Source organism: Dasypus novemcinctus, chromosome 9, assembly GCF_030445035.2.
Source record: "Dasypus novemcinctus isolate mDasNov1 chromosome 9, mDasNov1.1.hap2, whole genome shotgun sequence".
NCBI lineage: Eukaryota > Metazoa > Chordata > Mammalia > Cingulata > Dasypodidae > Dasypus > Dasypus novemcinctus.
The window spans coordinates 70,672,307-70,816,485 of NC_080681.1; the positions used below are offsets into that span (position 1 = coordinate 70,672,307).

The 144,179-nt window shown below is 39.8% G+C and overlaps 2 protein-coding genes across 2 annotated transcripts; one reads left to right on the forward strand and one right to left on the reverse strand.

Moving 5' to 3' along the window:
- Positions 1 to 35,068: 35,068 nt before the first annotated feature.
- On the reverse strand, positions 35,069 to 37,051 carry LOC139439627 (endogenous retrovirus group K member 8 Gag polyprotein-like). The gene has a single exon (XM_071217167.1). The coding sequence runs from the start codon at positions 37,049 to 37,051 to the stop codon at positions 35,069 to 35,071; it is 1,983 nt and encodes a 660-aa protein (XP_071073268.1).
- A 10,280-nt stretch (positions 37,052 to 47,331) lies between these two features.
- Positions 47,332 to 116,762, forward strand: LOC101439781 (cytochrome P450 2J2-like). Its single transcript, XM_004484534.4, has 9 exons — positions 47,332 to 47,622; positions 55,054 to 55,216; positions 88,505 to 88,654; positions 89,034 to 89,194; positions 93,938 to 94,114; positions 95,869 to 96,010; positions 97,978 to 98,165; positions 101,131 to 101,269; positions 111,402 to 116,762. Exons 1-9 carry the CDS (start codon positions 47,398 to 47,400, stop codon positions 111,590 to 111,592), a joined length of 1,536 nt encoding a protein of 511 aa, XP_004484591.1. The 5' UTR covers positions 47,332 to 47,397; the 3' UTR covers positions 111,593 to 116,762.
- Positions 116,763 to 144,179: the final 27,417 nt, after the last annotated feature.

The following is a 144,179-nucleotide window of genomic DNA, read 5'->3' on the forward strand; positions in this document are numbered from 1 at the left end:
TTTATGATTAAGATAGCATTGCAAATCAATAGGAAGAAAATAGGTTAGTAAAAAAAATGAAGTTAGGTCTCTATCCACTTACAGTAAAATAAGTGTAGTTGGTTAAAATATTACAGTAAGAATTGAACTATAAAAAACTCAAAGACAATGTGGTAAATTATTTTATATTATTGTATTAAGGAGGGTTTTCTTAAGCTTGATTCAAAGCTCTGAAGCCTTAAGAAAAAGATTAATAATTTTAACTACATTAAATAACAAATATTTCTGAATGATAAAATACTATTGAAAAATCAAAACATGCCAGGAAAAATGTGAAAAAAAAGGTAAGGCAAATAACTGATAAACTTCTACTTCTCGGGGTGGGAGGTATATGGGGACCTCATATTTTTTAATGTAATATTAAATAAATAAATAAAGACAGAAAAACAAAAACAAAAACATCTAGTTCCCTTAATATATCAAGGTACATACAAACCAGTAAGAAAAGGAACCCTCCACATCCTCCCCCAAAACAAACTAAGTGAAGATCATTGACATTAGAGAAGAAGAAAATATGAAGGGCTTTTTGTAAAAGAGGCACAGCGTCTGTTTTTAGCTTAAAATTAATGCAATTGGAGATTGAGGGAAGAAATCATCAGATTATGCAGACAAGGCTCAGCCCTCTCCCAAAAACAACAAAGGAAGGCCAAAAGCTGTCTGAAGGACCTGTTTTGGAAGTCAGCAGACCAGGATACTGCTTTGCAACTCGCAGAAGGTCAGGGACAGAGAGATGAAGGCCCCAAAACAACAAAGTGAGTTACTAAATTTTCCGGTCACCAGGAGGGGCTCTTTTCCCCAACCCTCAAGATACTAAGCTGGTGTAAAACCCCTAGCTCACTGCAGCTGAGATAGAGGGGAGCAGAAGTCTTCCTCCTATCAGCTGTTACAAGGGAAAAGAGAGGGGGAGTCATGGGGCTTTTCTTCAGTCAATTAGGCCAGCAGCACCCACTTTGAATCTCAACTCCTGCAAGACCAAAACAAGGGAAAACTGAGTGAGATATACCGCTGTGGAAAGCTGTGCCAATGAGCATTATCTGCTGACTTGTCTGGAAATTGCATGGACAAACACTACACATGGGTCTCTCTGTTGTCTAACCACTGGAAGAAAATCTGTGCTCCATTAGTGAGCCCCTGGCATGATTTTGATAACTTAAGCCAGGCAATTTTAAAGACTTAGGATAGGTTGAACCAAATTTCAAACATGAGCTGTGAAAAAATAATAGGCAAGAGAGATAAAATTGGCAATCAGAGTAAATTCACCAGTATATTCATATGCCTAGACATCAGCAAAAATTACAAGCCATACTAGGAAAGAGGAAAAGATAGCTCAGCCAAAGGAACAAACCAAATACCCTGAAGAGATGCAGGATTTAAGACAATTAATCAATGATTATCACAACTCTTCTAAATCAATTTAAAGAATAGAAAGAAAATATGACTAAAGAGTAAAGGATATTAAGAAGACACTTGATGAACATACACAATTGGAAAGCTTTTGGAGAAAAGTAACAGATCTTATGGGAATGAAAAACACAATGGATGAGATTAAAAATACATTAGAGTCACATAAGAGCTGATTTAATTTCTTAGAGAGAGAATTAGTGATTTCAAAGATAGAATATATAAACTGGAAAAACAAGAGAACAGAAAGAGAATGGAAAAAAATGGAACAGGGTCTCAAGGAATTGAATGCCATTGAGAAATGCAAAAACATATGTATTATCAGTATAGCAGATGGAGAAGAAAATGGAAAAGGGGCAGAAAGAATATTTGAGGAAATAGTGATGGAAAACTTGCCTGCCCTTATGAAAGACATAACTATCAATATCCAAGGACAATGCACCCCAAACAGAATAAAGCCGAATAGACCTACCCTGACACCTACTATTCAGAATGATAAATATCACAGATAAAGGGAAGATTTTGAAAGCATCAAGAGAAAAGCAAAGCATCACATACAAGGGGAACTCAAAAAGATTAATTGCTGTCCTCTCATCAGAAACCATGGAGAAGAGAAGGAAATGGTATGATGTATTTAGGGTACTGAAAGACAAAAATTGACAGGCAGGAATTCTATATCCACCAAAGCTGTCCCTCAGTAATGAAGGGAAGTTCAAAGTCTTCACAAACAAACAAAAACTGATAGAATATGTTACCAAAAGACCAGAATTACAAGAGTTACTAAAGGGACTACTGCAACCTGAAAGGAAAAAACAAGGGTGAAAGACTTGGAGAAGAGTGCAGAAATGAAGATTATTAGAAATGGTAAATTAAAGGGTAAAAAGATAGATAATAATACAATATGTAGAAGCCAAAGGTCAAAGTGAAAGACATAAATATTGCCTTTACAGTTAGAATGTTAATGCCTGGAACTCCCCAATCAAAAGACAGAGACTGATAGAATGGATAAAAATATAAGAACCATCTATGTGCTATCTACAAGAGATTCACGTCAGATATAAGGACACAATCAGGTTAAAAGGGAATTGTTGGAAAAAGATATTCCATGCAAATAGTAACCAAAAAAGACCTAGAGTAGTGATACTCATATTGGACAAAATAGATTTTAAATGTAAAACTGTTACAAGGGATGAAGAAGGTCATTGTATTTAATAAAAGAGGCAATTCAGCAAAAATAAATAACTATACTAAATATTTATGCATCTAAGCTCAGTTCCCTAAGATCACGAGGTACACACTGGCAAAGCTGAAGGGAGAAATAGATGTCTCTACAATAAGAGTTGGAGAGTTCAATACACCACTCTCAGTATTAGATAGAATATCTGGACAGGGGATAAATAAATAAACAGAACAATTGAATAATATGATACATAAATAGACCTAACAGACATCTATAGAGCTTTGCACTCCCAACAGCAGGATATACATTCTTTTCTATTGTTCATGGATCGTTCTCCAAGATAGATCATATATTGGGTCACAAGACAAGTCTCAATAAATTTTAAAAGGTTGAAATTATACATAACACTTCCTCTGATCATAATGGAATGAAGCTAGAAATCAATAATGGGTGAAAAAAGGGAAAATTTCAAAATATATGGAGATTAAACAATACACTCTTAAACAATCAGTGTCTCACAGAAATTATAAGAATTCAGAAAATATCTTGAGATGAATGAAAATAAGAAGACAACATGGCAAAATCTATAGGACACCCAAAGGAAGTGCTGATAAGGATATTCATAGCCCTCAAGGCTTCCAGTAAAAAAGAGAGAGCTAAAATTGAAGATTTACCTGCACACATGGAGGAACTAGAAAAAGAAGAGCAAACTAATCCCAAACAAAGTTAAAGAAAAGAAACAGTTAAAGATCAGAGCAGAAAAAAATGAAATCAATAGCAAAAACCAATAGAGTATCAACACTACCAAAAGTTGGTTCTTTGATAAGATCAGCAAAATTGAAAACTTTAGTTGCACTTACAAAAAGAAAAACGAAGAAAACACAAATAAAATCAGAAATAAGATGGTGGGCATTACCACTGACCCCACAGAAATTAGAGAGATCATAAGAGGACACTATGAACAACTGTATGCCAAACAACTAGAAAATGTAGATGAAATGGATAAATTCCATGAACCAATTACACTGACCTTAAAAGAAATAGACCTCAATAAACCAAACACAAGTGAAAAGATTGAAAAATTCATCAAAAACCTCCCAAAAATGAAACGCCCAGGACCAGATGCTTTATAGGTTAATTTTACCAATCACTCAAAGATGAACTAATCCCAATCATGTTCAAGCCCTTCCAAAAAATTGAACAAGAAAGAATGCAACGAAGCTCATTCTATGAAGCCAACACCACCCTAATAACAAAACCAGATAAGGATACTATGAAAAAAGAAAATTACAGACCAGTATTTCTAATGAGTATAGATGCAAAAATCTTCAATAAAACACTCGCAAACTGAATCCAAAACCCATCACGATCAAGTGGGCTTTATCCCAGGTATGCAAGGGTGGTTCAACAAAAGAAAATCAATTTGTGTAATAAACCACATTGATAAATTGAAGAAGAAAAATGATATGATACTCTCAATTGACGCAGAAAAAGCATTTGACAAAATACAGCATCCTTTTTTCATTTTTAAAAAAATCCAAAGGTAAGAATAGAAGGACGTTTTCTCAATATTGTTCAGTATATATATGGAAAACCTACTTCTGTATTGTACTCATTGGTGAAAGACTAAAAGCTTTTCCACTGAGATCAGGAGCAAGACAAGGATCTCTACTATCACCATTATTATTCAATATTGTGCTAGATGTTCCAGCTAGAGAAATTAGGCAAGACAAACAAATAAAAGTTAACCATATAGGAAAGTAAGAAGTTAAACTTCCACTATTCACTGGTGACATGATCCTACATCTAGAAACTCTTGAAAAATCCACAACTAAGCTACTAGAATTATAATAATAGACGAGTTCAGCAAAGTGGCAGGATACAAGATCAATATTCAAAAATCAATAACATTTCTTTACACTGCTGATCAGGAAATCAGAAAAAAACTTCAATTTATAATAGTGACTAAAGCAATCAAATACTTAGGAATAAACTTAGCCAAGAATAAAAAAGACCTACATTCACAAAACTACAAAACATTCTAAAAGAAACTGAAGAAGACTTAAATAAATTGAAGAACTTTTCATATTCATGGATTGGAAGACTAAATATTGTTAAGATGTCAATTCTACCCAAACTGATTTACAGAGTCAGTGCAATACCAATAAAAATCACAACAGCCTTTTTTGCAGAAATTTAAAAGCCAATAATCAAATTATTTGGAAGGGTAAGGGGCTTGATAGCAAAAAAAAAATGTCTTAAAAAGGAAGAACAAAGTTGGAGGCCTCACACTTCCTGACTTTAAACAAATTAATTAGCTACAGTGGTAAAAACAGCATGGTACTGGTATAAGGACAGTCAGTTGACTGATGGAACCAAATCAAGAACTCAGAAACAGTCCCTCACATCTACAGTCAAGAGATTTTTGACAAGGATGTTAAGCCCACTCAATGGATCAGTACAGTATATTCAACAAATGATGCTGGGAGAACTGGATAGCCATATCCAAAAGAAAGAAGACCCCTATCTCACACATTATACAAAAATTAACTCAAAATGGACCAAAGACATAAATATATAAAAAAAATAACCATAACATTCCTAGAAGAAAATGTAGTAAAACATCTTCAAGATCCTGTGGTAGGTGGTGGTTTCTTAAACCTACACTCAAAGCACAAGAAACAACAACAACAGCAACAAAAATAGGAAAAGGGATCTCCTCAAATTCAACATTTTTGCACCTCAGAGGACTTCATCAAAAGGGTGATAAGGCAGCCAACTCAATGGGAGGAAACATTTGGCAATCACATATCTGATAAGGGTTTAATATCCATGATATATAAGGAGATCCTACAACTCAACAATAAAAAGACAAAGAATACAATTTAAAAATGGGCAAAAAACTTGAAAAGACAACTGTCCAAAGAAGAAATACAAATGGTGAAGAAACACAGGAAAAAATGTTCAACATCACTAGCGATTAGGGAAATGCAAATCAAAACTACAATGAGATATCATTTCACACCTATTAGACTAGCTACTATTAAAATGTCAGAAAACTGGTAACGTTGGAGAGGATGTGGATAGATAGGAACACTTACTCACTGTTAATGTGAAGTGCTGTTTGGCACTGTGGAGTACTGTTTGGCAGTCCTTAATGAAGCTAATATAGACTTGCCATGGGACTTGGCAATACCACTGCTAGGTATATATCCAGAAGAACGGAGAGCAGTGACACAAACAGACATCTGCACATCGATGTTCATAGCAGCATTTTTCACAATAGCCAAAAGTTGGAAACAACCCAGATGTCCATCAACTGATGAATGGATAAACTGTGGTGTAAACACATTATGGAATATTATGCAATGGTAAGAAAAAATGAAGTCATGAAACATATGACAACATGGATAAGCATGGAGGACATTATGTTGAGTGAAGCAAGCCAGACATAAAAGGACTATTGCACTATTATGAACTAATTGTATCATGTGGAATAAAAATACGTATGTGAAATATGAATATGTATAAAATTGCAGATGTAAGATCATTTTCTTTAAAGCTGAAAAAAATGTAGGTTAATACTACAAAATGTTAATATCAGACAAAAAAAAAAACTCACATCATACTAGGTGAAGGAGACCAGAGATAGAGTACTAATATTGTATGATTCCATTTATATAAAATGTAAATATAAATGAATTTGTAAAGATGTATTAGATTAGTACTTATGTATGGCTGGGAAGGAATGCTAAGGAGTGGTGCCTTTCATTTTGAAGTAATGAAATTGTTCTAAAATTTTTGAGATGATGAATGTACAATACTGTGATTATACTTTGGATAGAGCATAAGGTGTATATCTCAATAAAATTGCTTGATAAACAAACAATACTTGTACAAGAAGAGCCAGAAAGAGCTGCTATGTACAGCACGGGAAACAGAGAGAGACTGAGAGATGAGGAGTTTTCTTGTTCGTCTGTTTTTTGTTTACTGTTATTATTGTTGAAATAATGAAACTGCTCTAATGGTGACTGGAATGATGAATGCACAACAATGTGATTGTGCCAGGTACCAGTGGATGTACAATTTGGATGACTTGTATGCTTTATTTATATGTATCAATAAAATTGATTTGTTTAAAAAATAATGCAATTAAAAATTATAAATCATGGGAGCAGATGTGGTTCAGTGGTTGAGCACATGCTTCCCATGTACAAGGTCCTGGGTTCAATCCAAGTACCTCTTAAAATAATAATAATAATAATAATAATAAATTGAAATGAAATGCAATCATTTTTCATTTATCCAGTTGGTAAATGATCACAAGCTGTGAGCTGGCAAGCATGCGGGAAATAAGTACTTCTGCCCATAGTTGGTAAGGCTACTGTCCAGAAACCTAGTCATATTTATCAATATTTATATGAACTACCTTTTGACACTAATGATCTACTTTTTATGAAATCATCCTGTAGAGGGAGTATTACAAAAATAAAAAAATGCCACTACAGTCACCTTCATTAAGGCATTGTTTAGAAAATTATAAACAGAAATAGCACCAATGTTCATTGTAGGAGACATTTTATGCAGCAATTTTTAAACAACTGCAGAAATCCATATACATTTATATTAATGAGTGCTGAGATATTTTATTAAGTGAAAATTACAAGGTTTGAATCATATCTATAGTAAGCAACAATTTGTACAATTAAAAGGATGACAAAAATACAAATGCATTAACACATGCAGCTACAATTCTGAATGATTTGTCTTTGGTTGCCCCCACCCTTCCTCAGCTCCCATTTCTTCAGCCTCCCACAATCAAGCTTTTCTCCCTGCCACCAAACTGTGATATCCTGAGATTGCCAGTAACATCCACGTTGACAATGCCAAGGATTACTTCTCTGTTCTTTTTTTTGCCTGAACAAATTGAACACATTGACCACCCCCTCCTTGAAAATCTTTTCTTTTATGTCCCTTGTAATGACAGACTGTCCCTCTTTGCTCCTACAACTTATAAAGGCTTAAGGATTTTTATGCAAAACTTTAGCAAGTTCCTCTCTTTGCTTCTCTTGCTAAACCTAAAATCATGGAATGTACTCTCCCATCTTACTATAACTGCTTATTTCCTTGCTAAACTTGAGGTTCAGAATATGCTTTCCTGGTTGCTTAGCCTGTCCATTTTTCTTGTGAAATTTCAGCCTCAGAATGTCTTTTTCTGGACTTGTTTATCCATTATCTTCATGCAAGGCAGGGTAATAGTGAAAAAAATACCTGATTTTCTTTCTCTTTGATTTAAAAACTCTCTTGGCGTCTAATCAAACCTAGACTAAAATTCCAGCATTTTAACTAGACTTACAACTCCTTGTCTTATATGATCTCTACCCACCTACCTCTTAAATATTACCCTATCTCCTCTGTCCTAACTACATGACCTTTTCTCTCTTTCTGTCTCTTCCTTTTGGGTCAAGATTCTTCCCATCTTAGATCTTTGCACTATATAGTCCTTCTACATAGAATTTCACAATTCCTCACCTGCTACAATGTACACACTTGCTACCTCACCATTTACATTCACTTACCTCAGTTAAGATCAAACTGACCTTAGAACCTAGTCACTTCTTATAGACTGCCACAGGAGTTTCATCTGAATCCCTTTATTGGGGATTCACTGTAAGCACTCTAATTCCTAAAATTTTTCAAGATTGATGTTAGGGTAAAATGGACAGCTAACATTGATGCTAATCCTCTAACCAAACACAAGCACTTCCTTATTTTTCTACTTTTTCCATCCCTCTTCTTAATCTCTTGTTGATTGTTGTCACTTATAAGCATTTTTTACATTGTATGGCCAAATGTTTATGTGTACAGGTGTATGTGTGTGTGTGTGTGTATATATACATATATATACATTTTTGACTAGTTAGCATCTATTCTCATACCTTAACAGCAACCCAGTAGTCTTTTGGGAAATGACAGCTTCCCACTGTGTAACATCTTAATGGGATTTTATATTAGGGCAACTTAATCCCATAGTAGAGGAGCAAGCACATGACCCAGGCCAGGCCCTCAGGACTCTCTCTCATGGAACTTTGTTGTAGTAAAGGCTTGGGAAAAGTAGTTAGAGTTCATTCTTTTCAGATTAGGAAGCGAAATGGTTCTTCTGGCCTAGACACCTTAATCTAATCCTGGATCTTGTCTTCTTACTAAAACTGCTTTCTGAATTTTCAGGTTTGCTCTGCAACCATATTTCTTTTTAAATTCTCTACAGGTGATATGTTTTTTTTACTTATATGACTTGATCTTTATTCTTAAGAATCAAACATTTCATTCTATCCATAGATATAACACACATAATTTCTTAGCACTTTTAATTTTATCATCTCTAATTGCCTCTAAAATACCTTAATTTACTAGCATTTCCATCACTTTCACTGATTTTTCTGTTCTTATCAGATATGTTGGATTAATAGTATTTGTAAAATATCTCATGGATAAACAGAACAAAGCAAAAGAACCCTAAAATAATAAAAGCAAAGTAGGCAAAAATTTTAATGTATATGCAATCACTAATGTCATTTTGTGGGTGTGCATGGTGGACAGAGATTATATAGTTGTACTGAAGCATATCATTTTTTAAATTTATTTAAGTTATTAAGTTGAAAGATTGTTGTAGGAAACTGGCTTACCTGTTCCCTATTTGTTGTACTTGTCCCCAGTTATTATAAACGTTGTCATGCTGATGAGGAACAGCTGCTTTGGAGCGCCTAATAAATATGATGCGGAAACTAGGGTTGAGGCTCTCAGTTCCAAAAACTGCGAGCCCCCTGGTTCCATCTTTGGTTCTTCTCTCGTGTTTCTCTTTGTCCTTTATTTCTGTAAGTTTTGCGTTACCTTCCCTTTGAACAAACCTATTGCTGAGCTGGTTCTCAGCAAAAGATGGCAAAGGAACAATTTTAGTATTAAAGAATGTCAAATGAGTTACTGCTAAAGATAGAGAGGTTTCTTAAAGAATGTAAGATATGAGAAGAAAAGCACTTTGCAAATCATTTTCACGTTCATGACCTTACTGGAATTGATCTACAAATTGATCTACAAATTTGAAGGTGATAACTAAGAATTTTTGGTCTCCAATTAACTGTGGCAGCAGCCATTGTTTCAACACTTCCCAGACATGGACAGAGGTACTGGAGATTTAAAGATGCAATACCTCCTCAGGGCTGTAGGGGAAAAATTAGTTAAAAGGCCAGGAAAGCTGAGCTTTGGGGAGCAATCGCACAAGCTCTTGGGACTTTTGCAAATCTCCTTCCCAAGGCATTTTAGAGTCAGTCTGTACCTTCTTCATGGGTCCCTGGCTCTGTTTTAGCTGGAAAAGGCTAACAACGGAAAATACTTTCCAAGGTGGCCTCCTCCCAGAATTACTCCAACAGGTAAATGCAGCCAGCACAAGACAATAAAAGGAGTGTAAAAACACATAGAGGTAGACAGTGTGGGGCAAACACCTGACAGCTTCAAACACCCTGGAAAGCAAATTCTATCTCCTCACAAACAAAGAAGACAACCAAACTCCTATAAAACAGAATCTCCAAAAAAATTGAAATGCAAAAGACCAGGATAAAATCGAGTCTCAGGAGGATTTCAAGAGCAGATTGGAGCCAACAGAAAAAGAATCAGTGAACTAGAATAAAACACACTTGAAATGAGTAAGGCTGAGGAGCAGACACAAAAAAGAAATTTTAAAAGTGAAAATAGCCTAAGACACCACTAGAACATCATCAAGCACACTAATATGTACATAATGGGAGTCCCAAAAGGAGAAAAGGGAAAGGGCAGAAGCAACAGTCAAAGAAAAAATGGCAGAAAACTGCCCAAATTTAGGAAAAGATGTGAATGTGCACATCCAAGAAGCTCATAGAACACCAAACAGAATAAATAAGAAGAAAAATGCTCCCTATCATATACTAATTACACTATCCAATGCAAAGGACAAGGAGAGAATTCTGAAAGCTGCATGAGAAAAGCAAAGTGTTATGTATGGAGTCCCAATTAGATTTAGTGCCAATTTACCATCAGAAACCATGGAGACAAGAAGGTAGTGGGTTGAATACTTAAAATGCTGAAAGAAAACAACTGACAGACAAGAATTTTATATCCAGCAAAACTGTCCTTCAAAAATGAGGGAGAGATTAAGACATTCTCAGATAAACAAAAGCTAAGGGAGATCATCTCCACTAGATATTCCCTACAAGCAATGCTAAAAAGAATTCTTCAGACTGGAAGGAAAGAACACTAGACAATGGTTCAAAGCCATATAAAGAAATAAAGACCAGTGGTAAAGGTAACCATTTGGGCAATTACAAATGTTAATTTTTTGTACTATACTGTTTGGTATGTAAACCCTCTTTTCACTTCCTAGAGGTGCTAAAATTCAAATTAAAAATAATGATAAATCTATTTTTGGATATATGATGTACAATCATATAAGTGGTAATAAGTACAAAAAAATGCTGTGGAGGTAGAGAGGTAAAGAAAAAATATATGTGCATGCTATTGAGTTAAGTTACTAATAAGCCAAATATGATTGTTATAATATTAGAACATTACCTTTTAACCCCATGTGAAACACAAGGAAAATGAACAGTATACCCAGGTAGAAATGAGAAGATACTCAATATGAAATGATACAAACAATTCAAATAAATATAAAAGTATATATTAAGGGAAGTGAGTGACAAAAAGGGTATAAAAACTACAAAAGCTAAATAAATGTCAGAAGAAAGTAATGTATTATCAATAGTGACTTAAAATATAAATAAATATATATATATATATTTTTGTCTTTATTTTTTTAATGCTACATTAAAAAATATGAGGTCCCCATATACCCCCCACCCTCCTCACCCCACTCCTCCCCCCATAACAACAACCTCCTCCATCATCATAAGACATTCATTGCATTTGGTGAATATATCTCTGAGCACCACTGCACCTCATGGTCAATGGTCCACATCATACTAAACTCTCCAGTCAACAGGCAGACTTTGGCAGAATGGATAAAAAAGCATGGCCCAACTATATACAGTCTGCAAGGGACTCACCTCAAATTCAAAAAAACGAGTAGGTTGAGAATGAATGGAAGGAAACATTTTATACCATGTGAGTAGTAAAGAGAGATGTGGTGGCTATACTAATAACAGATAAAAGTTTAAGTCATAAATGATTATGAGGGACAAAGATGGTCATGATATACTTATAAAAGGGACAATGCAATAGAAAGATGTAATAATTAGAAATGTATGTGCACCCAACAATATTTATAAAAGGGACAATTCAATAGAAAGATGTAATAATTATAAATATATGTATACTCATTAGGAGAGCCTCAAAATATATGAAGCAGATACTGACAGCTTGCAAGGGAGAAACTGACAGTTCTACATTAATAGTAAGAGAATTTAACACACCACTCTCAATAATAGATAGAACATCTGATCAGAAGATCAATAAGGAAGCAAAGGACTTGAATGAAAACAATAAGCCTACTAGACCAGTCAGATATATACAGAACACTGTACTTGAAAACCAGAATTCACATTTTTCCTGAATTCAAATGGATCATTTTTCAGAATAGACCATAAATGGAGAAAAAAACAAGTCTCAATAAATTAAAAGATGGTGAAATAATGCAATGAGTATTCTCCAAACACAGTGGAATGAAGACAGAAATCATTAAGAGAAGGAGAAATGGAAAATTCAAAAATATGTGGGAATTTAAAAACTATTCTTAAACAACCAATGGGTTAAAAAGCAAATCAGAAGCAAAATGAGGAAATATCTTGAGGCAAATGAAAATGAAAACAAAGCTACCTAAATTGATGGGATGCACTATAGGCAGTACTAATAGAAAATTAATAGCCCTGAATATTTATATTAAAAATTGAAAGATTTCAAATCAGAGTTGTAAACCCAAAACTGGAAGAAGTAGAAAAAGAAGAGAAAATTAACCCAAAGTGAACAGAAGGAAGGAAAGAAAAAATTTCAGTGGAGATAAACAAATAGAAAACAAACAAACAAAAACAACAGAATCAACAAAAACCAAAACTTGGTTTTTGAAAAGATCAAAACCTTAGCTCAACTGACAAATAAAAAAGAGAAAGGATAGTTTAACGAAAATTAGAAATGAGAACAGGGACATTACTATTAGCCCTGCTGAAATAAAAACGACTGTAAGAAGAAATTATAAACAACTATACTCCAATAAGATAACGTAGAAGAAATGGACACATTTTTTAAGACATGCAAACTACCTGCATTGACTTGAGAAGAAACAGAAGATCTCAACAAGCCAATTACTAGTAAAGAGATTTAATTAGTAATCAAAAACTGTCAAGAAAGAAAAGCCCAAAACTATATGGCTTCACAGGGGAATTCTACCAAGCATTCAAATATATGAAGCAGATACTGACAGGTGCTGACAGAGTATAAGAGTCTGCTTATTGATGTTGGGGGGTTCCTCTGGCTTTGCCCAGGCTGCTTGGGACGAGGGGTCAGGTGGATGTACAGTGGGCGCGAAGAATGCTGCGGAGATGGCGAATGGTGGTAACACACAGTCTGCTTTATTCAGGAAGTGCTGGACAATATATATTGTGGGGTGAGGGGACATGAGGAGACGGCATGTGGGGCATTGGTCGTTTGGGGCTGGTGGGAGTTAGGCGATGTGAAAGTTGGCCGGCGGGGATTGGCCAGTGGTCGTTGGATGGCATGGCCCCGGCGAGGGGGAAGAGGGGGAGGCAGTAGGTCGGGCTCGGCGGTTAGGCAAGAACGGTCGAGAGGGCGTGGCTCGCCCATACCTCGGCGAAGAGCGGGCAGCCCGTTTGCCAGACAGGGAGGGCGGGACTCGCCCATGCCCCTGCGGAGAGCAGGAAGCCCGTCCATTCTACCAGTTCCCTTGGCCCACCGCAGCTCGCCTAGATAGCCTTCCCTCAGCTTATACTCTTCCAAAAAATGTAAGAGGAGGGAATATTACCCAATTCTTTCCATGAGGGCAAGATCACCCTCATACCAAGGCCAGATAAATGTACCACAAGAAAAGAAAACTAAGACCAATGTCTCTTATGAATATACTGCTAAAATCCTCAATAAAATACTAGCAAACCAGGGAGAGGGGCAAGATGGTGGCCAAGTAAAGAACTGCAAAAATAAGCACATTCTAAAGGATAGTCAGTAAACAGCCAGAGTCATCTCAATCAACTTTTTTGGGGTCTAGGAGACCAGAAGAGCATCCTGCAACATCTATGGAAGAACAGAAGGAGGAGACTGCCTATCTGCAGTGACAATTAATAAGTAGAGCACTACAAGCCATGGATGCTTGTGAACATCCTCCACTGGCAGCACAAGATGCCTGGGGAGTTATTTGCTCTCTGGACTTGGAAACTTCATTTCTTAAAAATGTGGAAGGAAGAGTTAGTCAGGTACCAATTTCAACTATTGATTAGTAAATTCAGCTGACTAAAGTCTAATCCTAAGAATAGCTAAAGTTTGAGCATGTCCAAGTCAGAAAGAGGCTGATATTTTCCATTTTAACTCACCCCTGGCATGATGGGAATTTGGAGTGATTGAAAATCACAGTGAATGGACTGGCCTCGTTTCACCTGATTGGATCACAACCCTATCCTAGGCTCCAGCCCTACCTCCAGCAGGGAGGAAACTGGGGGGAACTGCACCAGCCTCTCTGGCAACTGCAGGCACTTTTGACCCACACAGACTAGATTGGTGGACAAATGCTTAGACACATCTCTGCTCCCAATAGGATAGAAGGGGGAAAGTGTTTCATCAGCCTCTCCAGGCAACTGCAGGTGCTTTTGGAATGTATGGACTAGTGTTGGCACTCCTGTGCCTGACAGGGCAGAAGGGATTATGCTCCCTCAGCCTCTCTGGGAAACTGTAGCCACATTTAGTCTGCACAAACTAGATTATTGAACATATCTCTGGATCCATCCCCACCACTGACATGTCACAGTGGTGCCCTGAAACTAGTTGCTTTTGGCTTAAACATCTGTGGACACATCTGTGACTCTAACCCCACCTTGGACAGAATAGCAAGATGGACAGTGCTTCCTCACCCTCTCCAGGCAACTGCAGTTGCTTTTGGTCTGCACAGACTATTGGTGGACATAAATAGTTTTTCCCATATTTCCCAACTTTCCCACCATTAGCATGGAGTGGGGGGGCCAGTAATTCATCAGTCTACCTTGGCAACTGTGGTCAGTTTTGAGGTGCACAGCATAGTTTGCTGCTAAAATCTGTGGCTCCATCCCACCTAGGGCAGGAGAGGAAGGAGTGTGGAGCTTCATGTCTTTGTGGGCAATTTGGTCTGCCCTGTACAGCTTGGATTACTGCACACAACTGCAGCTATGTCCCTACCCCAAGCAGGGGAGAAAGGTGGGGGAAGCTTAATCTGTTTCTGGGTCAAAATGGACAGCTTCAATTTCCATGGCTTATAGTACCACCCACCTCCTTGGCTCTTATTCCATAACCGGCAAGGGAGAAAGAACAAGAAAGAGAAAAAAAGAGCTGAAAAAAATCAGATTGGCTAAAAATGAGTTGCTATAAAGTTGCAAATTAAGTTGAACCAAGTATCAAAGAGGGGCATAGCACAAAGCCAATCTAATAGAAAGCCCTAGATTAAAGAGAGAAAAGACAAGAATAAATATATCTAGTAAATCAGATGCATAGACACCAACAAAAAATTATAATCCATACCAAAAAACTGGAAGATAGGGCCCAGTCAAAGGAACAAGATAAGCCTCCAGATGATATAAAGGATTTGAGAAAACTAATCATAGATGTTCAAACAAATCTCCATAATAAATTCAAAGTGAGGGCTAAAGAGATTAAAGACAAGAAGACACTGGATGAGCACAAAGAAGAATTTGAAGGCATACAAAGAAAAATAGTAGATCTTATGGGAATGAAAGGCACAATAAATTGAATTAAAAGTACACTGGAGGAATATAACAGCAGATATGAAGAGGCAGAAGAAAAATTAGTGAGCTTGATGAAAAGGCCTCTGAAACCAAACATACAAAAGAATAGAAAAAAAAAAGGGAAAAGATGATCAGGGTCTCAGGGAACTAAATGATAGCAAGAAACATGCAAATATATGTCTCATGGATTTACCAGGGGAGGCAAGTAAGGAAAAGGGGCAGAAGGAATATTTAAGGAAATAATGGTAGAAAATTTCCCAATCCTATTGAAGGACATAGATCTCCATGTCCATGAAACATAACATACTCCCATTGAAATAAATCTGAATACACCTACTCTAAGACATGTACCAATCAGATGTGAAATGCCAGAGATAAAGAGAGAATCTTGAGAGCACCAAGAGAAGAGATTCTTCACATACAAGGAATGTCCAATAAGTTTATATGCTGATTTCTCATCAGACACCATGGAGGCAGGAAGGCAGTGGTATGACAGATTTAAGATACTGCAAGAAGGAAACTGTCAGGCAGACAAGAATCTTGTATCTGGCAAGACTGTCTTTCAAAAATGTGGGCAAGTTTAGAATATTCAGAGATAAACAGAAACTGAGAGAGCTTGTAACCAAGAGACCAACTTTTTAGGAAATACTAAAAGGAGTGCTACAGTCTGAAAAGAAAAGACAGTAGATAGAGGCTTAGAAGAGAACCTAGAAATGTATATTGTATCAGTAAAAGTAACTAAAAGTGTAAAAAGAGTGGTGGAAACACAGTACAACAGATAAAACCCAAAGATCAAATGGGTGAAGTGAGAACTGCCTATACAAGAATAACATTTGATTTTAATGGATTCAATTCCCCCAAAGACAAACTCTGATGGAATGGATAAATAAATAAAAGCTATCTATATGCTGTCTAAAAGAAACTCACCTGAGACACAAGAGTACAAGTAGATTGGGAAAGTGGAAGGGTGGAAAAAGATATTGTATGCATGTAGTAACAACAACAACAAAAAAGCCTGAGTAGCTATACTTATATCAGATGAAATAGACTTTAAAAGCAAAGCCATTATTAGACACAGAAAGGTCATTTTACACTAAAGAGGCAATTCATCAGGAAGAAATAACAATTATAAATGTATATGTCTCTAATCAGGATGCCCCAAATTATATGAGGCACACACTGGCAATTTTAATGGAGGGATAGATGTCTCTATAATAATATTTGGAGACTCCAATACACCATTCTCAGCACTGGATAGATTAGCAGGGCAGAGAATCAATACAGAAACAGAGAGCTTGAATAAAATGCAAAACTAAACTTAACAGTCATATACAGAACACTGCATCTGAAAACAGAGGATATACATTCTTCTCAAGTACTCATGAATCTTTCTGCAGGGTAGAACATATATAGGGTCACAAAAAAGATCTCAATACATTTTAAAAAACTGAAATTATACAAAGTCCTTTCTCTGATAATAATGAAATAAAGTTGGAAATCAATACCAGACAGAAAAAGGGAAAATGAAGATTATATGGAGATTAAACAACACACTATTAAAGAATCAGTGGGTCAGAGCACAAATTGCAAGAGAAATTGATAAATATCTCTAGACGAATGAAAAGTGAGAACCCAACATATCAGAATGTATAGGATACAGAGAAGGCCATGCAGAGATGGAAATTTATAGTCCCCTGTGCTTACATTAAAAAATAAGCCCATAACTAGTGGAAAAAATGAAATAATGATCAAAGCAGAAATAAATGAAATTGAGAACAACAAAAAACAATAGAGAGAAGTAACAAAAATATTTGGTTCCTTGAGAATATAAACAAAATTGACAAACCCTTAACTAGACTGACAAAGAAAATAAGAGAGAATATGCAAATAAATAAAATCAGTAATGAAAATGGGAACATTACTACTGACCACACAGAAATAAAAGAGCTCATAAGAGGATATTAGAAACAACCATATGACAACAAACTAGACAGTACAGACAAAATGGAAAAATTTCTGGGAACATATGAAAAACCTACACTGACCCTAGATAAAACAGAAGACTTTCACAAATCAAACACAAGCAAAGAGATTCAAACTGTAACCAAATGACTCAAAAACAGAAAGCCCGGGTGTATTCTACCAGGCATTCAAAGAAGATTAATACCAATCTTACTCAAAACATTCAAAAAAAATTGAACAGGAAGGAATGCTGCCCAGCCCATTCTATGAAGCCAGTATCACCCTAATAAAAAAGCCAGATAAAGATATTACAATAAATGAAAGTTACAGATCAATTTCCCTAAAGAACACAGATGAAAAAATACTCAGGAAAAAACTTGATAATCGAATGCAACAACACATTGAAAGAATTATTCATCAGGATCAAGTGGGTTTTATCCCAGGCATGCAAGAGTAGGTCAACACAAGAAAATCTATCAGCATAATACACCACATTAATAAATCAGAAAAGAAAAATCACATGAAAATCTCAATTGATGCAGAAAAGGCACTTAACAAAATCCAACATCCTTTCTTAATAAAAACACTCCAAAAGATGGGAATCGAAGGAAACTTTCTCAACATGATAAAGGGAATATATGAAAAACCCACAGCTAACATTGTACTCAACGGTGAAAGATTGAAAGCTTTCACATTGAGATTGGGAACAAGATAGGATGCCCCCTCTCACCACTATTGTTCATAATAGTGCTAGAGTATCTAGGTAGAGCAATCAGGCAAGAAAAAGAAATAATAGGCGTCAAAATTTGGAAGGAAGAAGTAAAACTTCCACTATACACAGATGATATGATCCTATATCTAGAAAATCCTGAAAAATCTACAACTAAACTACTAGAGCTAAAAAATTCAGCAGCATGTCAGGATACAAGATTAATACATAAAAGTCAGTAGTGTTTCTATACACAAATAATCAGCAATCTGAAAAGGAAGTCAGAAAAAAATTTCCAATTATAATATCAACAAAAATCAAATATTTAGGAATAAACTTATCCAAGGAGGTAATGCTCTTGCATTCAGAAAATTGCAAGGCTTTGCTAAAAGAAATGAAGAAGATCTAAATAAATGGAAGAGCATTCTGTGATCATGTATGAAAAAAATATATCATTAAGATGTAATTTCTACACAAATTGCTATAGAGATTCAATGCAATCCCAAAATAATTCCAACAGTCTTTTTGAAAGAAATGGAAAGCCCAATTATCATATTTATTTGGAAGGGTAAGGTGTCCTGAACAGCCAGAAGCACCTTAAAAAAGAAGCACGAAGTTGAAAAAACTCTCACTTCTGGTCTTTAAATCATATTAGCTGGCTACAGTGAAAAAACCAGCATCTTAGAATCATTAAGACAGACACATAGGCCAATGGACCCAAATTGATGTTTCAGAAACAGACCCTCACACCTGTGGTCAAGTGCTTTTTAACAAGGCTGTCAAACCCACCCAACTGGGGCAGAACAGTCAATTCAACAAATGATGCTAGGAGAACTGTACACCCATATCCAAAAGAAAGAAAGAGGAACCCTACCACACACCTTATATGAAAATTAACTGAGAATGGATCAAAGACCTAAATATGAAAAGCAAGAACCATAAAACTTTTAGAAGAAAATGTAGGGAAAAATCTTCAAGGTCTGGTAGTATGTGGTGTTTTCTTAAATCTTACACTGAAAGCATGAGCAATGAAAGGAAAAATGGATAAATGGAACCTCCTCAAAATTATATATTTTTGTGTTTTAAAGGATTGTATCAAGAATGGGATGGGAAACGGACTTTGGCCCAGTGGTTAGGGCGTCCGTCTACCATATGGGAGGTCCGCGGTTCAAACCCTGGGCCTCCCTGACGTGTGGAGCTGGCCATGTGCAGCGCTGATGCGCGCAAGGAGTGCCGTGCCACGCAAGGGTGTCCCCCGCGTGGGGGAGCCCCACGCGCAAGGAGTGCGCCCATGAGGAAAGCCGCCCAGTGTGAAAAGAAAGAGCAGCCTGCCCAGGAATGGCGCCGCCCACACTTCCCGTGCCGCTGACGACAACAGAAGCGGACAAAGAAACAAGACGCAGCAAACAGACACCAAGAACAGACAACCGGTGGGGGGGGATTAAATAAATAAATAAATAAATCTTTAAAAAAAAAAAAAAAAAAAAAGAATGGGAAAGGGCGAATCATTCAATGGGAGAAAATATTTGGCTTGATTTCCATGCTATATAAAGAGATTATACAACTCAAGAATTAAAGAGAAAGCAATCCAATTAAAAAATGGGCAACAGACATTTATCCCAAGAGGAAATACAAATAGCCAAAAAAAATTTTTTAAAATGTTCAATATCACTACCTATTAGGGATATGCAAATTAAACCTACAATGAGATATCATCTCACACTTCATAGAAGAGTCATTATTTTGAAATCCTGAGAAAAAGTGCTAGAGAGAATGTGGAGAAATAAGAAATCTCCTTCACTGTTGGTGAGAATGTAAAATGGTGCAGTCTCTGTGGAAGACAGTTTGCCAGTTCCTCAGGAAACTAAATAAGAAACTGCCATATGATCTGGCAATCTTCAGAAGAACTAAAAACAGTGGCTCAAACAGACATTTGCACACTGATGCTCATAGCAGCATTATTCACAATTGCCCAAATATAGGAACAACTCATGTGTTCCATCAACCTATGAATGGATAAGTGAAATGTGATATATACATGAAATGGACTACTATGCTTCTGTAAGAAGAAAAGAAATTTTGACACATATGTTAGCATGGATGATCCTTAAGGACATTATGCTAAGTGAAAGGAGCCAGACACAAAGTGACAAATATTGTATGGTCTCACTAATATTAACTAAATATGAAGAATAAACACATGGAGTTTAAACCTAGACTATAGGTGTGATGGTTAAGCTAATGTGTCAATGTGGCCAGGTAATTGTGCCCAATTGCTTGGTCAAGAAAGCACTGGGCTAATTGTAATATAAGGTATTTATGGGCTTTAGTCATCAGTGAGTTTACTGCATAGATGGCTGATTACATTTACATCAATCAGGGATATTGCCATTAGCAATGAGTCATGCTTTATCCAATCAGTTGAATGCCTTAAAAGGGGAAGTGATTTCAGTATTCAGAGAATTTCCCAGCTTGTCTTTGGATAGCCAATGTCTCCTGGAAACTCATCAAGGATCTTCATTGGACTTTCATCAGAGACCCTGGTTTGCAGCCTTCCTGCAGAACCTGGACTTGTGCATCCTCAAGGTCATGTGAGAAACTCTTATAAAATCTCATACTATTTAGAGATATCTCCTGTTGATTCCGTTTCCTTAGAGAACCCTGCCTAATACAAGTTACTAGGAGATAGGATGAGGAATGAGAAGGGATACTGAAACTTAATGTATGTATGTATGTACAATTTTTAATTAGCTTGACTGTAAAAATGTGGAAATGGATAGAGTTGATGGTAACACATGATAGTGAGTGTAACTAATGAGGCTGTTTATAAATGGGATTGTGGCTGAAAGGGCTAGTTTAGGGATGTAAATGTCAATTGAAAGAATGCTAGAGAATAATCTAGTTGCTGAATAACAGTGAATGTAGAGTTGGATCAGGATTGTGGTTAATAGCATAAATACAAAAATGTTCTTTTATGAACTAGAACAAATATATGTCACTATTACAAGGTGGTAAGAATATAGTGATGGATGGGAAAATACAATTATTGTAACTTATGTACTATAGTTAACAGCAATATTTTAAAATTCTTGTATCAATGTCAAAGAAGATAGTATACCAATATTAAAGGTCAATAATAGGGGGTTATGGAATTTTTTTTTGGACTAAGGAAAACATTTAAAGGTTTACTGGGGCAATAACTGCATAAATCTGTGATAAAAGTGAGATTCTCTGAGTGTACACTTTGGATAGAATGTGCATGGAAAAATTATACAAAAGTGTATTCTATGGACCATACTTAGTGGTAGTAGTCTGATCAACTTCTTTCATAACAAATGTTTCAAAACAATGTAAGGTGTTGGTGGAGGGGGGATGTAGGGTAATTCTGCACATTATGCATGGTTGCTTTCTTTAAGCTCACAACTTCTCTAATAAAACAACCGTCCCCCTCCAAAAAAAAAAAAATTCTAAAAACCAAATTCAACTATATATTTAAAGAATTATATACTATGATCAAATGTGATTTACCCCTGGTCTGCAAGGTTGTTTAACAGAAGAAAATCAAATAATGCAATACACCACATTAACACAATGAAGGAAAAACACAGCACATGATCATCTCAATGAATTCAGATAGCATTTGACAAAATCCAGCACTCTGTCTTGATAAAAACTCTTAGAACACACGGAATAGAAGGAAACTTCCTCAGAATGATAAAGGACATATTTGAAAAGCCCTTAGCTAACTAACATCCTACTTAATGGAGAAAACTGAAAGCTTTCCCTCTAAAATCTGGAACAAGACAAGGATACCAACTAACACCACATTTAACATTGTACTAGAAGTTCTTTCCAGATCAAAGTCATCCAAATTCGAAAGGAAGAAGTAAAACTTTTCCTATTTACAGATGATATGATCCTATATGCAGAAAATTCTGAAAATTCCACAACAAAGGTCCTAGTAGTAATAAAGGTATTTAGCAAAGTGATGGTTTACAAGATGAACACTCATAAATCAGTAGTGTTTTCTATACACAAGCAATGAACACATGGAAGAAAAAATCAAGAAAATGTTCCATTTATAATAGCAATGAAAATAATCAAATATTTAGGAATAAGTCTAATCAAAGATGTAAAGTATACACACACAGAAATTTACAAAATATTGTTAAAGAAATTAAAGTATGACACCCATTTTAATGTATGCAGCTTTATCCATGGATTTTCCAGATGGGGTGATGGGGAGAAAAGCACAGGTCCCAAGGTTGTTGTGGACAGATGATTCTAGGCATGGAGAGACTATCCCATTTCCCAGGAGGCAATGTTGCTCTGGGACAAATTGGGTGATGTCCACATTTGCTTGAATACTGCTTTTCTCATTGTAATGGAAATAAAGAGAAGACACTTGTCACCTGACTTATTGACAATGCAACCACTGGAGGTGGTGGTCTTTAAAGATGTAGCTATAGACTTCCCACAAAAGACATGCTCTGGAGAAAGAAACAGATGACCTTAACAACATTATCAACCTACTAGATCTAGTAGTCTTATATAGAACAGTTCACTCAACAGTAGCAAAATACATATTATTATATAGTACACATGGGCCATTCTCCATATGTTAGGGCACAAGAGAAGTTTCAGTAAATTTTAAAGTTTTGAAACAATATGAAGTAACTACTCCAACCAAAATGGGATGAAGCTAGAAATCAATAAAAGATGAAAACCTGAAAAATTCACAAATATGTGGAAATTAAACAGTACACTCTTAAATAACCAAAGGCTTAAGGAAGAAATTATAAGGAAAATTGTAAAATACTTAGAGATGAGTGAAAATATAGACGCAAAACATATCGAAATATGAGATGCAGGAAAGACAATGTTCAAAGTGAAATTTATAGCTATAAATCTCTGTTTTAAAAAAGAGAAATAACTCAAAACAACTTCACATATGAAGAAACTAGAAAAAGAAGAGCAAAGTAAACCCAAAGTCAGCAGAGGGAAAGAAATAATTAAAACTAGATTGGAGATAAATAAAATGGAAATAGAAAAGCAAATGAGAGAATCAATTAAAAGAAAGTTTGTGATAAAAAAATCAATGAAAACAACAATATATAGACTGTAAAGAAAAACTGAGAAATGATACAAACAACTAAAATCAGAAATAAAATCCATGGTATCACTAATGGACTTAAAGAAGTAAGAAAAATAATAAAACAATATGATGAAAAACTACACCAAAAAATGAGATAACAGATGAAATGGAAAAACACTTAAAAATACACAAATTACATACATTGACTCAATATAGATGTCCTCACAAAACAAAGACACATAATGAAAATCAGTCAAAAAGGAAAATCTTCCACCAAATAAAAGTCCAGGACTAGATGGCATCACTGGTGAATTCTGCCAAACATTTAAAATATTAACTCCAGTACTTCTCAAACTCTACCAAAGTATTCAAGAGGAGGGAATATTTCTTAATTCATTCTATATGGACAGCAATAGCCTGATACCAAAACTTGATAAAGATATCACAAGAAAAGTAAATTACAGAGGAATATCCTTTATAACTACAGATGCAAAAATCACTAACAAAATCCTGAAAAATGAATTGAACAGCATATTAAAACAATGCAAAACAATAAAGATAAAAACACAGAAAAATAAAATTATATAAAGACAATGTAAGGTTGTTTCTACATATGAATATCGATCAATATAACATATCACATAAACAGAATAAAGGAAAAAAAATCACAAAATTATCTCAATAGTACCTGAAAAGGTATTTCACAACCCAACACCATTTGATAAAAACACGCAGAAAACTAGGAAAACTAGGGAACTTTCTCAACAGATCCTAAGATCAGGAACAACACAAGCATGTGCACTTCTATCATTGCTATTTAATCGTGTACTATAAATTTTAGCCAGAGCAATTAGGCAAGAAAAAGGAAAAATCTTCAAATTGTAAAGAAGAGGTAAAATTATAATTGCAGATGCATGATTTATGTAAAGAAAATTGACATAAACCAAAAGCAAATTGCTAGAACTGATTAATGATTTCAGCAAAGTGGTAGGATATAAGATCAATACATAAAAATCAGTTGAGCTTCCTTACAGTACCAATGAACTATCTGAAGAGGAAATTAAGAAAACAATTATATTTTCAGTAGCATCTGTAAGAATAAAGCATCTAGGAAAAAATTTAACCAAGTTTATAAAGACTTGCACACTGACATGTATAAAATATTGCTGAAAGAATTTAACAAAAACCTAAATAAATGGCAAAGCATTTTTTGTTCATAGGTTGAGAGACAACATTGTTAAAGATCAAGACAATTGAAATGATCTACAGATTCAGGGAAATCCCTGTCAAAATTTCAGCAGCCATTTTTGTAGAAACGGAGAAATTGATTCTCAAATTTAAATACAATATCAAGAGTCCCCAAATAGTCAAACAATTTTGAAAATGAAAAACAAAAGTTGTAAGACTCACATTTCCTAATTTCAAATTGTGCTACTAAGCTAAAGTAGTCAAAACAGTGTGGTATTGGCATAAAGCTAGAATAGAATAGAATTGAGAGTCTAGGCATACATTCATAATTTTATGGCCAATTGATTCTCAACCAGGGTGTCAAGATCATTTAGTGGATAGAAAATAATCTCTTCAACAAATGCTGCTAAGATAACTGTATATCCATATGCAAAAGAATGAATTTCGATCCCTATCTCACAGCATATAAAAAATAAACTTAAATTGGATCAAGGACCTAAATATAAGAGCTAAACTGTAAAATGATTAGAAGATAAAATAGTGGCAAACTTCATGACCTAGGATTTGGCAATGAATTCTTAGATATGACATCAAAATAACAAACAACAAAAGAAACAATAGATAAACTTGACTTCATGAAAATGTAAATCTTTTGTGTATCAAAGGAAACTATTAAGAGAGTGGAAAGACAGCCTACTGTCTGGGGAAAAATGGTTGCAAGCCATATATTAGACAAGGGCTTACTATCCAAAACATATGAAGAACTTTTACAATGCAACAACAAGAAATGAACCCAATTAAAAAATGGATAAAGGACTTGAATAGGCACATGTACAAAGAAGATAAACAAATGGCTAATAAACTTATGAAAAGATGTTTGACATCATTAGCCATTAGGGAAATTCAGACCAAAACCATAATGAGATACCACTTCAAACACACCAGGACAAATATTATCTTAAATAATGGAAAATAACAAATGTTGGAGAGGATACAGAAATATTGGAACTCTAGTGCATTGCTAATTAGAATTTAAAATGGTTCAATCATTTTAGAAATTAATATGGTATTCCTCAAAAAGTTAAAGACCAGTCAATTCTACATCTAGGTAAATACCAAAAAAATGTGAAAACTGGGTGTCATACAGATTCTTGTACATAAATGTTTATAACAACATTATTCACAATAGCAAAAGATAGAAACAATCCAAGTGTTCATCAACAAATGAATGAATAAAAAAATATACTACATATACACAATGAAATATTATTTGACCATAAGAAAGAAAGAAGTTCTGAGACATGCTATAACAGGTAAGAATCTTAAATCTTTATTCTCAGTGAAACAAGCAAGGCACATAAGGACAAATACTTATGATGTCACTTACATGTCTAAAATAGCAAGTTCACAGATACAGATTAGAGGTTACAAGGTGATGGAGGAAAGAGGAAGTAGAATGTTTGCTTGGTTATCAAGTATTTGTAAATAAAAATTAATTTTTAAAAAGATTAAAAAATTGGAAAGGGAATATGAGCAGATCATGATGACTGAAGAGACAAATTCCTAAACTCTGCTGAGTTGTCTTTGGCAGATAAACCTGCAATGCTCTCCCATTAGGAAGCAACCTTTCCATTCCTGTCTGAAGAAATTAAGCCTGTTTCAAAAGGCAAACCTGTAATGGAATCCACTGATCTAGTTGACCTACATTACTAATTCCTCCCAGTACCACCCAACACTCCTCTTTGCATCCAGATGATAACTACACTGAAGTTCCAGCAGGCCTGAAAGATGAGGTATAAAGTGTGAGTCATGAGGAGGTATGCTATCCTGAAAAGAACCACATGAATTTCTTCCAGAGAGAAATCAGGGGAATATGTATGGGAACGGATATTAAGGGTGTGGGATAATGGCAGGAGGAATAAAAAGTTAGACCTACAAATCTTGTGCTGTTCACAAGATTGGACTTTTTGAGAACAATGACCCCTCTTTTCCATTCAATTTCTCCTTTCTGGAATGGGAATGCCTTACCTATGATTGTCCCACCATTGTATAGCATTGGAGTCAGTTTTAGATGTTTGTTTCGAACCCAGAAGGGGTCTTCTCAGCTGTCTCTTCTCCTGGTTGTCTCTGATAAACTTCTAGATAATCTAAGGTATAGATTATTGCCCTCATGGAGCTACCAGTCTCCTCTTAATTGCTTATCATCAAAATCTCCATTGTTTTCAAGTACTCCTTTAGGCCTAAACTTCCCCACTCTCTATTCTAATTAAATCAGTTCCCTTGGGAAGAACTACAGATCTGTTTTCTTATGGCCTGCCTCTTTTCCTGGCCAAAACCTCTGTGCCACTCCTCCAGAGCTGAGGGTGGGGACAATGGTCCACTTCTCTGGGATTGGCACTCCTGCTTTATGAGCTAGCACTGGGCAGTAGCAGTAGCCTCTGGTCTTCCTGGCTTGCTTCTCCTGATGTAGGACCTCTGTCCTAAGAGTGAAGAGGGAGGTAATTGGTGCCCAGAAGCCTCAGCCTGCAGGCCTGAGGTAACACTTCCACCCTACTAGGGGAGCTGATTAGATAATGTATCTTGGAACCTCTCAACTGTCCTTGTACCAAGGAGTTGGTATAGGCGGGTGGGGTGCTGATGTGAAACGCTGGCAGACTTTCCTTCTCTCATTGATTCACTAGCCCTCAACTTGGAATTTTGGAATGAAAGAACCCTACATCTAGGCTGTAAGAAATAAATCTTCTGGAAGAAAATAAGGCTTACCCGATTGTGGAGAAGAAAAGACTTTATTCTCAATCTTGCAAGAAGGGACACACAATGAGAAAACGTGGCTGGCGCCCTAAGCAAAGAAAAATGACACAATTTATACCCCTGAGTCTAGCACACAAGCCCTTCTTCTGTTTTTCCATAGATTGAATATTTCAGAGGTTACAGCCTATCCTGAGAGGTCTAACTTTCCCATGCAAATCCCCCAGTTTTTGATTAACAGCTTCCCCCATTACATTCCAACCATTTTGGTTTTTACCTGCTCTTTTTGCCAAATAAAGAATGGGATTTAGGGCTGAGCTGGTATTGACTTAGCTTTTCTTGGGCATCCTTTTCTACCAGCTATATAAGATTGGCTTAAGCTGGTTTCCTTTGTTCCAGTTTAAGGAGGAAAGGGAGACTGAAGCAGTAGGCTGCCAGGTTTCATTAATATTTTCTTCCTCCTTGCTTTATATTACCTTTATGTGAAAACTAAACTGATCCCCGTCTCTTGCAATCACTCCTCTTTCTTTTAAAATCTTTTTAGTTTTCACATTTTCATTCTTCAAACTTTCTAAGCGCTATCTCACACTCTTCATCACAGGGATCTCTTTCTTTAAAGGGGTAGTTTGTTTTGTCTATACTGTGTGGACATTTGTTTGGTTAAGGTGGTTTCAATGAGTCTTTGAACTAGCCTTTGGGCATATGGGATGATGCAACATCTGACTGTGGTAAGCGCCCCAGCTGAGATAAAGAGGGATGTTAAGATGGACGGTGCAACCCTTCTCTATTTTCCAATCTAATTTTTTTTAGTTATCCTGTGAGTAAATTGCTAATGCCAGAATTCTCTTCTAATTCCTCATATAGGGCTGTTAGATATTGTAGAGCTTTAGTGATAGTTCTGTAAGAGGCAGTCTTATTCGGGATGAATGTACAGTAACTACTTCCAATCATAATACAGATTCCCCCGTTCTCAGCTACCTTCAATTCTAAGGCCATTCTATTTTCCAATGCCGTTATGCTAGTAGCATCTAATTGTCCTGCAATTCTCTTAACTGCATCCCTGGTGTAATTAATAAATATCTGTTGATTATAATAAATGTAATTAATCCAATCTGCATTTTTATTAATGGTAACCCACAAGAACAAGAATGACTCAAACCCAGCTGCTACCTGATTTCTAGCCTTAAATTCATCTGGGATTCTTCAGGGAACTCCTATATTGTCTAGATAGATCTGCTGTCAAAAGAACCAACTAGACTTTTCTTCTCTCTCCCTCCCTGCGATGTTATTTTCACTTCTTTTTCAAATGCCAAGGTGGAGGGGATAGCCAGTTGGACTAGGGCACAGGCTCTGCTCCACCTCTCAGGTAGTATTGGTTGGAGAACACCCTTTCCACAGTACCACCACAGGTCTGCTTGAGGTATGACCAAACTGGAGATATTGCCAGTACTATCCTCACTCACATTCCATACTTGTGTCATGGTCCCAAGGTCCTGCAGCCCTTTTCCCCATTGAGAGAGACAGACAGAGTGACTTCTTAGATCAAGGTGGGAAGTCAGTACAGTCTTGATGTTTCCCTTTTTTGACAAGAGGGAAGAGAGAGGACAACATACTACAATTTTCACCAGAAGCAGCATTCTGGAAGAGGAACACCATGCACTTAAAGTCCTTTTCATGGAAGCAGACTTAGCCCAGTGGTTAGGGCATCCGTCTACCACATGGGAGGTCCATGGTTCAAACCCCAGGCCTCCTTGACCCGTGTGGAGCTGGCCCATGCGCAGTGCTGATGCATGCAGGGAGTGCCGTGCCATGTAGGGGTGTCCCCTGGATAGGGGAGCCGCACGTGCAAGGAGTACACCCCGTAAGTAGAGCCACCCAACGCGAAAGAAATTGCAGCCTGCCTAAGAATGGTGCTGCCCACACGGAGAGCTGACACAAGATGACGCAACAAAAAGAAACACAGAAGTGGACAAAGAAGAAGCAGCAAATAGACACAGAGAACAGAAACTGAGCGGGGAGGGGGGGAGAAGGGGAGAGAAATAAATTGACGGGCTGCTCGCTCCCTGAGGGGTCGGGGGTCAGCGGGGGTAGACGGAGGGGCTGGCACGGCCGACGATGATGCTCTAAGACCCAGGCGAGGAGTGGGCTAGAGCGGGGCTTCTAAGGCGTGGGAGGACGCGTGGTAAGGAGAGACCACGGAGACAGTCTGGAGTGCAGAACAAGTCTAATTTATTACGGAAGTGCAGGGGTTTATATAGAGAATGAGGAGAGCGGGGGTAGAGCAGGAGGAGTGATGGTTACGGGGTGGCTGGGGGTTGGCAGAAACTCGTGAGCGGACTTGTGGTCTTGTGTCGTTAGCTGTTACTAGGGAAGTGGGCAGATTTTAGGTTAGGATACAACATTTGCCCCTTTTTCTTTTTTTGAGAAGGTGGGGGGGTAAGTGGTAAGTGAGGGGTTTGCTGGAGTGTATATTTATGGACGTGTATAGGCTATATTGGCCGCTAACAGGGGGCGGGTGGCAGGTCCAAAGAGTGGCAGGCAAGCAGAACAGACCAGCTGTGCTACACATGAGTGGTGGGCTGCACACTTCCCCCACTAGGTGTGGCTACGCTTGCCATTCAAACCTGGGCCTGCCCCGTCCCCTGCCCGGCCAGGGAGGGAGAGCGAGGTTGGTAGCTAAAGTGGGGAACGCACGGACTGGGGGAGCAATGGAATGCGTTGTGGGGTTCTTGGTTGAGTAGTCTTTGATTTCTTCTTGGGGCAGGCTGAACAGGGCTTGTTGGAGGGGCTGTCTTCAGTGGCGAGCTGATGGTACTGGATGTGCACGAAGGACGTGAGGATTGCGTTGGTTTGGTCCTTGGCGAGCTGGATGATTTTCTTGACAGCCCAGGGCCCTATGGTAAGAGCTAGGAAAATTATTATTAGCGGGCCTAGGAGAGGGAGGAGGTATGGGAGGAGGGTATGGAAAACTCTGGAAAAATAGTTACCGGCTTCACGCTCTTTTTGGCGCCGCTCTAGTCCTTCTCGGACCTTTCTTAAGTTGTCCTCGGCAAGGCCAGTAGAATTGGTGTATATACAGCACTCTTCTCCAAGGGCAGCACAAAGGCCTCCCTCTTTGAAGAGGAGAAGGTCAAGGCCCCGGCGGTTTTGGAGAACTACTTCAGAAAGGGAATTGAGAGAGTTTTAAGATGGGAGATAGCGACTTGGAGGTGGGAGATATCACTGTTGACAGCTTGCCTGAGGGAGGAAAGGGAAGAGGATTGTGTGGCAAGGGCGGCGATTCCTGTGCCTGCTCCTGCGAGACCTAGAAGGGTAGCAACTGTGAGGACGGTGATAGGTTCTCTTTTCTGGGGGTGAGCAGGGAGTTTTTGATTCTGAAGGGCGGAGAAGAACTCTTCGTCACTGTGGAAAAGGACTCAAGGGGCTAGGAGAATGAGTAGACAGGTTTCATTTGTGGCATTGAGGGTGGCGACGTTGAGGCAGGGGGTTAATCTCGTGGAGGTACAAAGCCATTGGGAGGTGTTATGAGGAATTAAGAATTTGGCGGAAGCGTTGGGAGAGGAGTAATTGGAGCAGACATTGAGGAGGGGATGGGAACCTTGGCGAGAATGAACACAGCGCCCTGTGGAGGAAACAGATTGGAAGGTTAAGGGGACAAAGGAGGTGTTCCAGTTGCATCCAGTGGGGGAATTTTCAGAGGACTCACTGAAGGTGAGGTTTGTGGCGACGGGCTCATATAGAGGAAGGGAGGGGGAGAGACAAAGCCAGCAGCTTGCAGTGAGGTTGGGGTGGGAGGAGTTTAGAGAGGTGTATGTGGCTCTGATTAGGTTAATGAGGGGGCTGGAGTACTGAGTGGGGGGTAAGCGAAGCTTGGGGTAGTGGGAGCTAAGGGGGGCAATTGTGTGAGAGGTGCCGGGCGAAGGAGAGGGCGAGGCATAGCGGGGCGGAGAGGGAGGCTGAGCCTATGGAGGATTGAGAACTTGATTTGGGCCTACTGGGGTGGAATGAGCGGGAATTGGCTTCTTTTTTATAATGATAAAGGCGCCATAGTCGTATCCTGTGGCAAATAAGCGGACTCCCCACGTGCGGCCAGACAGCCAGACATCGTTTGAGGGATTTTTGACCGTGAGGGTTATGCTGTTCCAGCCCTTAGTCTCAGTCAAGATGAGGTATGGGTCCTTGTTGGGGGCGCCAGACCACCCATAGGCTATGGTTTCGCATCCCCAGGAGGGGCAGTAATAGTCTGTAGGGTTATGGCATCCTCTGGTGGAGGATGGGCAGATGTAGAAGCCTGAGACAGAGGGGCTGCGCCCTCCCCACTCGCTAGCGGTGGGTGAGCCCATACATGGTTTATAGGAAGGGCTAGAGGACGGGCTCTTAATGAGTCCAGTGAGGTTACAGAGATTTGTTGTAAAGGAAGGGGAGGAGGCAGTTACGTTCGCGAGGAGAAGCTTTTCCTGCTGCCAAAGGGAGAGAGTCCAATTAAAAGGCTGATGGAGTGGGTTGGAGAAGGCAGGCTGGAGAAGAGGAATGAGAAGGAGAAGGACTGGATATAGACGAGCTTCAGTCTTCTGCTCTATCGGTGCTGTCATCTCGGGGGGCAGATGAAGAGGGGGTGCTCGGTGGTGGACTGTTGCTTGATAGCGCGGGCGCAGCGTTCTCTGGCTGTGATAATGAGGGCTGGAACTTGATCACTGCAAAAGGTGCGACATTGTCCAGCGCGGGCGGTGTAGGGTGTTTGTCAGATGGCGGCACGAGGGGGTCAGTGGCAGGTCGGATGCAACGCGCAGGAATCCACAATGGTTGAGGCTCAGAATCTGGAAAGACACAAGCAAATCCTCGCCCTTGGGCAAGGAGGGGGGCTGGCTCTTGCCAGCGGTTAGTGAGGGGGTCCTTCCAGTGCATGAGGGGAACCTGGGAGGGCTGCCACATGGGACCCCAGTGCTTATGAGTGGGGGAAAGGCCTTCCTTGTCAAAGGAGAGGAGATTATGGTGTATAAGGCAGGCAGTGATGATGTCAGCTGGTGACTTGTGAGGAGAGGTGGCTTGCTCTTTTTGGATGAGCAGCTTGAGGTGCTGGTTGGTTCTTTCTACAACACCCTGTCCTTGGGGGTTGTAAGGGAGGCCAAAATGGTGTTTGATATTATAGAGTTGCAAAAAGGCGGCAAAGGTGGAGCTACGGTATGCTGGTCCATTGTCTGTTTTTAGGTCCCAGGGGACTCCCATGAAGAGGATGGCCTGTCGAAGGGCTTTGATGGCGTGTTTGGCGGTTTCTCCAGTTTGTGGTATGGCAAAGCACATGTGTGAGAAGGTGTCCATTGCTACATGCAAGAATTTTAGGCACCCGAAAGAATTAACATGGGTGACATCTAGTTGCCATCTGGAGTTTGGGCGAAGGCCTCGAGGGTTAGCTCCTTGGGGTTGAAGTGGTCCAAGAGGGAGCAGAGGTGCGCATGTACGGCAGGAACGCACCAAGTGTTTGCAGGTTTCTATAGGTAAGTCTGGGAAAAGCTTGTGAATGGAACGGGTGGAGAAATGGAACTGTGAATGAAGTAATTTTGCTTGGTTGATAAGGTTTCCGAGCCGTGATTCATTGACTAGTCCTTCGTGATAATTTACACGTGAGAGCGCGGCGCAACATGCGGAGGAGACAGCTTGGTCTGCCATGTCATTACCACGGGCGAGAGGTCCAGGTAAGCTAGAGTGACTTCGAATGTGAGCGATGAACCAGGGCGACTGTCTGGACTCTAGTTGACGCTGCAGAAATTGGAGCGCTCTGTCAATAGCGGTGTCTGTTGGAAAGAAGGTGGCCAACGGCAGAGCATGGCACACTTGCATAGTGTAGAGACTATCTGTGAATATGTTGAGTGGTTGGTTAGGGTAGGTGTGCAAAGCAGTAGCGACTGCAAGGAGCTCTCCTACCTGAACAGAGAATGCGTTTGCGAACACAAGAGTTCGCGGCTCAGGTGATCCTGAGATGTAAATGACAGCCGCGTATGAGGTCTTGGAAGCATCGGTGAAAGCCGTCGCGGCAAACAGAATGGGCTTGCGGGCTGGCAGCGGATGGAACGGGGAGGAGAGTGCGAGCCGTGAAAGGCCTTGAAGTAGTCGATGGTGAGGATAATGATTGTCAAAGGAGCCTCGGAATGTTTCTACAAGTATTTGCATATCTTCCTTGTGCATGAGTAAGTTGGTGGTGGCCTTGGCATCAAAATGCCAGATAATTGTAGAAGGAGGAACTCCATAGGTATGCACGCAAAGTCCCACAAGATCGGAAGCGAGGGTGATCCATGCCCTCGTGAAAGGGCAAATTTTTGGAAGCTTGCTTTTGGAGGTATGTAGGTAAAGCAATGGCCCATCTTGCCAAAGAAGTCCGGTAGGCATGACTGGGGTGGGAAGAACTAACGCAAGGATTGGCTGTCCTGGAGCATAGTGCTCGAGGCGACAGGCTTGAAGAGCCTCATTGACATCTTGTACGGCTGCTCGCGCAGCAGGGGTAATGGTGATGGAGCGGGTGACCGCATTGGCAGGAAAATCTTTTGTTTGAAGAAGTTCGAAAAGAGGTTGCATTTGGGCCATTGTGATTGGGAGAGCCGAGCGCAGCCAATTAATTTGGCCGCAGAGCTGTTGCAGTTCTGTAAGCGACATTTTTGGCGCGACTCGAAGCTTTGGTGCCACTGGCTTGACATAATGATGGAAGTGGAACCCCAAAAACTGAAAGGGGGTTTGAAGGCGAATTTTGTCTGACTGAACACTAAGACCAATTTGAGCAAGGTTATGTAAGAGTGTGCTGACGAGAGCCTCGAGCTTGCGCAGGTCGTTGGCAGCGAGAAGAAGGTCATCCATGTAATGAATAATGTAGGTTTGTCCATTTGTTTCTTCACGAAGTGGATTAACGGCTTGGTTTACATAAAGCTGACAAATAGCTGGGCTGTTGCGCATCCCTTGAGGGAGGACTCTCCACTGGAAACGTTGTGCTGCGCCCTGGTGGTTTGTGCGTGGCACAGTGAAGGCGAACCGTGGGCAGTCTCGTGGATGGAGAGGGATGGAGAAAAAGCAGTCCTTGATGTCAATGATTGCCGCATGCATATGCTGCGGGACTGCAGTGGGGTGCGGGCATCCTGGTTGAGGTGACCCCATTGGCTTGATGTGCTTGTTGATCTCACGCAGGTCGTGGAGAAGGCGGTATTTACCAGTGCCTTTCTTGCTGATTACAAAGATAGGCGAATTATAGGGACTGGTGGATGGCTCAATGTGCCCTGCCTGTAACTGCTCTTCGACGAGAGCAGAGAGGGCTTGCAGTTTGTAGGCTGGCAAGGGCCACTGCTCGACCCAGATGGGCTCCTCTGTGTCCCAATCCAGAGGGATAGGGTCAGGCGTTGTGATGGGAGCAGTGGCCCCTATAAGGGGGGGGGGCAGATTGAGCGAAAGGGCTTCGGTAGTTAGGATAGCTCCCGTTTGGCTGAGGATGTCTCTGCCCCAGAGGATGCCGCCAACGGTGAAGAGGATGAGGGGGCGGAAGCGACCCTGCCGGCCCTCTTGGTCTTCCCATTTGATAGGAGTGGCGCATCTCCAGGACTCGGCGGAGCTTGTGGCCCCAATTACTTGAGGCCCCTGCTCAAGAGCCCAGTGATTGAAGGTGGCGATTTCAAAGGGAATGCAGGAGACTTCAGCACCGGAGTCGAGGAGTACCTCTAACCATTGCCCTTCGATTTTGAGCTCCATGACGGGCTTGGAGGCGCTTTTGATGGGAACCGTCCACATCAAGGCTTGGGGTTTCTCTGATGGGTGGCCTCTTGGGGGTGGGGCTGAGGCTTGCCCCGCTGGGAGTTTAAAGGTTGCCGAGGGTTTGCTGAGCGGCAGTCACGGGCCCAGTGAAATCCTTTTCCGCATCGCGGGCACGGGGTAGAAGGTCCTCTTGCGCGGCCTTGAGGACGAGATACAGGCGGCAGACAAGGCGCTTGGTTTGTTGGTGGTTGAGGACAGTCGCGGGCGAAGTGACCTGTCTCTCCACATCGGAAGCATCCGGACGAGACTGCCATAGCTGATGCAAAGGCACTGGCTAATGTTTTGGCCTGTGGGTCTATTTCGCGGCATGCAAGAACCCAGTCATGGATGGCTTTGTTTCGCATAGTTGAGATGATTTGGCGGCAGGCTTCAAGGCTGCCCTCTATGATGAGATCTTTTGCAAGGGCAAGTTGGGCTTCTTCCCCGTGAACTTTACGTTGACAGGCTTCAAGAACGCGGGCCACAAAGGTGGCAAAGTCCTCATCTTTGCCCTGAGTGAGCTGGGTGATTTTAGTAGGACGCGTAGTGGAAACATTTCGGTAAGCTTGCAAGGCGATAGTTTTCAGTCGTTGCCAGAATCCTGGGTCGACATTGCAGTACAGCGCTGGATCGACAAAGGTGCCGGTACCGGTGTAGGCATCCGGATGGTCATTAACGCCTGTGCGAGCGTTGCTGGCCATTTGCCTTTCTGCTTCGGCTTGGAAGTGTGCTCTCCATTCAATGAATTGGCCTGGTGTAAGAATGGCTTGGGCTAAGGAGATCCAGTCGTATGGGAGGACGAGTTGGGCTCCTAGTTCTTCTAACAGCTGTTGTGCATAAGGGCTGCCAACTCCATCTTCTTTAACGGCTTTTCGAAGCGTTTTCATTTCGTTGTTGGTAAATGGGAACCATTCTTGTGGGCGCACTGCAGTGGGCACCGGATTTAAGGGAAAGAGGTGCGTAGTTGGCTGGACGAGAACACGAGGATGTTGGGGCGTCCAGGAATTCATGGCCTGCCATGAAGTTGCATAAGATGGCGGTGGTTGGCAACATGGCGGCTTTCCTGCCGGCGTGTGCTGAGATGGTGGCGGTTGGTTTTCCGGTTTATAACAAGATGGCGGAGGCCTATCTTCCGGTCTACACCAAGATGGTGGCGGCCTCTCTTCCTGTCTATACCAAGATGGAGGCGGCCCCTCTTCCGGTCTACACCAAGATGGCGGCGGCCTCTCTTCCTGTCTATACCAAGATGGCGGCGGCCTCTCTTCCGGTCTACACCAAGATGGCGGCGGCCTCTCTTCCGGTCTACACCAAGATGGTGGCGGCCTCTCTTCCTGTCTATACCAAGATGGAGGCGGCCCCTCTTCTGGTCTACACCAAGATGGCGGCGTGGCAGGAAGAGGCGGGTAGAGAGAGGCCGACTCTTTACTGGAAGGCTCATGCCTCCCTTTTTCGGGCGAGGAAGAAGGCGGAAGTTCGCCATCTTGAGGATTTGTGGGTGGGGACTCTCCGTCTTCGGGTGGAGAAGAGGGGGTAAGTTCGCCATTTTGAGGCGGTGGAAGAGGGTGACGCTCAAGATCGGCATTGAGCTGCTTGGATAAGGACTCGGTATCTGAGTTGGGAGTGTTTTCGTCATTAGGGTCGCAGTCGAGCAGCCGCGCAGCAGTCCCGGTGGAAATTTGGTAAGCGTCCTTTGGGGCTGGCGCACCAAGGAGGCAGGCGCGGATGGCTACGAGGGTGGGCAGGAGGCCGGGGGGAAATGACCTGCCATTATGCTTCATAGAGGAGGTGACACGATCAATGAGACGCGAGTAAGTGTCTGGGCTCCAAAGGTGGCAGGTGGCTAGCCACGGATTAAAGGGCAACAGAAGGTCCCAGTACTTTTGGAGCTGTCGCAAGGAGACTTTAACTTGGTTCGTATCAAGTAAGGCAGCTAGTGCCCTAACTTGGGGCACCTGATGGGAGGATAGACGCCTGCCCATGACCTTCGCCTGGGGCCAGTAATGAGGGGTCCTTACCTTAGAAGCGCAGCGACTGAAGAGACAAGGGGCAGCAACGGGGCGCGAACCGGACACCGCGGGGGGTCCCTGTTCGGGCGCCAGATGACAGGCTGCTCGCTCCCTGAGGGGTCGGGGGGCAGCGGGGGTAGACAGAGGGGCTGGCACGGCCGACGATGATGCTCTAAGACCCAGGCGAGGAGTGGGCTAGAGCGGGGCTTCTAAGGCGTGGGAGGACGCGTGGTAAGGAGAGACCACGGAGACAGTCTGGAGTGCAGAACAAGTCTAATTTATTACGGAAGTGCAGGGGTTTATATAGAGAATGAGGAGGGCGGGGGTAGAGCAGGAGGAGTGATGGTTACGGGGCGGCTGGGGGTTGGCAGAAACTCGTGAGCGGACTTGTGGTCTTGTGTCGTTAGCTATTACTAGGGAAGTGAGCAGATTTTAGGTTAGGATACAACAATAAATAAATAAATCTTAAAAAAAAAATCCCTTTCATACTCTTCCATACCTAATGCAAAGGGTACAATATAAGCAGTAGACTGACCTGTTGCACAAGCATAACAGTTGTTTTTGTTTAGACCCATTCTACCCAGGTGTTTGCATCTCCATATCCTGTCTCTATTTCTATGGTTTGCTTTAAGTCCTCTTCCTTAACCACCCTGTGCGGCGGCTTGCTCGGTCGGTAGAGGTGGGGTCTGGCTGCGGACAAGGGGTTGGTCCAGCTCTGGACAAGGGGTCGGTCCCGCTTGGGACGAGGGGTTGGTCCCACTTGGGACGAGGGGTCGGTCCGGCAGCAGACGAGGGATCGGTCTCACAAGGGGTTGCGCGGTTCGGCTGACGGGGTCGCCCGGCGAAGCAGGCGACGAAGGGGTCGCCTGGAGAAGCAGGCGACGAACTGGGGACAAGGGAGGCCAGGCCCTTGTCAGGGGCTCTCAGGACTGGAGGGCGCACGGCAGAAGAACTACCGCGGAGACAAGGTAAACACGCAAGTCCACTTTATTGAGGGAGAGGCAACAGTTTTATAGGGGCTAGGGAAGGCTGATTGGTCGAAGCCACGCCCTGTTCTGATTGGTTGCCGGCGAAAGGTCAGTGGGCGGTACTGGACGGGGGAGGGGTGGTGGTTAGGGATTGGCTGTCACTGTTGCTGGGGGAAGGGGCAGGGTTTAGGGATCGGTGGCTGCTGTTGCTGGGGTGGAGGGCAGACTTGAGTTTCCCGCCCACGCCTGGCTGTTGCTGCTGTCGGGGGAGGGGAAAAGGGCAGACTGGATTTCTCCACCCACGACTGGCTGTTGCTGCTGTCGGGGGAGGGGAAAAGGGCAGACTGGAATTTTCTGCCCTGCGCCTGCGCAGGGAGAAGGAAGAAGAAGGGTGCCGCCCCACAAGGCATCGGGTGGCGCCATCTGGGAGGAGGGGCGGCCGCGGAAGCATGGCTGCCGAGAAGGGGAGACCCGAGGGCACTCTGCGCCCATGCCGAGCTTCCTACAGGGGTGGCGGTGGGCCCGACCAACCACCCTATTATGGGGGCAGCGGAATTAGGCCTACCGCGGCCACTCCCCTCGCCAGGCCAGCAAACCACACTTCAGCCCGAGGGGTGACCGCAACCCTGATTGCTTTGGGATCATTCTGAATTGGGGAACTGGCCTTTGGTGGGTTTTCCTTTGGTATTTCTGAAGGGTTAGTGGGAGGGGAAATTGTTGACAACATATCCACAGAGGGAGGAAAGACTCGAATATGGAACCTCTTTAGAGGATCTTTACCTGTAACGTCCACCTCCATCCCATAGACTCTGTCAGAGGTTGTTGTTGCTGAATTTGTCTGTCTTTCTAATGGTTATTACTACCAGGTTACCCTGAAGGTTCCTGCTGTCTGGCGGGGTATTACTTTTATAAAAGGCTATCTTGTCCTCTAATGGTTTCAAGTGAGTATGGCCTCTTCTGTTCCCAGCAGTCTGACCCTTGTCCTCAGTAGTCCACCACACAAGGCTCCAATCCAGATGTGTGTGTGTGGGGTAGGGGGGTGCATTGAGATAACCTCTGGGTGACTCCAGGCATAGATACTTATTTCATTAACTCAGCTGCTACTGCATGCGGTCACCCCTCCGGCTGAAGTGTGGTTTGCTGGCCTGGCAGGGGAGCGGCCGCGGTAGGCCTAATTCCGCTGCCCCCATAATAGGGTGGTTGGTCGGGCCCACCGCCACCCCTGAAGGAAGCTCGGCATGGGCGCAGAGTGCCCTCGGGTCTCCCCTTCTCGGCAGCCATGCTTCCGCGGCCGCCCCTCCTCCCAGATGGCGCCACCCGATGCCTTGTGGGGTGGCACCCTTCTTCTTCCTTCTCCCTGCGCAGGCGCAGGGCAGAAAATTCCAGTCTGCCCTTTTCCCCTCCCCCGACAGCAGCAACAGCCAGGTGTGGGCGGAAAAATCCAGCCCGCCCTTTTCCCCTCCCCCGACAGCAGCAACAGCCAGGTGTGGGCGGAAAAATCCAGCCCGCCCTTTTCCCTTCCCCCGACAGCAGCAACAGCCAGGTGTGGGCGGGAAACTCAAGTCTGCCCTCCACCCCAGCAACAGCAGCCACCAATCCCGAAACCCTGCCCCTTCCCCCAGCAACAGCGACAGCCAATCCCTAACCACCACCCCTCCCCCGCCCACTGACCTTTCGCCGGCAACCAATCAGAACAGGGCGTGGCTTCAACCAATCAGCCTTCCCCAGCCCCTATAAAACTGTTGCCTCTCCCTCAGTAAAGTGGACTTGCGTGTTTACCTTGTCTCCGCGGTAGTTCTTCTGCCGTGCGCCCTCCAGTCCTGAGAGCCCCCGACAAGGGCCTGGCCTCCCTTGTCCCCAGTTCGTCGCCTGCTTCTCCGGGCGACCCCTTCGTCGCCGGCTTCGCCGGGCGACCCCGTCAGCCGAACCGCGCAACCCCTTGTGAGACCGATCCCTCGTCTGCTGCCGGACCGACCCCTCGTCCCAGGTGGGACCGACCCCTCGTCCCAAGCGGGACCGACCCCTCGTCCAGAGCTGGACCGACCCCTCGTCCGCAGCCAGACCCCACCTCTACCGACCGAGCAAGCCGCCACAGCTGGCGCCCAACATGGGGCAAGGCAACCCCACCACAGCCTCACTCCATAACCTGGCGGCCCCCCCCTCCTCTCTTCTCACCGTGGGACTTCTCTCGTGCAACATCGCTGCTACCTGAGCCTTGGCTACCTCATACGATCCACGGCGGTCTGGGAGAATCACTGGATGGCTTTCTCCTTCCATGTCGGGGGCTTATACCGACCTGCTATGATTAAGAGGAGCCTTGGATTTCTCGGGAGCGTGCGCTTGCACGTCTGAAGTAATCCTACCACAGCCCTACCCCCTCCTCTCTTCTCACCTTGGGACTTCTCTCGTGCAACATCGCTGCTACCTGAGCCTTGGCTACCTCATACGATCCACGGCGGTCTGGGAGAATCGCTGGATGGCTTTCTCCTTCCATGTCGGGGGCTTATACCGACCTGCTATGATTAAGAGGAGCCTTGGATTTCTCGGGAGCGTGCGCTTGCACGTCTGAAGTAATCCTACCACAGCCCTACCCCCTCCTCTCTTCTCACCTTGGGACTTCTCTCGTGCAACATTGCTGCTACCTGAGCCTTGGCTACCTCATATGATCCACGGCGGTCTGGGAGAATCGCTGGATGGCTTTCTCCTTCCATGTCGGGGGCTTATACCGACCCGCTATGATTAAGAGGAGCCTTGGATTTCTCGGGAGCGCGCGCTTGCACGTCTGAAGTAATCCTACCATAGCCCTACGCTCTCCTCTCTTCTCACCCCTATCTTTTCGCTCTGCATTGCTGCTCCTGAACCTTGGTGACCTCATATGATCCACGGCGGTCTGGGAGAATCGCTGGATGGCTTTCTCCTTCCATGTCGGGGGCTTATACCGACCCCCTATGATTAAGAGGCGCCAATAAAACTCTCAGGAGCACGTGCCTGAGCACCTCCACCCCTGCCTTCACCTCTGCCTCCTCCCTTCTGCGCTTGCTCCCCTTTGCCTTGCTCCACTGCTCGTCATCCCGCCCTCCCCTCGTCGGGGCCTTCTCTTGGCCCGCGACCACTGTCGGAGCCCCACCGGCTCCGACCCCTCGTCTCACCGCGCACCTCGGCTCCCATCACCGCGCTCTCAAGGTAAGGGCCCCTTTTCTTATCGGCTCCAAAAGGCCATTAGCAATGGGTAACATCCTATCTGCTAAGCAAGCCCCACAAGTTCGGGCTCTCGCCGGTCTCCTAGACACTCACCGGTGTAAGATCTCTTTCAAACAGCTTCAAGTATATTGGGACCTTCTTCTCCCCTTTAATCCGTGGCTTACCACGTGTCAGCTTTGGGACCCAGACACCTATACTCGCCTTATAGATAGGGTCACTTTTGCTGTGGAGCAGGAAGGTAAAAGATTCCCTCCTGGCTTATTACAGGCAACATAAAGTCCAGAAAAAATCTTGAAGGGTATAATCTATGATATGCTATATAAAAAAAGATTTAAAAGCAGCTATACCAAGAAAGTAAGAATTATGAGTCAACTGTAAATAAATTATATATTTCTGTTAATGTGTTGTAATTGTTCTGTGTTTGTCTGTCTGTTCGTTCAATGTCAACGTATATTGTGATACCTCCGGATGGTAAATATAAATTACTAGAAATCTTTAAAAGAGCTCTATTCAAATGGCCAAAAATTAAATAAGCGCTTATATTAATACTTAAGTTTATTATATTAATACATAAGTTTAAATGTTAATAAGATATCTACAATTTTAAAAAAAATTGTAAGTCTTAATTAACAAAATTAACTGTATGTCTTCATAAAAAGTTGTTCTTGCCTAGATTAAAATGAATAACTTATTTTTCTTCACAGGATAATATGAAGAATGTAAAACTTATATGAATATTAAAAAGGTTAAAAGTTTGTAAAAATGCTAACGGAAATGTAATAAGTTTTGCAAAAAGACATATTTTGTCCTAAAGTAAGATGGCTAATTTTTCATAAACTCTTGAAATTTAATTTGCATGCGGCAAGTGTAAAAGGTATTGTGATAACTTTACGTAAGGGAATGTGTTCTGTAAAGATAAAATTTATCTTCAATAGTCTATATGGTTATAAATAATAATAAAAGGTTTAATAAAGCATTGTTTACATTAAGGTATTAAATAGCTAATTCCAAAAGGTCATTCTTAAATATATATATATAAAACTGAATTGATGATAATAATAATAAAAGGTAATTTTATAACAGGAAAGATTAACAGCAACCAAGCTCCCCTACCAACTTGCTTTTAGGAAACGGTTTCTAATATTGCATGCTACTAAGTATTTAAAGAAAAGTTATTTTTGAGGAAACAGAAGATGATTTTGTCTTTGCAGCCATTGTCTATTTAGCAACACCCCTCGCTATCGGCCTAGCCACTGTTGCGCCGGACGATTGGAACCTTAAACAAAGACTCCTCCTCACTGTCATCTTCCTATCTATCGTTACTATATTTACTGCCCTCATTCTCCTTCGTTTATAAAGCAGTCTCCTACAAACCACAAAGCTTCTGTCTTAAACATACCATTCTCAACCTTATCCTTTAAATGATCTTCTCACTTCCCCCACAGCCTTTAATACTCTATTTCTTTCTCATAACCTTTGCTTTCTTGATAATATTTTCCGCCATCTGTCTAGCCGCTACCACCCCAGAAGATTGTAACCACGGCCCCCATGCCGCCATCGCTCTCAAGCAGCTCCAGCCCTGCTAAACGGCCCGCAACCCGCTTTCCCCGGCCCGCGGCCTGCTTTCTAGCATCCAATAATGCTTCTGCTCTTGCCTCCCCATACTTCTGCGGAGCTTCCTCCTGTCTCGACCTCACTCCTCTTCTCAGCCATCCAAAGCGTCCTTTCTCGTCCCCCGCCCCCCTCCTTTTTTCGCTTGAACCCCTACTGCGTTGCAGATTGGGCCGCCCCATGTCGGCCCGCCCCATTAACATCGGCCTCTCTCGCGCCCGTGAAGACTTTGGCCTTCTTATTGTCCTCGCCTACGTCTCCACCACTCCCGACGCTGCCGCCACCACCGTCGCTGGTGCCCTGACGCGACTTGTCCTCACCGCTGCGATCCTCCAGACCATCACACAGTCTGCCTCTACCGCTCTTTGCCGCCAAGAAGAGATCAACTACCTGTAACGCGCTGTCATCCTGGACTTTTAACAAGCAGATGGACCTTATAGCCACCGAGATCAACAAGAATTGGACATTGGCCACCCTTGCTTGCAACGGCAAGATACTGCCCCCCAAATTGTACATTTGTATCCCCGTCATACTCACCTCCCTCTTCAGCCCCGCTTCCCTCATTGCTTACTGCCTCTTGGGCCTCGGCTACTTGTTGCTGCTGCCATCCTGGCCCTTATTTGAAAAGAAGGGGGAAATGCGGTCACCCCTCCGGCTGAAGTGTGGTTTGCTGGCCTGGCAGGGGAGCGGCCGCGGTAGGCCTAATTCCGCTGCCCCCATAATAGGGTGGTTGGTCGGGCCCACCGCCACCCCTGAAGGAAGCTCGGCATGGGCGCAGAGTGCCCTCGGGTCTCCCCTTCTCGGCAGCCATGCTTCCGCGGCCGCCCCTCCTCCCAGATGGCGCCACCCGATGCCTTGTGGGGCGGCACCCTTCTTCTTCCTTCTCCCTGTGCAGGCGCAGGGCAGAAAATTCCAGTCTGCCCTTTTCCCCTCCCCCGACAGCAGCAACAGCCAGGTGTGGGCGGAAAAATCCAGCCCGCCCTTTTCCCCTCCCCCGACAGCAGCAACAGCCAGGTGTGGGCGGAAAAATCCAGCCCGCCCTTTTCCCTTCCCCCGACAGCAGCAACAGCCAGGTGTGGGTGGGAAACTCAAGTCTGCCCTCCACCCCAGCAACAGCAGCCACCAATCCCGAAACCCTGCCCCTTCCCCCAGCAACAGCGACAGCCAATCCCTAACCACCACCCCTCCCCCGCCCACTGACCTTTCGCCGGCAACCAATCAGAACAGGGCGTGGCTTCAACCAATCAGCCTTCCCCAGCCCCTATAAAACTGTTGCCTCTCCCTCAGTAAAGTGGACTTGCGTGTTTACCTTGTCTCCGCGGTAGTTCTTCTGCCGTGCGCCCTCCAGTCCTGAGAGCCCCCGACAAGGGCCTGGCCTCCCTTGTCCCCAGTTCGTCGCCTGCTTCTCCGGGCGACCCCTTCGTCGCCGGCTTCGCCGGGTGACCCCGTCAGCCAAACCGCGCAACCCCTTGTGAGACCGATCCCTCGTCTGCTGCCGGACCGACCCCTCGTCCCAGGTGGGACCGACCCCTCGTCCCAAGCGGGACCGACCCCTCGTCCAGAGCTGGACCGACCCCTCGTCCGCAGCCAGACCCCACCTCTACCGACCGAGCAAGCCGCCGCAACTGCAGTCCTAAATCTCCACACCTTAACACTTGACCAGCATCAAACTGCACAGTCTGAGACTCTAGGCCTTCGGTTATATTTACTATCAGTTTAATGGGGCTTGCCATGACCTGAATCTGAAACATCATAGTCAGTATAATTATTCTCATTTTCAGAAACTTTAAATCCTTCATCTGCTAGTCTCTTGAGGCACTAGACAAGGTGGATATAGATAATAGCCTTCCCTCTAAGTAGAGGGATATTTTTCCCCAAAGTTCACTGATGTAGAGTCCAACCAGTTCCTCCCACTCTCTGATACTCCCTCTCAACTACTGCCTTCTCAGAGTGATCTTTAAGGGCCTGAAGTCAGAGTTATTTCTCAGGATTCAGACGGTGTTGTTGGGTACTTATCGTCTGGCTCACGTACTGGTTCTTTTACGTGAGTGTAGTGAGTCCAGCCTTTTTCTGCTGTTTGGACTGCCGGTTCAGTTGTCAGCAAGACTTGATAAGGTCTTTCCCAGGTGGGTTGGAGTTTGGACTCTTCACGACTTGATTAGGACCCAGCTCTGAGGTCGGTATTGGTGGACTACAAATTCAAGGGGCGGAGTCTGAATCAGCAAACCCCGAGGTCTGAGGGATGACAAAGTACAAGACAAGGCCAGTATATAATTTTGAAGAAAAGGATCTTTTGACTCGAAAGAAGGGAGTTCTCCAGGCTTCCCAGGGGAGGGCAGAGTAAACATTTCGTAAAGAGAAATTCCCAGTCTAGGGGAAGTCCAGATTCTTAACAGAGCTATGGGTAAACATTTAACCCACGGTAATTTGGTTTTTTAAGGTTTAGCTCATTCTTTCTACTTTCCCTGAGGATGGTAGGTGCCAGGGTGTATGGAATTTTCATGCGACACCTAGACCCTGCATAATATTTTGCAGCACTTTGGATGTAAAGTGACTGCCCTTGTCTGAATCTGTATTTTCTCCTAACCTATATCAGAGAATGACTTATTCAAGGATAATTTTTGAAGTCCCCAATGCCATAGCTGAGGGTATGCTTGTCAGGAGATCAACAATAAACAGAACATACTTTAGTCGACCTACATGAAGCATTTCAGTGTGGTTAACCTGAATACTCTGGAATGGTCTGAGGCTAGGCTCCCTCTCGGCTGGCACTTGTTTTTTTTTAAATGTTTTTATTAACTCTCTGACAGATTATGCACCATTCGCTTATTTGTTTGGCTATACTATAAAGACCCACATACCTGAAATGCTTGAGGACCAGGTCACACATGGCATGTACTCCCCAATTACTCCCTTGGTGCAAAACTGCTAGTACTTCCCTCATTATTTGTTTATTCAACATCTGGCAACCTTCTGGGAGAAGCCAATTCCCTTGGCTATCTAAGGTTGGCCCCCGGCCCCCAATTGTTCTAGTTCTCTTACTTCCTTTTCAGAGAATAAAGGGATTTCATTTTCTTTGGGGATGGAGGGTATCAAGACCATTAATTCCAGAGGGGAACAGAGGAAAGCCTCTTTGGGCTTTTTATCAGCCAATCTGTGCCTTTTGCTTCGAAAGTGTGACATTTCTGATGCCCATTTATATGTACCATGGATATTTCTCTTGGTAAGAGCAGACATTTGTTTTACCAGTTCCACATGGGCTAATTCCTTCCCTCTGCTTTTGATTAATCCCCTTTCTCTTCAAAATTTTCCAAAGATGTGAACGACACCAAAGGCAAATTTAGAATCTCTGTAGGCTGTACTATCTTTTTCCTCTAACAATTTGAGGGCTTGATTTAACACACACAGTTCTCAAGTCTGAGCCGACCAATCATTGGGCAGTGGGCCAACTTCTTTGACCCCTCAAGTTAGCCCATCAACAACAGCATAGCCATTGTGCCTTTTTCCTTCCAGGACACTGGAAGACCAATCTATTCTGTTTTATTTTATATATATATATATATACACATATATATAATTTTTTTTTAATAAAAGATTTTAAGGAGAATTTGTTTTTGGACATTGAGTACATGAGTGTTTGCTATACTTTTCCAGAACTATTCTGCATGTTTTGAGTATCTCACAAATAGTGAGATACAGGTGGGCACAGGATGGCAGGAAAGGTTGGAAATTGGAGGTCTAACACTGTTATGGGAATTTAAAGGGAGAGTCTCAAAAGGCAAATCAAGAATTAAAAATGCATTCCTTCAACAACCTGATGGATTAGGCTCAATCCTAGGAGTTTTGCTTTTTTAATCTTCAGAACACGTTTTAAAAACAAGAACTTAATCTGGCTACAACCCCTGTGAGGTATACAGCCTGTGAGATTCGTTTTTTCACCACTTATTTAATCCTAAACTGTTTCTCAATTTCCTCAACGGCAATCTGGCTAAGACCTTCTCCTGCCCAACTGCGTGAAAATGAAATAATTTATATAAAGAGACTAATTTGCCGGCAGAGTATTGCAAGAACCCAAGAATGTTAGTTGCTGCTGTTATACCGTTTACCAGGCTCAGTTCTGGTTTGAGGAGATGATTGAGAAATAAGGAAACTGTCTGCTGCGCTCTGAGTTGCACTAAAACCAGAAACCCAAGAGAATTGTTTCAGAGAGACTTTCAATGGAGAAAAAAGAAAACGCTTGTAACCTGACCTTTTCCAAGAAAATTTCCTGGGATTCAGTGCGGATTCTCTCAGCTCCTGCTACCTGCCCTGCGGAGCCCCACGCAGTCCCTGGATCCGCGGAATTGCTGAGGGGGGCGGAGCGTGTCAGGGGCGGGACACCGCGGGAACCGGTTTGTTGAGGCGGGAGGGGCGGAGCGTTGCTGGCTGTGCGGAGTGGGCAGGGTGGGGCGGAGAGGAAGTGGGCAGGGCAGGGGCTGGCTTGGGAACCGAGCGGCGGAGACTGGAGGTGACGGTCCTGCTCAGACCACAGGGGAAGAGATGGACCTCCGAGTCTTGCTAGTTGCCTTAGGCTCCCTGGCGGCCGCCCTCTGGGCAGGGTTGCATCTCCGGACTGTCCTGCTGGGTGCCGTCGCCTTTCTGTTTGTTGCTGATTTCCTCAAAAGGCGGCGTCCAAAGAACTACCCTCCTGGGCCCTGGGGCCTGCCCTTCATAGGCAGCTTCTACCAGCTGGGCTTTGAGCAGTCGCACCTGAAGCTTCAGCAGGTAGGAGCAGGCAGAGGTGCCCTGGAGCGCCCTGGCCTGAACCTGCAGGGCAAAGGGCACCCAGGGACAGTGGGGGAAGGGTTTGGGTGGCTCTGCAGCTGAAGCTGGTAACCTGGGTAAATCCCACTTTGAGGCTCATTTTCCTCAGCTAAATGGAATTATTCTATCTGGCCTTTTATATCATTAAATGGTTACTATTTACGTGTGCTAGACATATTACTTTCCTTAACTCATTTATTATGTTATTTTGTTAAACACTATGAAATACAGTATTTATAATATGATTGCTTTGTCACCTTTAACAATAGTACTTTGAAAAGCATCTTGAAAATATGCTGTATTTTCCTTCTTGGAAGTTCCATTTCCCATGTGTAAACTGGTAATGATATTGCCATAATATTGCCTAAATCTTCACCACTTTTGGAGTGAATTACTGCCACCGCCACACTAACTGAGCTTCTCACCTTCAGCCTCTTCCTCTTTCAATGCTCTCACAAAAGTTATCATCTAAATCTATAATTCCCCTGCATCAAGATTTTCAGTACCTCACTGAATCTCACATAGATTCTCATAGTTCGGGCTCCTTACCAAGCCACTTGAAGGAAACCCTTCTTGACCTAATCTATTTCCACTGCTTTAGCCTCATCTTTCAAAGCTCCCCAACTCTGACCACTCTGAATTCTTTAATGTTCACTCCAATGTACAACACTTTTTCAAGAATCCTGACCTGGTATCTCTGTAATTCAGAACAGGTATGTGGCTGAGAGTCAACACTATGGTATGTGGTTATAAAGATTAAATAAAACAGTTAATGGGCATCATTAACATAGCTTTTGAGGATCCTCAACAAATATTAGTACACTTTCCCTGCAAATTCCCAGCCTGGTTTAAACACAGATTTATATTAGTCAATACAAATGGACAAGATTTATCACTTTCAGGAAGAAGTACCCAGTTGGCAATGCAAGGTGACAGAATAAGTCTAGAATTTTAAAGGTAGACCTCTATAATCATGCCCTAATTTTAGAAGTATGTTGTTTAATTTTTAAATATTGGGAGATTTTCCCATTATCTTTCTGTCAATGATTTCCAATTTGATCCCATTGTCTTCAGAGAAAGTACTTTGTATGATTACAGTTCTTTTAAATTAATTAAGGTTTATTTTATGGCTCAGGATATGATCTTTCTTGATGGAGGTCCCATGTGTGCTTGAAAAAAAAATGTGTATCCTCTGTTGGTGGGTGAAATATTCTATAAATGTCAATTAGATCATGCTGGTTAATGCTGTTATTCAGTTCTTCAGTATTCTTTGTTGCCTTTTTGTCTATTGGTTCTATCAATTACTGAGAAAGATGTGTTGAAGTCTCCAACCAGAATTATAGATTTATCTATTTCTCCATTCCATTCTATCAGGTTTTTCTTCATGTATTTGGCAGCTTTGTTGTTTGGTGCATATGCATAAATCTTATTATCCTTTTGGTTAATTGACTCTTTTGGTGATTTTCTTGGCTCTGAGCACTACTTTAGCTACTATTAATATAGAAACTTAAGTTTTCTTTTGATTAGTATTTACTTGGTATATTTTATCCATTCTTTTACTTTAAACCTATTTAAATCTTTATATTTGAAATGGATTTCTTATAGAAAACATTTAGTTCATTCATTTTTAAATTCATTCTGCCAATCTCTGTCTTTTAATTAGTATATTTAAGTCATTGATATTTAATGTAATTATTGAACTATTAGAATTTAATCTGCCATTTTTTAAATTTTATTATTTGTTTTCCCTTTTATTGCTACTTCCATTTATCCTTTCCTGTCTTCCTGTGAGTTAAATTTTTTAAGAGTTTCATCTTTATGTATCTGTGTTATCTTAGAGTATATTTCTTTGAATAGCTTCTTTTTTTTAGTGGTCACTCAAGAGTTACAATATGTATTCATAGCTTATTGCAGTCTATTAGAGTCAATATTTTACCATTTAAGGTTGAATATACATAACTTACTACAATATAGTTTCCTTCAGTTTCTCCATTATAATATAAATGTCTTTAATATTATCCCTAATATACTGAGAACCACATTAGACAATATTATAACTTTTGTTTTTAACTGTCAAAGATGACATTCAAAGGTTTGGAGGGAAATAGTCTGTTGTATATACAATTGATTTACATTTTATTTTGCTATTTCTACATTCTTGAGGCTCCGTGTGTCCCATTATCATTTCCTTCCTGTATGAATGACTTTCTTTGATATTTTTTTAAGACAAGTCTTCTGGCAAAAAGTTTCTTTAACTTTTCCTCATCTGCAAATGTCTTTATTTCATCTTTGTTTGAGAAATATATTTTCACTAGATATAGAATTCTGGATTGACAGATACTTTTTTTCAAAACTTAAAAGTGTTTTGCTTCTTTCTATGGGCCTTCATGGTTTCTGATGAGAAATCTTGTGTCATTTGATTTGTTGTACACCATAAAAAATGGTGACTGATTTCAAGATTTTTTTCCTGACTGCTTTCAAGATTTTTTGAAATCTTGAAATGATTTCAAATTTTCAAAAGATAATTTCTTTTGTTTTCAGAAATTTGATTGTGATGTATATTGGTTAGGATTTCTTTGTATTTATCCTGTTTGGGGTTCTCTGAGTTCATCTTCCTTTGGGTTTACCCAATTTCTTGAATCCACTGGCTGAAATTTTTGTCAAATTTGGGAAATTTTTATTCATTATTTCTTCCTGTACTTTCCACCCCACATTATTTTCTCTCATGGGGCTTTTAGACTTTGATGGCATTAGTGCAGTCTTCTGTATTGCACCACAGGTCAATCTCTTTTTTCTGTGTTCAGATTTGATGCTTTCTATTGATCTATCTGCAGGTTCACTGCTTCCCTTATGATTGCTCCTCTCCTATTGTGCTCATCCACTGAGTTTTTATTTCAATTACCTTTTTCAGTTCTAAAATTTCTACTTGGTTATCTATGTTCTTTATTTTTTTTAGGAGATTTTTCTAGTTTTCCCTCTTGTCTCAAGAGTGTTCATTATTGCTTGATGATACATGTTTATGATAGATGCTTTAAAATATTTATCCAGTAATTCCAACATCTGTGTCATCTCAGTGTTGGTTTCTGTTAATTTCCTCTTTCACAACTAGATTTTCCTGGTTTTAAGGAAGATGGATAATTTTCAACTGACTTCTGGTCATTTTGTATAAGACTCTCAATGCTATATAAATCTTATATTTTGCAGGTAATCCCTGAACACTTTCCTGGGCTGCGGTTCAAATGTGATTGTAGATATTACAATGCTATTCAAGTCTACCTCACTTTTTACCCAGATCAGAATCTTTCACACAGTCTCTTCAGTGCAGACTAGAGAGAAAGATGGTTGGTACAGAAGACAGGATACTGTCCACTGACTCCTCCAAGTATGAGAATTCCTTCTTATTGCAGGAGGGCTGGAAGTCAGAGTTCTGTCCATAGGCTTAAGGTGAAAAGGCACCTCTTTGTTACAGAAGAAGAGGGACAGAATTCGTAGGTCTGCCTCCCACTAACTCCTCCAGGGAGTCTTCCTACTGCAGGGCATATGTGGAAGTTAGAGTTCATCCAAAAGACTATTCAGGGGAGGGGCACCACCTTGTTATGACAGAACCCATAGTGTGGGGGTGTAACACAACATTTTTCTTGACTTTCACCTCAAGAACAGACATATAAAAATATCAAAAGTCTTCTGTCCTGTTGTACTACACTTTTCTTGATCCTTTGGCTAGATAGAGGACAGACTTTTCTTAGAGCCTTTTTTGTCTGTGTACATTTATGTTGTGATTATTAGTAAAAGTAAAATAGAAGCCTTCTTCTCAGTCTTGTCAAGAATGAGAAGTTAACGACCTATAGCACCCTGCTCCCAGCCATTACCTGCCCTTGTCCTACCTCATCACTGGGCTCTTTTAACTCAAGAACCCTCTATTTCAGCCTCACTGGGTAGTTGTTTGTCCTGGAACACCCACATTTTCCTGACTTTGCATTTGCATATGCTGTTCTCACATTCCGAAAGGTCTCTCCCTTCAACAATATATGTTCTTTTGCTGGCAACCTGAACTTCACTTAAGATCTAGCTCATATACCACCAACTCTTACAGGTTTTCTCTGACATCATGAGTGAACATTCATATCTTCTTGCTTCTCTCTATCTGCACTATAGTATATGTTGTCCTCTGCAATGCATTTGTTTATCTGCAGTCAGCCTCTCTCAGGGGTCTTTGATACTGTAGGAAACCATCATATCCTGCCTCCACATGAAACATGGCAAAACAAGAAGAAGCCTAGCAACACTCGTGAGATTCATAAAAACTTGTTGGGTTGACTTTAAATTTGATTTACAGACTGTAATCAGAAACATAGCATCTCCCTAAGATCCTTGTTGGGCCAGGATTCTTCGTAGTAGTTATTGAGCCCCAGGAGACCAGAGAATCCTTGAAACTTCATGTATAACTGTATTCATATGCACAGGATTTAACTGGAGGGTGGATGCATGACTACCACAAGATTTTGAAAGGATTCTATGACTCCAAAATGGTTAAGAACTACTGTTATTAAACTTCATTCCTCATTTCCTTTTCTTAATTTCTTCTTTTTCTTTTTTTTTTATTGGATGTAAATACTTTTTTAACTGTAAAAGCAACACACACTCATTGCATTATACAGTATAGCAATGAGAGATAGAGCCTGATCACTCCACGTTTCCATCCCTCCCATGCCCATCACTGCCTCCCACCAGCCCCTCCAACATACTCAACAATTCCTATCTGTTAGGATTTGGTATACATCTTTCCAGATGTCCATGTAATAAATATACAATTCTTTTATAATGCTTTATTACAGTTTATACATATCAAAGAGAAAAAATGTTGAACACCACAGTATAAAAATGATTAGAAAACATAAGCAGTTAATCCTATGTGCAGATTGTAAAAAATGTGTTAAAACTCAATAAAATATAGACATAGCATGCATTTTTTGCCTATCAGAATGATGCTGATGCACACATGTACACACGGACATGCACATTAATGCCCAGTGTTAGTGAGAGTTCAAGATTCCCACCCATTGCTGGTGAAAGTATGAATTGGTACACCCATTTCACTTTTTTTTTTTTCCTCTTCATGGCTTTGTTCTATTGGTTCTTAAATTAAAAACTTAGATTAAATGGAATATCCCTCAACTTTTTTTATCTTAGTAATCATGGTTCAGTCTATCTTACTAACCTACTTTGAATATAAACGCTTAACTCTTGCTTACCTGTAAATGTTATTTTGCTCCACTTTATTTTGTAAATGCTTACTCTTACACTTGGAAAATTTATGCTTTTATTAATTTCCTATTACCTAATGCATTTGTCCCCTTGTATAGCTTCTATTTCAATTATTTTCTCCTGCTTTTTCTAGTTTTGTTTCTAGTTTTAAGTCTATTTAAGCTTTCTGAACCATCTTACATTTAACCACTTTTGTTCCCCTAATATGTAATTTTCAAAATTTTTAATGACTTATTTAATGAGGCACAAAGTATGTTCTACCTGAGGATACTGTTCATATGCCCTGGGGTCATTTGAACCATTTAAAACAATTGGCATAGTGCTATAACTAAGAATCATTAGTCATCACTGCCATTATAAATATTATTGTGAAACCAGGACACTAGGAGCTAATTTGAATTACCCATGTTTGCACAGTTGATCATAACATGAAACTTTTTGCTCAGTTCTGTTGGGCTGAAATGACATGAGCAGAGAGTGGTGGAGATGGAACTTGGAGGAATTTCATTTCATGAAAAATTTATGGAGTGCTAGGTTGTTCCAAGTACAAGCTGAGATTCTGGATTGTATCACATTGTCAGCTGAGTCATTAGCTCAGCTGTTTATTGAACATTCTAAATTAGTCAAGAAAGCTAAGAAGTTCACCCAAGCACCCAGTAATTGGAAGAAAATGCTTACTTGATTTATATGGACTCTTTACTGTCATTTCCTAGAAGCAGTCATGTACTTTGGAGGTAGTCCGACTAGATCTTCGTGCTGCCCTTACTAGTAAGTCAGGACATACTGTGCTAGAGACAAACAAAAATGGATGGATAATCTGTGCTAAAAGAACAATGGAAGGGTTAAATTCAGGTTAGGTATTTAATGTAAGAGTACGGTGATATGATGATACTGAATCTACTGTCTTTTCTCTGACAGGGGTTATATAGGTCCTAAGTTCTAAAGGTGCCATAGTGGAGTAAGTACATGGGGATCAGGGAGGAGGAGCCACAGCTCCCTGGAGGAAATGGAACCTTTCGGTTTAAATGCATTGCCTGCAGCTAGGGAACACACAGTTAGATAAGAGGCAGAGGCAGTATCTACTAAGATAGAGCTGTCTCTTGGAATAGACAGTTTGGGAGAAATTTGATTCATGAACAAGCCATATTTACAATCACCTGCACACCTGTGCATAATCATGAATACATCTACATAAGTTTTTATCGACCTCCCACCCCCTCGCTTTCTCACTCTCACTAAATTCAAAGGTGCTCTAGCCACTCAGATTTATTTTTTGTTATGAAATCTTAACATGGTATCCAGTGAATGCGGCTGTCTTTGACCATAAGTGATTTTCTCCCACATATCCTTTTTGTTCTCATCCTCTTTGTCACCATGATTGTGAACCCATATCCCTCTTCACAGAGTCTATTGGTTCCTTAGAGACTACAGAGAAGCAGTGCCAGGAACCAGAAAACAAAGTGCAGTTCACATCACTGCTCTCAATCTTCCTCACAGAACCCTCTGAGAAAGAATAATTTATAGCTGGCTTGCTGAGGCTCAAAAAAGGTGAAACAATATTTCCAAGAGCCCAGAGCTAGTGAACTGTAGACTCAAGATTCACATATAACTCCAGAGCTAGACCACTTTTCTCTATACATGGACCCAGCCCTCTAGTGAGCTCTGTATTACCTAGCCTGTGTTGGGGAATGGGGCATTCTCTTCTGGGTAAAAAGATATTATGATTTACAAAGAAATTGTTTGCTACACCATACATTCACTAAATATAACTAAATCATTTTTGCTGGTAAGATATACAGAATTCTCTCCTTTGATTAAACTCTCAAATGCTGGTGATTAGAGACCTTGTTTATTTTATTTGTAGTTATAGCCTCAGTGGGTACTCAGTCATTCATGTTGGTTGAACATAAGAAAGAACATCCAAGTCCTATAGTAAATTGAACTTGAGTCTAGTTCAGAGGAGAAAAGGAGACAGAGCATAACACTCCCATCAAATAACAAGGTATACATATACAAACACAATATCCTCAATCCAAGCCCCTCCAACTACAACCACACACACACATACACACACTTTGTTCCTGATACACACACATACACATTCAATTGTGACTATTTATTTTTCAGCTTGTGAAGAAATATGGCAACCTCCTAAACCTGCAATTTGGTGACTTGCATTCAGTAACTATAACAGGATTACCCTTAATCAAAGAAGTCCTTGTCCACCAGGAGCAAAACTTTAGGAACCGCCCTGTGACTCCTATGCGAGAACGTATCTTTAAGAAATATGGTAAGTTTCCTACACTTGTGAGATTTATGCATTTGATATTCTTATGTTCTGTTAAAGGTGCCTCTAATATAATTTTTCAAAACCCCAGAGATCTGGCCTACTATAAAATCTCTTCCATTAAAGGGAGCTGGATACTGATTATCCACATGTCAAGGCCCTTAGACGATTCGTCATGGTTAGCACTAAGGTCAGGTATTTGGGAGAAGTCTTCTCTTCTGTAGGAACTCACTGTGGATGCTTTGATAATCAAGTAACCTCAGCTCTCAGTGGTAGCAGAGAAGAAGCAATATGTTCTCTCTTCCTGCTTTCCCATGACAAACCTCTTGCCTTAGGAAAATGGATATGGATCTGCTTCCTTCTGCCATTCATCTAATTCCTTCTCTTTTCTCTGTTTACTTATGATAGGTCATTAAGATCATGCCACAGAGGGTGTCTCATACCTTTCAGTCCATCACATCCCAATGTTAGAACAGACTGACATGAATATTTAAAATTATTATTATTAAAGAGACTTAATCATTTAAAAACTGAAAAGAAAAACTAACCTATTAGTCTATCAAATCACCATTTTTTTCAGGTGATTCAAAATTTCTCTTTGAAATATTCCATCCATTCCCTATATAATTTAATTGTTTGCTATGTGAAGCACCTGCTAGGCATAAGGGATATAACAGCGAGAATAGAGAAGTCCATGTCCTTATGTAACTTACATTCAATTCAGGGAGAAAGACAGTGACACTTAATTCTGTAACAATTTAATGCCAATAATACTATGGAGATAAGTGCAGGGTATACCTACTAGAAGTAGCTAATTTGTCCAGGAATTTAGGAAAAGCTTATGTAAGTAAATGATGATTAATTTAGTAAACTGAAGGAAAAGGAAGAGCAATCATGCAGAATAAGTAACATGAAAATCACTGAGATGTGATGAAGGACAGTGAACTTGAGAACAGGAATAAATGGAGATAATGGCACAAGATGAAGCAGCTGAGCGTGATCAGGAGTAGTTCATGCAAGGTCATGTTAAGGCTATTGGTTTTTATCCTAATTAAAATGGAACCTATTTAATGGTTTTAAACAGAGAATGGAATCATTTATTTAATGGTTAATTTTTAAGATTCATTTAGGCTGCAGGATAGAGAATAGAATGAAGGGAACAAGAATATAGATGTAGAACAATTCATTTAAGAGTCTAATGAAAATGGTAGCTTGGATTAGGAGGTGGCAAGAAATGAGCATAGGTTAGACAAGCATAGTAACTGTGAAGATACATGGATTCAAGATATTCAGATGGTAAATCAGTAAGACATGATGCCATCCATATGCTGCCTATAAGAGACTCACTTTAGACCCAGGTTTACAAACTGGCTAAAAGTGAAAGCTTGGAAAAAGATATTTCACGTACACAGAAATCAAAAATGAGTAGGGGTAGCTGTACTAATTTAGGATAAAACAGACTTTAAATGCAAAAATGTTGTAAGAGATACAGAAAACCATTATATGTCAATAAAAGGAACAGTTTACCAGGAAGAAATAACAGTCATAAATGTCTATGTATTTAACCAAGGTGCCCCAAAACACATGACGCAAACTCTGGCAAAACTGAAGGGAAAAATAGACATCTCTACAATAATACCTGGAAACTTCAAAATACCACTCACATCATTAGATAGAACAACTAGAGGGATGATCAACAAAGAAACAGAGAACTTGAACAAATATGATAAATGAGCTAGCCCTAACAGACATATACAGAATGTTGCATCCCAAATCAGCAGTTTCTACATTCTTCTCAAGTGTTCATGACTCTTTATCCAAGATAGACCACATGTTAGGTCACAAAGCAGGTCTTAATAAAAATAAAAGATTGAAATTATATAAAGCTCCTTCTCAGATCATAATGGAATGAAACTGGAAATCAATAATGGATGGGAAAGGGGAAATTTTGCAAATGTGTGGTGACTGAACAACACACTCCTAAACAATCAGTGGGTCAAAAAATGAAGTGTGGGTGAAATTAGTAAATATGTTGAGACGAATAAAAATGAGAACACAACATATCAAATCTTATTGCATTCAGCATAGATAGTGCTGAAAAGGAAATTTATACCGGGAAATATAGAATGGTACAGCCACTGTGAAGGACTGTTTGGCAGTTCATAAAGAAGTTGAATAAAGAGTTGCCACGTGACCCAGCAATACCACTCCTGGAAGAACTGAGAGCAGTGACATAAACAGACATCTGCACACTAATTTTCATAGTGGCATTATTCACAATTGCCAAAAGATGGAAATAACCCAGGTATCTATCAATCAAGGAATGGATAAACAAACTGTGGTATATTCACAAGATGGAATATTATGCAGCTGTAAGAATAAATGAGGTCATAAAGCATAATACAACATGGATGAAACTAGAGGACATTATGTTGAGTGAAGCAAGCCAGACACAAAAGGGCAAATATGATTATGATTGTGTTATTATACACTAAATATGCAGTTTAGTCTCATGGCTTTAATAACTTGAATATGGGTCATCAGAAAATAGAATTATGTTAGAGAATGGAAAGCTGAGAGTTACCTTGTGTAGAATTGGTAAAAAGGATGTGTTGTTTATCTTTGGAAATGAATAGAAAAGGTGAAAGCACAACTTAATATTTATAACTAGCAGTGTTTTTATATGAGTATAATAGTGGCTGAAAGGGAAAGTCTTAGGTCATGTATATTATTAGGTTGGTATAAAAGGAATGTGGTTTTTGGACCATGAAATTTAAATCACTAAAACTAGGTTCAAACACATATTTATTAGTCAAAATAGGAACCATTACATTCAGCACATTTTTGTCAATGAGAAATAGGTTTGTTTAGATACCTGTAGCATAAAATCTGTGCTCTGGAATTTGACAAACCCTTGGGAAGCATTTTCTGCATCCTGTGGATTGTGAAAGTGTTTTCCCTGCAAAAAGTTGTTGAGATGCTTGAAGAAGTGGTAGTCAGTTGGCAAGAGATCAGGTGAATATAGTAGATGAGGCAAAACTTCATAGCCCAATATTTTCAGCACCAGTGAAACCAATGGGACATTGTAGCTCACTGAAAAGATAGCAGATATCTTCCACCTGCCAGCTGTTACAAGGGAAAAGGGAAGGTGGGGGGTGGGGGTGGGGAGGTATTCTTCACTGAATTCAGTCAACAGAGCCCAATTTGGTTTTTTGGGTTTTTTTAAAATTCATTTAAAAAAAAATATTACATTAAAAAAATGTGAGGTCCCCATTCACCCCCACAACCCCCACCCCACCACTCCCCCCACAGCAACACTCTCCCCCATCATCATGACACATCCATTGCATTTGGTGAGTACATCTCTGGGCATCGCTGCACCTCATGGTCAATGATCCACAACATAGCCCATACTCTCCCACGTTCCATCCAGTGGGCCATGGGAGGATCTACAATGTCCGGTAATTGTCCCTGGAGCACTACCTAGGACAACACCAAGTCCCAAAAATGCCTCCACATCTCATCTCCTCCTCCCATTCCGAACACCCAGCAGCCACCATGGCCACTTTTTCCACACCAATGCCACATTTTCTCAATTACTAACCACAATAGTTCATGAATAGAATATCATTAAGTCCACTCTAATCCTTACTGTATTCCTCCTTCCTGTGGACCTTGGCTTGGTTGTTTCCATTCCACATCTATGTCGAGGGGGCTTAGAATCCACACAGATACTGGATGCAATCCTCCTGCTTTCAGTTGTAGGAACTCTACCATGGTATGGTGGTTGATATTCTTCAACTCCATGTTAGCTGAGTGGGGTGAGTCCAATAAACCAGAGTGTAGGAGCTGAAGTCTATTGAGGCTCAGTGCCTAGCCATCATATTGTCAGTCCAGAGATTCAGATCCCCTAGATATATCTTAAACCCCAGTACCAACTACAATTCCAGTAAAGTAGCAGGAAAGGCTTGTGAAAAGAGATCACATCTGAGTCCAGCTCCATCATGCAGAAACACCAACTCCAGAGAAGGGCCAACTGACATGGCAGTGAACTCCATCTGTCATGACCATAAAACCTGTGGGTCTCTTTAGCCCTCAAAAGGACCAATACCTGCAGTTGTATGTACTTTATCTGTCTCTGAGACTCTGCTCAGGTGTGCATAGGGGCAATCCTTCTGACAACCTCCAGACTCTTTTTTAGAGACTCATAGCCATATAAACTCATTTGTTCTTTCCATTTCCCCCTTACTTTAGGTCAAACAGCATTTTTAACTCCTGTTATTATATGGAGACAGGGATATTCTGCTGGTCTGCGTTGAACCTTTTATATAAGGTCATTTTCTAGTTACTTCATCAGCTGGTACTTGGTAATGACCCTCGGCACCAGGGAGGCTCATCCCCAGGTGTCATGTCCCACGCTGGGGGGAAGGCAGTGCATTTACATGCTGAGTTTGGCTTTGAGACTGGCCACATTTGAGTAACACAGAGGCTGTCAGGAGGGAACTCTTAGGCACAGTGCTGCTCTAGGCCTTGTTCTTATTTCAGGTGTATAGGCTCACAAGCATAGTCATTAGTATCAGGGACTCACTGTTGGACCCTCATTCCTTCCTGGTCCTTACCGTTGCACCCAGGGGACTGCCGCTGCTCCCCTAGGGACCACGACAGAGCCCCTCCCAGCTAGGAACCCAGCACCCCCCCAGCTGTTGTTTTTAATTGTTTCCACTATGAGTGTATCCAAATATTTCCATGTACCCCAGACACATGCCCTATATAACTCCCTGTCAACCATATGTCCCCTGTCAATAGCATCCCATACCAGTATTTCTCCACTGCCATTGTTGAACCCCTCTGTGATGCAAAACTTCCTGAAAAGTGAAGCCCAATATAATGCCAGGTTCCCTTAATAGTAAAATGGAATATAGGGATGAGTTAAAGTTTAGATATAGAATACATATTGATTTGGAAAAATTCTACATTCTATCTTTTTCTTTTCTTTTTTCCTAATTATTAAACTTCTCTTCACAAGAGCTATAGATCACAGTAATTCATATATACAATATACAGTACTCCCACATATCCAATATAAAACCTTTTCCCTTCCACAGCAATAATCTTTTAACATATTCATACCATATTTACTGAAACTGATGTACAGGTATTGAGACAATAGCTTTCAAACAAGGTAACATTTGTGTTTACATTGTGGTTTATAGTTTAGGATATACAATTTTCTAAATTTTTAGTTATCCAATGTTTTACATTAGGATTTACATTATTAGTCTGTCGGCCCCTATATGTTTTTGGTGTAATATTACATGTTTTATATCCATCCTTGTGTACTCTTGTGAAACACTTCTATTGCCCTCACAGTTACGTTGGTTCCATCTATTCAATATCTGTTTCCCCCTCCCCTTGGGGCCCACAGTGACAGTCAATCTTCATTTCTTGAGGAGCCATGTTCAGAGATACTTGCAACAGTGTTGAGGACTTGACTTGCTCAACTGCCCTAATGCCCTGGGAGCCACCATTTCTCTTGAGAGACACAGTTCCCTCTATTTGATGGCATTAGTCCTCCCCAGGATGTGGGCATACCTTCACTCTCATTATATGGGTCTCTACCCAATGATATAACCCACTCTGGCAAAATGAGCATTCACATATTCCCTAGGAGTCTGTCCTACATCAGATTATCCCCTTTAAGTATCTTAAACAGGAAACTTTCCTAATTATATTTTGAAAAGGTTTTCTCAACATTATACTCTCAACCAACACCTCACAATCTCCTATGTTTGTATGTTTCCCCACCCACCCCCCAATTTCTTGGGCAATATTACCCATCCGCCCATCCCTAGCCCCCTCAAGCCTGCAAAGCCCCACCAAAAGGTAACCCTGTGCCCCCATTTTATCCCTTCCTTGTACACACACTTACCTCCAGCTTATCATACATTTCACCCGTGAAGATGTCAGCATACATCCTTCCTCTACCCCCCGATTTCCTGTAAGCCTATCATCCAGTCTCTAGCTCTCTGAGGCAGCTTGGTTTACTTATTTCATATCATTGAGGTCATGTAGTATTTGTCCTTCAATGCCTGGGTTGCTTCACTCAACATAAGATTCTCAAGATTCATCCATATTATCACGTGTGTTTGTAGTGTATTTGTTCTTAAAGCCGAGTAGTAATCCACTGTATGTATATACCACGTTTTATTGATCCACTCATCTGTTGATGGGCATTTGAGTCGATTCCAACTTTTGGCGATAGTGAACAATGCTGCTATGAACATTGGTGTGCATATATTGGTTTGTGACCTTGTTTTCAGTTCTGCTGGGTATAGCAATGGTAATACCATTGCTGGATCATATGGCAAATCTATGGTTAATTTTTTGAGAAACCGCCAACCTGTCCTCCAGAATGGTTGGATCCTTCTGCATTCCCACCAGCAGTGGATGAGTGTTCCCATTTCTTCACATCCTCTCCAGCATTTGTATTCTTCTGTTTTTTTCATAGCTGCCAATCTTATGGGAGTAAGATGGTATCTCATTGTAGTTTTGATTTGCATTTTCCTGATAGCTAAAGATTTGGAGCATTTTTTCATGTGTGTTTTAGCCATTTGTATTTCTTCTTTGGAGAAGTGTCTGTTTAAATCTTTTTCCCATTTTTTAAATGGGTTATTTATATTTTTATTTTCAAGATATAGGAGTTCTTTATATATGCAAGTTATAAGTCTCTTGTCAGATATATGGTTGCCAAATATTTTCTCCCATTGTGTAGGCTCCCTTTTTACTTTCTTGACAAACTCCTTTGAGGTGCAGAACGCTTTAATTTTGAGGAAGTCCCATTTATCTATTTGTTCTTTTGCTGCTCGTGCTTTTGGCGTGATGTTCATGAAGCCATTTCCTATTACAAGGTCTTGTAGATGTTTCCCTACACTGCTTTCCAAAGTCTTTATGGTCTTGGCTCTTATATTTAGGTCTTTGTTCCATCTTGAGTTGATCTTTGTATAAGGTGTGAGATGATAATCCTCTTTCATTCTTCTATATATGGCTATCCAGTTCTCCAGGCACCATTTGTTGAATAGGCCATTCTCTCCCAGTTGAGAGGGTTTGGTGGCTTTATTGAATATTATATGACTATATATATGAGGTTCTATATCAGAACTTTCAATTCGATTCCATTGGTCTGTGTGTCTCTCCTTATGCCAATACCATGCTGTTTTCACTACTGTAGCTTTGTAGTATGTTTTTTTAAACTTTAATTTAATTTAATTTTTAAAAAAAAATATTACATTCAAAAAATATGAGGTCCCATTCAGCCCCACCGCCCCCACCCCCCACTCCTCCCACAGCAACACTGTCTCATCATCATGACACATCCATTGCACCTGATAAGTACATCTCTGAGCCTCACTGCACCCCATAGTCAATGGTCCACATCATAGCCCACACTCTCCCACATTCCATCCAGTGGGCCCTGGGGGGATCTACAATGTCCCGTAATTGTCCGTGAAGCACCACCCAGGACAACTCCACGTCCTGAAAACGCCTCCCCATCTCATCTCTTCCTCCCATTCCCCGCACCCAGCAGCCACCATGGCCACCCTTCCCACACCAATGCCACATTTTCTCTGTGGGCATTGGATTGGTTGTGTCCGTTGCACATCTATGTCAAGTGGGGGCTTAGATTCCACATGGATACTGGATACACTCCTCCTGCTTTCAGTTGTAGACACTCTAGGCTCCATGGTGTGGTGGTTGACCTTCTTCAACTCCATGTTAGCTGAGTGGGGTAAGTCCAATAAATCAGAGTGTAGGAGCTGAAGTCTGTTGAGGCTCTGGGCCTGGGTATCATATTGTCAGTCCAGAGATTCAAATCCCCTAAGTATATCTTAAGCCCCAGCACCAACTACAATTCCAGTAAAGTAGCATGCAAGTCTTGTGAAAAGAGATCCCCTCTGAGTCCAGTTCCATCACACCGAAACACCAGCTCCAAAGAAGGGCCATCTGACATGGCAGTGAACTCCATCTGCCATGACCATAGAACCCATGGGTCTCTTTATCCCTCAAAAGAACCAATACCTGGGGTTGTATCTACTTTATCTGTCTCTTAGACTCTGCTCAGTTGTGCATAAGGGCATTCCTTCTGACAACCTCCAGACTCTTTTAGAGACTCGTAGCCTTATAAACTCATTTCTCCTTTCCATTTCCCCCTTACATTAGGTCAAACAGCATTTTGAAGTCATGTTATTATATGTAGACAGGGATATTCTGCTGATCTGCATTGAACCTTTAATTCAAAGTCATTTTCTATTTCCATCTTCAGCTGGTATGTGGTAGTGATCCCTCGGTGCCAGGGAGGCTCATCCCCGGGTGTCATGTCCCACGGTGGGGGGAATGCACTGCATCTACATGCTGAGTTTGGCTTCGAGAGTGGCCACATTTGAGTAACATGAAGGCTGTCAGGAGGAAACTCCCAGGCACAGTGCTACTCTAGGCCTTGTTCTTATTGCAGGTGTATAGGCTCACAAGCATAGCCATTAGTATCAGGAGCCCACTGTTGGGCCCTCATTCCTTCCTGGTTCTTCCCGTTGCACCTGGGGGACTGCCGCTCTCCCCCAGGGACCACGACAGAGAACCCCTGGCCAGGAACCCAGTACCCCCTCAGCTGTTGTTTTTAATTGTTTCCACTATGAATACATTACCATGTACCCTGGACATATGCCCTGTATAACTCCCTGTCAACCATATATAGCCTGTCAATAACATCCCATATCAGTATTCCTCCACTGCCATTGTTGAACCACTCTGTGATCCAAAACTTCCTGTAAAGTGAATCCCAACATAATGTCAGTTTCCCTTACTAGTAAAATGGAATATAGCGATGAGTTTAAAGGTTAGATCTAGAGTACATATTGATTTGGAAAAATTCTACATCCTATCTTTTTCTTTTCTTTTTTTTCTAATTATTGAGCTTCTCTTCACAAAAGTCTTAGATCACAGTAATTCATATATACAATATACAGTGCTCCCACAGATCCACTATAAAACCTTTTCCCTTCCACAGCAATAATCTTTTAACTTATTCATATCATATTTCCTGAAACTGATGTACAGATTCCAAAACAATAGCTTTCAAACAAGGTGACATCTGTGCTTACAATGTGGTCCATACTTTAGGATGTAGAGTTTTCTAAATTTTTTAGTTATCCTATGTTTTGCATTATGGTTTACATTATTAGTCTGTCATCCCCTATATGTTTTTGGTGTAATATTACATGTTTTATATTCATCCTCGTGTACTCTCGCGAAACTCCTCTCTTGCCCCCACATTTACCTTAGTTCCATCCATTCCACATCCATTTTCCCCTCCCCTTGGGGCCCACAGCGCCAGCCAATCTCCATTTCCCGAGAAGCCATATCCAGAGTTACTTGCAGCAGTGTTCAGGGCCTGACTTTCTCAACTGCCCTAATGCCCTGGGAACCACCTTTTCTCACGAGAGATACAGTTCTCTCTATTTGATGGCATTAGTCCTCCCCAGGATGTGGGTCCACCCCAATTCTCACTTCTTGGGTCTCTACCCAATGGTACAACCCACCCTGGCAAAATGAGCCTTCAGCTATTCCCCCAGAGTCTGTCCCCCATCAGACCATCCCCCCTGAGCATGCTAAACAGGTAACCCTCATAATTATATTTTGATATGATTTTCTCAGCATTTTACTCTCAACGAACACCTGACACTCTCCTATGTTCGTATGTTGCCCCTCCCTCCCCCCAATTTTTGGACAATATTACCCCTCCGCCCATCCCCAGCCCCCCTCCAACCTGCAAAGACCCACCCGAAGGCAACCCCTTGCCCCCATTTTGTCCCTTCTTTGTGCTCATACTTACCGCCAGCTCATAGATTCCACCCCTGCAGACGTCGGCTCACATCCTTCCTCCACCCCCCGATTTCCTGTAAGCCTCTTTTCCAGTCTCTAGCTTTCTGAGGCGGGTTGCTTATTTCATATCTTTGAGGTCATGTAGTATTTGTCCTTCAATGCCTGGGTTGCTTCATTCAACATAAGGTTCTCAAGATTCATCCATGTTATCACGTGTGTTTGTAGTGTATTTGTTCTTACAGCCGAGTAGTATTCCATTGTGTGTATATACCACATTTTATTGATCCACTCGTCTGTTGATGGGCATTTGGATTGATTCCAACTTTTGGCGATAGTGAACAATGCTGCTATGAACATTGGTGTACATATATTGGTTTGTGTCCTTGTTTTCAGATCTGATGGGTATATACCCAGCAGTGGTATTGCTGGGTCATATGGCAAATCTATGGTTAATTTTTTGAGAAACCATCAAACTGTCCTTCAGAATGGTTGGATCCTTCTGCATTCCCACCAGCAGTGGATGAGTGTTCCCATTTCTTCACATCCTCTCCAACATTTGTATTCTTCTGTTTTTTCATAGCTGCCAATCTTATGGGAGTAAGATCATATCACATTGTAGTTTTGATTTGCATTTCCCTGATAGCTAGAGATTTGGAGCATTTTTTCATGTGCTTTTTAGCCATTTGTATTTCTTCTTTGGAAGTGTCTGTTTAAATCTTTTTCCCATTTTTTAAATGGGTTATCTTTTTATTTTCAATATATATGAGTTCCTTATGTATGCAAGTTATAAGTCTCTTATCAGATATATGGTTGCCAAATATTTTCTCCCATTGTGTGGATTCCCTTTTTACTTTCTTGACAAACTCCTTTGAGGTGCAGAAGGCTTTAATTTTGAGGAAGTCCCATTTATCTATTTGTTCTTTTGCTGCTCATGCTTTTGGTGTGATATTCATGAAGCCATTTCCTATTACAAGGTCCTGTAGATGTTTCCCTACACTGCTTTCCAAGATCTTTATGGTCTTGGCTCTTATATTTAAGTCTTTGATCCATCTTGAGTTGATCTTTGTATAAGGTGTGAGATGGTAATCCTCTTTCATTCTTCTACATATGGCTGTCCAGTTCTCCAGGCACCATTTGTTGAATAGGCCATTCTCTCCCAGTTGAGAGAGTTTGGTGGCTTTATCAAATATTATATGGCTATATATATGAGGTTCTATATCAGAACTTTCAATTCGATTCCATTGGTCTGTTTCTCTCTCCTTATGCCAATACCATGCAGTTTTCACTACTGTAGCTTTGTGGTATGTTTTGAAGTCAGGAAGTGTGATTCCTCCAATTTCGTTTTTCTTTTTCAATATGTCTTTGGCTATTCGGGGCCTCTTTCAGTTCCAAATAAATTTCATAGTTAGCTTTTCTAGTTCCTTAAAGAAGGCTGGGTTGATTTTTATTGGGATTGCATTGAATGTGTAGATCAGTTTTGGTAGGATAGACATCTTAATAATATTTGGTCTTCCTATCCATGAACAGGGAATGTTCTTCCATTTATTTAGGTCTTCTTTGATTTCCTTGAACAGTCTTGTGTATTCTCGGTGTATACGTTTTTTACATCTTTAGTTAAATTTATTCCTAAATATTTGATTTTTTTATTTACTATTGTGAATGGTATTTGTTTCTTGATTTCCTCCTGATCTTGCTCATTATTGGTGTACAGAAATGCTACTGATTTTTGCACATTGATCTTATAACCTGCGACTTTACTAAACTCATTTATGAGTTCTAGAAGCTTTGTTGTAGACCTCTCAGGGTTTTCTATGTATAGGATCATATCATCTCCAAATAATGAAATTTTGACTTCTTCCTTTCCAATTTGAATGCCTTTTATATCTGGTTCTTGCCTCAGTGCTCGAGCAAGTACTTCTAAGACAATGTTAAATAGAATGGGAGAGAACGGGCATCCTTGTCTTGTTCCTGACTTTAGAGGGAAGGATTTTAGGATTTCTCCATTGTGAATGATGTTGGCTGTGGGTTTTTCATATATACTCTTTATCATGTTCAAAAAAGTTCCTTGTATTCTGATATTTTGGAGTGTTTTTATCAAGAAAGTGTGCTGTATTTTGTCAAAAGCTTTTCTGCATCTATAGATATAATCATGTGATTTTTTTTCCTTCAATCTGTTTATATGGTGTATTACATTGATAGATTTTTTTATGCTGAACCATCCTTGCATACCTGGAATGAATCCCACTTGGTCGTGGTGTATAATTCATTTAATGTGTTGTTGAATACGATTAGGAAGTATTTTGTTAAGTATTTTTGCTTCTAGTTTCATTAGAGAAATTAGTCTGTAATTTTCCTTTCTTGTGGTGTCTTTGTTTGGCTTTGGTACTAGGGTAATGTTGGCATCATAGAAGGAGTTAGGCAATGTTCATTCTGTTTTGATTTTTTGGAAGAGTTTCAGCAGGATTGGTGTTAGTTCTTTCCGGAATGTTTTGTAGAATTCACCTGTGAAGCCATCTGGTCCTGGGCTCTTCTTAGTTGGGAGGTTTTTAATGACTGATTCTACCTTTTTACTTGTGATTGGTTTGTTAAGATCATCAATTTCTTCTTTCTTCAATATAGGCTGCTTATGTGTTTCTAGGAATTTGTCCATTTCCTCTGAATTGTCATTTTTGTTGGAATATAGTTTTTCAAAGTATCCTCTTATGATAGTCTTTATTTCTGTGGGGTCAGTGGTGATATCTCCTTTCTCATTTCTTATTTTGTGTATTTGCATCTTCTCTCTTTTTTCCTTTGTTAGTCTTGCTAAGGGTTTGTCAATTTTATTAATCATCTCAAAAAAACAGCTCTTGGTCTTGTTTATCTTTTCAAGTGCTTTCTTATTTTCTATTTCATTTAGTTCTGCTCTTATCTTTGTTATTTCTTTCTTTCTTGTTCCTGTGGGATTATTTTGTTGTTTTTTTACTAATTCCTCCAAATGTGCAGTTAGTTCCTCAATTTTTGCTCTTCTTTTTTGATGTATGAATTTATGGCTATAAATTTCCCTCTCAGTACTCCTTTTGCTGCATCCTGTAAGTTTTGGTATGTTGTGCTATCATTATCATTTGTTTCAAGGTAGTTATTGATTTCTTTTGGTATTTCCTCTTTGACCCACTGTTTTTCTAAGAGTGTGCTGTTTAATTTCCGTATCTTGGTGTGAAATCTGGGCCTCTGGCCCTTGCAGATTTCCAGCTTCACTCCACTGTGGTCGGAGATATTATTTTGTATGATTTTGATTTTTCTGAACTCATTAAGCCTTTCTTTGTGGCCTAGCATATGGTCTATCTTGGAGAATGATCCATGTGCACTTGAGGAAAATGTATATCCTGCTGTATTTGGGTGTAATGATCTGTATATGTCTATTAGATCCAGCTCCTCTAATACACTGTTCAGATATTTTGTTTCTTTAATGATTCTCTTTTGAGATGTTCTGTCCAGAGTTGACATTGGTGTATTAAAATCTCCCACTATAATTGTAGATGAGTCTATTCTTTCACTTAGTTTTTCCAGTGTTTGCCTCACGTACTTAGAGGCGCCCTTGTTAGGAGCATAAATATTTATGATTGTTTGTTCTTCTTGAGAGATTGTCCCTTTCACTAATATGTAGTATCCTTCTTTGTCTCTCACAATTGTTTCGCATTTAAAGTCTATTTAGTCTGATATTAATATAGTTACTCCTGCCTTTTTTTGGTTATTGTTTGCTTGTAAGATTGTTTTCCAACCATTCACTTTCAGCCTCCATGAATCTCTGGGTCTAAGATGTGTCTCCTGTAGACAGCATAGATGGGTCATATTTCCTTATCTAATGTCCCAGTCTCAATCTTTTGATAGGTGAGTTTAATCCGTTGACATTCAGTGTTATTACTTTCAAGGAATTATTTATGTTAGCCATATTTTGATTGGACTTGTGTTTGTTGTATTTTGTTTGTTTTTTCTTCTTTTTCTTTTTTATTGCTCTTACACTCTCCTCCAACTCTGCCTGTCCCGTTTTTTCCTTTCTTCATGCAGAACTCCCTTTAATATTTCTTGTAGGGGAGGTTTCTTGTTGGCATACTGTTGGGGACACTTAAGACAGCACTTGCCTTCAGCAATATCAAAGAGCACATAATGTCTGCCAGAGCTGATACAGTAACGGTCTACAGTATACTCAGCCTCCTTCACGGAAGAAGGTTCACGCCCTTTCTCGCAGTTACCGCCCAGCCAACGCCTCAGGCAGTCAGTGCAACCACCAATCAGTAATTGCCTCCTAACCTTACTTCTGCCATTTCCCTCAGTAACAGCCAGAACTAATCACCTTACCTCTGCCACTTCCCCCAGCAACAGCAGCTGCCAATCCCAGATCGCCACCTATCCTTACCCGCCACCCCCCCTCCTCCCTAGAGTATATATGCTCAGCCCCTTCAATAAAATTTTGCGGCAGCTTCATCTGAACTCTGTCTGGCTGTCGTCCTTCGTGTCTCTTGTCCCATAACATTCCTCCCTGACCGGTACTCAAGCCCCCGTCAGTGTCCCACGGGCCGGGACGACCTTCACAGCTGGTGCCCAACGTGGGGCTCGACGGCCACACCAGGACAGGAACGCCACTTCACCAGTGAGGGAGAGCGCTCTCCAGACTGCTCGGCCGAGGAAAAGGCCAATCTTCAGCAGTGGAAAGGAAGACTACAGTTTGCAGTTCTGTAGCAGCGGAAAGAAAGGCAGTTCCGTAGCAGCGGAAAGAAAGGCAGTTCTGTAGCAGTGGAAAGAAAGACTAGCGGAAACTCCACAGAAGACTTCAAAACAGGTAAGCCCCGCCTTCATTATGGGACAAGGATCCTCCACTCACCTGTTGTTTATTAGTCAAGTAAAGGAAGCCCTCAAGACACGAGGAGTTAAAGTCAAGAAAAATGATCTTATTCGTTTCTTTGATTTCATACTCAGAACCTGCCCTTGGTTTCCCCAGGAGGATACTATCGATCAAAGGTGCTGGGAGAGGGTAGGAGACTGTTTAAATGACTATTATAGAACATTTGGTCCAGAAAAGATTCTGGTAACAGTCTTTAACTATTGGCAGTTGATTTATGATATGTTGAAAGTCACCCCTCTTGCCCCAGATATTAAAAACATTATCAAAGAAAGAGAAAATACCTTAAAACTACATTCCTGCCCCGCTTCAGTCTGCAGTGCCCCAGATAGAAACATTATCAAAGAAGGAGAAAATATCTTAAAACTACATTCCCGTCCCGCCTCAGTCTGTAGCTCCATTACCATCGACATGCCCGAAGAGCCACCACTTAGCCCTACCGCCCCCCCCACTCACTCCTTGAGCGCCCCAGAAACTTCCCATAATGCCTTAGAAGGCACACATTCTAAAAACGGCGGTATCTCCTATAAAAAGGGTGAGCCGCGTCACCTCCCAGCCTTCCACCCCCCCCCTTATGCGGTCACCCTGCAGCCAACTTTACACCCGCCCTGGAATTTACACCCGCCCCTCCTCTACTCGGCGGCAATTAAATTGCCGCCACCCCTGCATGAAGCCATTGCCGCCTTTAAAGATTCCCTCACCCGGCAACTTGAGCAAGCCACTGAACTGCTCGCCGGTGTTCAGTTAGCCACCCAAAGCGTTTTATCTCTTACATTTCCCAAAACTGCAACACTCGCCTTCCCGGTCACCAGAAGCCAGGCCCGACAACCGCCTGCCTCCTCTAGTGAAGCCCGCCAACGCTCTGGTGCCCAGGATGGCGACCAAGAACAACCTGATTCAAACGCACAAAATGGCAACGCGCTAGCAGACCCTGAATCCCAAAATGGTGACCATGACGAAAATGGTAGTGAAGCCAACTCCCATTCTGATTCTGGTTCAGAGGATGAAAATGCCCCAAATGCCCCCGAGAGTGCCCCCCCCTCTAAACCCACTGCTAAATACAAGCCCCTTAGTCTAAAATATCTAGAAAAACTAAAAAAAGCGGTGCATTCCTATGGCGCTACCGCCCCTTTCACGCTTGCTCTCCTCGAAAGCTTGAGTGATCAAGAGCTCGTGCCCAATGACTGGTTCCAACTAGCCAGAGCAGCCTTAACTGGTGGCGATTTTCTGTTATGGAAATCTGAATATGAAGAGAATAGTAAAAATTTCACCACCCGTAATATCCGTAATGACTCTAAAGATTGGGCACTAAAAAGGTTTTTAGGTCAAAAACCCTACCAAACTAATCACAAGCAGGCTCAATTTAGTTCTGGCCTCCTTGCCCAAGTACAAGCGGCCGCGCTTAAAGCCTGGAAAAAACTTCCTCAAAAAGGCGCTACTACTTCCTCACTTGCCAAAGTGCAGCAGGGTGCCGAGGAGCCATACACTGAGTTCCTTAGCCGCTTACAAAGCACTGCAGAGTGCCTGTTTGGAGATAGTGAAAGCAAAAGTGACTTTGTTAAACATCTGGCTTTCGAAAATGCTAACGCTGCGTGTCAGGCTGCCATTCGTCCTTTCTGCAATACTGACCTCAGCAATTACATAAAACTTTGTGCCAATATTGGGCCTACCCAAACCCTTGGGCTAGCCATCGGCGCAGCCTTTCAAGATCTAAAAAAGAGTCTAGATAGTCCCCCTGTGTGCTTTACCTGTAAGCAACCTGGTCATTTTGCTAAACACTGCCCCAATAAAACCGCCTCCCGCCCCCTCGCCACTCCTTTAAGCAATAACAATGTCAAGCGCCCGTCCTCTATTTGCCCACGATGTAGAAAGGGCTTCCACTGGGCGTCTGAGTGTCGATCCCAAACAGACATTAATAATCAACCCCTCAAACCTCGGTGGCAGGGAAACTACCAGCGGGGCCAGCCCCAGGCCCCAGCCAAAACAAACCAAGGGGCAACGCGGTTTGTTCAGCCATCCCCACCCACAATACCTGCACTCCCAACTATCCACCATGCTGCAGCAGTATCTCCGACTTATGGAGAGCAACAGCAGGGAGCACAGGAATGGACCTCTGTGCCGCCTCCGAGGCAATACTAACTCCAGATTCCAGTCCCCTCCTCATATCAACAGGAGTTTATGGTCCATTACCCCCAAATACTTTTGGCCTCATTCTAGGGAGGGCCAGCGCCTCCCTACAAGGAATTCAGGTCTTCCCAGGCATGCTAAACAGTGATTTCAGAGGTGAAGTAAAAATAATTGCAGCCACTTCAAAAAACATAATCCCTGTTCCCGCCGGCACCCGGATAGCGCAGCTTATCATTCTCCCTATTCAACATGTTAACTCAAATTTCAAAAAGCTTCAGCGCTCACTGAATACCCTGACTCCTCTGATATTTACTGGGCACAGGCTATAACCCATAACCGGCCCACCCTAAAATTAAAGTTGAATGGTAAATCTTTTGAAGGCATACTGGACACAGGAGCTGATGCCACAATCGTTTCTTCAAATCACTGGCCCAAATTCTGGCCCCTCACTGCCGCTGTCACTCATTTGCAGGGAATAGGCGAGGCCACCAACCCCCTTCAAAGTTCGCAAACCCTAACCTGGGAAGATAATGAAGGGAATAAGGGCACAGTTGTTCCATATGTCCTTCCCAATCTCCCTGTTAATCTGTGGGGTAGAGATATCCTTACCCAAATGAAAGTCTTTATGTGCAGTCCCAGTAATACCATTGCTGCTCAAATGCTTAAAATGGATTTCCTCCCTGGCAAAGGCTTGGGCAAAAATAACCAAGGGATTAAACAACCCATTTCTTTAAAACCTAATACAAACAAAACAGGACTTGGGTTCTCACAGCATTTAACATAATGGCCGTTGACATCCCTGTACCCCATGCTGAAAAAATCTCCTGGAAAATTACACAGCCAGTATGGGTTGATCAATGGCCTCTAACCCTAGAAAAAACCCTAGCAGCCATAGAGTTAGTACAGGAACAGCTTGCTGCTGGACATATGGAGCCTACCCAGTCCCCTTGGAATACCCCCATTTTTGTAATAAAAAAGAAATCAGGCAAGTGGAGATTATTACAAGACTTGTGGGCCGTAAATAAAGCTATGGTCCCCATGGGAGCCTTACAACCTGGTCTCCCTTTGCCAGTGGCTATCCCTTCAAACTTTCACAAAATAGTTATAGATTTAAAAGATTGTTTTTTCTCCATACCCCTCCACCCTGAGGACAGGCAACATTTTGCCTTTAGTGTTCCTCAAATCAATTTTCAAGGCCCAATGCCCCGATTTCAATGGAAAGTCTTACCACAGGGCATGGCCAACAGCCCCACCTTGTGTCAAAAATTCGTTGCTGCAGCCATTAACCCAATTAGGCAATCTTGGCCGCAAATCTACATTCTTCATTACATGGACGACATCTTGTTAGCAAGCCCAGACTTGTCCAAGTTACATTCCTGCTATCAAAGCCTTCTTAAACACCTAACCGCAAAAGGTCTCCTGATAGCCCCTGACAAAGTACAAACCTCAAATCCTTTCTCTTATCTTGGATTTGAACTTTGGGACCAGCGAGTTTTAACGCCCCGCATTAAACTGCGAACCTCCCATTTACTAACATTACACGATTTTCAAAAACTTTTAGGAGATATTCAATGGCTCCGCCCCTACCTCAAGTTGCCCACTGAAACACTAACCCCGCTCAATAACATTTTGAGGGGAGACACTAGCCCCTCCTCTTGCAGAACCCTAACCCCAGAAGCAATGCAAGCGCTTGATGCTGTCAATCAGGCTATACAAAATCAAACTTGCTATCAAATAGACTACTGCCGCCCTTTAACATTTGTAGTCCTGGCCACCACCCACACACCTACGGGCATTTTCTGGCAGTCCTATCAGAATCAGCAAAACGGGCAAGGCCACCCATTACTCTGGATTCACCTCCCAGCTGCTCCTCCAAGAGTATTGTCGCCATACATTTTTCTTATAGCTACCCTTATAACTAAAGGCAGGCAAACCAGCCGCCGGCTTTTTGGTAAAGACCCAGATTCCCTCATCGTTCCATATACTCAAGATCAAATTAATTGGCTTTTCCAAACTAATGATGATTGGGCTATCGCATGCTCCTCCTTTGCAGGTGACATCGACAATCATTATCCAGCTAATCCGTTAATCCAGTTTGCCAAAATCCACCCATTTATCTTCCCAAGAGTCACTAAGACAAGGCCCATTAACTCAGCCCCTTTAGTTTTTACTGACGGCTCAGCAAATGGGACTGCCGCCTACGTCATCCAAAACCAAGTGTTTTCCATACCCTCCCCCTATACTTCAGCTCAGCTCGTTGAACTCTATGCAGTCCTACAAGTCTTTTCCCGCCTCCAGGATCAACCCTTTAACTTGTACACTGATAGCGCGTATATAGCCCATTCAGTTCCCCTATTAGAAACAACCCCCTTTATTAAACCATCCACTAACGCAGTTCCCCTATTCTCAAAACTCCAAAGAACAATCCTTAAACGACAGCGCCATTTCTTTATAGGACACCTCCGTGCCCACCAAAACTTACCAGGCCCCCTAGCAGAAGGTAACGCGCTAGCAGATGTAGCCACTCAACTAGCAGGCTTCGCACTCTCTCCACCCCCCCTAACTTTAGCCTCCCAAGCCCATGCTCAACATCACTTAAATGCAAGTACTCTCCACCAAAAATTCAGCATTACCAGAGAGCAAGCAAGGGAGATTGTCAAAGCTTGTGAGAATTGTGTAACTCAATTACCAGCTCCCCATGTAGGAGTTAATCCCAGGGGCATTATTCCAAATGAAATCTGGCAGATGGACGTTACCCACGTTACTAGCTTTGGGCAACAAAAATACGTTCATGTCTGCATCGACACTTATAGTGGCTTCATCACAGCTAGCTTACAGTCGGGAGAAGCCTCTAAACATGTTATATCCCATTTATTGCAGTGCTTCACCATCTTAGGTCAGCCTAAAACCATTAAAACAGATAATGGACCTGGGTATACTGGAAAAAATTTTCAAACATCTGTCAACAATTACAAATTAACCACATCACAGGAATACCTTATAACCCCCAAGACCAGGGAATAATAGAGCGATAGCATCACATGTTAAAAAACACCCTAAGCTGTTTAACTGAAAGCACTCTTGGTCTCTCCAAACAACCACCGCGAGACCTTCTACACCACGCCCTTTTCGTTCTTAACTTCTTAACCCTGGATATTAATGGGCAATCTGCAGCCGATAGGCATTGGCATCCTACCACACAGATGCAGCAAGCCACCATTATGTGGCACAACCCTTTAACATCACAATGGCATGGGCCCAACCCCATAATTATTTGGGGACGAGGCTCTGCCTGCATATATGACCAAAAAAGGGATGGCCCTCATTGGCTCCCAGAGAGATTGATAAAACATGTTAACCCCCCACTCATAAATCAAGGGGTAATGAAAACCCCCTTTTTCTCATACTAACCCTTCCAGGGAGGAGATCTCCCCATGAGAAAAATATTCTCTCTCTCCCTTTCAGCTCTTCCAGCAACCCAAGAAAAACGTCCGCTCCCGCTGCAACCCATCTCGAGAGGGCACTTCATCTCAACCAAGTGGCCTCCAACAACCACAACGCCTCTGCCTTAGGTCTCGCTGGAGCCGGCACCAGAATTGCAGCCCTCACTGCTCAACAGACATCTCTCTCCTCTATTAGGCAAGCCATGGATGAAGATATAGCCCGCTTCGAAACCTCCATCTCCCATCTAGAAAAATCCCTGAATTCATTGTCCGAAGTTGTCCTCCAGAACCGCAGAGGTCTAGACCTCCTCTTCCTTAAGGAAGGGGGGATTTGTGCCGCGTTAGGAGAAGAATGCTGTTTTTATGCCAATCATTCTGGCCTTATCAGAGACAATATGGCCCAGCTTAGAGAGGGACTAGCAAAGCGCAAAAGAGAAAGGGAGGCCCAAGGAAACCTCTCCTGGGGATTTAGTGGAATCCTTCCTTACATTCTCCCCATACTAGGCCCCTTAGTAACCATACTCCTGATAATATCTTTTGCACCTTGGGCCATAAAAAGAATTATACAATGAGTAAAAGACCAAATTGACTCCGCTCTGGGCAAGCCTATTTAAGTGCACTACCATCGACTCCATCTTGCTGACCAAGGCATATCCTTGAAACATCTGGACACTGTCCAGCCCCCTCCTATGGGAGCAGCATGAAACTGGAAAATATGCTCCTCGCTAGGTAAGAACAACGCCTGAGCTGAGGTTGGTACCGCTGGGTGCGAGGCAAAGCACTGCAAAGGAGGGCCAAAACAAAAGGCCATTTTCCAGCTTCTTGAGAAGCATGCCTCATTAGCATAGGGGTTCGCTCTGCGCAAAAGCAAGATTCGCTCAGTGCGAGTCCTACTCCAAAATCCCCTCCCCAGAAAAACAGAGCCACAAACGGCATGGGGAATGAGGCCTCTACCTCCCCCAGCAGGTTAAAGCTCAACGAGCACTCTTCCTCCAAACCCTTTTAAAGAAAAAGGGAGGAGATGTTGGGGATGCTTAAGACAGCACTTGCCTTCAGCAAGATCAAAGAGCACATAATGGCTGCCAGAGCTGATACAGTAACAGTCTACAGTATACTCAGCCTCCTTCACGGAAGAAGGTTCGCGCCCTTTCTTGCAGTTACCACCCAGCCAACGCCTCAGGCAGTCAGTGTGACCACCAATCAGTAATTGCCTCCTAAATTACTTCTGCTATTTCCCTCAGTAACAGCCAGAACCAATCACCTTACCTCTGCCACTTCCCCCAGCAACAGCAGCTGCCAATCCCAGACCACCACCTATCCTTACCCACCCCCCCCCCTCCTCCCTAGAGTATATATGCTCAGCCCCTTCAATAAAATTTTGCAGCAGGAGCAGCTTGCAGCTTGATTTGAACTCTGTCTGGCTGTCGTCCTTCGTGTCTCTTGTCCCATAACATTCCTCCCTGACCGGTACTCGAGCCCCCGTCAGTGTTCCGTGGGCTGGGATGACCTTCACAGCATACTCTTTCAATTTCTGTTTATCTGTGAATATTTTGAACTCTCCATCATTTTTGAATGCTAGTTTTGCTGGTTAGAGTATTCTTGGTTGGAAATTTTTTTCTTTTAGTACCTTGACTATATCATACCACTGCCTTCTTGCCTCCATGGTTTCAGATGAGAAATCATCACTTAATCTTATGGAGCCTCCCTTGTATGTGATGGTTTTCTTTTCTCTTGCCACTTTTCAAATTTTCTCTTTGTCTTGAGCATTGGATAATTTGACAAGTATATGTCTTGGGGTGGGCCTTTTGGGATTTATGATGTTTGGGGTGGATTGTGCTTCTTGGATATGTACATCATCTTTCTTAGTAGATTTGGGAAGTTTGCAGCCATTATTTCCTGCAACACCCTTTCTGACCCCTTTCCCTTCTCTTCTCCTTCTGGAATGCCTATAATACGTATGTTTGTACGTTTTGCATTGTCATTCAGGTCCCTAAGTCCTAGCTGGATTTTTTTCTATCTTTTAATTGATCAATTCTACTATCTGTTTGATTTCCAATGTACTGTCTTCCACATCACTAACTCTCTCCTCTGCCTCTTCTAATCTGCTGCTATTTGCTGCGAGTGTATTTTTGATTTCTTGAACTGTGGTGTTCATTCCCATCATATCTGTTATCTTTTTGTGTATGTCTGCAATTTCCTCTCCAAGTGTTTTCTTCATATTGTTAAACTCTTCCTTTACTTCATTAAATTTGTCTCTGATATATGTTCTGAGATCTTTAACTACTTGTCCGAAGTTCTGCTCCCCTTCCTGGTTTTTAGTTTGTTCATTGGATTCAGCCATGTTTTCCTGATTACTGGTTTGGTTTGTAGATTTTTTTGCTGTCTGGTCATCATTTTATCTTGACGGGTTTAATCAGTTCCTTAGTTTCTTTGTCTAGTCTTAGGGGTTAATTAGCTGTTGTTCTTGCATAAGTGTTATATCTTCTCTTTGTCACTTTGTTCTTCTTATTCTAATTTCTTGTTGCTGGCTGAGTTCACTTTGAGGGAAAATATTAGGGCCAGGGATAGGCAATTGTGTAAAAAAGGAAAATGTGTACAGTAGTATTGGTAATAAATGTTACCAGAGCAACAATATGAGATCTAGGAGGATGGGTATTAGACTCATGTAAGTTGTGTAGAGTTATAGCAGTAAGTAGAGTACCTATAATGAGATAGTCAACTGAATATGGGAGGAATATAGTATGAATTAAAAAGCCAGTGTTTTCATGAGGGAGGGAAAGAGAAAAGAAAGACAATAGTATCAAGAGTGGATAAAAGACAGAATAGAGTGGTTCAACAATGGCAGTGGAGGAATACTTTTATGGGATGTTATTGACAGGCAATATATGGTTGACAGGGAGTTATACAGGGCATGTGTCCAGGTTGCATGGAAATGTTTGGATATACTCATAGTGGAAACAATTAAAAACAACAGCTGGAGGGGTACTGGGTTCCTGGCCGGGGGGGGGGGGCTCTGTCATGGTCCCGAGGGGAGCAGTGGCAGTCCCCCAGGTGCAACAGTAAGGACCAGGAAGGAATGAGGGCCCAACAGTGAGCCCCTGATACTAATGACTATGCTTGTGAGCCTATACACCTGAAATAAGAACAAGGCCTAGAGCAGCACTGTGCCTAAGTGTTCCCTCCTGACAGCCTCCGTGTTACTCAAATGTGGCCAGTCTCGAATCCAAACTCAGCATGTAAATGCAATGCCTTCCTCCCAGCGTGGGACATGACACCGGGGATGAGCCTCCCTGGCACCGAGGGATCACTACCAAGTACCAGCTGATGATGTAACTAGAAAATGACCTTGAATAAAAGGTTCAACATAGACCAGCAGAATATCCCTGTCTCCATATAATAACAGGAGTTAAAAATGCTGTTTGACCTAAAGTAAGGGGGAAATGGAAAGGACAAATGAGTTTATATGGCTATGAGTCTCTAAAAAAGAGTCTGGAGGTTGTCAGAAGGATTGCCCTTATGCACACCTGAGCAGAGTCTCAGAGACAGATAAAGTAGATACAACTGCAGGTATTGGTCCTTTTGAGGGCTAAAGAGACCCACAGGTTCTATGGTCATGGCAGATGGGGTTCACTGCCATGTCAGTTGGCCCTTCTTTGGAGCTGGTGTTTCTGCGTGATGGAGCTGGACTCAGATATGATCTCTTTTCACAAGCCTTTCATGCTACTTTACTGGAATTGTAGTTGGTGCTGGGTTTAATATATATCTAGGGGATTTGAATCTCTGGACTGACAATATGATGGCCAGGCACTGAGGCTTAACAGACTTCAGCTCCTACACTCTGGTTTATTGGACTTACCCCTCTCAGCTAACATGGAGTTGAAGAATGTCAACCACCACACCATGGAGCCTAGAGTACCTACAACTGAAAGCAGGAGGATTGCATCCAGTATCCATGTGGAATCTAAGCCCCCTCTTGATATAGATGTGGAATAGACACAACCAAGCCAAGGTCCACCGGAAGGAGGAATACAGTAAGGATTAGAGTGGACTTAATGATATTCTATTTATGAACTATTGTGGTTAATAATCGAGAAAATGTGGCATTGGTGTGGAAAAAGTGGCCATGGTGGCTGCTGGGTGCAGGGAATGAGTGGAAGAGATGAGATGTGGAGGCATTTTCGGGACTTGGCATTGTCATGGGTGGTGCTCCAGGGACAATTGCCAGACATTGTATGTCCTCCCATGGCCCACTGGATGGTACGTGGGAGAGTGTGGGCTATGGTGTGGACCACAGGCCATGGGGTGCAGCGATGCTCAGAGATGTACTCATCAGATGCAATGGATGTGTCATGATGATGAGGGAGAGTGTTACTGTGGGGGGAGTGGTGGGTTGGGGGCAGTGGGGGTGAATGGGGACCTCATATTTTTTTAATGTAATATTTTTTAAAAAATGAATAAATTGAGTAGAATTTGGGAAAAAAAAAAGCTGTGAGAACAACCTTTAATAGAAAGGCTGATTTGAGACACCCCAGCTCCTGCTTTCCATCAGCGTTAATAAATCTGCTTTCTCTCATGACCAAAAAAAAAAAAAAAAAAAGACAGAAAAGAAAACAAAGGTATTAGAAATTAAAAGTTAGACAATTTGGGGACCAAAGAAAGGGAGGTGGTATATAGGAGAGACAGTAGATGATGGAGGATATCAAGATGTGGGGGAAAAGTGATAGTGTAGGTGGCCAAAATCAATTCACACAGAAATGAGGCAATGGAGGATGAGGAAACTCAGGAAATGTGAGGTGTTCCCTGCAGCACCTATTGTATAATTAAGATAAAATAAGAAGAAAAAGAGGGAAAAGAAGAAAAAAAGAGAGAGAACAAAGACTAGGAGATAATGCAGTATTAGCAACCAGGACAATATAAAAGAAAAGAACAAAAAAAGAAAAAGAAAAAAGAGAAAAAGAAAGTAAAGAAAACAAAAAAACAAACAAACAAAATAAACACAAACCGCAAACATCCAGGGCTAGGACAATCAAGGACCTCAGATGGACCTCAGGGCATGGTGGATTCAGGGATGGGAAGTCTGTGATATTGCAGACTCAAGAGGTGTGAGTCTCTGGGGTGTGGGCCACCAGGGTTTAGGGGACACAGACCTGGCAACCCGAAATCCAGTTAACAGGGAGCCTGAGAGGACTGCAGTGCAACACAGCCTTCAGTGATCCCTGCAGCTGGGTGCCAGCCCTATGAGGGGGGTCACATCTGCAAACTCTGACCTCTGTGTCAGAAACCCAAAATTCCCCCTCTCACAAGAGTCTCTTCTGTCACTGTGTCACCAGTTCGACTTCAGGACACCTCCCTCCCTGCAAGTCCCCAAAACACCCTGCTGGGGGCACCTCTTTATTGCGACTGATTTAAGGACCGTTGCAGATTGGCAGCCAGGCCTGGGGGCAGGGCTCTAGCCAGGAGCGCTGATATCCATGTCAGAAACCCAAAATTCCACACCTCGCAAAGGACTCCTCTGTCTCTGTTTCACCTAATCAACTTCCAGCCACCTCCCAACCTGCAAGCCCCCGAAACAGCCTGCTGGTGGTGCCTCTTTATTGCATCCGATTTAAGCACCGCTGCAGATTGGCAGCCAGGCCTAGAGGGCGGGACTCTAGCTGGAAGCACTGATACCCATGTCAGAAACCCAAAATTTCATGCCTCACAAAGGACTCCTCTGTCTTTGTTTCACCTAATCGACTTCCAGCCACCTCCCAACCTGCAAGCCCCCGAAACAGCCTGCTGGTTGCGCCTCTTTATTGTGACCAATTTAAGGACCGCTGCAGATCGGCAGCCAGGCCTAGGGGGTGGGGCTCTAACCGGAAGCACTGAACTCCATGTCAGAAATCCAAAATTCCCCGCCTCACAAAAGACTAATCGAATTCCAGCCATCTTCCTCCCTGCAAGCCCCCGAAACAGCCTACTGGTGACGCCTCTTTATTGCAATCAATTTAAGGACTGCTGCAGATCAGCGGCCAGGTCTAGGGGGCAGGGCTCTAGCTGGAAGCACTGATATCTGTGTCAGAAACCCAAAATTTCATGCCTCACATAAACTCCGTCTCTGTCTCACCAAATCGGTTTCCAAAGACCTCCTGCTTACAAGCCCCTGAATAGCCCACTCATGGCTTATGAATTCCCCAGCACCACAGAGCCTCCAGGAATCACCACTGCCATGCCGCCTACCCCAGGGGGGAGCGTCCTGCACGCAGCTCCTAACTCCGTGTAAGAGAGCCTCAATTCTACCTTTTACACAAATCTTCTCTGTCACCGTCCCACCAAATTGATGTCCAGACACCTCCTTCCCTGCAAAATCCTGAAACAGCCTGGTCCTGAAGAATTTCCAATGCTGCCCAGCCGCTTCTTTGCAGGAGAGACTATAAGGTGCACTCACTCAGACACCATCTTGCCCCGCCCCTCAGAACCCAATTTCAATCTCCTCTCTGGCCAGACAAAAAACAAAGGAATATGGAGAGAGATACACCTTCATGGAAAGTGCACCAACAATCGCTATCTGCTGGCCTGTCTGGAAATTACATGAACAGAAACTGTTTTTAGAGCTCCCTACCCAACCCCTGGGAAAAAGCCTGCACCCCATTAGCAAGTCCCTGCCACAGGTTTTGATAACTTAAGCCGGGCAATTTAAAAGACTTAGGATAAGATGAACCAAAATCAAAGAGCTGTGAAAAAATAATAGGTAAAAGAAATAAACTGGCCATCAGAATAAATTCACCAATATATTCATATGCCTAGACACCACCAAAAAATTACAAGCCATACTAGGAAACAGGAAGAGATAGCCCAGCCAAAGGAACAAACCAAATACCTGAAGAAATACAGGATTTAAGACAATCAATGATAATCACACAACTCTCCTAAATCAATTTAAAGAATTGAAAGAAAATATGACTAAAGAGTAAAAGATATTAAGAAGACACTGGATGAGCATAAAGAACAATTTGAAAGCTTTCAAAGAAAAGTAACAGATCTTATGGGAATGAAAAACATGATGGATGAGATTAAAAATACATTAAAGTCACATAAGAGCAGTTGCAATTGCTTGAAGAGAGAATTAGTGATTTCAAAGACAGAACATATGAACTGGAAAAAACGAGAACAGAAAGAGAATGGAAAAAATGGAACAGGGTCTCAGGGACCTGAATGACATTGAGAAATGTAAAAACATATGTATTATCAGTGTGGCAGATGGAGAAGAAAATAGAAAATAGAAAGAATATTTGAGGAAATAATGGCTGAAAACTTACCTACCCTTACGAAAGACATAAGTATCAATATCCAAGAAGGGGAACTCACCTCAAACAGAATAAATCTGAACAGACCTACCCCAGTGATCCTACTATTCAAAATGACAAATTAACAGATAAATAGAAGATTTTGAAATCAGCAAGAGAAAAGCAAAGCATCAAGTGCCAACCTCTCATCAGAAACCATGGAGGAGAGAAGAAAGTGGCATGATGTATTTAAGGTATTGAAAGAGAAAAACTGCCAGCCAGGAATTCTGTATCTGGCAAAACTGTCCCTCAAAATGAAGGAGTGTTCAATCTTCACAAGCAAACAAAAAATTGATAGAATATGTTACCAAAAGGCCAGAATTACAAGAGATAATAAATGGGGTGCTGCAGCCTGAAAGAAAAAAACAAACACAAGAGACATGGAACAGAGTTTAGAAATAAAGAAATGAAGAATATTATGAAGTTTAATAAAATAGATTTTACTATGATATGACAACTTAAAGCCAAAGGTCAAAATGGATGAGGTAAGTAATGCCTTTACAGTTATAACATTGAATCTTAATGGCTTGAACTCCCCAATCAAAAGATACAGATGACAGAATGGATTAAAAAATATGACCCATCTATATATTGTCTATAAGAGACTCACCTCAGACATAAGGACACAACCAGGCAAAAGTGAAAGCTTGGAAAAAGATATTCCATGCAGATAGTAACCAAAAAAGAGCTGCAGTAGTAATATTAATATTGGACAAAATAAATTTTAAATGCAACCTGTTAAAAGAGATGAAGAAGGTCATTATATATTAATAACAATTGTAATTCAACAAGAAGAAATAACTGTTCTAAATATTTATGCACCTAACATCAGTGCCCCATGATACATGATGCAAACACTGGCAAAGCTGAAGGGAAAAATAGATGTCTCTATTTAATGGAGACTTTAATAAACCATTAATAATAATGGAGACTTCAGTATACCACTCTTAGATTGTGGAGAACAACTGGAAAGAAGATAAAGAAAGAAACAGAGAACTTGACTATATGATAAATGAACAAATATACATCTATAGAGCATTGCCAGATATATGCTTTCTTTTCAAGTCTCATAGTTCCTTCTCCAAGATAGACTATATTTCGTGTCACAACACATCTCAATAAATTTAAAAAGATTGAAATTATACAAAACACTTTCTCTGATCATAATGGAGTAAAACTGGAAATCAATAATGGACAGAAAAAAGGGAAATTCATAAATATTTGGAGCTTAAACAACACACTCTTAAAGAACCAGAGGGTCAAAGAAGAAATTGCAAGAGAATTCAGGAAATATCTTGAGACAAATGAAAATGAGAACACAACATATCAACACCTGTGGGCCCCCAGAAAGGCAGTGCTGAGAGGGAAATTTACAGTGCTCAATGCTTACATTAAAAAAGAAAAAAGAGCTAACATTGAAGATCTAACTCACACTTGGAGGAACTTGCAAAAGAACAGCAAACTATTCCCAAACCATGCCAAAGGAAAGAAATAGTAAAGATCAGAGCAGAAATCAATGAATTTTAGAACACTGAAAAAATAGAGGGAATCAACAAAAGCAAAATTTGGTTCTTTGAGAAGATCAACAAAATTGACAGACCCTTAGCTAGACTGACAAAGAAAGAAAGAGAGAAGACACAAATAAAATCAGAAATGAGAGGGGAAACATTCCCACTGACCCTGTAGATGTATGAGAGATCATAAGAGGATACTATAAATAACTGTATGCAAAAAAAGAACCCAAAAAACAAACTAGAAAATGTAGAAGAGATGGATAAATTCCTGGAAACAAAAGAACCCACACTCATTTAGAAGAAATAGAAGACCTCAACAAAGCAATCACAAGTGAAGAGATTGAAACAATGATCAAAAACCTCCCAAAGATGAAAAGTCGATGACTTGCTGGCTTCACAGGTGAATTCTACCAATCATTCAAAGGTGAACTAAAACCTATTTGCTCAAGCTCTGTCAAAACTTGAACCGGAAAGAATGTGACCAAACTCTTTCTATGACTCCAACATCACCCTAATACCAAAACCTGATAAAGATGCTACAAAAAAGAAAATTACAGAACAATATCTCTAATGAATATAGATGCAAAAATCCTCAACAGAGTTCTTACAAACAGAATCCAAAAGCACATTAGAAAATTATACACCACAATCAAGTGGGTTTTATCCCAGGTACATAAGGGTGGTTCAAACCACACAATAAATTGAAGAAGAAAAATCACATGATCCTCTTGATTGATGTGGAAAAAGCATTTGACAAAATACAGCACCCTTTCTTAATAAAAAACACTCCAAAAGGCGAGAATAAAAGGAAGCTTTTGCAATATAGTAAAGTGCATATATGCAAAACCTACAGCCAGCATAGTACTCAGTGGTGAAATACTGAAAGCTTTCCCACTGAGATCAGGAACAAGACAAAGGAGCCCACTGTCACCATTATTATTCACTTTTGTGCTAGAAGTTCTCTCTAGAGAAATTAGGCTAAACAAAGAAATGAAAGGTAGCCATATATGAAGGGAAGAAGTAAAACTTTCACTATTCACTGTTGACATGATCCTATATCTAGAAAATTCTGAAAAATGCACAAAAAAACTACTAGAATTGATAGACGATTTTAGCAAAGTGACTGGATACAGGATTAATATGCAAAAATCAGTAGCATTAGTTTAATCAGGAAATCAGAAAAAAAAATCCATACATAGTAGCAACTAAAACAATCAAATATTAAGGAATAAACTTAACCAAAGAGTTAAAGAACCTGTACTCAGAAAACTACAAAGCATTGCTAAAAGAAACTTAAGAAGACTTAAATAAATGGAAGGGCATTCAGTGTTCATGGATTGGAAAACTAAATTTCACTAAGATGTCAATTCTACCAAAACTGATTTACAGATTCAACGCAATGACAATAAAAATCCCAACAGCCTTTTTTGCAGAAATCAAAAATCCAATTATCAAATTTATTTGAAAGGGCAAAGGATCCTGAATAGCAAAAAATATCTTTAAAAAAAGAACGAAGTTGGAGGACTTTCATTTCCTGACTTTAAAGCCTATTACTTAGTATAGTGGTAAAAAAAAAAAAAAAAAAAAAAAAAAAAACCAGCATAGTATTAGCATAAGGACAGAAAGATTGATCAACACAACCTAATCGAGAGCTCAGAAATTGACCCTCACATCTATAGTCAAGTGATTTTTGAATAGGCTGTTAAGCCCAGCTGGACCAGAACAGTCTATTCAACAAATGATGCTGGGATAGACAAATCCGAAAGAAAGAAAGATGACCTCTATTTCACACCATATACAAAAATTAACTTAAAATGGATCAAGGACTTACATATAAAAACAAAAGCCATAAAACTCCTAGAAGAAAATGTAGAAAAACGTTTTCAAGTTCTTGTGGTATACAGTAGATTTTTAAACCTTATGCCCAAAGCATGAGCAACAACAACAAAAAAGAGATAAATTGGAACACCTCAAAATTCAACACTTTTGCACCTCAAAGGACTTTGTCAAAAGGGTGAAAAGGCAGCTGACTCAATAGGAGAAAATATTTAGTAATCACATATCTGATAAGAGTTTAATATCCATGATATATAAGGAGATCATACAACTCAACAATAAAAAGATAAAGTATCTGATTTAAAAATGAGCAAAAGATTTGCTGTCTAAAGAAGAAATAAAAATGGCAAAGAAACACATGAAAGAATGTTCAACATCACTAGTGATTAGGCAAATGCAAATCTAAACTACAATGAGATATCATTTCACACCTCTTAGACTGGCTGCTATTAAAAAGTCAGAAAACTGTAAATGTTGGAGAGGATGTGGAGAGAGAATAATGATTATTTACTGTTGGTGTGAATGAAGAATGGTACAGCCATTGTGGAGTACTGTTTGACAGTTCCTAACAAAGTTGAATATAGACTTGCCATGAGAACTGGCAATACCATTGCTAAGTATATACCCAGAAGAACTGAGAGCAGTGACACGAATAGATCTGCACACTGATATTCAGAGCAGCATTATTCACAATAATCAAAAGTTGGAAACAACCCACGTGTCCATCAACTGTTCAATGGATTAATTGTGGAGTGTACATATGATGGAATATTATGCGGCGGTAAGAAGAAATGAAGTTGTGAAACATATGACAACATGGATGAACCTGGAGGACATTATGTTGAGTAAAGACACAAAAGGACAAATACTGTATGACTGCACTATTATGAACTATATATATCATGTGAAATATGAATATGGGTATAATTGCATATATGGCTATTTTTCCTTGAAGCTGAGTAAATGTAAGCTAATACTACACAATGTTAATATCAGACAAAAAAAATATATATATACAAAGTGAAGGAGACCAGATACAGAATATGATTCCATTGTGATTCCATTTATATAAAATGTAAATATAAATCAATTCATAAAGATATTGTGTGATTCCTTTTATATAATATGTAAATTTGAATCAATTCATAAAGATGAAAGATAAGCAATTATGTAGATCTAAGGAAGGAATGCTAATGAGTTTGGAGTCTTTCTTTTTGGAGTAATGAAATTTTGTTCTAGAATTTTTAAGATGATGAACATTCAAAATTGTGATTATACTAAAAGCCATTGATTATACATTTTGAATAGAATAGCCAGAAACAGCAGCTATGTACAGTGGGGGAAACATAGAGAGATTGTGAGGTGAGGAATTCTCTTGTTTGTTTCTTTGTCTATTCTTTTCTTTATCATTATTGTGGAAATAATGAAAATGCTCTGGTAATGATTGGAGTGATGAATGCACAGCTATGTGATTATAGCAAATACCATTGATTGTACACCTTGGATGAATTGTGTGCCTTACTAATGTGTATCAATAAAATTGATTTGTTAAAAAAGTATCATTGATTTTACGAAAGGTGCACCATTTCATTAGAATGGTGGAAGCTAACATCAGATTTTAGAGAAACTGAGTGAGAAATAGAAAAGTATGTACCATTACCTGTGATATAAGACAAATGATGTTAGGTTGAACACACAGGATTTATTTTACCTTTCTCTTTGCTGTTCTTTTTTCTTTATGGTATATTCCCTCCTCCTTGCTTTCTTTAGTCTTTCTTTCATTAAGACCATAATAGCTGAGATAGGATACCTCCTAAAGAGCTTTTTCATGCCTCCTTCAGAGTGTGAACCTTGTTTTGCCACTGAGTTCATTCCTAATATTTAGCACATCATAAGTACTTAAATTTACCTTTGTGGATCATATTCTAAGTATGGGCTTTGGAATCAGGCAGATTTAAATCTGAATGCCTGTTCAACTGCTTATAATGGTGGCACTTTGCAAAGTACCCCTTATAACACGTTTTCTTCAGTAAAATAAAAACAGTAATTGTAAACTGTATAATAATTTACCCCATGCACTTTTGTTAGTATTAAAATAATAATGCACGAAGAACACTTAGTAAAATGCCGGGCATAGCAAACATTCAATAAATGTTAGCTGTTATATCCACTGCTTTGGGATTATTTCTATGAACATGTTTCAAATTCCTTAAAGCTCTTCACCTTCTCTCCCTCTGATCCCCAAAGTAGTTGCAATACACTCATATTATAAAGTCACCATTTCTTTTTCCCAGGTATACTCATGTCCAGTGGCCAGGTATGGAAGGAACAAAGAAGGTTTGTCCTGACAACACTAAGAAACTTTGGCTTAGGAAAGAAGACTTTAGAGGAACGCATTCAAGAGGAGGCCCGCCACCTCATAGAGGCAATAGAAGAAGAGAAAGGTGAATGTTTCATTGGACAGGTACAGGAGATTGTGGCTCTTTTATTGACGGAACCATACTCATTAGTGGCTCCATGCTCTATGCTAGGCACTAGGAGATAATAGTGAACAACTAATTGTCCTTGCTCTCTTGGGGCTCTAGAATGAATCACAAGACAGGCATTTAAAATATTGCTGATTTAAACTCTGGTCATCAATTTGACTTTGCTGGCATTGACTGAGTACTTATTGGGTATGCAGCCCCAGTGCAGGGTGCTCTGACCTGAACCTCATATGTGGTTCCATACTAAGTATGCCATGTGTCATTTTGAGTGGGCTCTCCATAGAAAGCAAAAACAAAACCATGTAAATGATTCATTTCTTCCCTCCTCTACCTCCAGGTCAGCCTTTTGATCCTCACTTCAAGATCAATAACGCAGTTTCCAATATCATTTGCTCCATCACCTTTGGCGAGCGCTTTGAGTACCAGGATGGTCAATTTCAGGAGCTGCTGAAGTGGCTGGATGAGGTTACACATAAGGAAGTTTCAATGCAGTGTCATGTAAGGCAGTTCTCCTTCCATACATATTGGTTAAGGATATTGGGGCTGTGTCAGACACAGATGAGCTCTTCCCTCCCCGTTTCCCCACAGCTAAAATATGTCTTTTAATTGACTTCAACAAAATTAATTTGAAATCAATCTGATTGCTTTCATATTTTAATAATATTTTGAAATATTTACTATGTGCAAAGATCATTTTTAACATTCCTGCAAGGTACAAAATTTCATATGACTGCACCTGTGCACCCATGTTGTTCTTAAAGAAAGGAACAATATTGGCATTACATTTGATTCCCTTACTAATCTTATTCATTTCCCTACTCCCTCAGAGATTGTCTTTTGAATCTGGCTTCTCATTCAACAGATCCTTTTGAGACTCATTTCTGTTGATTGCTCTGCTTTTTACTGTAGCATTCCATTTTATGAATATGTCACTGTTATCTGTTTTCTAATGATGGGCTCTTGATATGTTTCCATTTTGGGGATATTCTAAATAAAGCTGCCATGATCATTCCTGTAAAAGTATTTTTGTGGATTTATCATTCATTTCTCTTGAGTATATATGGACTTAAAAGATGTTAAAATGTTTTCAAAGTGGTTGCACTATTTACCCCAGCAACACTTATCAGTCTTTTAAATATCATAGAGTGAAGCTCTTTGGGATCCAAGCTTCATCTCTTTCCTTGGTGGCCTCTCAACTCCCAATGTTATCCTTTATGCCTGTGTGTTTTCCAAAACTTCTGCTCAGCTTCTTGGCCCCTCAGGCACTTTTCTGGATTTAGAAGATGCTTTTAGTGTCACCCCCAATTGTGGAGTTAACCTCTCTGGGTTCCTCAATACTTCACTACTTTGTGTATGTGTGTTTGTGTACACAAATGTATATTTTTTTAATAGTATCTTACTAATCTCAGTAAGATGTGTTGTCCTTGATATATCTTGTCCTCCTTTGCCAAGCTTTTAAAAATTGCCTATTTTTAAAAATTAACAGACAAATATAAAAGTTGAGAGAATACAATAATGAATCCTATGTACCCATCAATCAGCTCCAACGATTATCAACACATGGATGTTTTCATTTAATCTGTACACACACTCAACTATTGTCCCCAACCCTGGATTATTGTGGGCAAATTATAGACCTCAATTTTTTGATCCATTAATATTATAGCATATATTTCTTACAAGACCCATTTTAAGAAAAACATAATATTCCTGAACCTGCAAAATATTGATAATAATATCTTTGTTTTCAATGCTCAGCCAGTGTTTAGGTTTCCCCAAATGTGTCCTAAGTATTTTTATGGATATTATGGTTTTTTTAAAATCATAACCTGACCTAGGCACATATGCTGAATTTGGTTGCTATGTCTCTTAAGTCTTCCTTAATCCATGGCTTCCTGCCCACCACATTTTTATACTCTAAAATTTATATATTGACAAAACTCAGTTATTTGTTATGTAAAGTATTCCACATTCTTGATTTTGTTGATGAATTCCTTTGGCATTTAACATGTTCTTTGAAACCTGTGTTTTATGTACATTGGTAGTTAAATCTAGAATATTGATCATAAACAGTTTTAATTTTTTTTTTGGAGGGCTACTTTGTAGGAAGGACAAGTGTCTTGTTGTCTCTTTTTGTTATATTAGGATTGATCAGTGAATTCATAGGTTATCTGCCTGATCCGTCAATTATAACATCCCCCATGAACTTTCATACCTAACGGTTTTAGAAATTATTGACTATCATTGTCTAGATCCATTATTTCTTTGGATGATTCAAATTGATGATATTCTAATTCTTTCATTCCCTTTTTGCAAATGACTTTGATTATTGACTTAGTATTCATCAAATGTGATAAACTTTCATTAATATTGTAATTTGTATGTGGCTACTTCATAGATAGCTTTATCATTTACAAAGAATAAAAACCTTTTTCTTCCTTTCCAGTCATCACATCATTAATTTATTTTTCCCTTTTCATTGTGCTGGCTAAAGACAACAATGTATTTGTTTAAAAAAAATGCTAGTATGATAGCAAATTTATTTCCCTTTTAATTATGTCAATTTTTGCTTTTTATATTTTCTATGTCTTTAGTAGATACATACAAATTTAAAATTTTTATGTCATTCCAGTGAATTGAAACTTTTTATTACTCATGTTCTTTATGTCTATTAATTTTTTTTTCTATAAAGCTTACTTTGCCTAATATTAATATAGCTAGTCACATTTCGTGTCATTAGCATTTGGTTAATCTTATTCCATCATTTCTTACTTTTTTATTCCTGTATACTTTAGACGTTTCTTTTTTAAACAACATATAGCTGGATGTAAAGGTTTTTTATTCAATCTGAAACTTTGCCATTTTATTGGCATGTTTAATTTCTTTTCATTTACCATAATTGTTGAAAAATTAGAACTTAATTCTAGTCATTTTGTGCTTTCTATTCATACCGTTTTTCTCCTTTTTTTACTAGTTTTTTGATTGCATGTTTTGCTGATTTCACCTTTTCCTGTATTATTTTAGAAACTCTTGTTCTGTTATTTCAGCCTTTGCCATAGAAATTTTAATATGCCTATTTCAACTGTCAATATTTAGAATTAATATCTTTTTAACTCTCCCCAAATGACACAAGAACTTTAAAAACTATTTCTGGCCATTCTTCTAGGATCCTAGTATCATGTGTTTTAGTTTGTTCCTTTTTAACTCAAGAGTACATGATTTTTATTGTTTTATTCAGTCACCTTTTATATTTACCTACACATTTACCATGTTCAGTTTTCATCATTCCTTCTTGCATTCCAGACTCTCCTCCTGAATTTCCTTTACTAGATATTAGTTGATGACAAATTATATTTTTTATTTACTTGAAATATTACTATTTTGCCCTCACTTTAAAAAATGTATCTTGATGTTGACTCTTTTATTTCTCTTTCCACATGGAAAATGTTATTTCCCCTGCTTTCTGGCTTCCTTTGGTGCCCTGGAGAGGCAGTAGAAGAATCCACTTTTTCCTTTCTCTGGCTTCATTTTATAATAGACCTCACTGCCTGTAGAGTTCATTAGTTTCCCTATGATGTACCTAGAAGTGTATTTATTTATATTTACTACTAAAAGATACCTTTCCTAGAACTTTCTGGACACATAACATGAATATTGGCAAAGCAGTTATCCTGATTTTTGACATATGAAAAGTCTATAATGAATGCTAACTGTTATTATTTTCAGAGTTATTTTGAATTCCTTGTTTTCATTTATACTCATGATAGGTCTCTCTTAGGTAAATTCATGTTTTCCTTCCTATTAATACAGAGTGTAGTAAATCAGAGTTCAGTGGATACCCAGCTGACTTCTAAGTAAATATCTCAGGGGCAGGAATTCCAGGGCAGGGAAGGTAGACACAGGAAAGTACATTGTGGGTAATAATCATTTCATGGAGCCCCCAAATATATCAGGTACATTGATAAACAACTGTGCATACTTTATTCAGTTAATTTTCACAGCAGTCCTAAAAAAGGAAATGCAGCTGTACAGTGTATGCAAGCAGATATGAAAATGTGCATGCAAATACAAGTAGGGGTCTCCTGGCTGTGGGTTAAATGTTCTATGTATCTCATGTCATTTGATCCAAAAATAACCCTTGGACCTCACAGGCAGCTAATGAAACTAAGGATCAACAAATTTCGTTTTTATTATTATTACTACTATTGCCATATTAAAGCTAGAAAAAATGGAGAGCTAATGGACAAACACTTGTCTGTCTCATCTTAGGTCTAGACAGTGTACATTATGTTATGCTGTTTTCTACCAGACATTTGAGAAAATTTAACACTTATTTTATTTGAGTAAAAAGGCTAAATTTTGCCCAAAAGGAAATTACATAATAATGGAGAGAAAAATACAAAGATACTTGTACATTCATATATGTAAGTATGTACATCTATGCATGTATGTGTAGGTATATGTATTATTTTATATATATGTAATTTCCATGAATAAGGCAGCGTAAGGAAAAAATAAAGGGTGCAGAGGTGCTGCCACTTTCAGCATTTCCTGGTAAACCATTGCAGTGAAGTCGCATTTGTGCAGCACCTTAATAAAATGAGGAGGTGAACCATACAGGTTTATAGAGGACGGGGATTGCAGGTACAATGAATAGCACAGGGAAAGGCTTAAAAGAGGAACAAACTTGATGAAGTCGTGAAGGCCAGTGTGGCAGGAGTGTAGAGAGTACAGTGTCAACGAGTGATAGGAAAGGAGAGAATGGAGTAGGCCATCTACAGCTTGTGTAAGGACTAGAGACCTAGGTAGTGATTTAGGCAATTTTTTGAGTGTAATGAAAACCCATTGGAGGGTTGAGAGCTAAAGAGTGAAATTATATGGCTAAATTGTGAAATGCTCAATCTGGCAGCTCTGTGAAAAACAGACTGAAAATGAGATTAAGAATTAAATCAGAAAAACTATCAGCGATAACTACAGATAAAAACTGCTGGTGGTTTGTTCTGGGGAGGTAAGCAGTTGGGGTGGTGAGAAGTGACCTGAGGCTGGATATATTTTGGATAGAGAACTGAAATCTCTAGAAGGGTGAGGAGAGGCATGACAGAGGAAAAGAGGCATCAAGGATGACTTGCCGGTTTAAGCCTATGCAAATAAATGTGTGATGGAAGCAGAAGATTGTTTATCTTGAAAAGTGGAAAAGTGGCAACATGTGGTCCCTACAATGGTTTTGCTTTTATCATTTAGCTCTACGGTCTTTTTCCACGGATAATGAAATTCCTTCCTGGAACTCACCAAACGCTCATTAGAAACTGGGAAAACCTGAAATTGTTTATTTATCGTATCATTGAAGAACACAAGAGAGATTGGAATCCTGCTGAAACGAGAGACTTTATTGATGCTTACCTCAATGAAATAGCAAAGGTAAGGAAACCAAAGTCATTTTCTGTATTTTGTTCCTAAAGGATAAATAAAGATATTGCTGCCTTAATAGATTGCCATAAGCGTAGTGTCTTAAAACACAAATTTATTCTCATACATTTCTGGAGATCAGGAATGTGAAATCTGATTTCACTGCACTAAAACCAAGTGCTAACAGGGCTAGTGCCCTCTGCAGGCTATAGCTATAGCTATGGGGGAGATTGGCTTCCTTGCCTTTTCCAGGTCCTAGAGGCTGCCTGGAATAGTTGGCTTGTGGCCCCTTCTTCTGTCCTCAAAACCAGCAGTATAGTGTCTCTCTGACCTCTGCTTCTCTCCTTATAGCTTTTCTCTATCTTTGACCCTTTTTTCTCCCTTTATAAAGTTTCTTTGATTACATACGTCCCACCTTGATAATCTAGGATAATTTAGCCATCTCTTGATCCTTAATTTTTTCACATCTGAGGAGTCCCTTTTGCCAATTGAAGTAACATTCACATGTTCCTGGATTAGTACATGAATATTTTATCCACATTCAATCTATCCTGGGGGTAAAACTTGAGGCATCTCTCAGGGAGTGTAAGAGTAGGAGTAGCAATAACTCAGGGTTAGTGTTGCAAGTAAATAAAGATGAGGGCTAAGTAGTACATAACCTGAGGCCTTGGGAATGCATAAATATTGCTTTTTCATTCCCTGCCCTCTACCCACACATGAAGGAATTATTCACAAGAGGAAAAGTACAATTGAGAATAATAAAAGCACTGTTTTATTATCAGTTAGGCATCTGTCCTTTCCTCCAGTCCCCATTGCAGTACACAAGTAAAACTGAGTTGGTTGCTAGAGTTTAGTCAGGGCCTTTGTGGGGCTTCCTACCAACCCTCCTACCATATCATTTACTTTCCAATATTATAGGCAGAAAACAGGGATAAAGCTAAAGGGATGTTTGCTTTTTACCACAGTGTCCCCTGCAGTTAATATGCATTCACCCAATAGGTGTTGTAACCTTTGACTCTTCAGATTAGTGGTTCCTGTCTCTGGAATCATAAGAATGGTGGATTTATTTCTATTTCCTCTCTTATTTCATCTTATTGACATAAAATCAATGGAAGCATTCTTTTTCCTCAAAGGGCGAAACTTTTCTTCCAACAAGATGCTAAGGTATGGGACCACAGAATAGGAGGAATGTTGACAAACTGAAAGTTACAGAGGAAGGTGATAAAGATGATGAGGTGTCGTGAGGAATGTTTGATCATATCAGAGAGGTTTAACCTAGAAAAGATCCACAGGAAAATATGAGAATTGCTACATTAAAGATGAATTTATTCTTTCTGATATTAGTACAAATATGTTGAGTATTTGCCATGTTCCTTTTGCATCTCAGGCATTTCATGATATGGTCTTAAGAGGCACATATTATTATTTTCATTTTACAAAGGAAGAATCTGAGGCACAGAGAGTTTAAGTAGCTTTCTCTGAGTCATAATGTTTAAATTGTGTGGCTGATATTGAAACTCAAATCTGTCTTATACATATCCTGTTCTCCTTGTACTGTACTAATACCTAATCCCAAATTATAGGCTAAAGAAAATGTCCGTCTCAATTTTTATCCCCACAAGTACCAGAAGTCCTAGGTAACTTCTGGCCTTTGGGACAGGACAATGCTAATGATATCCAGAGGATATTTCCTTCCACGTTCCCTCCTGTGTTTTATGGTCAAGCACAAACACTGCAAACAAATTAATAAACATTGTTCTTTCTAGAATTCTGGTAATGCTGTATCAAGTTTCCATGAAGAAAACCTCATCTGCAGCACCCTGGACCTCTTCTTTGCTGGAACGGAGACAACTTCTACAACGCTACGCTGGGCTCTACTTTACCTGACCGTCAACCCAGAAATCCAAGGTGAGCGTGTTGGTGTTGTGCCAGGAACAGGATGGACCACCTCACAGAACCTACTGCCCAGAATTTGGGCCCAGAAGATAGCAGAGTAGAATGGAAAGATCACTTGAACACTCGAGGTAATATGGTATTGAGAACTGGAACATATTTAGTTTTTCTGTTAGGATAGTGATGAGCCCTGGTAATACAAATGTAATAGAGAGTCCCTACACTCAACAAGGTGATAGTCTAGTGAAGAAACAGTGGAGTCAGTTGGTATTGTGACAAATTCCAGGAAAGAGCTGCATTCACATAAGGAAATCTGGTCATGCATTTTCCTCCTTTTAAGTGTTGGCTTCCCATTTTCCTCTTGATAATGTCCAAACTCCTTAGTCCATGTAATTCTTAGTCTGGTATATAACAACCTCTGATGCACCTCTTTTTACCTGTCCAGCCTCAATCCACCCACTCTATATTTTCGTCTCACTAAATTACATGTCATTTCCATTGCAGTGTCCTTATTTATGCCTCTAAGCCACCACATGTGATGTTCCCTCTGTAAAGAACGTACTTCTGCAATTCCTGACGTTGTAAACTAATAGTCTTCTTGAAAAATCTTCTCAAACACTACCTTCCCCCTGATGTTTTTCATTCTTCTAGGAAATTACTAGTATTTCTTCTCTAGGGGATGATTCAGTGTACCTCCATCGCTCTACTGATCACACAGTATTTACCTGTGTTCCCAATACATTGTGCTCTATTCATTTATCTTTCTCTAGGTCTCACAACAGTTTGTGCACATGAGGGCTGGGAACTGTTATGGCACAAGTTTTCAATAATTATGGGTAGCAGTTTTTTGATGGTACATAAAATCAATTTGGTGGATCAAGACCAAAACTTCCACTAAAAGAAAAATAGAATAGAAAATTTGCTCTCCATGAACTAAGGATAAATATGTTCATGAAACTTTTTTTCTTTCATATTTCATGAATGTATATATAACATATATGTATCTGTGTATATGTTTCCTGGGATATGATGTAAAATGCATTTCCAACTTGGGATACATTTTCAAAAACATTCAAAGGTACTTAGTTAGAACATCGATTTTGTTTCTGTAACACAGGCTCCAAAATAGCAATTGTTGAAATGAAGATTTATTTCTCTCTCAGGAAAAGTCTGAGCTGGTCTCTGCAGAGTCCTTAGAGTTCCAGATTCCTTCCATCTTGTTGCTCTGTCGTATCTAGAATCATGCCTTTGTTGGCACTAAGATGGCTTACCACTAGGGCTGCCATTCTACCAGTAAGCAGGGAAAAAGGAGAAGAGAACACATCCCTTCCTTTTAAGGGCTTTCTCCAAGTGTTATTCATTGAGTCTGTGCACACTCAATTATCCAGAAGGTCATATTTAGTGGGAGGCAAGTCTGGGAAATATTATCTATAACTGAACAATCATGTATTCCAGATAAAATATCTATTACAATAGAAAAGAAGGAAACCACACTGGGGAACAACAAGCAGTTCCTAGCACATACTGGGTGCTCACATACATCAATTAATGCAATTATCAAAATTCTTATGATGAATATAGATTTGTCCCCTCTACTCAGACAAGGAAATAAGGCTCATAAAATTTAAGTAATTTGGAGCATTAATGTTGTGGAGAAAAAGTTCACATCCAACATTTTCTTATATCCTGGATCACTTTGCCCTCATTTATGCCATCTTGAGAAACTAGGGTCTGTAGAACTTACTCCAGTCTTGGCCATTTCGACCCTGGTTATTCCACTTTTTAGCCTACCCAGGATCATGAAGAATTGCGGACTAGAAAGTTTTCTAAATAAGCCCTTGGAAAGTTTAAGGTCCATTTTATTTCTTTGCAACCTGGTCACCTATTGGAATACAACAGATGAGAACTTAGAGACTACCCCTGCATCTTTGTAAGGAATCATAGACATTTAAAACATAGGAGAACATTCTCTTCTTTTCCAGTGAAAGTACAAGCTGAGCTCGACAGAGTGATTGGCACTTCTCAGCAGCCGAGGATGGCTGACCGAGAGCGCCTGCCCTACACCAATGCTGTCATCCACGAGGTGCAGAGAATGGCCAACATCATCCCCCTTAATGTGCCCAGGGAAGTGTCGGCTGATACCACCGTGGCTGGATACTACCTGCCCAAGGTAATCAGGGACTCCTTGGACTTCAAACCCATCCTTTTAGATGGTTGAACCCATCTTTTTAGATTGTTGGAGTCCGAATTAGTAAAGTAGCATGTATTCTTATCCTAAGGAATCACATGAATGTGGAAAGAGTATATTATACCAGATTCAATAGATATTTTTTTCCTCCATTTATGAACTTTAAAACATTAGTTCAACTAGATGTTCATAGGTCCCAGTAGGTTAAGGGCAAGAATCCCTGTGGGATTTCTCAGCGTTTTGCTATGCTGTGAATCTTTGTGGGGCTACAACTTGCAGTAATGCTATTTTCTTATAAGAGAGCATCTTGCAGAGTTGTATTTTGAAAATACTGCTTCATACAGTTCTGGGGACATATTAAAATTTATTCTGGAAATATTAAAATGTTAAGGGACATTTGAGACCACTTTGGATAAATCATGTTGATGCTGGTTTTTCTAACATTATACCCCCAGAAGTATTTTTCCAGTATTTACTTTAATTCCTAGAGGTGGAGAACTTTACTATCATACCAAGGAATCCAACCCAGCTATTATTTGTTGGTTAGCTAGTTAGTTACAGTCCAAGTAATAGAGTATTTAGCTATCAGGTCAGGGAAACCAACCTAGGTATTAGTTATTAGTTAGTTAAATAGGTTGTTAATTAGGTAATATACCCTGGGTTTCTAACCTAAGTTAGAAAGGGAGTAAAAGGAACCAACAATAATTACACATCGATTTTCTGCTGTGGACTCTCTAGATTCTATCAAAATGTCTTACTCAGTCCTCTAATAACTCTTTGTTATACCTGCCTTGTAGATTGGGAAATTGAGGTTCAGAGAAGTTAAGTAGCTTGCCCAAAGTCTGCAGCTACTAAGTAATAGATCCAGAACCAGATCTTTCCTGATTCCAAGGCATATATATATTTTGTATTATCCCATGTTCCCTCCACAGGAGTTGCTTTCCTTTGACTTTAAAAGAATCTCCCTATATTTTTTCCAATTGGTGTTTATTAAATTCTCCCTGTCCTCACAAGAAATTCTGATTCTACTCCCTCTCCACTGGTCCAGAGCTCTTCAGGCAGCTCTCCTGTGCCCTAGTTTCCTATCTCCAGATGATACATTCTCAGTTCCTCCCCTTGCTTCTTACCACAAAGGACAGCCAACCTGGATCAATTCCACTTTGCCAAAGTCCTTATGAGTGTGTCTTACAAAGGGATGATTTCAAGTGGCAGAACCAGAGGAGCCTCCATTTACACCTTGGTCACCTTTGGTCACTGCTTGTTCTCTGTCCTTGCAGTGCTAGGAAGAACAGCTGTTACCTTCACCAATTACCTCACTGATGGGCCATCTTGTGGGTGAAAGTTATGCTATAATTCCTAGTACCATTTGCAATTTTCCAGAAGTTTGCTGGATTCCAGGGAAGAAGCCTAGTTCAACAGAATGCTTCTACCACTGATTTTAGCATCAACTTTAAATGTGAAATTTTCTCAGCCTGAGAGCTAAGAAATCTAATTGACTGTATGATAGAGAGGTAAGGAACCAGGGTTTTGGCAAACCTGCTTCAAACAAAGCTCTGTTTCCTCCCCTTACATATGCTTTTTAACCTCTCAGAGTTTCAATTTCTTCATCTGGAATGTGAATGAGGAGGTAGAATGAGATTATTTATATAGAATACCTAACCTACTGCTAAATGTAGAGAAAGCTAAAAAATAATACATATGGTTCTTTATTAATTCAGAAATATTCATTATAGATCTGGAGAAAAATCCTCAGCAAAACCAACCAGAGGAACAATTGCACAAGAATGTAATTACCAGCCATGATAAATACCCAAAGAACAAGGCTCATAGGATGCAGATTAACTAGAGCGAGATTAGCCTAAGAAGGCTTCCCAAAGGAAATGATGTGTGAGCTGATGATTAAAGGGAGATCAGTACTTAGCTCGGTAAGAAAATGGTGGGAAGAACTTTCCAAAAAGGGCCCAATGTATTTAAAAAGGCCTTGAAATGAGTGGGCAAAATGGCATGTATGAGAAACTGAAAGAAGACAACTAATAGGAATGCAGGGAGAAGGAGGAAATGGCCCAGACAGGGCTCACATGGTGAGTTTTTAACCTACAGTGACTGGAAGCTTTGCAAGGGTGTCAGTTCCTGGTGTTAGTGGGTTGGTGGGTATGGAATGATAAAGTAATTTTCAAGGCTCACTCTGCTTTCAGGGTGCCTAGCAGATTGAAAAGGGCACGAGAGGATGTAGGGCAGAGTTGAGAGTGTGCTATAGGTTTAGAGAAAAACAACATGGCTTGTCTAGGGTGGCAGCACTGGACATGGAATGGAGTGACAGAATTCAGAGAAAGTTAGGTAGAACAGTGGACCATTCTAGCTGATGAATTTGATAAAAGCACAGTGTGCAAATGAAAGGCATTAGGGCTGTCCCCTGGGTGTCTTTCTTGTGTTTAGAATGGATAATGATGATTTTCTCTGCAATGCATGATTCTATTTTTAACCCACTGTTTATATTGGTGGGGTAACTGTGCTATTGGAGGCAATGGAGAGAGAAGAATGGGAGATAAAGGGATGAATGAGACATACTGTACACTCGTGTGCTGCCACACTGAGTTGCTGGTTGATTTTGGTAAAATGCTGACTGGACAACTGTTCCATTGCTTTGCTTCTGTATCTTTATCCCTTCTAAGTCCTAAACTAATCTGTTCCTGTAGAGAGGGACCCATCCCATAGTCTAGCATTATCTTCCCTGATAAAATTCCCTACAGGCAGTTGTGATCCAGTCTGTCAAGAGCAGGGCTCTGAGTGAGGGAAGTAGGGAGAAGGAGGGCCTCAGTAGATGATGGGTTTGTGGGGGAAATTCAGGGTGCGGTCAGGCCAGTGTGGGAGCCTGAAGACCTATACCTGTTACACAAGTGTGTAGCACATGTCAAACCTTGCCTGAAGTCTTTGCTGTCTTCCCTAGGGGACCATAATCATGACCAATCTGACTGCACTGCACAGAGACCCTGAAGAGTGGGCCACCCCCGACACGTTCAATCCGGAACATTTTCTGGAAAATGGACATTTTAAGAAAAGAGAATCCTTCTTGCCTTTCTCAATAGGTGAGTTTTAGTAAATGAGCTTGAGGGTTCAGAGTTCCTCTTTCAGCCCTCCTCAGCTATTTTCCTAAAGTTCTTTGTATTAGTCTCCATTTGGTCCCACCATTGTGACTCTGTCTTGCTGTTGGTGGCAGCCTTTGGTTTCCCTGGGCTGGGCATTTTTTTCTAACTGCTCTTACTTCCTGAGCCTTCCCTTGCTTCTGATGGAAATTTCAGCTATGCTTTGACTACCCTGGAGCACCAAGAGGAGAAAAACAGACCCTACCTTTTACTCACAAGAAAGTTTGTTCACCTGCCATTTTACATAGTTTTTTTAATGTTTCACTTTCTTTTTAAAGACTGACCCACTACACAGACATAAACTACATTTATAATAAAGAGATGAGAAGTAGCCAGAGGAAGAGGCTACTCACTATTTAAAGGAATCAGGCAGTGACTGTAAATGTCATAGGCTTAATTAGGTCAAGTTCTACTCTATACTCCCTGGAAAGGTCCTTTTGCCTTTAAAAAAATTTTTAATATAATTAAATTGTACACTAATTGAGAAGTACAAAAGAGGATGCAAAGAAAACTGTTACCTGTCAGGCATTCAGCCTAGACTATATGACAAAGAATAAAAGAGAAAAAATAAGTCTGTATTCATGGAGTTTATGTCTAGTGTAACTTTCCAAGGTTCAAATTACTATTGCCACTTTAGAGATAATGAAACTAGGTGTATGGGTTTAAGTATGGCAACCAAGGTCATTAAATCCCTACATGGCAGTCCCAGGACTTAATGCCAAAATTTTGTCAAAAACCAAAGCCTGTGCTCATTCCAGTTCTATCTCCTAAAAATAAACACTATATAAGAGCCCACATTGTGGAAAGCATGCCCCATCATTCTTATCATTAATGATGCCTATTTTTAATTTAAAATAAGTTATGCATCATATTATGAAACCATATCATTTTCCTGATGATTACATAAAGGCTAAGAGGGAAAGGAAGGAACTGAAATTGAAATGCAAGTCAGTGGGACTCCATAGACCATACCTTCCCATTGTGCAGCACTGCCCTAAGTGTATCTGGGCTGATTCCAATTACATTCTGTTTGTATTTCACCATCTGGTAATGTGTCACTTTGATCACATTAGACAAGTCCTTTCCTAATAAGAAAGATGAAATGAGACTTTGGAATATCTTTCCAGCCTTCCTGTCTATACTAGCTTCAACTCTTGTACTACAGTACAAAGTATCAACTGCATATATCAGTCATTGTAATTATTGTATTGTTCTTTGGCCCTTGTTAAAGATCCATGTAATTCTAAAATACTTAAAATGTGACTGTTTATGCATTTCACAAAATTCTATTACCTAATGCTTGTTACATCTGTGTTGAGAGAAATCCTAATAGATAGCCATTGCTTAGGAAGAGGGATCCTACTAGTCTGAGTGATGCCTGGATAACTTTCCTTCATATTAGAGAAGGCTTTTCCTTATAGTTGCTTCATCTATCCTATCTGCATTTGTTGTTGGAGTATGAAAAGCTCTACAAATATTTCTTCACTGGGGCTTTGTTATTGGGATTTTTATCACTCCTTCTTAATTGTAAATTTCATTTGAAAGCAAAATTATCGCATTTAATCCTTTAATAACCTAGTTATTAGTGTTAAACAGGAAATGGATTTGTATCACTTTTTTTCTTAATAAATGGAAACTAAGATTAAGGGGTGTCAACACAACTGGCTGGCTTTGTCCATGATAGTCCCAACTTTGGCACACAGGTACTTTTCCACATACTTGGTCTAGCACTTTTTAAAGAGAGCCACCCTGAGGAATTGAGGTGTGGAGAGCTCCTTCTCTTTTCTTGGAAAAGATGATGAGGTATGGGATTACTACATGTGTATAATCAGGGCAGATTTTAAAACTATTATTAAAAATTCATAATTTCTTTTCCTCATTTAAGTCTTTCCTATTTGATCCATCAATGTAGGGGGCCATTTTATGAAATGCAAGAGTCTAGTTACTAATTTTTCAAATAAAATCATTAAACCTTAGGAAAATAAGTTGGAAATAACTTTGCCAAAGACCTAGGTCAACTGTCTAATTTTACTAATGGGGAAACAAGGAACCAGGATATCTGGAAGGGTGGCTACTCCAGGTCTAAAGAAGGGAAAATATAAGATGAGCATGGAATATTTTGTTGTGCCAAAAGTAAAGAAATACCAGCTTGGTTGGGCATCCAGATGCTACATCTGGAGGATCGTTAGCATCAAAATTAATTATGACAATAACAGAATGTTATAACCCTTGGAATAAAAATAGTAATACATAAATCCATACTGATATAAACAAAAAATATATGAAGATGAGCACAAGGATTTCCTTATGGGAGAATTCCTACTAATACATGTAAAAGGAGTGATGGAATTAGAAAATAAGGTAATAAATAATTCTGTTAGGAAACATCAATGGATGCTAAGACTAGTAAATGAACGTTTACAATTTATTTATATTGTTGAAAGAATGAATTACAATGCAAATAAGTAATTAATAAGAGAGAACATGTCAGATACCACCTTAAGCAAGTAATCCAAGTTAACATCACCAATAATGGGGCAAATCATGCACCACGTGATAGGATGAAATATGAAGAATACAGTGTCATGTCAGTGATATTTCTATCAAAATGTACAACCTCACAACCTGAGTTTAATCATAAGGAAACATGAAAGATATTTTACAAAATATCTGGTCTGTAATCTTAAAAAATACAGGTCATGAAAGCTAAGGGAAGACTGGGAATTTATTCCAGACTTAAGTAGACAGGGCAGTTAAATGCAACACATGATTCTGAAATGGATCCTTTTACTCCTAAGAACATTATTGGGACAACTGGCAAAAACCTGATTAGGATCTGATATCAGGTGTTGATAATGAATCAGTGTTAATTTCCTGATTTTAATAGTTCCATTATAGTTATGTTGAAGAATGTTCTCATTTATATGAAACACATACTAGAGATTTCATGGGTAATGTAGGCAACTTACTCTCCAATAATTATGGAGAAAGAAGTTTGTATTACTTTGCAAGTTTTCTGTACATTTGAAATAATTTCAAAGTAAAATGCACACTGTGTAAAGTTCCACAGTAGAGAATTATAATTTACAGAAAGCTAAGTTGGTAATGCTACCACTCAAAAAGTTTTATTTAAAGGTAGTCTTTTCATAGAGGTGCAATGGACACAACCAATCCAATGTCCACATAGAAGAGGTGGCATTGGATTGGGAAAAGTAGACATGGTGGCTGATGGGTGTGGGGAAAGGCAGGAAGAGATGAGAGGTGGAGGCTTTGGGACATGGAGCTGCCCTGGATGGTGCTTCAGAGGCGATCACCGGACATTGTAAATCCTCGCAGGGCCCACTGGATGGAATGGAGGAGAGTGTGGGCCATGATGTGGACCATTGACTATGAGGTGCAGAGGTGCCCAAAGATGTACTTACCAAATCCAATGGATGTGTCATGATGATGGGAACGAGTGTTGCTGGGGGGGGGGGGAGAGGTGGGGTGGGGGGGTGGGGTTAAATGGGACCTCACATGTATATTTTTAATGTAATATTATTACAAAGTCAATAAAATAAAATAAAATAAATAAAATAAAAAATAAAGGTAGTCTTTTAAATTCTATTTTTCTAGGTATGGAATTAAGAGAGAAAAAAATCTGTCATTCAATTTTTCTAGATCAGATTTAATGATAAATTATTTTACTACTAGAATGTACATTATCCAAATGATATTTTAAAATACTTTGTTTTACTGTGGAAAAAAAAGACTGATTATTTGTTGTATTTTGGATTCAGTGCATAGCCCACACAATTTACAAAATAAAGTTCTCAGAACCAGCAAGATGACAGCAGAGTAAGGAGCCCCTAGAGTCAGCTCCTGCTACAGGGTGATTAGTAAACACCTAGAGTCCTCTGGAGCTAGCTGACGCACCTGTTTGGGGGCTCTAGGAGACCGGAAGAGCATCCTGCAACGTCCTTGAAAGCATGGGAGGGATAGACTGCCCGTCTGCAGAGAACACTCTTAAGTAGAGCACTCCACGCTGCGGAGGTTGGTGCCCATCCTCCACTGGAGGCACAAGCTGCCTCAGGAGCTGTTCTGTGGCTGGAATTGAAAGCTCCACTTCCCAAAAACAAGAGATAGTTGGGCACCAGTTTCAGCTACTGATGAGTAAATTCAGCAGGCTAGAGTATTATACTGAGAACAGCTAAAGTTTGAGCCTGTCCAAGTCAGAAAGAGGCTGGGAGCTGCCATCTTAACTCTGCGCCAAGCACAAGGGGAAGTGGGGCAGACTGAAAATCCCAGGGCTGGTGGGGACTGGCTTCTTTCCATCCAGATCAGACTGCAGCTCTAACCTAGTCCCCAGCCCCACCTCCGGCACGGAGGAAGTGGCTAGGACCAATGCCAGCCTCTCTGGGAAATTACCAGCCACACTGTGCAGGCCAGTGATTATCCTACTCTGGCAGCGCTCGCCACCCCAGGAGCTATTCTATGACTGGAATTGGAAGCTCCAATTCCCAAAACAGGGGAGGATGAGATAGTTGGCTACCGGTTTCGGCTGCTGATTGGTAGACTTGGCTGTCTAAAATATAACCCTGGGAACAGCTGGTGTGTGAATCAGCCCAAGTTGGGAAGGAGCTGGTGTCTGCCATTTTGACTCTGCTCCTTGCATAAGGGGAAGCTGGGCTGATTGAAAATCACAGTGATGATAGGAACTAGTTTCTTTTACTAAGATCGGCCTGCAGCCCTAGCCCAGGCTTCAGCCCTGCCTCTGACAGGGAGGAGGCTGGGGGACCCTTGCATCAACCTATCCAGGTAACTGCAGGTACCTTTGGCTGGCATGACTGAATAATTGGAATTTCCCGGGGCAACTGCAGTCATCTTGGACCCGCACTGCATAGATTGCTACCCATACCTGCAGCTTCATCCCTACCCCAGGCGAGGGAAAAAGGGGTGTGAATCTTCATTGGACTCTCTTGGCAGTTACAGTCTAGGTTTGCATGACTCAGAGATTATTCCACACAGCTGTGACTCTGTCCCTACCCCTGGTAAAGAAGAAAGTTGGAAAAAGCTTCATCAGTCCTTGGTGCAATGAGGGCAGCTTGAGCCTCCACAGGTACAGCATCAATTATGTGCTTGGCCCCTGCTACACAATCAGCAAGGGAGAAAAGGCAGGAAGTCCTAAATTAAAGAGAAAATCTGCACCCAGAATAAATACTCTAGTAAGCTAGCTGCCAAGACACCAACAAAAAACTTAAAATCCACACCAAGAAACAGGAAGCTGTGGCCCAGTTAAAGGAACAAGGGAAGCCTCCAGATGACATAAATGAGTTGAGACAACTAATCATAGATGTTCAAACAAATCTCCTTAATAAATTCAATGAGATGACTAAAGAGATTAAGGATATTAAGAAGACACTGAATGAGCACAAAGAAGAATTTGAAAGCATACATAGAAAAATAGCAGATCTTATGGAATGAAAGGTGCAATCAATGAAATTTCAAAAACATTGGAATCATATAATAGCAGATTTGAGGAGGCAGAAGAAAGATTGGTGAGCTTGCATAAATGGCCTGTGAAAGTGAACATATAAAAGAATAGATGAAGAAAAGAATGGAAAAAAATGAACAAGGTCTCAGGGAACTAAATGACAGCAAAAGACATGCAAACATACATGTCATGGGTATCCCAGAAGGAGAAGAGAAGGGAAAAGGGGCAGAAGGAATATTTGAAGAAATAATAGTAGAAAATTTCCCAACCCTATTGAAGGACATAGACATCCATGTCCAAGAAGCATATTGTACTCCCATCTAAAAAAAATCCAAATAGACCAGCTCCAAGACACATACTCATCAGAATGTCAAATGTCAAAGACAAAGAGAGAATTCTGAGAACAGCAAGAGAAAAGCAATGCATAATATATAAGGGATATCCAATAAGATTAAGTGGTGATTTCTCACCAGAAACCATGGAGGCAAGAAGACAGTGGTCTGATATATTTAAGATATTACAAGAGAAAAACTTCCAGTCAAGAATCTTATATCCAGCAAGACTGTCTTTCAAAAATGAGGGCGAGATTAGAATATTCACAGATAAACAGAAATGGAGAGAATTTCTAAGCGAGAGACCAGATCTTCAGGTAATACTAAAGGGTGTGCTAGAGCCTGAAAAGAAAAGACAGGAGAGAGAGGCCTGGAAAAGAGTCTGGAAATAAAGATTATATCAATAAAAGTAACTAAAAGTGTCAAAAGGGCGGTAAAAATAAAATATGACAAATAAAACTCAAATAGTCAGGAATAAACTTAACCACTGATGTAAAACACTTGTATTCAGAAAACTGAAGCACAATGCTAAAAGAAATTTTAAAAGTTGTAAATAACTGGAAGAACATTCCATGCTCATGGATTGGAAGGCTAAATATCATTAAGATGTCAATTCTACTCAAAATGATATACAGATTCAATGCAATCCCAATAAAAATTCCACCAGCATTAAAAAAAAATTGAAAAAACGATCATCAAGTTTATTTGGAAGGGTGAAGTGTCCTGAATATCCAGAAAGATCATAAAAAGGAAAAGTGAACCCTCATTTCCAGACTTTATGTCATATTACCTAGCTATAGTGATACAAACAGCATGGTACTGGCATAAAGACAGACACATAGACCAATGGAACCAAATTAATGGTTCAGAAGCAGACCCTCACATGTATGGTCAAGTGATTTTTTTTTTGGTCTTTATTTTTTTAATATTACATTAAAAAAATATGAGTTCCCCATATACCCCCCATCCCCCTCAACCCACTCCTCCCCCCATAACAACAATCTCCTCCATCATCATGAGACATTCATTACATTTGGTGAATATATCTCTGAGCACCACTGCACCTCATGGTCAATGGTCCATACCATAGCCCTCACTCTCCCACATTCCACCCAGTGGGCCATGGGAGGACATACAATGTCCAGTAACTGTCCCTGCAGCACCACCCAGGACAATTCCAAGTCCTGAAAATGCCCCCACATTTCATCTCTTCTTCCCATTCCCTACCCCCAGTAGCCACCATGGCCACTTTCTCCACATCAATGCCACATTTTCTTCGATTACTAATCACAATAGTTCATGAATAGAATATCAGTAAGTCCACTCTAATCCATACTCTATTCATCCATCCTGTGGACCTTGGAATGGTTGTGTCCACTCCACATCTATATCAAGAGGGATGCTGGATGCAATCCTCCTGCTTTCAGTTGTAGACACTCTTGGCTCCCTGGTGTGATGGTTGACCTTCTTCAACTCCATATTAGCTGACTGGGGTAGGTCCAATAAACCAGAGTGTAGGAGCTGAAGTCTGTTGAGGCTCAGGGCCTGGCTATCACATGGTTGTTCCAGAGATTCAGGTCCCTTGGGTATATATTAAACCCCAGCATCAACTACAATTGTGGTAAAAGTAACAGGAGAGACTTGTGAACAAAGATCACATCTGAGTCCCGCTACATCACACAGAAACACAAACTCCAAAGTAGGGCCAACTGACATGGCACTGAACTCCATCTGCCATGACCATAGAACCTGTGGGTCTCTGTAACCCTCAGAAGAACCAATATTTTGACTAGCCTGTTAAATCCACACAGCTCAGGCAGAACAGTCCATTCAACAAATGGTGCCGAAAGAATTGGATATCCATAGCTGAAAGAAGGAAAGAAGAACCCTATCTCACACCTTATTCAAAAATTAACTCAAAGTGTATCAAAAACCTAAAAATAAAAGCAAGAACCATAAAACTTTTAGAAGAAATTGTTGGAAAATATCTTTAAGACCTGGTGGCAGGTGGTGGTTTCTTAAAGAAGACAAGAGGAGGACTGAGATGTAGTACTGATGTTTAATGTATGTAGAAGTTTTAATTAGCTTTACTGTAAAAGTGTGGAAATGTATAGAGTGGATGATACCACATAGTGAGTAACAGCTAGTTTATAAATGGGGATGTGACTGAAAATGGTAGTCTAGGTATGTAAATGCCAATTGACAGAATGCTAGAGAATAATCTAGGAACTGAATAGCACAGTAAATCAAGAGGTGGATGAGAATTGTGATTGATGGTACAGAAGCCAGAGTGTCCTTTGTGAGCTACAGCAAATGCACATCACTACTGCAGGGTGTTGGGAATGTGTAAAAGCATGGGAAAAATCCAGCTGCAGTGACATATGGACTGTGGTTAGCAGTAATAATTAATATTCTTGCACCTATGCGAAAGATGTGTTGATAATGAGGCAGTGAGGAAAATGTGAGCCAAATGTACACTATGGACATGGTAACAATCAGACAATACTATCTTATCTGTAGCAGATGTTCCACCACAGTGTGGTGTGTTGATGGAGGGGTGTTGTTAGAGAATTCTGTACATATGCATGATTGTTTTATAAGTGTACCATTCCTGTCATAGAAAATATATTTAAAAAATAATAATATGGTGGGTTGGAGAAAAAACACACCAAATGTAAGACATGAACTATAATTAGTAGTAAGATTTTAAGTTGTTAGTGGAGGGTTGTTGTATGGGACCCCTGTATGATGTTAGAAATGCTTGCTTTGTAAGTTCACAACTTTTACTATACTCTTAATTGTTTATGTATGTTCCTATATAAACGATATAAAGATAATAATAGGGTTGTTTGGGGAAAAATACTTTGGCTAGTAGTAATATTTTGACAATGCTCTTTGATTATTAGTTAAAAAGTTTAACAACAATGCAAGTGATTGGTGGTAGGGTGAGTTATGAGAGTCCTGTATGTTGTTATATATATTTGTTTTGTAAGTTCACAACTATTACTATAGACTTATTGTTTATGTATGCTTATGTATGAGTGATATTCTTCAATAAATTAATTTAGAAAAAATAAAGTTCTTATATTAAGCACACACACATGCACACAAAGCAAACACACAACAAATAAACATTTTTCTCATGCCTTCAAGGTTACTTAATTTTCCCCAAATCACATGGCTAGAAAGGGGAAGAAGTTGAATTGGATCTCCCTCCTGCCTCCAATTCTCCACTCACTTAAGGCATGGGATGTGGCCATGGCAGGACCATGTGTGAGTAATGGACAGAGTGTCTAGCCTTGGGTTACACATTGGAAGGAAGAAAGACAGCTCTTTGGTAGAAAAGTGAGAGTCAGGGAGACTAAAGCAGTTCCACTAAAGAAGACCTCTTGAATTCTTGAGTCCATCCATGTCAGTGATGTCACCAGAAAACAGGGAAATATGTCTTGTCATTTCAAAACTGTTCTCCTATTTGCTTGCTTTTACTTTTGGACAATTCCCTTTTTTAAGGACTGAAAAAAATAATGCCATTTTAGTATGTTGTGTGATATATTTTTAAAAGATTTATTTTATTTATTTCTCTCCCTTCCCCCCCCCCCCCCACCCCAGTTGTCTGTTCTCTGTGTCCATTCGCTGTGTGTTCTTCTGTGACCGCTTCCATCCCTATCAGCAGCACTGGGAATCTGTGTTTCTTTTATTGCGTCATCTTGCTGTGTCAGCTCTCCGTTTGTACAGCGCCATTCTTGGGCAGGCTGCACTTTCTTTCATGCTGAGTGACTCTCCTTATGGGGCGCACTCCTTGCACGTGGGGCTCCCCTACACGGGGGCACCCCTGCGTGGCAGGGCACTCGTTGCACGCATCAGCACTTTGCATGGGCCAGCTTCAGGGGCATAGCAGGTCCTTCCTTTGCTCAGAATTTGCAGGAATGTCTGTCAGAGTTGGAAAGAGCCCCATTACATCCATAGAATAGTCTTCTGCTACTCAAGGCATATCAGATATCAGAGATATCAAAGAGCTCTCCTGGTCTTTATAATATAAAATAGCAACTTAAAGAATTGGATTCAGGAACCTGGTCCAAATGCAAATAGATCTGACTTTAAAAGTCTCCTATGCTAAAATGGGAGAGTGCTGGGAAAATGCTTTCAACTCACTTCTTCAGTATCTGAGGTCCTAAGTCATGGCTGCTCCAATTTTAAGCAGGCATTCATTCTCTGCTGCATACCTCCTCAACCTGGAAGATAACTCAGTCTTACTATTTCTGTCTTTCAGGAAAACGAGCATGCCTTGGAGAACAGTTGGCCAGGTCTGAACTGTTCATTTTCTTCACTTCCCTTATGCAAAAATTTACCTTCAGGCCACCAAAGAATGAGAAGCTGAGCCTGCAGTTCAGAATGGGCCTCACCATCTCCCCACTCAAACACCGCCTCTGTGCCATTCCTAGGGGTGATACTGCTGGTTAAGAACAAAGGAAAGGAAAGTAAGAAGAATCATGAAATATGTTCTGAAGATGCTGGTACTTTCTCAGAAGTGGAGGACAGAATGAATGTGGTCCTTAGGAAAAATCACAGGAAGTGGACAGAGAAGAGCCTAGATCCAAATCCCAGCTCTGATATCTTTGATGATTTATTTACATTCCAAATGATTTACCTTTTCATGAAATGAAAATGAAATATAATCACCTGGATGATGAAAGGATAATGATTTTTTCCCTAAAGAGAGTTCATATAAGAATCAAAGAAAATAATGGACTTTAGATGGTTTGCAAATCATAAACTATATCATAAAATTATAGTTATTATCCTCTTCCTCCTTCCATAGTCATTCCTTGCTTGTGGTCTGTTGATACATCTCAGTTCATTCAAAGTGGTGCAAATGGTTGATAAAAGTTAGATGTTATAACCTGGGTCGCAGCCATAGGTTAGCCCTAAAGACTCTCACATTTGGTAGCATGGTGCATATTTTATCTTGCTTGTGCCCAAGAATGGCCTTTGGAGTCAGCAGGGAATACAACATTTCCTATTTACAAACATGGAAAGCAAGAGTTGTTAAGCACTATCTGTGGTTTACATAAGGAAATACTATCTTGGTCTTGGATTGGGGTCAAGTAGTATGTGACCACAATTAACTAAACATGGGAAGCAGGTTAGGGAAAAAGTGTGAAGTATTTTCCATCTTGATGAGTAGCTGTATTCTTCAGTCTCATTGCCTTAATCCCTCCATCATGCATTTATTCCCATTATGATTTACACCATGATTTAGCTGTGTAGTGGGTGTACATACTTTAAGCTTTTGGATTGCAAGTATTACCAACCTATATTCATTTGCACCCTGGTAGAACATATAGCACCAAAACAAGTGCCAGGATCCTACTCAACCTCTCTGTGTATATCGTTCTCAGGAGGTGATAGTCATAAATGGGAAGACTGGGTAACTTTGAGTTTTGGTCCCGACTCCCATGCAAAAAACAAAGAACCTTGTGAACTGTACTAACCCATAAGAAAAGATCATTTTCCCAGAGTAGTTAAACTGAAATAATTTAAAGAGATACAACAACTACAAAAACAGAATGGACCATGAAGCCATGAGGCTCTTCTTTTCTGTGGCCCAGAATCCACACCATCTCCAACCAGGGAATCAGAAGAAAGCCAGTTGAACTGACACCATGAGGAAGGGCAACAGACAAAAGGATTGAGGAAGAGCCTGTTTGTTTGGTGTTAGTTTAAGTTAGTCTGGGAGAGCTAGAAAAGAAGGTGTTCTGGAAGACAGCAATGTTTGGGCTTCTTAATGTGTAGGAAGAGGCTTTAGTCATTCTTACCTGATAGAAGAGAGAAGGAAAGGCAAGAAATGCCACCCAAGTGCATTTAATTTATAACCCACTTGAAAGTTGTACCTCTAAAAAATAGCCCAACTCTATCCTAGTATAAAACAATGAAACTAGACATTGAAGTTTCCCAATGTCTGAGAACTTGCTTTCTATTTTTGTTTTGTTTGAAGAGGCACATTTTTAAGTTAGACAACCTAGAATATGAATTTTCACTTCTTCACTGTCCTACAAAGCAACAAGGACATACTGTGCCATTTAAATTTAAAACTAAGTAGGAGTTCGGTGGAACAGTAAGTGCAGAGAAATAGGACACGCACTCTGAGTTCTTACAGAAATGTGCTGGGGTTGGGCATAGCTGGCCTGCATGCATCAGACAGGGGCCTCCAGGAGAGACTCACCCTCACATTGCCCAAGATATTAATAAAGAGGGAAGATGGGGTGACTAGGTGACTATCTAATAAGGACAGCTTCCTGGGTGAGAGGTGGCTTTCTGCAGCCAAAACTCCAGAGCTCTTTCTCTGGTGTCAAACCGCTCTTCCTTTGAGCTAATTCAAACCTGAATCATTTCCTAGGTTTTTGAGACAAGGCTCTACAAACTGGCTGACTTAAAACTTGGAGATCTATTGTCTCATAGTTCTGAGGACAGAAGTCCAGAATCAATGTGCCAACAGGGTCCTGCTCCCTCTGAAACCTGGAGGGGAGAACCCTTCCTTGCCTCTTCCAGCTTCTGGTGTTTGCCAGCAATCCTTGGCATTCCTTAGCTGGTAGCTGCTGCACTTCAGTCTCTGTCTTCATCATGATATGAATTTGCCTCCTTTATCTGTGTTTCTGTCTCATCCTTTGTCCAAATTTCCTATTTTTTAAAATCCACCTCTCATATTGGAATAGAGACCACCCTATTCCAGTTTGACCTCATCTTAACTAATTACATCATCAAAGACACTATTTGCAAATAAGGTTACATTCACACATACATGGGACAGGAGATTAGGATTTGAACATATCTCTTTGGGGTACACAAGTCAACCTAAAGCTTAACCAAATAGAGTTTGGGGTGGAGATGAGTATCCAGGGACACTGGAATTTGTCTTTCCCAAATCCCTTACTGTAACCTTGAGCAAGATATTTAGGCCTACAATGTCCAGTTTTTTTTCTTTTAAAACGTGAGTACAAGAGTAGAAATTTCACTGTGTGGCAGTGAGGCTAAAACTTAAAATCATGAGCTACTGTTTGTATAACAAACAGACTGATGTCATGGGACTCATATTATGTAAGCTTTAATCCTCCCCACCACCAGAACATTTTGTGGACTTCTGATTTTGTCCCTAAAGAAATTTCAGGCAGAGTCCATCGCTTTTCTGGTCTCTCTTAGACAACAGATGTTCTTATTGCATTCAGTCCTAAAAATAATCATTTTGATCAATAAGATTTGCATCTGGTTAGTTTATTATTTACACACCTCCTTAAATGAGCTGTCTTCAGGTCTTTATATCAGCAATTTTCTCTGCAGGAAATGTCCAGCTCCTCTTGGCTGGTTGTTATTCTTTCAGTAAGACACAGCTTAAACATCAACTCCCTGAGGACCTTTTCCTCAACTCTCTCAGCCAGTTAATTTCTCCCTCCCCCATTTCCTGAGAATTTTCTTCAGGCACAATTTCTATACTTGTGTAATCTTCCATTATATTGAACTTTTGTTCACATAGGCACAATACCTAACAGTTTTGGATGCATAGTAAATGTTTTGAACAGAGGGATTGGAAGCAGCCAAGTGAGGCAGAGCAGAAATAGTAATGCAGCAGTGTGTCACAAATTGTCGGTTACTCTGCAGCAAGCCCTAAACTTCTGTGTGCCTTATTTGCAATACTAGGAAATGTGGGCTCTGAAGACTGATAACTAATTTCAGTTACTCTTCCAAAAATCTGATTTGTAAAGAGAAGCACTTCAGAAATGGCAGAGTAAGGACCTCTAAAAATCCATTACGTAAAAGCAGAGAACATTGACAAGAACTGTCAACATCAAATTTTCCAAAATTCTGGAAATTAAGCAAAGGTTTGCAAAAATCTGAGCAATTATTCTAAATATAAAATAAAACAGATGAATCTCACTAAGAATAAAAAGCTTTGTGGCATTTTAACTTGCCTTGTTCTCATGCTCCTATTCCCAGCTCTGTAGTATCCTTGAAAGACACTGCCTTGTAACCTAGGTAGCTCTGAAAACAACAGCCAAGCAGCCGCTGGAGGGGACAGAATGGGTCTGGAGCATACCAAAAGCCTATTTCAGAAAACTGACACTATTCGACCTGCCTGGCAACTTCCTGAAAAGCTCCATTTTTAGGCTTATTTTTATTTGACCTAATTCATAGCTCACTCTGTACAAACAACACAGTCCTACCACTAGGCATTTGTTGAAAAACTCAGCAGCCTTTTATATTTCCTTAGCCAAAGATGGCAATATAGTTGGTACTATAATATTTTTTTAAAGATTTGTTTATTTTATTTATTTCTCTCCCCTTCCCCCCTGCCCCAGTTATCTGTTCTCTGTGTCTATTTGCTGTGAGTTCTTCTTTGTCCCCTTCTGTTTTTGTCAGCGGCACAGGAATCTGCATTTCTTTTTGTTGCGTCATCTTGTTTTGTCAGCTCTCCGTGTGTGTGGCTCCATTCTCGGGCAGGCTGAACTTTCTTTCACGCTGGGTGGCTCTCCTTACAGGGCGCACTCCTTGCGCGTGGGACTCCCCTACGCGGGGGACACCCCTTCGTGGCACGGCATTCCTTGCACGCATCAACACTGCACATGGTCCAGCTCCACATGGGTCAAGCAGGCCCGGGGTTTGAACCACAGACCTCCCATGTGGTAGACGGACGCCCTAACCACTGGGCCAAGTCCACTTCCTGATACTTTAATATCAAAAGAATAAAATAGGGAAGGAATTGTGCATTGGGGATATGAAAAGCTCTGCCATATTTCTGGGAATCTGGGAGATCATGACATGCAAGGGCTATGATTATGTCCATAAAAGACCTGAGGACCAAATTCCTCACATCTGACTGACTTTGGGTATCTATCTACAGAGGCAGAAAGTGAGGGCTAAGAAAAAAGAGTTGAAATCACATTCTGCAATATGTATGTCATGCCACAAAAATATCATGAGTCTCTTGGCAAAGGCTAGGAGACTTACTGGTTCCAGGTATTTAAGGAAACCTCTGTCCAGTCACTACTGAACACTATGATAATACAGCATATAGTTCAGTGGCCATATATTATAGATAATACCAATTTTAGAGAATAAGTCCAAGACAGTCCCTAAACAAGATATAACAAAAGCAAGAACAAAGAGTAACAATAACAAACCTGGGCCGGGGAGATTCTAATTTCTGGAGTTTCCAAAAAATATTATTATAAATATCAAATTTTCAACCAAAAATTACAGACCATGCAAAATTTAAAAACCAGAAAGGTTTGGCCCATTCACAGGATAAAAAGAAGTCAATAGAAACGGCTCCTGAAGAATCCCAGACATTGCATATACTAAGCAAGAACTTTAAATCAGCTAATAATAATATGTTCAAACACCTAAAAGAAACCTTGTCTATATAATTAAATATAATAAGTGTGTGAACAATTTCTCACAAAATAGATAAAGCTATAAAAGCACTTACACAAACAGCAAAAGTGATGGAGTTGAAAATACTATGGCCATATTGAAAATTATAGTAGAGGTGCTCAGCAGCATTTTTGACAAGAACGAAGAAGAAATCAATGAGTTTGATGATAACTCCATCTAGATTATCCAGTCTAAGGAACAGAAAGAGAAGAGAATGAAAGAAAATTAACAGCCTCAGAAACCTGTAGGAACACCAAAAGAACAGGGTAGAGGGAAAGGGGAATAAAGAATTCTTGAAGAAATAATGGCACAAAACTTCCCAAATTATAGGGAAAACATTAATTTGTGGACACCAAAATCACAACAAACTTCAATATGATAATTTTAATAAACATACAGAGATTCATCTCTAGCTACAGCATGACCAAATGGTTGAAAACCAAAAAGAATCAGAGAATCTGGAAAGCAACAAGGAAAAATGATTCACCATGTACAGGATCCTCAATAAGATGAACAGCTAGTTTCTTACCTGAAACTACAGAAACTGGAAGGCAGAGAGGTGATACATTCAAAGTGCTAATAGAAAAACACTGTCAACCAAGAATTCTATACTGAGCAAAAATATCCTGTAAGATCAAAGGGAAAACTAAGACACAATGAGATAGGCAAAACTGAGAGATTTTTTTTTACAGCAGTTGTGTCATTAAAAAAAGTAAGAATGGGTGTCCTTCTGGCTGAAGTGAAAGGATGCTAGCCAGTAACTTGAAATTTAAAAAGACTCTCCCAAATAACTAACAGGTCAAAGAACTTAATCACAAGAGAAAATAGAAAATACAATGGCATAAATGAAAACAAAGACACTGTATTTCTGCTACAAATCAATAAGGCATGACAGACTTATAATGAACAGTCTACCCAACAATGAAAGTATACATGTTCACCTCAAGTGCACAAAGATCACTCTCCATGATAGACCATATATTAGGCAAAAACATAAGTCTCAAAATTCAAAAGATTGACATCAATGCATCTTTTCTTTATACAAAGGAATAAAGCTTGAATCAGAAAAAGAAGGAAAAGTGTAGAATTCACAAATATGTGGAAATGATACAAGACACTCAAACAACCAATGGATCATAGAATAAATCACAAGGGAAAATGGAAATTTCTTGATGATGAAAGATAACAAAACACAATATACTAAAACTTAATGGAGTGTAGCAAATGCAATGCTCAGAGGAAAATTTTTATCTGTACTGGTCTACATTGAAAAATGAAATCTAAAATTAATAACCTGACTTCACACATTGAGGAATTAGGAAAGAAAAACAAACTACATCCAAAGGTAGAAGAAGATAAGAAATAATAAAGTGGAGGTAAATGACCTAAAGAATAGAAAAACAAGAGAAAAATTTTCTGATAGACTGACAAATAGAGAGAGTGCACAAGTAACTAGGGTCAGAAATGAAAGTGGGACATTATTACTAATATTACAGAAATAAAAATGATTGTATTATAACAAAAACTATGTACATTTTCTGATAACAGATTAGATAACCTAGGTGAAATATACAAATCCTATAAATACACAAAATACCTAAATTAACTTAAGAAGAAATAGACAATCCCTTCTGACCAGTAACAAGAGATTGAATTAGTAATCAAAACTTCTTGCTTTAGTTTCCTAGGCTGCTGAAGAAAAATATCATGAAATAGGTCAGGTTAAACAATGCGAATTTAATAGCGCATCATTTTGAAGCTGGGAAAATCCAAATCAAGGAAGATCAAGCTGATGCTTTCTTCCCAAAGAAAGCATTCCCAGTTGCAGTTATTTACTGCAACTGGATGCTAGGATTCCTTGGCACCTTTGTCATATGGCAGTGTCTCCTCTCTTGCTTCTCTTCTGCATTTCATTGAATTTCAGTATCTTACTCCCAGTGACTTTCTGTATCTGTGTCTGAATTTCATTCCTCTTAAAAGGATTCCATTAATAAGATGAAAACCTATCATGACTGATATGGGTCATGCCTTAACTGAAGTATCAACATCAGTGATATACTTAAAATGGGTTCAAACCCACTGGAATGGATTATACTGATGAACATGTTTTTCTGGGGTACATGCATCTTCAAACCACCAGACCTTCAGACCACCACATCAGGACCAGATGGCTTCACTGTTGAACTGTACCAAACCTATAAAGAAAAATTAATAACAATCCTTATCAAATTCTTCCAAAAAAAATAGAAGAGCATGGAAAACTCCCTAACTCATTCTATGATGTCAACATCACCCTAACACAAAAGACACATAAAGACATCAAAGGAAAGACCATTACAGATCAATATTATTATGACTATATATGCAAGAGTTCCAAACAAATTACTAGCAAACCGAACTCAATGGTATATTTTAAAGATATACCACAACCAAGTGGCATTTTTCCCAGGAATGTCAGGGAGGTTCAACATGAGAATAACAATCAATGTAATACACCACATTGTTAGGATGAAGGGAAAAAAAAAAAACACGTGATCATCTCAATTGATAAAGAAATATTTGACCAAATCCTGTACACTTTCTGATAAATCTTTGGAAACCTAGGAATAGAAGGGCACTTCTTCAACATGTTAAAGGGAATATATTAAAAAACCACAGTTAACATCAAAATCAATGTTAAAAGACTGGAAACTTTCCCCTGAATGTCAAGACCAAGACAAGGATGCCCTCTATCACCACTATTGTACAATATTATACTAGAACTGGACAAGAAAAATAAATTAAAAGCATGCACATTGGAAAAGAAAAAGTAAAATTATCTCTATTTAAAGATAATATAATCCTATATAGAGAAAATCTCAAATAACCCACAAGAAAGCTACTGGAGCTATTAAGTAAATTCAGCAAATTTGCAGATACAAGACAAATACCAAATTTTCTTAGTTCTTAAAGCTTTTTGGTTGATTCCTGATGATTTTCTATATAAAAAATCAACTTATCTGCAGACAAATACACTGGTACTTTCCAATTTGAATGTCTTTTATTTCTTTTTCGTGCCTAATTTCCCTGGCTAAAACCTTCAGGACAATGTGTAATAAAAGCAGTGAGGGTGGACATAAACTATTAAGAAAAAAATTCCCTTTATAATACCATCAAAAATAACTTAAATAAAATTTAACAAATGAAGTACACTAAAAACTACAAAATATTATTGAAAGAATTTAAAGAGCAAATAATGGAAAGCTATCCAATATTCATGGATCAGAAGACTTAATGTGGTATAGATGGCATTATTACCCAACTTGATCTACAGCTTCAAGCAATTCCTATAAAAATTCTGGCTAGCTTTTCTGGTATTGCCAAGCTAATTCTAAAATACTTATGGAAATGGGAAAAACCAAAATAACCAAACAACCTTGAAAAAGAAAAACAAATTTGGAAAGGGCATACATTTCTCTTTCAAAATTTACCTCAAAGCTACAGTAATCAAGTCAACATGTTACTGGCTAAGTATAAACAATGGAAGAGATCTGAGAGCTCAGAAATAAGGAGTTATTTACAATCAGGTGATTTGCAAAACAGGTGCCAAGACAATTCAACAGGAAAAGAATTGTCTTTTCAAATATTTAGAAACTTGAAAAATTGTGATTAATCAAAATTAAACTTTTGTTATACCACCAAGAAAGTGAAGAGAAAACTCACAGGATGTTAGAAAATAATATGGAAATCATATATCGGATAAAAGACCCTATCAAGGATACTTAAAGAGCTTTTACAATTCAACAATACCAAAACCAGTATTGCAATTTTTAAAAATTGGTATTTGAAGAGCTATTTCTTCAAAGAAGATATACAAATGGCCAGTACGCATGAAAAAATGGTCAACCTCATTAATCTCTACAGCAACTAAAATCAAAATGAGATGCTACTTAACTCTCACTAGATTAGCTGAAGCAATATAGACAATATCAAGTGTTGGTGAAGATGTGGAAAATTAGAACCCTCATACATTTTGGTGGAGTTGTGGAACATTTCAGCCACTTTGTGAAACAATTTCTCAGTTCGTCATATATTATTATATGGTCCAGTAATTTCACTTTCTCATAGATTTATCCCCAGGAGAATAGAAAACAGATATCAACATATGTTTTAGCATTGTTCATAGCAGCATTTTTCATAATAGCCAAAAAGTGGAAACAACTTAAATACTCATCAACTGATAAATGGATAAATCAAATGTGGTATACACCTATAATAGAAGGTAATATTATCAAGCAATATAAAGGAATGAAGTACCGATACATGTGATAAGAACAGGAAAATGCTTAGAGATAAGTCCTGGGGAGTCATGAAGCTGAAATTAAAACCCAGGTCTCCTAATTTCCTGCTATTGAGATATTCTTTGCAATGAGCTCTTCAGAACTGTTAGAGACCGGAAGTCCAAAGAATACATTCTGTCTTATCAGAAAAACCTAGTTCAATGCACCCTATATTTGTTAACTGTGTTAAAAATACTATGCTAAATACTGTGGGGAAAACAGACATGAACCAGATGTGGCCCTGGACTCAAGAAACTCAGTCTAGTGAGGTAGACGAATAAACAAGTTAGGTCACATTAAAGGAGTACAGACAAAGATTTTTAAAAGTTTAGAAAAATGTATCTCCTCTTGAGAAACCACGGAGTGTTTTATGGAAGAGGAGGATGTCTGAGTAGAGGCAAGAGGTCTAATTTGCAGGTTTTACCTCTTAGTAGCAAGTTGCTGAAACCCGGGCGGGTAGGGGAATGGGACATTTAACTTGCAAAGCTACAGCTCACTTGAGTCTCACTGTTTACACACATGTCGCTGTGTGCCAGAGTGTAATGTCTGCATTTCAGTTTTCTATATTTCTGTGACTGCAAATCACCTGGAACTTCAGAGAAAGATGTGGAATGTTTACATTCTCTAGTTACCCAGAAATATAGAATTGAACTGTCTAATAGAATTCTCTCTGATAATAGGAACGTTCTATATCTCCAATATTCAATATGATAACATTTAGACACATATGACTAGTGAACATTTGAAATGTGGCTGGTGCAAATGAAGAACCAAATTTTAATTGTAATGAGTTAAAACTAATATTTAAAAATCCAATGTGGCTAGCAGTCATCATATTACTCAGTTCATGTCTATAACCTTGGATCATTGTCTGTGAACTAGTCACAAAATAATGTAATGATAATAGGACCCATGTTTTTGTTCAGTTATTCAGAAATTTAGATTCCTAGAAGCATTCCTTTTGGGAATCATGGGAACAGGCTTTAAAGTGAAACAGGAGTTCATTTCTGTGTCCATCCTTGCATATCTGGCACATTATCTTCATATGATCGTATTCAAACATTTATTGGGCATCCACCAGCAGTGATAGAATTAAACTTTTCCAAGAAATGTAGAACATGGAACACTTGACCTTTTCTGAAAATCATTTTCACAACTATTTTTTACAAACCTGCATAAATGAGGAAATAATTTAAAGTGCTGGAATAAAGGAAGCACAAAATATAGTAGCTTTAAATAATATAGCTTAACATACTACCAAGCTACAGCAGCCAAAATTTCATGTATTGGCACAAGGATAGATATACCAATATCTGACCAATAGAATCCAATTAAGTGTTCTGATATAGATCCTTGCATATAAGAACAACTGGTATTCAACAAGGCCACCAAGCCCATTCAACTGGGACAGAATGGTCTCTTCAACAAATGGTGCTTGCAGAACTGGATATCCATATCCAAAAGAATGATGGAGGATCTCCATCTCATGCCCTATACAAAAATTAATTCATGATGGAACAAAGACCAAAATATAAAAACCAAGACCATAAAGCTCCTAGAAGATAATGTAGGCAGCATCTGTGAGATCTCATAGTAGGAAATGGATTCATAAACTTCACACCCCAAACAGTAGCAACAGAAGAAAAAATAGATAAATGGGACCTCCTCAAAGGTAAAAACTTTAGTGCCTTAAAAGAGTTTGCCGAGAAAATGAAAAGGTGGCCTACGCAATGGGAGAAAATATTTGGTAACCATTTATCCAATAAGGATCTAATATACAGCATATATAAAGAAACCCTATATCTCAAAAATAAAAGGACAACCTATTTTAAAAAATGGGCAAGAGATTTGAATAGACCCTTCTCCAAAGAAGAAATCTAAATGGCTAAAAAGCACATGAAAAGATGCTCAACATCATAAGCTATTAAGGAAATGCAAATCAAATGAGATATCATCTCTTACATATTAGACTGGTGGCTATTAAAAAAACAATGAACTATTAATCCAGGTGTTGGAGAGGTTGTGAAAGAGAGAGAACACTTGTCTTCTGTTGGTGGTAATGTAGAATGGTGCAGTCATAGTGGAGGACAGTTTGGTGGTTCCTCAGGAAGCTAACTATAGAACTGACATATAATACAGACATCCATTTCTGGGTATATACCCAGAAGAATTGAAAGCAGGAACATGAATAGATATATGCACACCAATGTTCATAGCAGCATTATTCACTATTGCCAAAAGTTGGAAGCAACCCAAGTGTCCATCAACGGATAAATGGATAAGCAAATTGTGGTATATACATACAATGGAATATCACTTAGCTGTAAGAAGGAATTCAGTATTAACACATGGGACAACATGGATGAATCTTGAAGACCTTATGATGAGTGAAGTATAGCAGTCACTGACAGAGAAATATGACATGACCTCACTGATATGATATAGCAAGTTGAGCAGCCTCAGAGAGCTAAAGTCTGAACGACAGGTTATAAGGAGACAGTAATGGAGTAAAGTGTGGTAAACTGATGCTCAATATGGGTAAAACCTATGATAAGGTAGAAGGGGGTTGTTCAGGCAGTCAATGAGGTGATACTGGTGCATTGATGTGATTGGGTTTGATGATGCTGGAACATGAGGGGGAGTATGGTGGAAGATTGGGTTAGACTATCCATGTAACTGGGGGAGAGATGGATGGAAGAGCAGGTGAACCCTGGGGATTTGTTTGTCTGTTTTTAAAACTACAATGGAGGAAAGCAGATGTGGCTCAAGTGATAGGGCTTCTGCCTACCATTTGGGAGGACCCAGGTTCGATCCCTGGGGCTTCCTGGTGAAAAAGAAGAAGAGAAAGAATACCTGCATGTTGAGCCAGTGCCTGCATGGTGAGCCAAGTGCCCGCACGGTGAGCTGAGTGCCTCTGTGAGTACCCGTGTGGCAGGCTGAGTGCCCATGCAGTGAGCCAGTGCCTGCACAAGTGAGTCACGCAGCAAGATGATGAAACAACAAAAGAGAGACGAAGGGGAGAGTCAAGGTGAAGCACAGCAGAAACCAGGAACTGAAGTGAGGGAACTTCTTTCCATATCAGAAGTCCTCAGGACCAAACCCAGTTGTAGCAGTTTAATATTATTTGATGAATTCCAAAAAGAAATATTGGATTATGTTTGTAAACCTGTCTTTTCCTCTGGGCATATGTGATTATACTGGATTACTTGATTAAGTAATCAAGTAAACCTCTTGTGTTAGTAGGGTGTTGAGTACTCACTCCTTGGTGGGTGGGGACTTGCAAATAAAAGGCATGGCAAAGGACAGAGTTGAGGGTTTTTAATGTTGGAGTTTTGATGTTGGAGTTTGATGCTGAAGGTTTAAGCTGGAGCCCCAGAAAGTAAGCTCACAGAGGAAAGAGAAGCAAGTCCCAGGAAGGGAGGAACCCAGGAAACCGGAACCCTCACAGACGTTGGCAGCCATCATGTTCCAACATGTGAAATAGACTTTGGTGAGGAAAGTAATTTATGCTTTATGGCCTGTTACCTGTAAGCTCCTACCCTAAATAAATACCCTGTATAAAAACCAACCAATTTCTGATATTTTCCATCAGCACCCCTTTGGCTGAATAATACATTGGTGAATCCCAGAGGAGAAAAATTAGAAGAGAAGACAAAAAGAGAAATAGATACAGAAGATCACACAGCAAATGGACACAGACAGCAAAAACAGCAGGGCAGGGAGAGGGGGAATTAATAAATAAATAAATAAATCTTTTTAAAAAACTACAATGGTGATAAATTGGTGACTTTTTTTAAGGTAATTATGAAATTTATTTATTTTTCTTCTTATTTTCTTTTAAATGTTACATTAAAAAAATATGAGGTCCCATATACCCCCTATCCCTTCACCCCACTCAACATTTTAATTCTTCCAATTCTTCTTTGCAATAGACTTTGATTATTGACTTTGTAGTCATCAAATTTGATAAACATTTATAATTGTAATTTATATTTTGTTACTCCATAGACAGTTTTAACATATGCCAATAATAGCTTTTTTTCTTCCTTTCCAATCCTCATAACAATAATTTATTTTTCCTGCTTCATTGTGTTAGCTGGAGTCTCCAATGTGTTCATAAAATTTCCTTGTATGATAATGCATTTCCTTATTTCTTTTAGTTCTGTCAATTTTTGCTTTATGTATTTTTTGGCTATGTTGTTAATAGGTATATACAAATTTAAAATTTTAAGGCTTTCTAGTGAATTGAAACTTTTATAACTAGTGATGTTCTTTATGTCCATTAATATTTTCTTCTGTAAAGGCTATTTTCTATGATATTTATATAGATAATCACCTTTCCTTTCATTTGTATTTGGCTAATCATTTTCCACCGTTTTTACTTTTTTATTCTGTTTCAGCTGTTTCTGTTTTAAACAGCATAAAGCTAGCTGGATATAAAGTTTTAAAAAATTTATTCCATTACGTTTTTTTGCAAATATCTCTTTGAGTTTCTGCTTTCAATTCTTTGGGTATATACCTAGTAGAATAGGGGTTCTTAACCAGGGGTCCATGGGCCCCCAAGGGGTCCATGGAAAGATTTCAGGGTGTCCATGAGCTTGAATTGAAAATTAAAGAAAAAAAACCATTATTCTTGTCGGGACATGATAGTGTGATATATTTATTAAATAATATGCTGTATAATTTTGATTTAGTATGATTTTTATTTTGATATAGTGTGTTCTGTGTGCAGTGGATAACTGGCTGCAAAAAGGTTGGTAATGATTGTGGAGATGGCTTTATGACCCCATGGGAAAACTCGAATTTCCAAATGTTTGCTGAAAATGACTGTTTGAACAGATGTTGAACTGTGTTAGGTTATCAGCTATTGAAATTATGGTAAAATTGTAAAATGTAGTTTTGAATAATCGTAAAATTTAATTTAAAGACATTCCAATGTTGAGTGTCATAAAACTATCTGCCCCTACATTCTGAGAAGAAGTCTATGGTTTTCACCTGACTGGCAAAGGGTTCTGTGGAACAAAAATGTTTAAGACCCCTCCAGTAGAGGGAGTGTAAGGTCATATGATAATTCTATAATTAGCTTCCTGAGGAACAGCCAAACTGTCTTCCACAACAATTGCACCATTTTACATTGCCACTAGCAATGAATGAATGCTCCTATTTCTCCACATCCTCTCCAACACTTGTAGTATTATTAATAGTTGCCATTCTAGTGCATGTGAAAAGGTATCTCATTGTGGTTTTGATTTGCATTTCCCCAGTTGCTAATAATGTTGCCCATATTTTCCAGTGCTTTTTAGCCATTTGTATATGCTCTTTGGAGAAATGTCTCTTCAATTTTTTGCCCACTTTTTATGTTCTATGTCTTTTTATTTTTGAGTTGTAAGATTTCTTTATATACCTTGCATATTAAACCTTATCGGATATGTGGTTTCCAAATACTTTCTCCCATTGAGTAGGTTGTCTTTTCACATTTGTGACAAAGTCTTTTGATGAACAAAAGTTTTTAGTTTTAAGGAAGTCTCATTTTTCTATTTGTTCTTTAACTGCTTATGCTTTGGATGTAAAGTCCAAGAAAGCATTGCCCAACAAAAGATCCTGAAGAAGCTTCCCTAGTTTTTCTGCTAGGAGTTTTATAGTCCTAATTCTTATATTTAGGTCTCCAGTGCATTTTGAGTTAATTTTAATATATGGTGTTAGAGAGTTTTTATCCAATAAAGAAATCTTTGCCATTTTATTAGAGCATTTAATTCCTTTTCATTTATCATAATTATTGAAAAATTAGAACTTAATTCTAGTTGTTTTGTACTTTCTATTCATATTTCTGTTTTTCTCTTTTCTTGACTAGGTTTTGATTGGACGTTTTGTTCATTCCACATTTTTCCTGTATTATTTTAGATGATGAGTGGTCTTGTTCTGTTATTTCAGTCTATATCCTAGAAATTTTAATATGCTTATTTAAACTGTCAAAAATCTAAAATTTATATTTTTATCCTTTCTCCAAAAATGTAAGAACTTTAAACATTCCTTCTGGTCACTCTTCTAGGATCCTAATATCATGTGTTTTAGTTTATTCCTTTTTAACTCATAAGTACATAATTTTTATTGCTTTACTTAGTGAGTTTATATTTCCCTACATATTGACCACTTCAGTTTTCACCATTCCTTCTGGCATTCCAGACACTACTACTGAATTTCCTTTAATTGGTGTCAGTTGGTGGCAAATTCTTTTTTTTTTTAATTTGTTACTTGAAAATATTATTTTGTCCGCACTTAAAAAATGTGTCTTGATATTGACTATTTTTTTCTCTTTGCACATTGAAAATGTTATCCCAATGCTTCCTGTGTTCCTTTGGTGCAATGGAGAGCCAGTAGAATAATATATCTTTTCCTTTCTCTGGCTTAATTTTAGACTTCACTGCCTTTAGTGTTTATTAGTTTCCCCATCATGCACCTAGAATAGGGTTTATTTACATTTACTGCTGAAAAGTGCATTTGCCTGGAGATTTCTGGACACATCACATGAAAATTGGTAAAGCAGTTAACCTTATTCTTGACACATAAAAAGGCCATAATGTATGCTATTATTATTTTCAGCATTATTTCGAATTTCTTGTTTTCATTTATACTCATGGTAGGTTTCTGTTTGGTAAATCCATGTTTTCCTTCCTATTAGTACATAGCTTAGTATATCAGAGTTCTGTGGGTGCCCAGCTAACTTCTAAGTAAATATCTCAAGGATGGGAATTCCAGGGTGGGCGAGGGTGGAGGCTGGAAAGTACATTCGGGGGTAATAATCATTTCTTGGATCCACCAACTATACCAGGTTTTTTAATGGAAAATTGCACATAATTTATCAGTCACTTTTCACAACAATCCTAAGAATTGAAATGAAGCTATATCGTGTGTGCAAGCAGATATGAGATTGTCCATGCAAATACAGGTAGGGGTCACTGACTGTGGGTTAAGTGTTCAATGTACCTCATGTCATTTGACGCACAAAATAACCCTGGGACCTCACAGGCAGCTAGTGAAACTAGGGTCAAAAAACTTCATTGATATTATTATTACTACTATTAATGTATTTTAGCTAAAAAGAGGCAGAGCTAATAGGCAAACCCATATCTGTCTAATCTTAAGTCTAGACAGTTTTTATGTTATGTTTTCTGCTTTCTATGAGATATTAGAGAAAATTTAACACATTTTATGTAAATATTCCAAATTTTGCCCAAATGGAAATTACATCATAGTAGAGATGAGACAAACAAAAACATAAATGAACATATATATATAAGTACATATATGTGTATATATATGTGTGTAACTGTATATATGTATGATTTTATACATATGTAATTGCCATGAAGTAAAATAAGGCACCATAAAGGAATAGATTAAGGGTGACAGGGGTACTGCCACATATAACAAAATATCCTGGTAAGACGGTTGCAAAAAGTGGCATTTGCACAGCACCTTAATCAAGTGGGAAGGTGGAACATACAGGTGTATAAAGGAAGAACACTGCAGGCAGAGGGAATAGGGAATGCCAAGGCTTCAAATAGGAACATAGTAGATGTAATCATGGATGCCAGTGTGGCAAGAATATAGAGAGTAAGTGGCAATAAGTGATTGGAAAGGAGATAATGGAGTAACCAGGAACCAGGTTGTGTGAGGGCTTCGAGACCCAGGTAGCGATATAGACCTTTTTCCTGAGTATAATGGGAGTCCACTGGAGGTTGAGAGCCAAAGTGAGAAATGATCTGATCAAAATATTAAATGCACACTCAGGCAGTTCTGTGGAAAATAGGCTGGGAATGGGGTTAATAATGGAATCAGGAAAACGTTTGGAGGCAGCTACAGATAAAAACTGCAGTGGTTTGTTCTAAGGTAGTAAGCAGTTGAGGTGGGGAAAAGTGGCCTATGACTGGATATATTTTGGATAGAGAGCTGAAATGCTTTGCTTGAGGGGTAAGAAGAGAGATGAGCGAGGAAAAGAGGTATCAAGGATGACTCCAAGGTTTAAACCTAATAAAATAAAAGAGAGATGGAAGGAGAAGATTGTTTGTCTTGAGAAGTGGAACAGTGACAAACTGTGGTCCACATGACAGTTTTGCTTTTATCATTTAGCTCTACAATATTTTTCCATGGATAATGAAATTCCTTCCTGGACCTCACCAACCACTCTTTAGAAACTGGGAAAAACTGAAAATTGTTTGTTATTCATATGATTGAAGAACACAGGAGAGATTGGAATCCTGCTTACAAATAAGAGACTTTATTGATGCTTATCTCAAGGAAATGGCAAAGGTAAGGAAACCAAAGTCATTTCCTATGTTTTGTTCTGAATGGGCCAATGGAGATATTGCTGCCGTAATAAATTGCCCTAAACTTAGTGTCGTAAAACACAAAATTTATTCTCATACAGTTCTAGAGATCAGGAGAGTAACATCTGATTCATGGACTAAATTCAAGGTGTCAGGAGGGCAGTTTCCTTCTGGATGCTATAGCTATAGGAGAGATTTCTTTTCTTGCCTTTTCTAACCTTTAGAAAAGTAATTCTTGGCTAGTGGCCCCTTCCTCTATCTTCACAGCCAGCATTATATCATATCTCTGACCTCTGCTTCTCTCCTTACTTCTTTTCTCTGTCTTTTACCCTTTTGTCTCCCTTTTACGAGGTTTCCTTGACTACATTGGACCCCTTAATAATCTAGGATAACGTAACCACCTCATAATCCTTAACTTCTTCACATCTGAAAAGTCCCTTTTGCCATTTGAGGTAACATTCTCAGGGATCCTTATATTCAACCTATCCTTGGGGGTAAAAACAAGGCAGGCTTTCAGGGAGTGTAAGAGCAGGAGTAGCATTAATCCAGGGTTGGTGATGCAAATAAATCAAGGTATGGTTTAAATGGTATATGGCTTGAGGACTAAGGAATGCTTAATACTGCCTTCTCATTCCTTGTCCCCTAATCATACGTGAAGGAGCTATACACAAAAGGAAAACTAGCAATTGAAAATAATAAAAGCACTGTTGAATTATCAGTTGGGCCTGTGGCCTGGTAAGTATCCTTTCTTCCAGCCCCCATTGTAGACCACAGGTAAAACTTAGTTGGATGCTGGAGTATAACTTCAAGGCCTTGGTGGGGATTCCTATCACTCTTCCCCCATATCATTTACTTTCCAACATTATAGGCAAAAAACAGGGCAAAAGCTAAAGTCACTTTAACACAGTGACCCCACCAGTAAATATATATACACTGAAGAAATATTTTGACCTTTGACTCTACAGATTAGAGGGTCCTGTCTCAGGCATGGGCAGAATGGTGGATTTATTTCCATTTACTCTTTTATTTAACCTAATTAGCATAATATTAATGGAGGCATTGTTTTTTCCTCAAAAGGGGAGACTTTCCTTCCTACAAGTGCTCAGGTATGGGACCACACAATAAGAGGAATGTTGACAAACTGAAACTTCAGAGGAAGATGATAAAGATGATGAGGTGTCATGAGAAATTTTTGATGGCATCAGAGTGGAATAACCTAAAAAAGACTTACGGGGAAATATGAGAATTGCTACATAAAAGAGGAACTCAGTTTATTCTTCCTGATCAGTAAAAACATGTGATGAATATTTACTATATTCCTTTTCCATTTCAGGCAATTCATAATGTGGTCCTAAGAAGGACATACTATTATTTTCATTTTACAAAGGAGGAAACTAAAAACAGAATAAGGAGCTTGCTCTGAGTCATAATGCTATAAATGTTATGGCTGATATTGAAACTTGAGTCTGTCTTATTCATTTGCCATTCTCTTTCTACTGCACCAGGAACTCTCCCAAAATATAAGCTAAAGAAAGTGTCTGTCTTGATTTTCATCCCTCCAAGTTTCAGAAGCCCTAGGTAGCTTCCAGCACTTAAGGGGCGACGATCCTTATGATACTGCTGTTTCCTGAGTATGCCAAAAGGAGAGTCATTTATCCTGGGTACATTTCCTTCCATGTTCTCTCTGTAGAATGAAGCTCTGTATGTTGTGGACAAACACAAACAATAGAAAAAATCAGTAAACATCGTTCTTTCTAGAATACAGGCAATGCTGCATCAAGTTTCCGTGAAGAAACCTCATCTGCGGCACCATGCACCTTTTCTTTTCTGCAATAGGGACAACTTATGCAGTGCTACACTAGGCTCTATTATACCTGGCCATCAACCCAGAAATCTAAGATGAGAATGGTTCATGTTGTGCTTGAAACAGGACAGACTGCCTCACAGAACCTACTGCCCTAAATTTGGGACCGGAAGGCACGGTAGTATGGAAAGATAGGTTGAACCCTCACAAGGTGATATGGATTTGAGAACTGGAAATTTCTTCAGTTTTTCTGTTGGGTAAGTGATGAGTTCTGGTAATACAAATATAACAGAGTCTCTCAAGAAGCACACATCTAATGAGGAAATAGTGAAGTCAACTAGCAATTTAATAATTTCTGTGAAAGAAATGCATTTTCATATGCAAATCTGGTCATGGCTTCAAGTGTTGTCTTCCCACTACCATCTGATAATGTCCAACCTCCTTAGTCTGGTATATAAACCCCAATGATGCACCTCTTCCTGCTTATCCAGCCTCAACCCACTACTCTGCATTTAGGACTCACTAAATTACATGTCATTTCTCATTGCAGTGCTACTACACACGATGTTCTTCCTATAAATAATGTATTTCTGCAATTTTCCTACATTGTAAACCATACTCTTGAAGAATCTTCTCAAACATTTCCTCCCCCATGACATTACCCAATCTTCTAGGAATTTGCCAGCATTTCTTCTAGGGATGGTTCAAGATACCTCCATCACTGTACTGATTGCACAGTATTTACATTTGTTCCCCACACACCATGCTATTTTCAAGGAGAGTGACTGTCGTATTCATTTTCTTTCTCCAGGTCTCAGAATGGTTTGAGCACTTGGGGACTGGAAACTGTTAGTGTACAGATTTTCAAGACCATGGCTAGCAATTTACTAATGCTACATAAAATCAACTTGGTTGATCAAAACCAAAATTTCTTTTAAAATAAAAATAGAATAGAAAATATCATGCTTTCCATGTACTAAGAATAAGTATGTTCATGAAACTGTATTTCCTCCAAATTTCCTGCATATATGTCTAATGTATATGTATTTGTGTATATGCTTCCTGTGACATGGTATCAAATGCATTTCTATCTTTGGATTACATTTTTAAAAAATGTTCAAAGCTATTGAGTTGGGATATTGATTTTGTTTCATAGCAGAGGCTCTGAAATAGCAATAGCTTAAATGATAGTTATTTATCTCTCAGGTGAAAAGTCTGGGCTGATCTCTACAGGGTCCTTAGCAAACCAAGCTCATTCCAACATGTTGCTATGATGAATCTAATGATACCTTTGTTGACACTAACATGGATTACAACTGGGGCTGCCATTCCACCAAGTGGAAGGGGAAAAGGAGAAGAGAGAACATCCTCTTTCTTTGAAGGGCTGTCCCAGGTGTTATACATCACATCTGTGCACATTCTATTGACCAGTTAGTCATATTTAGTGAGACGGGAGTCTGGGAAATAGAATCTATAGCTGAACAACTATGCATCCAGGTAAAATCTCTATTAGTATAGAAAAAAATAAAAACTTATATTGGGAGGCAACTAGCAGTTCCTATCATATATTGGGTGCTTACATACATCAGTTTATGCAATTGTCAAAATATCCTTATGATGAAGGTAGATTTGTCCCCTCTACTCAGATGAGGAAACTGGGGCTCAGAGAATTTAAGTTAACTTTGCAGCATTAACGCTGCGAAGCAAAAGTTTTATCCAGCATTTCCTTACATCATTGCTCACTTTATACTCATATATGCCTTCTTGAGAAACTAGCGTTTATAGAGTTTACTACAGTTCTAGGCGTTTTGATGCTGGTTTTTCCATTCCTTACCCTACCCAGGATCAAGTAAAATTATGCTCTCAGCAGTTTTCTAAATAAGCCCTTGGAAACTCTAAGGAACATTTTATATCTTTGCAACCTGGTTACTGATTGGAATACAGCAGATGAGAACCTGGTGGCCACCCCTACATCTTTGGAAGGATTCATAGAAGTTTTTTTAAAAAAAGAACCTTCTCTTCTTTTCCAGAGAAAGTACAAGCTGAGATAGACAGAGTGATTGGTGCTTCACAGCAGCCGAGCACAGCTGACCGAGAGCGCCTGCCCTATACCAATGCTGTCATCCACGAGGTGCTTGTGCCCAGGGAAGTATCAGCTGATACCAAAGTAGCTGAACACTACCTAACCAAGGTAATTAGGGACTCCAGAGACATTGAAGTCCATTTTTTTCCTGGAACCTGAACTTGTAAAATGGCATGTATTCTTATCCTAAAAATCACATTAATGAGTGAGAGCTCTTATGCCTGGTACAATACTATTTTTCTTCCTCCAATTATGAATTTTAAAACAGGAGTTCAACTAGATGTTAATAGGTTTTGGTGAGGAGAGGGGATTTTTTGGTCCAGTATCTTTAGGGCAAGAAGCCCTGTGGGATTTCTCAGAGTTTTTCCTAGGCTAACATGTATTGGGAATCTTTGTCTAACTTTACTACAGAACTATTTAGGTGAGGGACTTTGGAAACTACTGCTTCATAGAATGCTGGAGTTGTGGAATGTTAAAATGCGAAGTGACATTTGATAGCACCTGGGCAAAATCACACTGATGCTGGTTTTTCTAACATAACACCACCACAAGTATTTTTCAAGCATTTACTTACAGTCCTAGTGATGAAGAACTTAACTACCATGCCAGGGAAATCAACCCAGGTATTACTTGTTAGTTAGCTAGATAATTACACTCCAAGTAATGGGATACTTAACTATTAGGCCAGGAAAACTAACCTAGGTGTTAGTTGTTAGTTGTTAAACAGGCCGTTAATTAGTTAATTAGTATCCCCTGTGTTTCTAACTCAGGTCAGAAAGGGAGTGAAAGGAGCCAGCACTTAAAAGCATTACTATTGTCCCATGGACTATCTAGGCTCTTTCAAAATGCCTTACTCAGATCTCTGGTTTTAAAGGGTGGTTTCAACCCTAAACTGCAGTCCATAGAATGAGAAAACAGGAGTTAGATCCTCCAAAAAGAATAAAGGTGAACCTGTATTTTGCACATATAAACAATCAATGTTCATTACAATATCAGATCCCTTTATGTTTAAAATTTTTTGATTCAACTCAGTTTTAAAAATGGCTGTTTAAGGGAGGGTAAGATGGCAGCTGAGTAAGGAACTCCGAGAGTCAGCTTGTGCTACAGGGCAGTTAGTAATCACCCAGAGCTATCTAAGCACCTGTTTGGGGGGCCCAGGAGACCAGAAGAGCATCCTGCAATATCCATGAAAACTGGAGGGAGGAGACTGTCCATCTGCAAAGAAGATTTTTGAGTAGAGCACTCCATGCCACAGAGACCAGTGCCCATCTCCTCAGGTGGCACAAGCCACCTCAGAAGCTATTCCATGGCTGGAGTTGGAAGCTCCATTTCCCAAAAAACAGGAGAGGAAGAGACAGTTGGGCACCAACTTCAGCTACTGATTAGTAAATTCGGTTGGCTAAAGTATGATTCTAAGAATAGCTAAATTTTGAACTTGTCCAAGTTGGAAAGAAGCCAGTAGCCACCATTTTAGAGCTACCCCTTCATGAGGGGAAGTGAGGCTGATTGAAAAGTACAGTGATTGTGAGGACTGGCTTCTTTCCACCCAGATCAAACTGCACCAGCCTAGGTTCCATCCCCACCTCTGCCAAGGTGGAAGCTGGTGGGACCTGCAACAGCCTCTCTGAATAACTGGAGGCACTTTCTGCTGGCACAGATGGAATAGCTGGAGACCTGGGACTACATAGATATCCATGTCCATAAAACACAACATACTCCCATCTTAATAAATCTGAATTGCTCAACCCTGAGACATACACTAATGAGAATGTCAGATGTCAAAGACAAAGAGAGAATTCTGAGAACATCAAGAGAAAAGCAGTCTGTAGCATATAATTAATGATACCCCATAAGATTGAGTGCCAATTTCTCATCAGAAACCACTGAAGCAAGAAAGCAGTGGTATGATATATTTAAGACTGCAAGAGAAGTGCCAGCCAAGAATCTTACATCTGGCCAAACTGTCTTTCAAAAGTGTGGGCAACTCTAGAATATTCACAGATAAGCAGAATGTGAGAGAGTTTGTAACCAAGAGACTGGTTGCAGGAAATACTAATGGGAATACTACAGCCTGAAAAGAAAAGACAGGAGAGATTCCTAGAAGAAAGTCTACTAATGGAGATTATATCAGTAAAAGTACTGAAATGTTTAAAAAAAGTAGTGAAAATAAAATAGAACAGATAAAACCCAAAGGTCAAAATGGGTGAAATAATAACTGCCTTTAAAATAATAGCACTGAATGTTAATGGATTAAACTCCCCACTCAAAAGACACAGACTGGTGGACTGGATAAGAAAAGATGAACCACCAATTTGTGTCTAAAATAGACCCAAGGATATCTATAGATAGAAAGTGAAAGGCTGAAAAAGATATTCCACATAAGCAGTAACAAAAATACCTGCATATATATAGCATATGAAATAGATTTTAAAAGGAAATCTGTAATTAGAAATAAGGAAAGACATTATATATTAATAAAAGTGGCAATTTATCAGGAAGAAATACCAATGGTAAATGTATATGCACTTAACCAGGATGCCCCAAGATACGTGAGGGAAACAGTGGTAAACTTAAGAGAGAAATATTTATCTTTACAATAATAGTTGTGGACTTCATTACCCCACTCTCAGCACTGGCTAGAACATCTGGGCAGAGGATCAACAAAGAAAGAGAAAGCTTGAATAAGATGATAAATGACTTAAATCTAATGGACATATACAGAACATTGAACCCCAAAACAGCAGGAAATACATTCTTCTCAAGTGCTCATGGATCTTTCTCCAGGATAGACAAAAGCAGCTCTCAATAAATTCAATAAGATCAAATTATACAAAGCACTTTCTCTGATCATAATGGAATAAAGTTAGAAATCAACAGAGACTGAAAGAGGAAAAATTCACAAATATATGGAGATTAAACAACACACTCAGAAATAATTGGTGGGTCAAAGAAGAAATTTTGAGATAAATCAATAAATATCTTGAGGTGAATAATAATGAGAATACAATGTATCAGAACCTATGGGATGTAGCAAAGGCACTGCTCTGAGGGAAATTTATAGCCCTCAATACTTACATCAAAAAAAGAAGAAAGAGCTAAAATCAGTGGCCTAATGAAAGAGCTGGAGGAAATATAAAAGGAAAAATAAACTATTCCCAAAGCAAGTAGACGGAATTAAATAAAAAGATCAGAGGAGAAATAAATGAAATTGAGAACAAAAAACAATAGAGAGCATTAACAAAACCAAAAGTTGGTTCTTTGAGAATTTTAACAAAAACGACAAACCCTTAGCTAAACTGACAAAGAAATAAGAGAGAAGATGCCAATAAATAAAATAAAATATGAAAACAAGACGTTACTATTGATCCTGCAGAAATAAAGGAGATCATAAGAGCACACTATGAACAAATGTATGCCAACAAGCTAGACAATGTAGGTGAAACAGAAAAATTACTAGGAATGTATGAACAACCTACACTGACCCTAGAAGAAGCAGAAAACCTTAAAAAAAACAATCACAAGTAAAGACATTGAAACAGTCATGAAACAGCTCCCCAAAATGAAAAGCCCAGGATCAGATAGTTTCAAAATTTAGTTCTTCGAACATTCAAAGATTTAATACCAATCTTACTCAAGCTCTTTCAAAAATTGAAAAAGAAAGAATGCTACCAAACTCATTCTATGAAGTCAGTATCACCCTAATGCCAAGCCAGATAAAGACAACACGAAAAAAGAAATTTACAGACCCATTTCTCTAATAAATATGGATGCAAAATCCTCAACAAAATGCATTCAAATCAAACCCAACAATACATTAAAAGAATTATGCATCCTGATCAGGTGGGTTTTATACCATTATGCAAGGGTGTTTTGACACAAGAAAATCAATGGGCATAGTAAACAACATTAGTAATCAAAGAAGAAAAATCACATGATCCTATCAATTGATGCAGAAAAAGGCATTTGATAAAATACAGTATACTTTCTTGACAAAAATCCTACAAAAGATAAGAATTGAAAGAAAGCCTCAACATGATAAAGGCCATATGTGAAAAACCCACAGCTAACATTGTACTCAGTGGTGAAAGGCTGCAAGTTTTACTGTTGAGTTCATGAAAAAGACAAGGATGCCCACTGTTACCACTGTTGTTGAATATAGTGCTAGGAGTTCTGGCTAGAGCAATCAGGCAAGAAAAACAAATGAAAGCACTCAAATCCTAAAGGAAGAAGTAAAATGTTACTATTTGCACAAGATATGATCCTATACTTAGAAAGACCTGAACAATCTACAACAAAGTTGCTAGAGTAAATAAATGATTTCAATAGAGGGTCAAAATATAAGATAATTACACAAAAATCAGTGGTGTTTCTGTACAGTGGTGATGTGCAATCTGAGGAAGAAGTAGGGAAAAAATTCCATTTACAAAAGCAACTGAAACAATCAAATATTTAGGAATAACCTTAACCAAGAATGTAAAGCAACTATATTCACTATAATCCATTGCTGATAGTAATATTAAAAATCCTAAATAATTGGAAGAACATTCCAAGCTCATGGATTGAAAGACTAAATATCATTAAGATGTCAATTCTACCCAAATTGATATACAGATTGAATGCAATTCCCCCTGAAAAACTCCACCAACATTATTTAAAGAAATGGAAAACACAATGATCAAATTTATTTGGAATGGTAAGGAGAACTGAATAGCCAGAAACATCTTAAAAAGGAAAAGTAAAGTTGAAGTACTTTCACTTCTGGACATCAAATGATATTACCTAGCTACAGAGGTAAGAACAGTAGGGCATTGGCATAAAGATTGACACATTGACTGATGGAACCAAATTTAACCATAAAGCTCCTAGAAGAAAATGTAGGAAGACATTTCCAAGACCTGGTGGAGGTGGTATATTCTTAAACCTTACACTGAAAGCATGAGCAGTGAAAGAAAACATGGATAAATGGAACTCCTCAAACGTAAACCCTTTTGTGATTCAAAGGACTTCATAAATAAGGTGAAAAGGTAGCCCATTCAATGGGAGAAAATATTTGAAAACCACATATCCAAAAGGGTTTGATTTCCATTCTATGTAAAGATATCATACAAGTCAACAATAAAAGAGTAAGATATCCAATTTTAAAATGGGCAAAATACTTAAATAGACATTTATACAAAGAGGAAATACATGCGACCAAAAGGCACACATGTTTATGTTCAATATCACTAGCTATTAGGGAAGTGCAAATCAAAACAACAATGAGATATCATCTCACATCACATTGAATGGATTTTTAAAAAATCAGTAAGTGCTAGAGAAGATGTGTAGAAACAGGAACACTCCTTCACTGTTGGTAGGATTGTAAAATGGTGCGGCCTCTGAGGAAGATAGTTTGGCAGTTCTTCAGGAAGCTAAATGTAGAACTGCCATATGATCCAGCAATTCTTTTACTAGGAATATATCCAGAAAAACATGAACAGATATCTGCACAGCGATGTTCATAGTGATATTAATTCACAATTGCGATAGATGAAAACAATCCAAGTGTCTATCAACTTAGGATTGAATAAACAAAATGGTATATACATACGATGGAATACTATGCTGCTTTAAGAAGAAATGAAATTGGGACACATATAATAGCTTGGATGGGTCTTGAAATACTTTGTTTTACTATAAAAATATTGCTCATTTGGTCTATTTGTTGTCAGGAAATTTCCTTTATATAAAATAAACTTCTCATTTTAAACACACACACAACAAATACACATCTTCTCTAATGCCTTAAGAGGTTACTTAACTTGCCCCAAATCACATGGCTAGAAAAGGGAAGAGATGAATTTGATATTCAAATTCTCCTGTGTCCAGTTCTTCTCTCACTCAGTGGGGTGGGATGTGGCCTTGGCAGTGCCAATTATGAACTTTTGAGAGAAGCATATAGCTTTCAGCTCTACATTGGAAGAAAAGACTGCTCCTTTTTGGAAAACTGAGATTCAGGGAGACTAAAGCAGTTCCAGTGGAGAGGGCCTCTTAAATTCTTGAGTCCATCATGTTAGTGATGTCCGCAGTAATTGAGGTAATCATGGGGAAATATGCCTTGTAATTTCAAAACTGCTCTGACATTTACTTGAATATACTTTTGGACAATTTCCTATAAAGTAGTGAAAAAAATTAATATAGAGTTTTATTGTGTGTTCTATATTATAGTTGTTTACTATTTTATTTTTGAAAGCCTTTTGCCTAGACATCCATTTTCTTGGTCAACCCAGTCCTCCCATTTTTACTTTTCTGTGCCCTCACCTTCATTCCTGTGCTTCACTAGCCTAATCCTTGCAGGTATTAAAATTTGTGATCCTGGCCATAAGGTCACTGTGCTTTAGGTTACATTGGGTTGCCATAATGTACACAAATCCCAGAGGCCAAATACATCCTTCATTTGCTCAGAATTTGCAGAATTGCTCTCAGAGTTGGAAAGAAACTCAGATCATCTCTTCCAACCCATTCCATACATAGAATGGTCTTCTGTAACTCTGATATATCAGATATCAAAGACGTCAATGAGCTCTTTTAGCCTTTATAGTATAAAGCAATGGGTTTTAGGCAACCAGGTTCTTGAATCCAGTTCAATTACCAAACACCAATGGATTGGACTTTAAAAGCCTGCTATGCTAAAATGGCTTTTTTTTAGTTCTGGGAAAGTACTTTCTACTCATCTCTTCAGTATCTGCAGTCCTAAGTCATGGCTTCTCCAATTTTAAGCAGGCATTCATTCTCTGCTGTGTACATTCTCAACCTGGAAGGTAACTCAGTCCTGTTCCTTCTGTCTTTCAGGAAAATGAGCATGTCCTAGAGAACAGTTGGTCAGGTCTGAACTATTCATTTTCTTCACTTTCCTTCTGTAAAAATTTACCTTCAGGTTTCCAAAGAATGAGAAACTGAGCCTGCATTCCCCAGTAAAACACCACCTCTGTGCCATTCCTAGGGGTGATGCTGTTGGAGAAGGACAGGGGAAAGGAAAGCAAAAAGAAACAAGAAATATGTTCTGAAGATGCTGAGGCCTTGTGCAGAAGTAGGGGACAGAATGAAAGTAAGTCTGAAGAAAAATCACAGAAAGTCAACTTAGAAGGAACTGGATCCATATCCCAGCTCTGGTATCTTCTTTGATGATTTATTTTCATTCCAAATGATTTGCCTTTTCCTGAAATGCAATGCAATGCAATACCCTAGCTGATGAGAAGATGATTCTTTCCTTAAAGATATTTGCTATAAGAATCAAAGGAAATCATCAACTTTAGATGCTTTGTAAACCATAAACCATATCATAAAATTGTGGTTATCTACCTCTTCCTTCTTTAGGAATTACTTGGTTGTTGTCTGTAAATATCTCTTAGTTCATTCAAATTGGTGCAAATGGTTGATGAGAGTGAAATGTTAGAACATGGTACCAAACCACTGAGGCTAGCCTTAAAGACTCGCACATGTGGTAGCTTGGAACATGGTTTATCTCACTTGTGCCCCAGAATGGCCCTTTGGTGTCAGCAAGGCATATATTGTTCCCTGTTTACAGATAGGGAAAACAGCTGTTGTTGCGTAGTTTCTGTGGTTTACATCAGGAAACACTACATTGGCCTTGAACTCCCATCCTACTTGGACTCAGGGTAAAGTAGGATGTGACCACAATTAATCCTTGGGAGCCAGCTTTGGGAAAAAGTATTAAAATATTTTCCATCTTTAAGAGTCACTGTATTCCTCAGCCACCTTGTCTTACTCCCTCCATCAGGCATTTATTCCCATGCTGATTTACACCATGATTTAAATGGGTAGTGGGTGTACATCATTTAACTAGGTTGTAAGTCTTTGGATGGCCTGTATTACCTACTAGCCTATACTCACCTGTGCCCTGGTAGAGTATGTCATAGCAGGGAACCAAAAAAATGCCTGACCTGCTCAATCCTTTTGTGTGTGATTGCTCAAGGGAGAAGATGACCATGAAATGAAAGAACAGGTAACTTTGAGTTTTGCCTCTGACTCCCATGCAAACAAACAAACAAACAAAAATCTTGTGAACTGGACTAAATCATATGAAGATCTTTTTCCCCAAAGTAGTTAGACTAAAGTAATTTAAAGAGATCTGAGCAATAACAAAAATGGCTCCATTAGGCTCTGGGGTTTTCTTTCCTGTTACCCAGACTCCACACCATTCCCAACTGGGAATCAGAGAAAAGCCAATTCAAGAGACACCATGAGAGAGTAACAGACAAAAGGATTGAGGAAGAGGTGGTTTGGCTGGCGTTAGCCTGAGATAGACTGGGGGAGCTAGAAAAGCAGGTGTTCTAGAAGACAGAAATTTTGGGGTTTCCTAATATGTAGGAGGAGGTCTTTGGTCATTCTTGCCTGGTAGAAGAAATGAGAAGTGAGAAATCCCAGACATATGCATTTATATTATAATCCACTTGAAAGCTGTACCTCTAGGAATTAGCCAAAATATTATCCTAGTTTAAAAACAATGAAAATAGGCATTGAACTTTTCCAATGTTTGAGAACTTGCTTTCCATTTCTTAATAATTTTTGATTGTCTAAGCAGTAGAGGGTGCCACCACTGACACATGGGGAAATTGACCAAAATTTACATTATACACCTCAGTTTTCTCATCTGTATCAGAAGCTCTTTTTGAAGTCATCTTTGAGTTCCACTCCTCCTGCAAGTTTTTCATGCTTCTAGGTGGGTGAGTACTCAATAACTACTTGAGGGATAAATGTGAAGCCACTGGGGTCTTATCCTGACCTAATGGATGGAATTGTACCTGGGAACAAGTAGGGCATGAATGCTCTTAACCAGAATCCTTGGGAAAATAGAGACTGTGAGTCTCTATTTTTCTGGTCACATAAAATAGTCTTCTTTTCAAAGTTTGTTGAAGCTATAAAATGTGATCCCTCTTCTTGTTCAAGCATTGTACAAATATTTCTTTATACTCACAGTTCTACTTCTCTTATTCACCCATCTATGTGGGAAGTTCCAGGGCCCCTTAACTCCAAACTGTGCCTGAGAAATAGTGTGAAAGAAAAATAATGTTTCCAGTGGCATCACAGAAGAAGGTCACTTTTAAGTAAAGCAACCTAGAATGTGAATATTCTTTTCTCTATTTCTACAAAGAGACAAAGACATATTATGCCATTTAAACTTAATTAAAACTATGTAGGAGGTCAATGGGACTATAAGCACAGAGATGTAAGAGGACATGCACCCTGAGTTCTTATAGAAATGTGCTGGGGTTCAGCATAGCTGGACTGAATGCATCAGAAAGGGGCCTCCAGGGAGACCCATCCTCACATTGCCTGGATATTAATAGATAAGAAAGAGGGGTTGACTAGGTGACTTAAGTAACAAGGACAGCTTCCTGGGTGAGAGGTGACTTTCTGCAGCCAAAACTCCAGAGCTCTGTCTCTGGTGTCCAGCTGTTCTTCCTTTGAGCTTTGAGCTAACTCAAAACTGCTGAATAGTTTCAAACGTTTCTGGGGCAAAGTTATACAAATGGGCTAATTTAAAGCTCAGAGATCTATTATCTCATGGTGCTGAGGATAGAAGTCCAAAATCAATGTTTCAATAAAGCCCAGCTCCCTCTGAAACCTGTAGCAGTTTGCCTCTTCCAGTTTCTGGAACTTGCCATCAATCCTTGCTTGGCATTCCATATCTTATAACTTTCTTTTTCTTCTGCAGTGTCAAATCTCCCATTAAACCCATCCATTAAATTTATGTTCTATATTATATTTTTCCACTCTAGAAATATCAATCGAATTTTTATAGGTTTTCCCATTCTAAAATTATCAATTGATTTTTATAGGTTTTCCTTATATCTTTCAATATAATTATAATATCCCTTTTTAAAGTCCTTATCTAATCTTTCTTTCATGTTGGTGTCATTTTTATTAACTGATTTTGCTCAGTGTTATAGGTCATATATTCGTTCTTCTTCACGTATCTTGTAAGTATGAATTGACTATGGAAATATTGTGTTGTTGAATGTCTGGATTATGTTGTCTAATGAATTTTGACTTTTGTTTTACAGGCAGTGAATTCACTTTTAGAACATTTTCATGCTTTCAACACCAGTTTAAAACTTCGTGTTGGTCTAGTGTACTGTTATTTCTAGGGCTTCTAAAGTATGCTCTTACTGGAATCTTTACAGTTTGCTTAAAGTGTTCAACATGATCTCTCCACAATGGTTGCTCAGGATCAAATAATTCCAGTGATGTGCAGGCTCCTTGATAGTTACTCTATCCTTGGTATTTCATCCTACACATGCATAGATTAGTTTAGCTGGTCTCTCTGAAAATTTTTGCAGTTTTTTTCTGGCCTAGTTTCCTCCTCCTTTCTGGTTCTCTGCCCTGCATACTCCAACCACTTGAGTCTTCCCCAATTCCTATTTTAATTTCCTAGGCTGCCAAAGCAAATACCATGATATGGGTCAGGTTAAGCAATGGGAATTGAATAGTTCTAGTTAATGGGCTTTCAATCAGCCTATATCCTAAAAAGGCAAAGACATGAAACAGAAACTTAGCTGACCTGTGATGGACACATGAAGTGAGAAATAAACTTATTTTGTTGTTAGCACCTTTAAGAGTTTGGGATTGTTTATTATTAGGGATGGATTATTTTCTCCCTACTGACCACAGGAAATTACAAATTCTTTTGCAAGACTGATATATTATAAAACCCCAAGAGTGTCATTGATTTGGAGTATATGTGAGGGGTGCCTCTGGAGTTGGACCATGTAGAGCCTACACACCATATATGGAGGTCTTGCTCCTTAGCTGGGGTTACGATTCTATCTGTGATCTGAAACTCACTTACCTCTTTAATCACATCTTTTAGCACTTCTTCTGCCACATTACTGAACTATTAATTCCTGGACAGCCCAGGTCTTTCATCATTATGTAAGCAACTTTCTGTACAGGAAATGTCCAGCTCCACTTGGCAGATTCCTGTTTTTGCTGTAAGACACAGCTAAAATGTCAACTCCCCAAAGACATTTTCCCAGACAGCTATTTTCTCCCTCTTCCATTCCCTGAGAAGTTTTCTTCAAGTTTA

Bases quoted from the DNA above. Each gene is read 5' to 3' on its own strand.
- LOC139439627 (XM_071217167.1), bottom strand. From the start codon at position 37,051: ATGGGCAGGCGTCTATCCTCCCATCAGGTGCCCCAAGTTAGGGCACTA.
- LOC101439781 (XM_004484534.4), top strand. From the start codon at position 47,398: ATGGACCTCCGAGTCTTGCTAGTTGCCTTAGGCTCCCTGGCGGCCGCC. The intron at 47,623-55,053 runs GTAGGAGCAGGC...TTTATTTTTCAG, and splicing joins CGCACCTGAAGCTTCAGCAG to CTTGTGAAGAAATATGGCAA. The intron at 88,655-89,033 runs GTGAATGTTTCA...CTCTACCTCCAG, and splicing joins GGCAATAGAAGAAGAGAAAG to GTCAGCCTTTTGATCCTCAC.